This window comes from Benincasa hispida, chromosome 6, assembly GCF_027475165.1.
Source record: "Benincasa hispida cultivar pf3 chromosome 6, pf3_genome.v1.1, whole genome shotgun sequence".
Taxonomy (NCBI): domain Eukaryota; kingdom Viridiplantae; phylum Streptophyta; class Magnoliopsida; order Cucurbitales; family Cucurbitaceae; genus Benincasa; species Benincasa hispida.
This window is the reverse complement of record NC_143483.1, coordinates 41,202,976-41,345,576: the sequence shown is the minus strand read 5'-3', so window position 1 is coordinate 41,345,576 and position 142,601 is coordinate 41,202,976. Positions and strand designations below refer to the sequence as shown.

Sequence of the window (142,601 nt, the reverse complement as noted above, 5' to 3'; positions counted from 1 at the left end):
AAAAACACTAATTACTGGCATGCTTTAAAAGATAAAAACAAATGACCGAGAGAACGTACCAGTTGAAGAATTTTTTTACAAGAACTCGGTCCAACTGTGAACGAACTTCTCTCATTCTACTCGTCCAGCAAGCAATCTCCTAGCAGCACCACGGTCGTCTACACGAATAGCAGCACACGAACAACAAGGCAAGGGGGATGATACCACCTCTCGAAGCCCTTAGTATTCTCGGAGTGAGAATCCAAAGGGTGGACTTTGATGGAATTGGTAGAGGGGAGGAGGAAAAGCTATCATGTACTACGAACAAGAAAGTGGGAGAAAGGGGAGACTATCATATAGTCGGGTGCTTGATCGTTTAGGTCGGGGTACACGATCGTGTAGTAATTGCTAAGCGATCATCTATCAAAAGGTAAACGATCGTTTAGTTACGCTCGGCGAGCTAAATGATCGTCTAGTAAAGGTAAGGGATCATTTAAGAAATCACGGGCAATCGTTTAGAAATGCGGGTGTGCGATCGTTTAGTTAGGCGGACTCTATCGTATAGGCTCTCAACACTATGCGATACAATACTTTCACACCGTGAGCGAATTAGCATGTCTTTTGAAAAATTGAAAACAATTTTAATTTTATTCTTCAGTTACTAAAACTGAATTCAACTTCCCACTTTCGCACGAATTCGGAGAAAACTTTGATCAATTATCTCATAACCGCGCAATTATTAAAATAATGAATAGAATCATATTATATTATTAACCTATAGTTTGATATCATATATCAACTATAGTGATTTCTCCTATACTTGATATAAATCATATTTATATTCAATTTCCTCCAAAATAATGTATCTCATACATTTAGTCAATCATATCATATATAATTAACCAATTAAATTATATCATATATAATCGAACTCCCTCTTGTCAATTTGAACATTTCAAACTGACCCAAAAACTGATTCTCAACTTTTATCCAACCTACCAAGGGGATCTTATGGACCTACGACTCGAAGCTCCAATGGTACGTGAATAGCTGACTAAATTCTTTAGCCATGAGATGTACCATCTGTTAACTACCAGACATTCCACTAAAGACCGACAGCTGAACTCTTTTTACCACATATATATTTCTGTGCCCATCAGATATAACCAATTATGAGTACGATAAACCTTCACAGATGCTCGCAAGTACAACTGGGCCAATTTACCATTTTGCTCTTGTAGTTACATCTCACTCCTTAAGTACCACTAATTCCTCTAATGAACAATATAACATAGTCCAACTATGTGTGAACACCTCTCGGGCCATGATAAGGTGTGTGACGCCATATCGTTCAAGCCCTGAAATCAGTCTTTAAGAGAGCTATCTATCTATTTACCTTTGCTTCAGGGAAGGAGTGAATTCCATCTTGTGTAGCTGAGTTCCCAGCTCCCAAATCAGACAAATCCCCAAAGTGGTAGGTTTGAGTTGGCGACCTGGCCACTTGCACCCATGCAAATCAAAGGACCGCCCTCAATGGCAGGAGTTCCCAACTCACTCAGGATTTAGGTCATGTTACCTATGATCATCTTAGTGAAGTGAAGTCTCTGTCATGAACGATGTTATATAACGAGGCGTTAACACTTCATGGTCAGGTCTTATACAAACACTTTGTATAGGACACCCCTGCTCGCATCTTCCTCATAACTTGTAGAAATATAAGTTATTTATGCCACCTTATTTAGATATTGTGGCAAAAAATTAGTGAATATGCGCCGATTATATAAAAATTAGCTTAGAATTGCAATAATTATAAATGATTGCAATTACATCCACTAACGCCATAAGGATAGAAGACAAGCCGAGTTTTACTCTGTTTTGCAGGAAACTAAGTCACCGCTTACGCTCAAGGCTCACGAAAAGCTGATCAACGCATCTTTGTCACATTGCGCCTGTCAATCAACAATGAAGAGACGATTACCGTAATGACGGTGCAATGTGACAGTCGATCCAGAGCTAACCTTAAACCGCATGCGGTAATAAAAGCAACATCACATGCGAACTCACGATCGAAAGATGCAGCTAAGCAACACAAAAGCGGAGGATTGAGACACGTGTACAACTAACGGTTGTGCAGAATTGACAGACTGATTACATAACAGAAGGAATAATATCCCTCCATCTTTGGAATTACTGTAACAATGAGTGAGGACCACAAGGCCGAGTCAAAGACATGCACCTAGAAATACCCAATAGATTTCAGAGAAAACAGATGCTACTTGATACGAGGTTAATTGCTGCAAAAGTGTTGAGAGAAAAGGCTGAGCTGAAGGCTTAAGTGAAGAAATCCAGGAAGAAGACGAGACAAGACCGAGAGGTGAGTCTCAGATCTAATCTACCGAATACCCGATCCAAAGTTTTGTGTACAGAAACCGGCTATCGGTGGAGACAGCCTGAAAAGGAAGCTCTTCCTACCGTCAGATCCATCCTATCTGGCAAGCAGATCTCCATCGAATTGGTGCCAAGACATTGGCACTTGTTTGTATTTGTTCTGTCTGTTTCATCGTTGTATTTCACTTTCTCTTTATCTCTTCATTCACACACCATGTATCAAATGCTTAATAGACATATTAAATGTTTCGATAGTTTTCATATACCATTCTCTGCTATTTCCGTTCCTCCATTAATCACTTTCTCCATGATGTCTTTTTAATCCCCTGATAGTTAATATGAATCCAACAAGTACTTAATCTGTGTTAAAGGTATAAAATACGTTTAGCTAAGGCATGTTAGACGACATCTTCACCTGTGAAAGCAGAAGTGAAGATGCCATTCTGATCTATTGAGAGAGGGTTAGAAGAATGCGTTAACTAAAGCGAGTAGTACTTCCAGACATGGAAGCAACCTTGCGTTCATTACGTTATTCTCTGTTTCACCATAAATATGTGGGAGCGTGGCCGATCACTGAAGGGTGTACGCCAAGAGAAGAGTGGAACAATATTTCTAGCTTCTACGCAATTAAGAACTTGCGCTGTTGATATTATTTATCTTTCTCTTTCTATTCTGTTCATAAGACTTGCTGCCGCATTCCACGTTCTTTGTATAACCTTCACAGCTAGGCTTGACCCCATCATCTTATATCATAAGCCTGTATCTTGTATCATCTAGCTTAGGTTTATTGTATTTCATTTTACTATCGCATTTTTACTGCTTACTTTCTTTTACTTCAATTTATTTACTTGTACAAACCACACTTTTAAAGATTGAAAACCTGGTCGCATATATCACGAACATACCGCAATAACCTAAAACAGTCCTTGTGTTCGACCTCGGATCACATCGAGAAACTTGCGGTGGAATTACACTTGGTTCCATCGCAAGGAAACTTGTGACAACGCATGGCATACTATGTGAACATCCATAATTAACGCATATCTAGCAGTAGTATCGCATCATTTCGAGCATAGAACATCATCAATCATACACATTAGCATTTTCCCACAATAGCCCCCTACATGAATGATCAGGATCAGACCATCTATGACAAGTTACAACACTTGTAACTATTCCATAAAATGGGCCGCCTCCGTAGCGTTACTAGGATAAGGTTTCCCTCCTATATCCATATACTACAGACCATTTTGGTTATCACTTAAGACATGATCCACTTATATGTGACCACATACATGCTTAAGTTACATAAAGATAACTAGAGATTTTAGTTTATTGGTTTGTGGTAAAGCAAATAAAACATTTAGATGAGCAAAATCAAGAAGTGAAGTAAATATCATATATTATACATCACAAACGTTCGTACAAACTATTTACAAACTACAGGACACGAGACTTTAAGGAATCAACCTCAACAGTAACATCTACAAAGCGAGCCGCATTCGTAGTGTCATCAGGATAAGGTATCCCTCTTTTATCCATCTACTACAGACCATTTAGGTTATTACTAAAGGCATGATCCACTTGTATGTCTTCACACACATATTTAAGTTACATGAAATAACCAGGGATCTTAGTTTATTGGATTTGAGTAAATGCTTATAAAATAACATTTATTTTATTAATAACAATATGTTCACAGAGTGTTTACAAACTACGAGACTACCAAGAGAATTAGGACACTAATCCCAACACACTCCGTTAAAGATCCACAACTGAACTCTTCTCACTACAAATATATTTCTGTGTCCATGGATATAGAGCAATAACAACAAGTTAGTCCTTCACGAGTGTTCGTAACTCCAACTTGATGAAATTACCATTTTACCCTTGTATTACCTCTAACTTCTTAAGTATCAATGCTCTTCTAATGAACATCCTGTTTATGGACCAACCAATAAATTGAAACTCTCTCTCGGGCCAATGAGGGGGTAGGACCCTTTGTTAAAGTCCTGGAGACACCACTTAAGGGAACACTCATCTACTTACCTTTAAGACGAGAAAGAGTGAATTTTATCTTGTATTATTATGTTCCAGCTCCCCACTTGGTCTTGTCTTTAAAATGGTAGGCATATTGGGTCTGTGAACTGGCTACCCTCACCCGTACAAATCAAACGATAATCCTATAGGGGTGTATGCCCTAAAGCCTCGTGATTTTATGTTAGTTGAATCAATTGTTGATGTGCAATAATCAATTAACCTAAAATCTAAGCTTATCTGTTGTAACTTAAACATGTATGTGGAGACATACATGTGAATAGTGTTTATGATAACCTAAATGGTCTGTAGTATATGGATAAGGTTGGGTGCCTTATCCTTGTAACACTACTGATACGACCCGCTTTGTAATTGTTATAATTGTTGTAAAGTACTACAAATGATCTGATCTTGATCATTCTTGTGGAGACATATGAGTGGGGGTATCTTATACAAAAGATTTGATATAAAGACTAGACCACGAAATGTTAAGTCACTCTTTATAACGTCGTTGCTAGAAGAGACTTACATTTCACCAGGATGACCATAGATAACTTGACCTCAATATTAAGTGAGTTGTGAATTTCTGCCTATGAGGCCGATCCTTTGATTTGTATGAGTGAGAGTGGCCAGATTCGCCGACTCAATAAGCCTACCATTTTGGGGATTCGTCTGATTAAGGAGCTAGGAACACAGTTACACAAGAAGGAATTCACTTCTTCCTTATAGTGAGGGTAAGAAGATAAATTGCTCCCTTAAGGGCTGATTCTGGAGCTTGAAAAATGAGGCACCTCATCTTCTCCTGGTCCGAGAGGGGTTCTGTCATAGTTGGACCATGACTAATTGTTTATTAGAGGGATCAGTGGTACTTAAGGAGTTAAATGTGACTATAGGGGTAAAACAGTAATTTGACCCAGCTATACTTATGAGCAATTTGTGAAGGGTCAATGTACTGTTGATTGGTTACATCCAATGGACACAAAAATATATCTATAGTACGAAGTGTTCAACTGTCGGTCTTTAGTGGAATGACCGACAATTAATGAATATTGATTAATTTGATTAAAATAGTTTAAACAATTAATCTCGTATCATTGGAGCTTTAATCTATAAGTCCATAAGGTCCCTTTGTTAGCTCAATGGGGACTGATTAGAATCAAATTAATTTTGGTTTAATTTGAATTGTTCAAATTAATTAAAGGGAATTTATTATATAAGATACAATTAAATAATTTATATAAATACATTATATAATATAATGTACGTTGATACATTATATGATTTTATGAGAGAAATAAATATTTGAATATGATTCATATTAAATTTATATAGTTTTATGAGAGAAATAAATATTTGAATATGATTCAAATATTAATTATGTGAATATGATTCATATAGAAACTATATTTTAAAATTAATATGAATATGATTCATATTAAATTTATATAGTTTGATGAGAGGAGTTGTTATTTGAATGTGATTCAAATATTAAATTATATGAATGTGAAATCCCATGGTATGAATTTGTCGTAGCAGTCCAAGGGGTTTGTCTACTTTTGGGAACTTTAGCAATAATGGTATTGTTGACCTCCCTAAGCAATCCACTGATTACCCGGATACCCAAGTAGCATATCCCTTCGTAATATCTCTTATAGAGTCTCAATAAGTAGTAGTCAAGGTTCTCCCCATATGGAATGTATGTATCTATATGACCACCATAGTATGCACGCCTTATATAAAAACTATACGTTATATTATACGTAATATAATGTAAATTATAGGTTATATGTTATATGTGGTATAACATATAGTTTAATATTTATATATATTAAGTTAGTTAATATATTATTATTATTCGAAATTCAAATTATTTAAATTTGATTTTTGAAACTAAAGGGGAGGGAGTTATAACTCCCTCAACCCTTCAACCCTTCAACCCCTGATTGCTCTCCTTTTCTCACGTAACAAATGAGAATAGGAGAGAGAAAGGTCATGGTTTCTCTCTCTGATTCACCTTCTCTATGTTTTTGCAGAATGGTTCTCAGAAGTCTGGGTGAATCTTTTCCTTCTTTCATGCCAAAATTAAATGCAAGCCCATACCTCTGCATGGTTCTCTTCCTTGAGAATAACGGGGAAGACCCCGTGATGGTGTCCGGTTGTAATGTTCGTGAGATCGAGAGAAGATGTCGTGAATTGGAGAGTAATGCAAACATTTTGGTCTTCAAGATGACTAAAATCTCTAATCCATCTTCTTCATATTTTTATTGAAGCATGCTGTAGTTTCTTGTTTAGAATACATATTAAGTAACTATTTTTGAATTCTGCGTAAATTTAAAAATGGGAATCGATCTTGTTTCCATCAGTGGTTTTCACAAACCATCAAATACCTCGTTAACAAGAGTTCATAATATACTCAGGATTAAGACTATGTTGCCTAGGTCATCTTATTGAAATATGAACCTAACTAGTTAACGATGTTACATCTAGTTTACTATTTCCCGGTCTAGTGTTACGCAAAATCATTGCATAGGATACCTCGACTCGCATTTCAACTACACGAATGTGTTGGATCATTGAGTTTGTATCAAATACAAAGTGGGCCTTATCTACAGTATTATTGAGATAAGATACCTAACTTTATCCCTATACTATAGACCCTTCAAGCTGTATCTTGAACATTGATCCCTGTATGTCTCCACATATTTCAAGACTCATAAGGCAACCTTGGATGTTAGTTTATTGGATTTAGGGTTATTAAAACAAAAATAGACGAACAACACAAACAATAACATTTATTGAATTAACATCTATAATTCTTTATTGACGACAGTCAATTAACAATGTTTACTATCTACATGTTTTAGGGCATAAAAACAAACATCTACTATCCCTTCTCTTGGGGCAATTGCTCAATCAAGTATATCACAACCCTTAAGTCTCCCAAGTATAAATGACAATATACCACAGACACTTGATTCAGGGGCTATAGATCACTTAACTGAGTCATTTGATAACTTTCTATCGTTTCTTCTGTGTGCTGGTAATTAAAAGATCATATTTGCAGATGGGTCTTTTGCTCTTATTGCGGGTAAGGGTCATAATTCTCCATTCCATGGTTTAACTTTACAAGATGTTCTGCATGTACCTGAAATATCTTGCAATTTGTTATCTATTAGTAAGATAACTCGAGATCTAAATTGTCAAGTTGTCTTCTTACCAGATAATGTTTTCTTTTAGGACTTGTGCTTGAAGAAGACGATTGACTGTCTGACACAATAGGGGACTCTACTTCCTTGATGATGATGCTTCTTCTAGGAATAGTTATAGGACTGAAGGAATCGAATTCCCGCAGAAGCATGTGAACGCTTTTCATTTAGACATTCGTTTTTATGGAAACAAAAAAATAAAATAAAACATGCATTTGTAGAATAAACATTCAAACAAAACTATAAGCATGCTAGAAAAGATGAAGAAGAGAAGAAATCAAAACTCACATTTATTGATTCTTCTAGCTTTCCTCTTCCACTGTTATCAATGATCTCAAACTTTTCCAATGGAGAAGGACACCACCAACAAAATTTCTTTGCTATTCCCTAGGATTCCGAGAACTTGGAAGAGTGGTCTCCAAGAACTTTTGAGGAGGAAAAGGGTAGAGAATTTGTAGAGAGAAGGTGGGGGTTGGAGGCTAAGTTATCAAAAACCTTTTTTTTTTTTTGCTTTCTAAATGGCCTATAAAGATATATTTATATGGAGAATGGTTAGTGCCTTCTCCAATTATTTTCCTTTATACCCTTAGTGCTAATACTTAAATAACCCTTATTTAATTAATTGGCATATTAATTAAATTACCGTATATCAAATCCTATTTAATATACATTTAATTAATTATCATAAATATCACATATTTATACTAACCTCCAATCTCCATTATTTCTTAATCAATTAATTAACCATCAATTAATCAATTAAGTTATATTTAATATGGAGTTAATTACATCTCTTTATGGATCCAATTCATATAAATCTAATATTTGAATCTTATTCAAATATATCTCTCTTGCATAATTTGGATTATAGATCATATTTATAGTTAACTAACATATATTAATCTCATTAATATAAAATTCTCACATTTAATTTGAACAATTTAAATCATTCCTCGTTACTATCCTTTAGTAAGCTAACAAGGGGACCTTATGGACTTACAAGTTAGAAGCTCCAATGATATGATATTAATTGATTAAACTCCTTTAATCCAATTAATCAATATTCATTAACTATCAATCATTCCACTAAAGACCAACAGCTGCACTCTTCACACTGTAAATATATTTTTCTGTCTATGGATATAACCAATCAATAGAGCGATGATCCTCCACAGATGCTCATAACTACAGTGGGTCAAAATACCATTTTACCCCTACAATTACATCTAACTCCTTAAGTACCATCAATTCCTCTAATGAACAAACAGTTTATAGTCCAACTATTAACTAACACCTCTTTGGCCAGTGAGAGGTTGATGCCTTATTGTTCAAGACCCAGAACCAGCTATTAAGGGAGCAATTTATCTATTTTTCTAATGAATGGGAAGGAGTGAATTCCATCTTGTATAGTTGTGTTCTCAGCTCCCTGATCAGAAAAATCCTCGAAATGGTAGACTTATTGAGTCAGCTATCATGGCCACTCTTACTCATACAGATCAAAGGACTGCCGTCATAAACAGGAGTTCAATACTCACTCAGGATTAAGGTCAAGTCTCCTATGGTTATCCTAGTGAAATATTAATTTATTTAAGTAATGGTGTTATAAAGAGAAACTAATTATTTTGTGGTTCAGTCTTGTATAAACTCCTTTATACAGGATACCCCCACTCACATTTCTTTACATGAACGATATGGTTTATATTGTTTGTAACACTTACATCTCATGTAATAATTACAAGTGGGTCGTATCTGCAGTGTTACTAATAATTTATAGAATTATAAGTTATGTTACCTCTTTTATCTTAAACAATTAGGAAAAAGCTTTAAAAATGCTAGCTTTATGAGGAATTCAGGTAAATAATTATATCATGTGATCACACATGCACAAAGTCTCTCTGTCTACAAAAATAAAAATTTGTTCTTTTTTGGATGTAGAAAATCTTCTTATGCGATCGCAAGAAATTCTCAACGCCAATATAGAAGTCGCATAGTTGGTAGCCTCATGCGATGGGGAATGACATGACTCATGGGCGGTGGAAGTCAAATCAAAGACCAAATTGGTGGCTGACATGAAAACTCCACGGCAAGGCCAATGAACTTCTGACGTGGAGTAGGCAGCGCACCAGGGTATGATATTTAATGCACCTTATTAGCATAATCGTTAGTAAGATAAGAGAAGATGCCCCTTGACGCCTAAAATACCCTACAAGACTTCCATGCAAACAAGAACGAAGACATCAGGAAAACTTTGCCTAGATTCTCACTTCAAAAAATATTTACTCTTCAAGTCCTCGTGAACTTGATGCGTTAATTTTTTTAAATAAAAATATGGATGGTATGCGTTGATGGATTGCGTTGCACACTTAAATTTCCCCAGCGGAATTCAAGTGTAAATTCCTTTGAGTTTCTTGGTAAGTTCAAGGTCGAACAAAGGGATTTGTGAAAATAGTTACATTGGTGATTTTTATGAAGACTTGTGATAACCAGTTAAATAAATAAATCGTTGGGTTTGTTGTTTGCATTGATGAAAATAAATATAGAATGCCGAAGAGTTTGAAAAGAGTTGGTAAACGGGAAATATGATGAATATGCAGTGAACGAGTTGAGAAAAGTTTCGGCTAACACTCCCTAGAATTCATTCATGCTTTGCGATCATTCCTATTCCTATTCCTATTCCTAGGATGCATGCGATGCAAATTGACAAACAAAGCTTATCTCTGAGTCCCTATCTCTTCTTTATCCAAGCCTAATCTTGCTCTTTCGAGTTCAGATTCTAACTTAGCTCTCTCGAGACATTAGGTTCTTTCTTTAGATTCTTTCTCGAGTAACTCTAAAAGGTATTTTGCACAGCATAAAACAAGACAATCGCAAGCAATGAATTTCTTAGGTCATGTTAGCTTAGTTCTTCTCAAACCCATTCAACTAGTTTAGCTACTCATGCATATTAAGAGAGCGAGCAGATGTAGAAATAGAACTTTCATTGAATAGATATGAGATGAAGTACAAAATAACAATGCAAGTATAGTAAAGAACCTGTAGCAATTTCTTGCTGCCAGGCATTTACACTATTTCTACTCGTGCTCTAAAGATATTCTCACTCTCGCGAGAGTCGGCCCGCTCTCTGCTTTTACGCCCCAAGGTTCTCTCTTGAGCTACCCTGGGCGATCTCCGGTGCCACCACTCTTTTCTTGCTCCGCCGTAAAATGGAAAAGTAAACTATGAACAGAAACAACTAGTGAACTTTTTAACTGATCAATCCTTTTTCTGAAGAATGCACTTGGTATTTATAGGGCATCAGTGGTGAAAGGCGGATTCTCTCTCTTGGTTGTACAGATGGGACAACTTTAATTCTTGATTGACGTGCCAGATTATTGTTACAGATAAAGCTGAATGTACTTGGTGACTGTTATCGGCTGTCAACTTAATTTGGATCCAATTGTCATCAGCTTTCTGTCCCATCGCTCTTAATTATCCTTTCACCTGGATGTGCCCACCATGTTGTGTTGACCAAGTAGCAGTGATTCTTCTTAGGCGAATGTTTTTGAGCATGATCAACATAAAGTCTTGCGTTGAAGTTGCGCTCGACCAATGTATTTCTATGATCGCAATCTCTATATTGCGTTAATGTATATTCTGCACAAAAATGTAAAGTTCAACTGCTCTAATGCATTGGACGCATGCGACCGCAATATTATAGAATTTATGCTTAATGGACGCAATTTAACATATTTCATCAACGCAATCCAACATTGTTTAAGAACTTAGTAATATGATAACGTGTGTTTCTGCTTGTTATCACACCCCCCAAATTTAAACAATGCTTGTCTTTAAGCATAAGCTAAAAATTCCTTTAGCAAGTTAACCGCAAAGTTTTCTTTTCCTAGATTTCTCAAGGATACTTCGTTCAAATCCTATATGCCAAAATTTCCTTAAGTCTTATTCAAGTCTCTTCCTAAAACATTTTTAAGACTTAGCAATTGCAAGCTTAACATTCAAAAGGACTTTACTAAATTTCGGAATATCGCATGATTTATTTCAAAAAGAAAATTTTCCTCCGGAGTGTCAAATGATTTATCCTTGCACAAAAAATTTTCTTTCTTGCTATTTTCTTTGACCTTGTGCTGATCTGAGTGCCTTGCCTTCGTTTTGGTTTGCCCCCACGTGTGTCATACGGACATCCAACTACGAGCAATGCTCTTTCTCAGACTAAACTCATACCGATTTGGCAGTGGAGTTACGATCATTGGTTTATGCGTTGATCCTGGTGACTTACTTTCGTTTTGGCTTGCCCCCACGTGTGTCATGCGGACATCCAACTACGGATAAGTGCATTTCACAATTTAACTCTTATCAACATGGGTTTTTCATTGCGTTGAGAGTGGAGTCGTAATTCTCAATTTTTTTATAGCAAGGTCGAAAATAAATACCTCACCCTTAAATTTAAAATGCGGCAATGTCCTCATTGTTAAAAGAAATTAAAATAGGTCATGCGATGATCATAGAATGCATTGTAAAGAGAGTGTGAAAGAAAGCTAGCAAACCTTAACTTCTAGAAATATTTCATGAGGTGACTATCTTAAGATTAAGTTGACTCTGATATATACGAAAGATATCGAAGCATATTGTTCATCATTGAAATCAAACTTGGCAAAGAAACAACATGCGGTAACTCACTAAATTTATCTATGTCAAATGATTGCGGTGATTAAAGAGGATGCGGTGATAAAACTTTAAAGACTAAAATGCAATGTGATAGCGCAAAATTTGAAATAAAGATAAGAAAGAGTACACCCCCAAATTTTTGTGCTGTTGCCCGTATTGTATTGACGCATCCATCTTTGCGGCAATCACTCTTCGTTGGGTTGCGATGATGGACAATTGCTGCTTCGCGTAACATTTCCACAATCCAGCGCCTCGATCGTTGTAAGAAAAACAAAAAGAGGGTCAAATTATTTTAAACAAAATAAAAATCGTTATCGCAATTTTCTTTTTCAAATGATAGTGAAAATTGAAAAGATAGTAAAGTAAGGATAAATAAGAATTGAAAACATAGTGAAAATTCCGAGTAGTGGAGAAAAGAGTTGAATACTTGAGGTTTCCTAAAACTTGCGTCCCTAATAAGTTGCGATCATTTGATAACGCAGAGACCATCTACTTCCTTCTTTATTCAAAGTCTCTTAGTTCCACGGAGTCGACTTGACGATGCCAGTATTCTCCATGGTATGCCTTTACTCGCTACCCATTGACTTTGAATATGTTGGTTCCATCATCATTTGGTAATTCCACTATGCCATGTGGAAGTACTTATCTAATTATGAACGGTTCGGACCAACGTGACTTTAGCTTTCCCGGGAAGATTCGTAGACGTGAATTGAAAAGCAAGACTTTTTGCCCGACTTGGAGGTTCTTACCGTATATGCATTGATCATGCTAGCACCTGGTGTGGTCTTTATAAATCTTCGCATTTTCATATGCGTTGTTCCTCCATTCTTCTAGCTCGACCAGTTGCATTTTCCGCGCTTCCCCTGCCTTTTTCAAATCAAAATTCAGCTCTTTACCGCCCACAATGCCTTATATTCCAGCTCCAAAGGCAAATGACACGCCTTACCAAATACCAGCACATAGGGGGACATGCCTATGGGTGTTCTTAATGCGGTCCGGTATGTCCATAACGTATCGTCAAGCTTTGTTGCCCAGTCTTTTTATGATACTACCTTCTCAAGTATCAATTTAATTTCTCGATTGGACACTTCAACTTGACCATTCGTTTGTGAATGGTATGTGGTGGCCACTTTATGGAGAATATTGTACTTGCGCAACAACTCCTTAATATTTTTGATTGACAAAGTGTGATCCTTCATCATTTATGATGGCACGGGGAGTGTCAAAACGAGTGAAAATATTTTTCTTTAGGAACTGGGAGACTACCGTCGCATCACTTGCAGCGCATGCTATTGCCTCGACCCACTTGGAGACATAATCGACGACTAATAAAATATAGTGTTTACCATTCGAAGGGGGGAATGGTCCCATGAAATCAATTCCCCATGCGTCGAAAAATTTCAGTTCCAAGATAGTGTTCATTGGCATTGCGTTCTTCCATGAAATATTGCTTGTGCGTTGACACCGATCACATTTCATTGTGTAGTCACCCATATCCTTGAATAATGAAGGCTAAAAGAATCCATTTTGCAAAACTTTGGCTGTAGTGCGTTGTCCTTCGAAGGGCCCACCATATCGTGAGTCGTGGCATTGTGACAATATACGTTGTTGAGCAGCATCTGGTATGCATAATCGAATGATTTGGTCTGCACCTCTTTTATACAGATTTGACTCATCCCAATAATAGTGTCTGCATTCATTCTTCCGTTGATGTTAGGTGTAATCTTCAAGAAATTGTTCACAAACCAAATAATTAACGATGTCTGCATACCAGGACAATTCTTCTATGTGAAACAGCTGCTCATCCGGAAACACAACACTCACCTCAGATTCCTTGCGATCAACCTCGAGGTTTTCTAATCTGGACAAGTGATGCGTTATTTTATTGAATGGAAATATGGATGAAATACGTTGGTGGAATTACGTTGTGCACTCAAGTTTCCCCAGCGGAATTCAAATTAAATTCTTGATAAGTCCAGGGTCGATCATAAGGACTTGTGAAAATAGTTTGCATTGATAATTTTCTTATGAAAACTTTGCAGTAACCGGGTAAAGAAATGATGTGGTTGGTTTGTTTTTTTTTTTTTGATAAAAAAAATAAATAAATGCGGCAGATTTGAGAAACAAAGTTGCGTTGATAGAAGCAATGAGTATGCGATGAACGGGTTGAGAAGATCTTTAGCTAGCGTTACTTGGGAATGCGTCAGACTATGCGATCATGTTACTACCATGCACAACAAGTCATTTTCCAATGTAAATGCAATGCTCCTAAATCTAGGACGCAAGTGTTGGATGCAAAATATCCATAGAGCTTATTCCGAAGACTCTACTCTTGTCCTATGTGTTGATGCAAAATTGAAGAAAGCAAGGTGATCGCATACAATCATATCTTATTGCTAAGATGCATGTGATGCGTTGATAACAAATAGTTCTCATCCCTAAACGCCTATCTCCCGTTTATGTGTTCTAATCTGGTTCTTCTAAACCTAGATTTTGACCTGACCTTCCTAAGTCTAGGTCCTGTCCTTAGACTATTCTCTCGAGTATCTCTAATAGACGAATGAAGCATACATAAACAAGATAATCACACAGAATGAAGATTCTCTCGTTGTGCTAGCTAAACGCTTCTCAACCCATTCAACTAATTTAGCTACTCATGCGTGAATCACAGAGAGAAAGAAATTCCATTCTTATATATAAGTTAAGTAAATTCCATTCTTATATATAAGTTAAGTACAAAATGCTAATGGAAGTTAAGGTAGAGAGCTTGGTAGCAATTCCTTGCTGACCGAGGCTTTTTACACTAGAATCTCTATTCTGAACTAAAGATATTCCCGCTTCCACCGAAGTCGACCCTCTCTCCGTCTTAGTAGCTTATGGTACTCTCCCAAGCTTGCCAGAATGATCTACTGGCACAACTTCTTCCTTGCGTCTGCCTTAAAAAGGTGAAATAAAACTATGGATAGAGGCGTGAACTAAAAATGGTGAACTAATAAACTGCTTAACCCCTTCTCTGAATAATGCACTTGGTATTATAGGGCATCAAAAGGTGACAGGGGGCTTCTCTTTCTTGGTTGTTCAGATGGGACAACTTTAATTCCTGACTGATGTGCCGGATAATTGTCACCGATAAAGCTGAATGTACTTGGTGACCGTTATCGGCTGTCAACTTAATTTGGATCTGACTGCTGTTAGCTTTTTGTCCCATCGATCTTAATTGTCCTTTTGTCCAGATGCATCAACCATGTTGCGATGATTCTTCTTGGGTGAATATTAGCGAGCGCGATCAACGTAAAGTCTTGCGGTGAAGTTGCGCTCGACGATGAATTCCTATGATCACAATCTCTGCAATGCATTAACGCATATTCTGCAAAAAAATACAAAATCCAATAGTTCCAATGCGCTGACGCACGCGATCGCAATATTATAGATTTTATGCTTAATGAATGCAATTTATCATTTTTTCTCAACGCAATCCATCATTATTTAATAACTTAGCACTATGATAACGTTTATTTCTGCCCGTTATCAGCAAGTGGTCCACAACTTGATTCTCTGTCCCATTCCGATCAATTATCTCGATATCAAATTCTTGAAGGAGGAGAACCCATCTGATCAACCTCGGTTTTGCATCCTTCATTGTCATTAAATATCTGATTACTGAGTGATCAGTGTGAATGAGTACCTTGGTTCCCAATAGATATGCCCGGAATTTTTCCAATGCAAAAATCATTGTTAGGAGTTCTTTTTCAGTGGTGGTATAACTGATTTGAGCAGAGTTCAGAGTTTTACTCGCATATGCGATGGGGTGCAAAATGGTTTTCTTTTTTTGCACTAATGCGGCTCCCATCGCATACCCTCTTGCGTCGCACATGATTTCGAACGGCAGTGTACAATCCGGTGCAATTAAGACGGGCGCGGTAATCAGCGCATCTTTTAAAACTCGTAATGCGTTGAGGCAACTTTTGTCAAATTCAAACCTTCTTCCCACCTCTAACAACGCACTCAGTGGTCGTGCTATTTCAGAAAAGTCCTTGATGAATCGTCTGTAAAATCCAGCATGCCCCAAGAAGCTTCGCAGAGCCTTCACGCTGGTTGGAGGTGTGAGTTTTTCAATTGCTTAAATCTTTGCTTTGTCCACCTCCAACCCTTCTCGGGAGACTTTGTGTCCCAACACTATACCCTCTTTCACCATGAAGTGATATTTTTCCCAGTTGAGCACCAAGTTAGGCTCTTCACATCTTTTCAAAATTTTCTCCAAATTGGCTAGGCAAACTTCATAAGTGTTCCCATAAACGGAGAAGTCATCCATAAATATTTCCATTGAGTCTTTGAGAAAATCTGAAAAGATCGCTATCATGCACCTCTAGAACGTGCTCGATGCATTGCAGAGACCAAACGACATGCGGCGAAAAGCAAATGTCCCATATGGGTAGGTGAATGTGGTCTTGTCTTGGTCTTTAGGAGCTATCATGATTTGATTGTACTTGGCATATCCATCCAAAAAGCAGTAAAAATCATTCCCTGCTAGTCTGCCTAGCATTTTATCAATGAATGATAGAGGGAAGTGATCTTTCTTTATGGCCGCATTCAATTTGTGGTAGTCCATACATATGCATTACTCAGTGATGGTACTTTGCGGTATTAATTCATCGTTCTCATTGGGTACTACCGTTATTCTGCCATTCTTCGGCACACATTGCACGGGGCTGACCCAGTGCTATCTGCAATGGGATAGATAATGCCCGCATCCAGACATTTGATAATCTTCTTCTTGACGACCTCCTTCATTGCAGGGTTGAGTCTACGTTGATGTTCAATAGTTTCTTTATGGTCGTCCTCAAGATGAATATGGTGCATACTGTATACGGGGCTTATTCCTTTGATATTAGCGAGCGTCCAACCAATTGCTCGCACATGTTTCTTGAGAATGCTCATCAACGCATTCTCTTGATCTGCATTGAGCATAGAGAAAATTAGCACTAGTAGCTTCTCATTCTGCCCCAGAAATGCATACTTCAAATGTGTTGGTAGGGTCTTCAGTTCAAGTGTTGATGGTTCCAGGAGGGAAGGTTGCGTTATTTTTTTTTCTTCTTTTGGCTATTTTTCTTATGTTGCAATCATTTCTTCTTCTTTGTTTCTTTTTGCTATGATCGCATTGCAGGCAGCTACGGATACGTTGGCATCCTCTTCTTCACACTCTTCATCAAAATTTTCTTCTTCAATAAAATTCAGGTCATCGTAAGAATCTTGTAGGTCTTCCTTATCCGACAATTTTATGGCACGAATTATGTTAAATTTGAGCTTCTGACCATTTATGCTCAAAGTGATTTCTCCCTTGTGCACATCAATCTGAGCACGACCCGTTGATAAGAAAGGTCATACCAAAATGATGGGCATATCTTTGTCGACCTCATAGTCTAGAATGATAAAGTCAGCACATCCTTCACCTTACCTTCTAGATGAACTAGAGATCTGTCAGCCAATTAGAGAGTCATTGATGTGGGCACGAGTTTCCCCATATTTAATTGTTTAAAGATTGACAGTGGCATCAAATTTATGCTAGCCTCCAAGTCACACAGGGCTTGCCCAATATAGAGCCCTTCTATGGAGCAAGGAATAATGAAGCTCCCAGGATCGCTCATCTTCGGTGGAATAATAGATTTGGAACTTTGCGTTTATGCCATCGTAGCAAATTTTTCAGTGCCTCTTTTCTTAGTTATCATGTCTTTCAGAAACTTAGCATAGGTAGACATTTTCTCAATCGCTTCACTGAAAGAAATGTTAACATGTAATTGCTTTAACATAGATAAGAAGCGTTGACACTGTACCTCTTCGTTTTTCTTCTTCTTTAGCCTCTGAGGGAAGAGTGGTAACTAAACTTTCACAGTTCCCGTTTCATCTGATTTTGAGGTTGACGCAACCTTAGGTTCTACTACTTCATTTTCTCTTTCTTCTTCTTGCATTGCCGCATTCTCAGGCTCAGTTGCGATGGAAGTTGATTTGTTCTGCTCCCTTTTTTCTCCTTCCACACTCTTTCCACTGCCCAATGTCACAACCTGAAATTGCTCCTTTCCTGATCCCTCTGGGTTGCGTGGAAGCTCGGTTGAACTTTCCAACGCCCCTTGCGGTCTACTTTTGTGCTCATTCGCAATCTGGCCTATTTGCAGTTTGAGGTTGCGGATGGACGTAGCCTGAATTTGAAGCACTGTCTCATTTTTCTCTATATATTGCTTCAATAGGCTCTCTAGAGAAGAAGATTGCTTTGGTTGTTGTGAGCTACTTGCTTGGTTGCTCTACTGACCGTTGTTGTGTTGAAAGCATCCTAGTGGCCCTTCTTTTTGCACCACAGATTGAATTTTTTTTTGTTGATTCTTCCAAGCAAAATTGGGGTGGTTTCTCCACCCGGGTTGTAAGTGTTTGAAAAGGGATTATTCTTTACAAAATATACAGACTATAGATTTTGCGGCAATCTTCCATCGCATACCCATCACTATAAGTTGCACACTTTGTGGTGTTTTGACTTATTGCGTTAATTTGCCCACCCTACGGTGTTGGGCTACTGATCGCCATTCCTTGAATCACATTCATCATTGTGGTCATTTGGTTTTGTAATGAAATAATGGCACCATTATTTGCGTCGGAATCTTTGAGTCTCAATCTCTGGTCACTCTCCCTCCAGTCTTCATGGTTCTTGGAGATGCGGTTCAGAATATTCTTCACCTCCTCGTAAGTTTTGTCAAGAAAACCACCAGTGGCTACCGCATTGGCAGCAGTCTATGAAGCATGATTGAAACCGTGATAGAAAATTTCCATTTGAAGGTAGTCTTGTAGCCCATTATGCAGACAATCTCGGACCAACCTTTTAAGCCTCGCCCAAGCATCGCTGAATGATTCGTCCATATCTTGTTCAAAATTAGTAATAAGCTTTCTTCGTCTTAGTTCTCGGTAGGTGGAAAATACTTTTTCATGAATTTCTCCACTACCTGCTCCCAAGAAGTAATCTCTCCTGGTTCGAGTGAATAAGCCCATTTCCTAGCCTGATCACAGAGAGAAAATGGGAACAACTTTAGTCGAACTTCTTCAGCAGAGATGTTCGAAAACACAAAAGTATTGTAGATTTCAATTAAACTTCGGAGGTGGGCGTGTAGGTCCTTGCCACGCGTTCCTCCGAATTGACTTGCAGTCTGAATCATCTCCAGCATAACCGGTTTCATTTCGAATTTACTTCTGTTGAGGGCAGGCCTTATGATTACCGGAGAGAAATCATAGAGGTTTGGCGATGCATAGTCCCTAATGAGCCTATTGCGATTGTTTGCCAACGGAATCGGATTCGCCATGACATTATTATCATTTGGTGCTCCTCCTCCAGGCTGCTCCGTCGTCTCCTCTTTATCAGATTGTGGTTGCTATTGGAGGTCTTGTAGTCTCCTTCGAAATATTCTCTCAATCTCCGGGTCGTAGTTCGCCAGAGATTGAGAGTTCTGCAAAGAATCACAAAAATTACCAGTAACAACTATTTTGTCGAAGTCTTCGACAACGACGCTAAAAACTTGATGTGTTAATTTTGTTAAGTGGAAATATGGATGATATGCGTTGATGGATTGCGTTGTGCACTCAAGTTTCCCCAGCGAAATTCAAGTGTAAATTCCTCTGAGTTTCCTGATTAGTCCAGGGTCGAACACAGGGGCTTGTGAAAATAGTTGCGTTGGTGATTTTTATGAAGACTTGTGATAACCAGTTAAATAAATAAATCGTTGGGTATATTGTTTGTGTTGATGAAAATAATAACGAATGCGGCAGAATTTGAAAAGAGTTGGTAAATGGGAAATACGATGAATATGCGGTGAACGGGTTGAGAAACGTTTTGGCTAACACTCCCTAGAATGTATTTATGCTTTGCGATCATGCAACATGCATGCAATAGTCAACCACCTCTCAGCGTGAATACTATGGCTTCTAAGGCTAGAACACATGCGATAAATATGGGATAAGTCTACAGAGTTTATACATAAACCTCTATCTCTATTTATGTGATGACAGCATGACATTCACACAAATATGCGACCACATAATATCATTCTTATTCCTAGGATGCATGCGATGCAAGTTGACAAACAGAGCTTATCTCTGAATCCCTATCTCTTCTTTATGCAAGCCTAATCTTGCTCTTTCGAGTTCAGATTCTAATCTAGCTCTCTCGAGACAATAGGTTCTTTCTTTAGATTCTTTCTCGAGTAACTCTAAAGGGTATTTTGCACAGCATAAAACAAGACAATCGCAAGCAATGAACTTCCTAGGTCATGTTAGCTTAGTTCTTCTCAACCCATTCAACTAGTAAGAGAGTCAACAGATGTAGAAATAGAACTTCCATTGAATAGATATGAGATGAAATACAAAATAACAATGCAAGTATAGTAAAGAGCCTGGAGCAATTTCTTACTGCCAGGCGTTTACACTGTTTCTACTCGTGCTCTAAAGATATTCTCACTCTCGCGAGAGTCGACCCGCTCTTTGCCTTTACGCCCCAAGGTTCTCTCTCGAGCTGGGTGATCTCTGGCACCACCACTCTTCTCTGGCTCTGCCGTAAAATGGAAAAGAAAACTATGAACAGAAGCAACTGGTGAACTTCTTAACTGATCAACCCTTTTTCTGAAGAATGCACTTGGTATTTATAGGGCATCAATGCTGAAAGGCGGCTTCTCTCTCTCGATTGTATAGATCGGACAACTTTAATTCCTAATTGACGTGGTAGATGATTGTTTCCGATAAAGCTGAATGTACTTGGTGACCGTTATCGGCTGTCAACTTAATTTGGATCCGACAGTCATCAACTTTCTGTCCCATCGCTCTTAATTATCCTTTCACCCAGATGCGCTCACCATGTTGTGCTGACTAAGTAGCGGTGATTCTTCTTGGGCGAATGTTTGCGAGCACGATCAATGCAAAGTCTTGCGGTGAAGTTGCATTCGACCAATGTATTCCTATGATCGCAATCTCTGCATTGCGTTAATGCATATTCTGCACAAAAATGTAAAGATCAAATGCTCTAATGCATTGGACGCATGCGACCGCAATATTATAGAATTTATGCTTAATGGACGCAATTTAACATATTTCATCAACGTAATCCAACATTGTTTAAGAACTTAGTACTATGATAACGTACATTTCTGCCCGTTATCAAAATCTTAAGTGAAAACTTAGGATTTCTCTCTGGAAGTAGAAAGGCCATTTCACCTCAAACACTATTTTGACGCAATCATCTATAGAGCCAGAGGGAGCAAGGAATTGCATACCACGACTTGATTCTTTTTCTTTATCTCTTTTCTTCCGTAGTTGCATCTATATTGTGTAAACATTAAAAGACTTATTTTTCTCAATATGAATGCATCTTCAGTCTATCTTTTATCCATCTTCTCAATTTTTATTATGAGTGGTGGAATTTAGAAACATACAGTGGAAGAAAACAGAATCTTTAAGCATTCAAATTCCTTAATTTTGACATCAAAATAGGCATGTTCGTAGGATAATAAGATGGTTTCAAGAAACATATACCTTTGAAGAATTCCTCTCTGATCCAAGTTGCTCCTCACGAATTCTCAGCTCCAAATCTTCAGTGATCCAGCAAGAAATCTTATCTACTATTGTCAACCTTGAATTTGAGTGGTAGAACTATAAAATAGAGTGGAGGGAATGCAGAGGGTTTAATGGTGAGGATGAAGAACTCAACAGTAACAAATTTTCCAACAACTCATCAGCCTTCAATTCTGCAAAATTGGACAGTTTTATGTTTTAACTACATGCAGACATGATTGAATTCAGTCAAAGACACCTCCAATTTGAAGATTGATTGGGATAGATGTATGAATTGTAGAGTTTCACCTACTAGTTGGTGAAACATTGGATTTTTCCACTAAGTGGAAAATTCTAATTTTCAAATACAATTTGAAAATTAATTTCATTTAATTCAAAATTAATTTAAATTAAAATTTTAGAATTCAATTTCTCAAATTGAATTAAATAATAATTTAATATCAAATATTAAATTAATCAAACACCTAATTTTAAACATGAATCATATTCATGTAATTAATATTTAAATATTATAAATTCTCCAATTTTGTTTAATTTCGATAAATTAAATATTAATTAATTATATCAAATATAATTATACAAACCCTAATTTGAATTTGAACTATTTAAATTTAAACCCTAAATTCAATTTGAATATTTAAAATTGAAAATCAATTTGAACAGTTCAAATTGATATCGTTCCAAATTTACTCAATTTAATAATTCAAGGTGTTCATATTTTACGAGCTAGTAGAGGGACCTTATGAACCTACAGATCATAAGCTCCAACGATTGAGATTAATTGGCTAGAACTCTTTAGACCGAATTAATCAATATTCGTTAACTATCGAGTCACACCACTATAGCTCAATAGTTGTACTCTTCTCACTGTAGATATATTTGTATCCACTTGATTTAGCCACAATTAGTAAGTTGACCATTCATAGGTTGTTCGTAATAACGGCGGGGTCAAATGTTATTTTACCCCCGAAATTACATCTTGCTCCTTAAGTTCCATCGAACCTTTAATGAATAATTGGTTTGTGATCCAATCACTAAATCGGATCCCTTTCGGGGAAATGAGAGGGTAGGGCCTCTTGTTCAAGATCCGAATTTAACACTTAAGGGAACAACCTTTCTTCTATCTCTCAATTGGTAGGTGTGAATTTCGTCTTCCACCCTATGTCCCCAGCTATTTACCTGGTCTTATCCCTAAAATGGTCGGCTTAGTGAGCCGACACTATTGAATCAACCCACACCTATGCACTGTTGATCAACCGACACCTATGCAATCCTGAGTGTTTTGGGAACTCCTTCCTTTGAGGGCAGTCCTTTGATTAATATGGGTGAAAGTGGCCAGATTGCCAACTCAACATGCCTACCTTTTGGGGACTTGTCTGATCTGGGAGCTGGAAACTCAATCCACAATAAGGAATTCACTCCTTTCCTTAAGTAGGGATAAGTAGAGTGATTGCTCTCTTAAGGGCTGATTCTGGGACTTGAACATAGTGGTCACAACTTCTTTTTGGAAGAAAAAACTCAGTCATAGTAGGACTATGACTTATGTTCATTAGAGGGATCAATGGTACTTAAGGAGACATGTGTAACTATAGGGGCATAACGGTTATTGGCCCAGCTGTACTTACGAGCGATTTGTGAAGGGTTGTCGTAATGCTGATTGGTTAAGATGGACACGTAATATATCTGTGTTAAGAAGAGTTCAGTTGTCGATCTTTAGTAGAGTGTCTGACAGTTAATGAATGGTAGATCCTGTGACTAAATAGTTTAGTCAGTTATTCACGTACCGTTGGAGCTTCGTGCTACAAGTCCATGAGGTCCCCTTGGTAGCTCAATAGATTCATTGAAGATCAATTGTTGGTGTTGATTTTAATGTTCATATTGACAAGAGGTATTTTGATTATATATGATATAATCGATATGATGTATAAGATACATCTAGTGGAGGATTGATGTAAATGAGATTTACATTAAGTACTATGGAATAGAAAAAGAACTATGATTTATATGTTTCATGAGATTAAATATTAAAACTATAAGTTATAAATATAGTATGATAAGTTGGTTATCATTTATATTTATAATAATATTAATTATTGGATGGTTATTGGATTCATGGTAACCGTGAGTTTAAAAGGAAAACGGTTTTTTTATTTTGAAAGATGATGATTTACAAACTGGTGAACAGTTTTTCATAAAAAGTTTCGAGTTTTCTCTCTCGCGCAAAAGAAACTCACGGAGTTGTTAAGTAAATATGGATTTACTAAACGACGGCTGGCGAGCTAAACAATCATGTAGTGTAGTGTCAGTAAGCGACAGACCGAGCTAAACGATGAGCTAAATGATCGTAGCTTTATCTAAACAATTAGGCATCGACCTATACGATAGGTCTCTATTTTCTCCCACTTGCCCAGTCGTGTACACGACCAGTGTTTTCTTATTCATCTGCCTCATACCAAATTCGAACAGAGCCCACCCTCTGGATTCTCACACTAAGAATACCAAGGTAGCCTTGTTGGTGGTGTCATACTCAACTCGACATTGTCGAGGTTCTGTGGAGGTTGTTCGTTGTGCTGTGGAGACCGTTCATGTTGTGGAGGCGTTCGTGACCAAGGCGATCGTTGAGGACGAGCGCGAAGTGTTCGTGCTGTGTTCATTGCTGTGTTGCGGTTGTGTAGTTTGAGCGTTTGAGGTTGTTGTTGTTCGAGCGGTCGTGCACAAAGGACCGTGGAGACACATCTTCAAATGTGCATAGAGTTTTTCTCTTTGTGCATTTGTAATTGTTCATGCTCTAATTTCTATACAAATCGTATAACCGTTTGTTTGAAGTCGAATGTAAATGTATTGTTCATTCACGATTGTGATTTGGAATAATCTTGTTTCTGTTGCTCATGGAAATCTCGAATTGGATTTCCTTCACATAGTTAGCTCAAGATTAAGATTGAGTTACCTAGGTCATCTAAGCAAAATAGTCAGTCTTAAACAGTAAACAACGTTAATTTCTTGGTACGATCTTATGCAAACTTATTGCGCAGGATGCCTTCGCTCCTCATGTCAATACATGAACGAATCAGAATCACTTCGTTTGTAGCACCTTACAACAAATTGTAACAACTACAAAGTAGGCCACATCCGATAGTGTTATCAGAATAAGGCACCCAACCTTATTCATATACTATAGATCATTTAGACTATTTAATCGAACTTGATCCACTCTTATGTCTCCACATAAAGTTCAAGTACTCATGAAATAGTCATGGATCTTTTAGTTTATTGGATTTACTTCTAAAATGAAATAAGCAATTCCTATATTCAATACAACTTTATTGAATCAAACTTCAATAACAACTTTATTGATTTACAGAATGAGCTTATTATTTACAAACCACGAGTTTTAGGACATAAATTCCAACAATGAGCAACTAATTTCTTTATGGGTTGAGATGAAGGAACTCTTATCAAAGAGAACCCTTGAGCGGAAGCATGATCGATCCAAATTTATTGTGACAGAATTACAAGCATTCATGAACATACTGTAAGAGTGTATCATCATACAGCGACAACAACAAGGATTAAGAAGCATTTAAATTCACTTATTTTAGCGGAAACTAAAGCATGCTCATTTACTAAAAGAGGGATTGTAGTCATAGCAGTATGGTGCAGTGAGCTTCTCCTTGTTTATTCTTCTTGATCTCGATCAACAGTAGTTATCTTCTTCAAAACGCACCGTGAACCACCTAAAGATCTTTTCCACTATTCTCATGGAGCTTTAGAACGAGTTGTGGGACTCAAGAATAGCTTGAAGAAATGAATAAACAAGGAGAAGCTCACTGCACCATACTACTTGAAGAATTCTTCTTCAACCCAAAATTTTCTCTAAAATTTCTTTATAATGCATGCCTCAAATTCACTTCAATCTTCTTTATTTATTGGAGGTAAACATGTAAAGAAGTTCACTGCATGATTTACAGCTCATGCTTGGAGTAAATGAAGAGAAAGGAAATGACGTTTGTGTGAGCAAGTAAAAGATGGTAATGGAAAAACTATTTTTTTCCATTTGTGTTATTTTCAATTTTCTATTATCAAAACTGATTTCAAAATCAATTTTTATTTTTAAAAACTGAAAAATTTTATTAATTTTATAAAATTAGTTTCATATATTAATTTTTAAATAATTCTAATTAATTTAATATCTAATATTAAATTAATTTTTACACTTATCCATCTTCATATATTTAAATCATGGTTAAATATAAATTCTCCTATTCCATTTAATTCTGTTTGAACGTTTCAAATTAAACTATTAAGCTACTCTAAAGCATATCCATTTACGAGTTAGTAGGAGGACCTCGCAGACCTACAGATAAGGACTCCAACGATCAAAGATTAATTGAATAAACTCATTATTCCAAATTAATCCCCATTCGTTAACTAATGGGTCACTCCACTATAGCCCATAGTTGAACTCCTCCCACTATAGATATATTATGTGCACTTTATATAACCATAATCGGTAAGTCGATCATTCACAGGTTGTTCATAATTACAACTGGGTCAAAATAACCGTTTTACCCCTGTGAATACATCTTGTTCCTCAAGTTCCCACTGACTCTCTAATGAACAATTTTGATTCATAATCCCTATGAATCAAATCCTTTCTCTATCATGAGAAGGTGGGGCTCCGATTGTTCAAGACTTGGAATCAGTACTTAAGAGAACAACCTATCTGCTAATGCTAAATCGGGTAGGAGTGAATTTCATCTTGCAGGGCTATGTCCCTAGTTATTCATCCGGTCTTATCCCCAAAATGGGAGGCTTATTGAGCAGTATTGTTAAACTACTTTTACCGTTTGCAGATCAAAGGATAATCCCGAATAAACAGGAGTTCATAGCTACCTCAGGATTAAGATTGAGTTAACCTAATTTATGTAATAAATAAAATGGTCAGTTTTAACAGTAAACGGTCGTTATAAGGAAAAGTGACTATTTTCTGGTCTAGCTTATATGCAAACTCATTCGATTTTCATAATAGAATTCAAATGTTTCAACATGAACGATCTGTGGATTACATGGTTTGTAGCACTTTACAACTTCTTGTAACAACTACAAAGTGAGTCGCATCCAATAGTGTTACTAGGATGAGATACCCAATTTCATCCATATACTTATTAGACCAATTAGGATATATACTGTTAACTTGATCCTGTTTATATCACGACATAAAGTTACAGTATTCAGACTATAGCCATATATATGTTTATTGGATTTTCATAATAGAATTCAAAATCAACAATTTATTATTATTGATAAATAGAATGTTTAACACGAATTGCGAGTTCTAGGACATTCCCTACAATCTCCCACTTGGACTAAAACTCCAGTGAGAACAAATATATGCAATATAATGTTGAGAAACATAAAGGAAAAATACAATAAACTAGGGCATCTCTAATATTATAGATATTCTCCCACTTGCCCTAGATTACATTACTCGGAGTCCTACTCTAACTAGGTGGCCCTCAAACACTTTAACTGAGAGGGTCTTTGTAAATGGATCAGCAAAGTTGTTCTCAGAGGCAATCTTTGTGCGATCACATCTCCTCTGTGCACTATGAGATGGTACTTTCTTTCAATGTGTTTTCCACGTTTGTGATTCCATAGTTCTTTTGAGTTAGCAACAACACCATTATTGTCACAATACAGTGTGATAGGCAGGTGCATATCTGGAACTACTTCCAAATCAGCCAAGAATTTGCGTAGCCATACTGCTTCTTTAGCAGGTTCACAGAAAGCCACATATTCGCTTCCATTGTGGAATCAACGGTACAACTTTATTTAATGCTTCTCCAAACTATAGCTCCTCCATTGAGAGTGAAAACTGATCCTGAAGTAGATTTCCTAGAATTTACATCAATCTGAAAATTAGAATCAATGTATCATGTAAGGATCAAATCCTTAGGTCCATACACAAGCATATAGTCCTTCGTTCTCCTTAGATACTTGAGGATGTTTTTACGATAGTCCAATGACTGTGTCTTGGATTGGATTGGAAACTGCTGACGATTCCAACTGCAAAGCATATGTCAGGGCGTGTACACAACATGGCGTACATCAAATTCCCAACTGCAGATGCGTATGGAACTCGATTAATCTCCTCAAACTTTTGAGGTGTCTTAGGGCATTGTTCCTTCGAAAAATGAATTCCAAGTCTAAAAGGTAACATACCTTTCTTAGAATTTTGCATATTATATCTTGAGAACATCTTGTCAATATAAGATACCTGAGATAGTGCTAATGTTCTATTCTTTCGGTTCCAAAAAATCTATATTCCTAGAACATACTGAGCATCACCCAAATCTTTCATTTGGAACTGTGTTGCTAACCATCTCTTTACGTCAGCAAGGAAACTTGTCTCATACCCAATGAGCAAGATATCATCCACATAAAGAACTAAGATATCTTCTTGTACACACAAGATTCGTCAACATTCTATTCAAAGCCATAAGATTTGATCGCAGTGTCAAACCTTATATTCTAGGATCTGGAAGCGTGTTTCAATCCATAAATGGATCGTTAAGCTTACAGACTTTCTGTTCCTGTCCTTTTTCGATGAACCCTCCACATACATGTTTAAGTTATAACGACAACCAGGGATCTTAGTTTATTAGTTTGTGATATATGCAACTAAAATATCTCATATTTCATAGACAACAACGAAGAAAATATCTCATATTATTACATCACAAGCATTTGTTCATACAAGTGTTTACAAACTATAGGACTCTACGAGAGCTTAGGGCCCCAACCCCAACATGAGAAACATTATAGCTAACATGAACTAAGTAAAGCTTAATTATGAGTTCAACTTGTTTTATGCATGCTTTGTAAACCACTTGAATAAGTCGAGAGATCGATTTAAGTAGATTGAAATCTAGGTTTTAAAAAGCCAAATATTTAGACCTCATAAAACAAGAATAGAGCATTTTTAGAAATAAAGAAGTATCTTGTGTATCAAATACTCATTGCATACATCCTAGAGATAGGATATCGTGACTAAATACACTGAGAAGTGTAGGTTATAATTTGAGTAAGTTGTTTGAACGCATGATTTATGTATTTACTTAGAAATATTAGTGAATATTTTTCTCAACCCTACTTTTATTCATTCGAATTTCACCTTTCCCTCTCAACCTTACAAACCTTATCAGTCCTTTACTCTTATTCGTAATGATGTTTTGGGTCCCTCTAGTGTTACCACCTCTTCAGGAAAAGGTTGGTTTGTGACATTTATCGACGATCATACTCGTCTTACGTGGGTCTTTCTTCTCACTGACAAATCAGAGGTTCAATCAATATTTCAACAATTTTTCACCACTGTTGAGACTCAGTTTAATACTAAAATTGTTATTCTTCGAAATGGCAATGATCATGAATTTCTCAATAATACTCTTCATGAATTTCTACCTTTCAAAGGCATTGTTCACCAAAGTTCGTGTGCCTATACCCCTCAATAGAATGGAGTGGCTAAAAGGAAAAATCGTCACCTTCTGAGGTTTCTCGATTTCTCATGCTATCTACCTCTCTTCCATCTTATTTATGAGGAGATGCAGTTCTTACTGTAGCTCATCTTATTAACCGAATTCCTTCTCATGTTTTCCAAGTCCAAACCCCTCTTGAATGCCTCAAAGAGTCGTACTCGACCACATGACTCATTCCTGATGTTCCTTTCCGGGTTTTTTGGGTGTTTTGTCTTTGTCCATACTCATGGCCCTAACCAAACTAAGCTTACCCCTCATGCTCAGAAATATATCTTCCTTGGATATCCTTTTAACCAACGCGGTAATAAATGAAGGAATAGTGAGGTCCACTACGGAAGCGGGATCGTCCCAATTTCCTTTTCACGGGGATTAAAATTATAAAGAACATAAGATTCTGCATAAGATTAAAATTATAAGAAGGAAGGGTTAAAATTTGCTTACCCTTGAAGAAAAACTTGTTCGTGTAAATTCTTCTAGAAGGTCATGAGCACTTCGAACCACCGGTCTTCAAAAAAATTACAACAAACCAAAGGGACGCCACGAAGAGGTAATCCTCTGTATCTCTGTAAGAGATGAGAATCATAGGAGGTGTGGGCTCTGTGTTCTTTTGGGAAGAGGGAGAGAGATTTGAGAAAGGAAAAATCTTGCAAGGAGAGTGCTTCTAGGAATGATCTCTCTGACACTTAAGAGATCTCTATTATTCTTCTGTGAAGAAGATGAAGCCATCGTGAAAAACAAAACCACCCACACACGATTGATGAGAGAAAATTAAGGGGAGGGAGTTGTAACTCCCCCCTTTAATTTTGAAATTAAATTCAAATTAAAATAAATTTAATTTAATTAGTGATTATATAAATATATATATATATATAATGAAGGGAACCGATGAAGGTCCCTGTGCAGAAACGTGGGGATCGGTCCCAATTTTTTATTTTAACAGAATTTCAAATTACAGAATAAAAAGATAAAATTATGAATTAAGAAAATAAAATTACAACATGATTTTGGGGAATAGAAAAAAGGGAAGAAGTTCCACTTACCCTTAAAGAACAACTTCTTCTTTAATTTCCTCGATCCACGAACACAAATACTGTTGAGATTGATGCCCTAAATCTCGTAGGGTCATATAGTTTTTAAATGTATTGTACAAACTCGTTGTTTATTTAATAAAATATAGGATATTTTATTCTGAATTTTTTTGTATTAATTACAAACCAATAAACTAAGTTCCAAGGTTATCTCGTAGCTTAAGCATGTATGTAGAGGCATACATATAGATCATGTTTTAAATGATAACCTAAATGGTCTGTAGTAGATGGATAAGGCTGGATACTTTATCCCGGTGACACTAGGAGTATGATCTGCTTTGTAGATGTTACAATTGTTGTAAAGTGCTAGAAATGATCTGATTCTAATCATTCATGTGAAGACATGTGAATGGGGATATTCTATACAAAATATTTTGTATAAGACCGGACCACGAAAGTTTTAGTCTCATTATATAACGTCGTTCATAATAGAGACTTACATTTCATCAGGATGACCATAGGTAATATGACCTGAATCCTGAGTGAGTTGTGAACTCCTGCCTATTAGAGCGGTCCTTTGATTTGCATGGGTGAGAGTGGCCAGATCGCCGACTCAATAAGCCTACCATTTTGGAGTTCGTCTGATTGAGGAGATGGGAACACAGCTATAGAAGAAGGAATTCACTCATTCCCCAAGGTCGGGGCAAGTGGATAAATTGCTCCTTAAAGGCTGATTCCAGGGCTTAAACAATATGGTACCACACCCTCTCCTGGCTTGATAGGGGTTTAGTCATTGTTGGACTATGATTTATTGTTCATTAAAGGGATCAGTGGTACTTAAAAAGTTGATGTAACTACAGGGACAAAACGGTAATTTTGGCACAACTGTACTTACAAGCAATTTGTGAAGGGTCATTGTACTGTTGATTGGTTATATCCATGGACATAGAAATATATCTATAGTACAAAGAGTGCAGCTGTTGGTCTTTAGTGTAATGCCTGACAGTTAATGAATGGTGAATAATTTAATTAAAGAGTTTAATTAATTATTCACGCATCGTTGGAGCTTCAATCTATAGGTCCATGAGGTTCCCCTTGGTAGCTTTTGTATTAATTTGAATTATTCAAATTAATTGAGGGAATTAATTGTATATGATATAATTATGTTTATTTTATTTAATTATATATGATATAATTGCTATAATATATTTGGTACATTATAAAGTATGTTTGAGAGGAATTAAATATTTGAATTTGATTCAATTATTAATTATGTGAATTAAATTCATATAATCGAAACTCAATGTAAACATGATTTATATTAAATGTCATAAGTGAGAGAAAAGAAACTATAAGTTATATTGTATATGATACAATATTAAAACTATAGTTTATATACTATATTTAATATAACATAGAGTTTAATATATATTATATGATAAAGTAGTTATGATATAAATATATATTAAATAAATAAATAAATTAGTATATAAACTATGGGGATAGAGTTCCTTTTTTCTCTCCACCACTTATATGAGAAAGGGAGGTGGTATTCCATTAGGAATCTTCTTTTTCCTTCTCCTTGCAAGACAGAGAGTGTGAGTGTTTTTACCGAACAATGTTCTTTGTAATTCTTCATTCTCTTTATTCCCTCAATCCAAAATAGTCAGAGCCCACCACTCATAGATCTATCATCCTCGAGAATACCAAGGACGCGTTTGTGGCTGTGTCAATTGAAGATCGAAGGATTCACTTTTGAAGACGCTCTTCAAAGGTTTTTTTTTTTAAAACCCTTTTTTTTATTGTATGTTAGATAAAAGCGTGTTGTATATTTTATTTTCAAATGTATGATCTCGTTCTTATTTTTCTATAAAATCTTTTTTCTAACCAAATGAGATTTGGGACAATCCCGCTTCTGCAAGGTTCCCCTCACTAGGGTTCCAACAAACACTTCGATCTTCGAAAAAGAAAAACCCAAATGAACACCACCACTTAAGAACCTTCTGTATTCTCTTGGGAATGAGAATTCAAGCAAAAGTTGTCGGCTTTGCTTGAATTAAAAAGAGGGAGAAGAGGATGAGAGGAGGAATAAGAACTTTTCTTATGTGAGATTGGGAGAAAGCTGGAGGGAAAGAGTGATGGAATGTACAATCACACAATAAAAACAATCAGAATCAATAGGCATTCTAATTACATTGAATTTTAGTTCTAAAAGCATGCAAAACGTATTTTCACAGAAAAGGGTTTCAATAAATCATACTTTTGAAAAATCCTCCAAATCCAAGTTGCTCTTAACAAAATCCCAGTTTCAAATCTTCAGTGAACTACCAAGAGATCTTCTCTACTATTCTCAGCCTTGAATTTGGGTGGTGGTACTCAAGATTGAAGAAAATTTGTGAAAGGAATGGTGTGAGTTTGAGATGAAGAACAATTTTCAACATAAACTAATTTATAGCCTCTGTTCAGTCCTCCCTCAATAAAGAAAATTGGAGTTTTTATTATCCTTATCCATGAAGACACTTCAAAGATTCAGCTGAAGCCACCTCCAGTTCAAGTCACAAATGGGCTGGTGTGTGAATTGAGAGGATGACACCACCTTTTCCAAAAGAATTTATGAAAAACTCCATTAAATCAAATTATTTTCGAATTTTCCATTTTATTTAATTCAAAATTAAATAAAATCAAATATTCAATTTCTAAAAATTGAATTTGAATTTTGAAAAATAATTTAATTTTAATTAATTAAATAATAAATTGGGCCCCACCCTCATTGGCCTGAGAGGATCCGGTTTAGTGATTGGATCACAAACCAATCATTCATGAGAAGATCAGTGGAACTTAAGGAGCAAGACGTAATTTCAGGTGTAAGACAACATTTGACCCAACCGTTATTACGAACAACCTGTGAAAGGTCGACTTGTTGATTATGGTTAAATCAAGTGGACACAAATATATCTATAGTGCAAGAATCAAGCTATAGTGGTGTGACTCGATTGTTAATGAATATTGATTAATTCGGTCTAAAGAGTTTTAGTTAATTAATCTCAAATTGTTGGAGCTCATGATCTGTAGGTCCATAAGATCCCTTTACTAGCTTGTAAAATATGAATACCTTGGATTAATAAATTGAGTGAATTTGAAATTATTTCAATTTGAAATGTTCAAATTGAATTTAGGGTTTTCAATTTGAAGTGTTCAACTTACAACTGAGTCGGCGCTGTTGGACCAACCCTCACCTATGTAAATCTAAGGATAATCTCGAATAAATAGGAATTCATGGTTAGCTCAGGATTAAGATCGAGTTACCTAGGTCATTTAAGTGAAATAGTCAGTTTATTTCTTGGTCTGATCCTACGTAAACTCATTAAAAGAAATCGGACATGAGGATTTCCATAAGCAATGGAATGATCGTTCCAAATTCCATTCTTATTTGAACAACAACAATTACAGTACATAAACGGAATCTAATTGGTCATACAACATACGAAATTACAGCATGCTTTACAGAAGATCAAAGGAAGAATTCAGATACCTTTGAAGGCTCATCTTCAAAGACCCCCGATCACAAATGCTCGAACAATCAGCAAGACTGCAAACCCGAATGCTCAAACACTACGACTGCAACGTAGCACGATCACAACAATCACGAACACAACGAACTCCAAGATCACGAACACAGAAAACGACCTCCAAAAACATCGAACAATGTCGAGTTGATTATGACACCACCACAATGGCTACCTTGGTATTCTCGGTGTGAGAATCCAGACGTGTGAGCTCTGTGGACTTGGTTAGAGGACGAAACTGGAGGAAGAACAATCATGTAAACGATTGAGCAAGTGGGAGTTGACAAGTCTATCGTATAGACGATGTCCAATCGTTTAGAAGAAGCTTTGTGATCGTTGAGCAAAAGCTCCGTGATCGTAGCTATCGGCCAACTGACTAAATTAGGTGAACTACTATATGGCCCTATAGCTCGAAGCTCCAACGGTATGTGAATAACCGACTAAACTCTTTAACTGCTAGGCGCTTCACTAAAGACCGACAATTCAACTCTTCTTACCATAGACATATTATGTGTTCATATCAACCAATCAACAGTGCGATAACCCTTCATAGATCGCTTGTAAGTACAGTTACGCTAATAATCGTTATGCCCTTGTAGTTACATTTGGCCCCTTAAGTACCCATGATCCCTCTAATAAACATAAGTCATAGTTCTACTATGATTGAGTCCTCTCTTCCAAAGAGAAGCTGTGGGCACTATGTTCAAGTCCCAAAATCAGTTCTTAAAGGAGCAATCTATCTACTTACTCCTGCTTTGAAAAAGAAGTAAATTCCATCTTGTGTAACTGAGTTCCCAACTCCCAAATCAGACAAGTCCCCAAAAAGGTAGGCATATTGAGTTGGCAATTTGGCCACTCTCACCCATACTAATCAAAGGACCGCCCTCAAAGACAGGAATTCCCAAAATACTAAAGATTGAGGTCATGTCACCTATGGTCATTTAGGTGAGATGTAAGTGTTCAATATCAACAGCGTTATATACAGAGACGAATCATCTCGTGGTCCGGTCTTATACAAATGCTTTGTATATGACACTCGTGCTCGCATGTCTCCATATAAATGGTTAGGATCTACCATCTGTAGTAGTTCACAACACTTGCAAACCTCAACAAATCGGGTCGTATCCATAGTGTCACCAGGATCAAGTATCCCGAATTAATCCTTATACTAAAGACCTATTTAGGTTATCACTTAAGGCATGATCCACTTGTATATCTCATATACATGCTTAAGTTTACATACAATAACCATGGAGCTTTGTTTATTGGATATGAGTTAATGCCAGATAAAATAACTCCTATTTTATTCATAACAATGTGTATAAATTACAAACTGCGAGACTTTGGGAGATTTAAGACACCAATCCCAACAATCTCCCACTTGTCCTAATGCCTCAGGAGACTAATGTATAATACAAGATAAATACATGTACAATATACAATAAACTAGGGCATACCCCAATATCATCTCCCACCTGCCCTAGACAAGATGTCGCATGTCTCGCAGATCTAGACTCTCTTGTTGACCTTTGAACACTTTAGTCGTGAGAGTCTTTATAAAAGGATCAGCAAGATTGTGCTCCGATGCGATCTTCGTGACTATCACATCACCGCGATGCACAATCTTCTTGATCAAATCTACTCTATATGCTTGCCTCAGCGATGACTCTGAGGCTTCTTCGAATTTGCCACAGCCCCGTTGTTATCACAATAAAAAGTGATTGGCAAATCCATATTTAGAACAACTTACAAATCTGTAAGGAATTTTCTAAGCCAAACAGTCTCCTTAGCAGCTTTACAATCGGCTACGTATTCAGCTTCCATAGTGGAGTCTGTAATGCATCCTTGCATGATGCTTCGCCACACTACAACCCCTTCATTCACAGTGAACACTGACCTTAATGTCGATTTACGATAATCTTTATCGGTCTGAAAGTCAAAATCTGTGTATCTTGTAAGAATTAGATCCTTATCTCCATACACGAGCATGTAGTGCCTCATTCTCCGAAGATACTTGAGGATCGTCTTGACCGCCATCTAGTGACCAAATCTATGATTGGACTGATAACGACTGACAACCCCTACTGCATAGCAAATGTTTTGTCTGGTACACAACATTGCATGCATTAAGCTTCCAACATCTGAAGCATAGGGAATTCGTCTCATCTCCTCATCTTCTTGAGGTGTCTTAGGATATTGATCCTTAGACAAAACGATTCCATGCCTGAAGGGTAATAAACCCCTCTTGAAATCCTGCATCCTGTAACTGATCAATATTTCATCGATGTATGATGCCTGAGACAAAGCTAACCTCTTGCTCTTACGATCCTGAATAATCTGGATCTTTAGAATATACTGTGCCTCACCCAAATCTTTCATTTGGAACTGGGCAGCTAGCCACGATTTAATGTCAGTAAAAAACCCCCAACTCATTCACAATGAGTAGGATATCATCTACATATAGTACCAGGAAAGCTACTGAGTTGTTGATGATCTTCTTGTAAACACAAGGCTCATACACGTTCTAATTAAAGCCAAACGACTTGACTGCACAATCAAATCTAATGTTCCATGATCAAGACGCTTATTTCAGCCCATAAATGGACCTATTAAGCTTGCAAAAATTTTGCCCTTGAACTGGAACTACAAACTACTCTGGTTGAGTCATATAGATGGCCTCTTCAAGATTACACTAAGAAAGGCAGTCTTGACGTCCATTTGCCATATCTTATAATCATAAAATGTGGCTATTGACTGGAGTATCCTGATAGAATTGAGCATGAAAACAGATGAGAAAGTATCCTCATAGTCCAATCGCTCGACCTGGGTATAATCCTTTGCCACAAGACTAGCCTTAAAGGTTTGCACCTTTCCATCTACACCTTTCTTTCACTTATAGATCCACTTACACCCTATAGGTCTGACCCCATCAGGCGGATCCACAAGCTCCCAAACATTATTGAAGTACATAGATTCCATCTCCTGGTTCATGGCGTTAATCCATTCATCCTTGTCAACATCCTCTATTGCTTTCTTAAAAGACAATGGATCCTCGACCCCATCATTAGAAATGACATTCTGGGCTTCAGTAAAACTCATGTAGTGATCTAGTGGGTTCAAAACCCTCCCACTACGTCGAGGCAGTCTCAACTCTTGAGCTGGTTGACTAGATGAACCGACCTTAACAACTCTTGTTGAACCCTCAGTAGCCTCAACCTCACAAGAAATCTCACGCAAAACAAGCTTACTTCGTGGTTTATGAGCCCAGATGTGGTTTTCTTCCAAAAAAAATAGCATTTGTAGAAATAAAACACTTTGTTATCACTCGGATCATAGAAGTATCCACCCCTCGTTTCCCTCGGGTAGCCTACAAAGAGGCAAACTTTCGAATGCAGTTCCAACTTCTTCGAGTTAGTTACTAGCACGTGTGCCGGACACCTCCAAATCTTTAAGTGGCGTAAAATACCTTTACGACCTCTCCACAACTCAAAAAGTGTTTCATAAACACTTTTTTAGGGAATGTTGTTCAAAATTTAGCATGCAATTTCTACTGCAAAACCCCAAAACGAGTCTAGAAGATGAGAATAACTCATCATAGACCGTACCATGTCCAACGAGGTTCTATTTCTCCTTTCTGATATACCATTTTGCTAATGTGTACCTGTGGCCGAGAGTTGGGACGCAATCCCATGATCTATCATATAGTTTTGGAATTGGAGGTCCATATACTCTCCACCACGATCATATTGTAGTATTTTTATCTTCTTAACTAACAAGTTTTCAACTTCAGCTTTATACTCCTTAAACTTATAAAAGGCTTCAAACTTTCGTTACATTAGGTAGAGCCCTGTACCTTGAATAATCATCTATGAAAGAGATGAAATATTCATACCCACCTAGAGCCCTAACACTCATCGGACCACAGAGGTCAGAAAGTACAAGCTTCAAGGCTTCTTTGGCTCTGTAACCTTTTCCAGTAAAAGGTCCTGTGGTCATCTTGCCTTCGAGGCATGATTCACACACCGACAATGAGTTTTCTTCTAAACTCTTTAGAAGTCTATTTTTCACCAACTGCCCAATCTTATTGAGATTGATGTGACTAGGGGTGTTCATGGGTTGGGTTGGGTTGGGTTGAAAGATTTTTTATACCCAACCCAATTGTTTGGGTTGTAATTTCTTCAACCCAAATAACCTTTATTAAAAAATGAACCCATCCCAACCCAACCCAACCATGAAATATTTGGATTAGGTTGGTTTAGGTTAATCAGGTCATTTTTTAAAAAAATTTGTTCTAAAATGAAGCACAACATAAATATATAAAAATCTTATATGGATTAAAATTAACAACTCAATTTCGATTTATATAGTGAAAATTTTCTTTCTAAAGTACAAAGAAACTACTTTTAAGAGTTGTTGAAGAATAAATTATTAAAAAAATATTGGAATTAAATAAAATTGAAATCAATATATGTATAAATAATTGTGTTATATGTAATAAAAAAATATATTTTAAATTTAATAATAATTTCGGGTTGGTACGGGTTATATTAGATGAACCCATAAATCAATCCAACCCATAAAAATTTCATTTTTTTGAACCCAACCCAACCCAAACCGCACGGGTTGGGTTGGGTTGATCGATTTTTTCAAGTCATCGGGTTTTTTGAACACCTCTAGATGTGACCTAACCTTAGATTCCAAAGATGGGCGTTTTTCTTAGGAGAAATCTTTGGTCTTATAGCTGTTGTCGCTGTACTGAACATTTCAGTATTTAACAAGGCTTTTATGACTAACGGCCTTACTACATACAAGTTATTTTCCATTGAACCAAAACCAATCTCCATTCCATTCTTGAAAATAAACACTTTATTCTCATAAAAGATACTGTATAACCTTGTTCAATTAGACAAGAAACCAAGATTAAGTTCCTCTCAGCAAGAAACTACGAAAACATTATCCTGTAACAGATAATGTTTCTTGTCCAAAAAATAACTTCAACCAACCTACAACAACAACTGAAATAACCTCACCAGTACCAACTCGAAGAGTCATCTCTCCCTGTGGCAACGTTTGCCAGGAACGAAATCCTTGGTAAGAGAAACTGACGTGATTAGTAGCATCCGAATCAAGGATCCAGACAGAATCATCGATCTCTACCAAACATGTCTCTAAGACCAATAAATCAGTTTTACTGCCTTTAGACATCCTCCTCTTTTGGAGAGTAGTGGGATCAGTATCTGAACCTGAATAAGCTCCAAGTTCCATGTCTGAAAACATTTCTCTTCTGTGAACTTTAATAGAGTTAGCAACATGTGCTTTCTCTACCAGGTGTTTAACTTGGGAACTGACACTACTGGTTTTTTCATCCACCCCTCTGTGCTTGAAAAGTAAGAACTTACGTTCAACAAAACTTGCAACGAGTCCATGATCTCGCGTGCAATGACCATGTTCTCAACCCTTTTGACCAAAACATTAGGTATGCTAGCCAACATGTGAATCCGGGCCAATGAATTAGCCTTCATCCACACCTCATATGCATTACGAACACTTCGTGGTGCATCAAGGGTCAGGATTTGAGAACATTCCTCAACCATGACAAATTCAAGGTCGTTTACCACGAAATACGTTTTACAAGACTCTTTCCATTGTATGTAACCGGTCAAATTAGAGGCACTAAACAAAAATACTAACACGTTGCTGAAAATAAAAATACATTGACCTACGTTAGGTTTTAAGCAAATACCCGTTGAAAAAACATACAACATTCAATACGGTTTAGCAAAACTAACATGAACCCTGTGTGACATATAGTTTCGTAATGATGCTTAAAAGGTTTAGGAAAAAAGCCGTCGAAGAGAGGTCAATTATCCCTCCTCTGAATTGAGAAATTCTCAACCAGTCATTAATCCCAGAACAACTTTTGCTCCTATAACGACTAGCCATCATTGATTTGGTCAAGAAATCATTAACTTACTTAACAATTTCGCGTAAGTGTGACCTGCCATTTTAGGCCCTAGAGTTCTGCCCCAAGCAGCCAATCCGAAGGGAAAAAAATCCAATTGGGACAAAAACTAAAGCGACCCTATCTATTTCTGGAGTTCACCTTGATCTTGACCAACTACATAAAACCCATCCGAAGGGAGTACAAAATGATCTCACGGTACGAACCAATGACAGAGACTATAGGACGTGTTGACACACACCCTTCACCCTACTTACTATAAACATTCTCTCCGACCACCTTGATATTGACTTATGCAAACACCATTCGAAGGGGGATGCTCCTAGAGCACCACGAGGCCAAGCATGAATCTCACGGTGTGAACATTCAGGGAGAAACGTCAGTGAAATCATTGACGTATTAGATACATCTCTTCCTCCTTCTGAGTATTTTATAACCCAGGGTTTAGTGTACTTAGAAAAAACACGGCTAAGAATTTTAACTAAGTGACTTTTTAGGTTTGCCTAAGAGTAACTTTTACCTTGGATAGTTTAACAACTTTTGGTCATCATCCATTAAACTCTTTGACGGAGATTTTTGACCAACTATCACGTGCTTGTAGAAAATCTATCTAATTCACCTTTCTAGGTAGGTTCCCAGGTAGGGGTGTTCCGTTGTCGTCAGCTTAAGTACCCCAGCCTAGACAGAACCTGCCTTAGACAAAAGGTCCCTTATAGATAGATTTAATACAATTTTAATCTTTTATGGCAATCAATTTAATCCTATTTAAGCAATTAAAAATATTAAACTAGGTCACTAATCCCATTAGAACCTTTGAACTTAGGTGTATCTCAATCCAATTTTAAAAACCTTTTTAAAACATTTCACCCTAAGTCTACATGCAATTTTTTCTTATCGATTTTAGTTCTAATTTCCTTTATAAGATGTATAATCAGAAACAACCAAAACCAAACACAACGCAAAGCTAACACATACAAGGTATTCATAACGCTTATAAACAACCTAAGTGCCATGCTCCATGCATTATTCATTCATTGTTACCTTTTATATAACACTTATACGAACAAGCAACAAACCAAGCAAAACATGCTTCCATTTATTGGGAATGTCCTAGAACTTACAGTTCGTGTTAAACATTCTATTTATCAATAAAATATTATTGAGTAATTTATTCTAAAGCTCTAAGAGAATAGTGGGGATGATCTTGAGGTGGTTCACAGCAAGTTCCGAAGAAGATTACAACTGAGAATCAAGATTTCAAGGAGTTCTACAAAGGTACGGTTTCAAACCCTCTTGTGATTGATGAGCATGCTTTAGTTACTGTCAAAATTAATGAATTAGAGTGCTTATTGATCCTTGTTGCTTCCACTGCATGCTGATATACTCTAACACCATTCACCCTTATACTATAATGCTTATGATATAAAGATGATGCAGGAATATGCTCACTGCATGCACAAATACAACTCTGATATTTTCATGATGCATGTGCATGCTCTTTTGTAATTTCTTCATGCCATATGATAGTACTTATAATACATGATGTATAAATAAGTACACAACCTAAGGTGGATTTCAAATCTATATGCCAACACTTTGCCATATAAACCACATACATCTCATGTACATCAAACAAATGTTGATGAATCGAGAAAATTGCCTTAAATCCTAAAAAAACTCAAGCTAACTATTACAAGTGCAAAGTGTCTTCGGTTCAAACAGGCAAACTGAGTCTTGAATCGTCCGATCGAAGTCTGGATCTCCACTAATTGTGCACCAAAACATCCTCGCAAACGTTTTACTCAATCGTTTACCTATGCTACTAGAGCTAAACGATTGTGTACCTTTTACTATGCGATGAATCATGAGGTACGCGATCATGCAGTGCGCTTCGTATAACGCAAACTCTATATAATCGTCTAAACGACAATGATGTAGTGAAGCACTATCGTTTAAACGATCACTGATCGGGCGCCTTTGTATCATATACCGTGTGATTGTGTAGTCAGTAACTATGCGATGAGCATGCTAACTACACGATCGTTTAGCACGTGCCTTTTACTAAACAATAAGCATCATATGCTCCACTCGATCGTCTATTTCCAACATCTACGCGATCAGGTAACCAACACTATGCGATAAAGTAAATGATTTACCCCATCGTTTAGTAAATGTTACACAATCATATAGAAAAATCTACACGATCGTTTAGCCAAATCCCAACGATCGTTTTCTTGAGGCTACACGACACGACAACTCTTGGTCTTCTTCTTTGCTGAGAACTGCATCTTCATGCTTCAAAACTTCATCACGAATGACTCGACAAAACTCAAACATTTTCAATTACAGACTCGATTGGATGTTAATTATGCCCAAAAACACAGTGGCCCTTACAAATTAACACTTTGTCAATTAAATAAAGCTTTAAATAGAGGCAATTAAACCCGTAAATATTCATAAATGCCATCCACAAACACATTTAACACTTAAACGCAAATGCAGTAAACCCACCAGGACAATAAAAGAAGTTCAAAACATAAGTGAAATTTGGAATATCAGAACAACCTGACTCTGATACCAATTGAAGAAAATCGAACATGAGGATTTCCTTGAGCAACGAAATGATTGTTCTAAATTCCATTCGTATTTGAACATCAATAATTATAGTACATAAACGAAAACTAACTGATCATGTAACATACGAAATTACAGTATGCTTTACAGAAGATCGAGGGAAGAATTCCCATACCTTTGAAGACTCATCTTCAAACACCCTCGATCACGAGCACTCGAATAATAAGAAAGCAATTCCAAACGCTCGAACACTACGACCGCAACACAACACGATCACAGCAATCATGAACACAACGAACTTCAAGATTTCGAACACAGCGAATGGCCTCCAAAAACCTTAAACAATGTTTAGTTGAGTAGGACACCACCACAATGGCTACCATGGTATTCTTGGTATGAGAATCCAGAAGTGTGGGCTCAGTGTGGACTTGGTTAAAGGATGAAAGCGGAGGAAGAACAATCGTGTTAACGATTGAGCAGGTGGGAGATGACAAGTCTATTGTATAGACGATGCCCAATCGTTTAAAAGAAGCTTCGCGGTTGTTTAGCTATCGGCCAGCTGACTAAACTGAGTGAACTATCATATGAACCTGTAGCTCGAAGCTCCAATGGTAAGTGAATAACTGACTAAACTCTTTAACTACCAGACACTCCCCTAAAAATTGACAGCTGAACTTTCTTTATCATAGATATATTATGTGTCCATATCAACCAATCAACAGTGCGATAACGTTTCATAGATTGCTCATAGATACAGCTGGGCCAATAACCATTATGCCCCTGTAGTTACATCTGACTCCTTAAGTACCCATGATCCCTCTAATGAACATAAGTCATAGTTCTAACTGAGTTTCCAGCTCCCAAATCAGACAAGTCACCAAAAAGGTAGGCATGTTGAGTGGGCAATCTGGCCACTCTCACCCATACTAATCAAAGGACCGCCCTCAAAGGCAGGAGTTCCCAAAATACTTAGGATTGAGGTCATGTTATCTATGGTCATTTAGGTGAGATGTAAGTCTCCACTATGTTCAAGCCCCGAAATCATCCCTTAAGGTATTAACTCTTATTTTATTCATAACAATGTGTAAAAATTATAAACTACGAGACTCCGGGAGAATTAGGATACCAATCCCAACACCCATTATATAGGATGCCTCTACTTCTCATGTCATTACATGAACAAATCAGGATCACTTCGTTTGTGGCACCTTACAACAAATTGTAACAACTACAAAGTGGGCGACATCCAATTGTGTTACTAGAATAAGACACCCAACCTTGTTCGTATATTTTAGACCGTTTTGGCTATTTACTTGAAGTTGATCCATCTTTATGTCTCCACATAAAGTTCAAATATTCATATAATAGTCATGAATTTTTAGTTTACTGGATTTAGTCTTTATATATGCAATTTACAACTTCAATAACAACTTTATTGAATAAATGTTGAATAACATATGATCAAAATTCGACAGTGATGAGGCTACAACAAAAGAGAGTGAAATTCTACCTCATCCTGAAACGTATGTTCAAAATCCTACTACATGTGGGAAAGAAGATGAGAAGTCAGACAAACCTAGGGATCTTGACATGTTAATTGCCTTGAGAAAGAGCACCAGGTCTTGCACTAAGTATCCTATGTATGGCTTTCTACCTTACAGTAATATGCTTCTAAGTTCTGGGCTTTCACTGCCAGTCTTGACATAATAGCAATACCAAAAAACATACATGTGGCTATGGAGATTCTATAGTGGAAGACTATCGTTATGGAAGAAATGAGTGCTCTTGAAAAGAATAATACGTGGGACCTTGTTACTCTCCCAAAAGGACATAAAATAATTGGGTGCAAGTGGTTGTTCACTCTGAAGTATAAATTTGATGGTATTTTAGACAGATACAAGACTTGACTTGTAATGAAAGGGTTTACTCAGACTTATGGGGTAGACTATTCTGAAACTTTCGCTCATGTAGCAAAGTTAAACACAATTAGGGTTCTTCTGTCTGTTGTAGTAAATAAAGATTGGCCTCTTCACCAACTTGATGTGAAAAATGCTTTTTTAAATGGTGGTTTAGAAGTAGAGGTGTATATGAGCCCTCCTTTCAGGTTTGAAGCTCAATTTGATCATCAAGTGTGTAAACTCAAGAAGTCCTTGTACGGTCAGAGTGTCCCTGAATGAACCCTTGGGACTTAACAAAGGTAGTAAATATTTCACATCAAGACTTTAACCATACATTATTCACAAAAAGGTCAGTGTCTAGAAATTGTTGTCCTAATCGTGTATGTGGATGATATGTCTTGTCAGGAGATGATATTGATGAGATCACCAAACTGAAAAAGAAGATGGAAGACAAGTTTGAAATCAAAGACCTCGGGAATCTAACGTATTTCCTTGTAATGGAAGTGACCAGATCAAAGGAAGGAATTTTTATCTCACAACTGAAGTACACTCTTGACTTGTTAAAGGAAATTGGTATGATTGGATATAGATCTACTGACACTTCTATAGAATTCAATGTTAAATTGGGAGATTCTATTAACAGAGTTCTAGTTGATAAAGAAAGGTATCAACGTCTAATGGGAAAGTTAATTTACACATCACATACTAGACCAGACATTTCCTATGCTATCAGTGTTGTTAATCAGTTTATGCAGACACCTTATGAAGAACATATGTTAAAAAAATTGGTAAAAGTCTAATGTTAAAAGCATTGGTAAAAGTCTAATGTTAAAAAAATTTTGAGATATTTGAAAAGCATTGGTAAAAGTCTAATGTTAAAAAAATTGATAGAAAATGCATTGAGGCATGTACCGGCTCGACTAGGCAGGATCGATGATTGACAGAAAATCTATCTCAGGGTACTGTACTTTTGTGTGGGTAACCTGGTTACTTGGAAATGTAAGAAGCAAAATGTAGTTGCTATAAGTAGTGTAGGGGCTGAATACAAAGCTATGAGTTGGGAATTTATGAAGAAATTTGGTTGAAGAAAGTACTGTCTGATCTTCATCAAGATGGTGTCTTATCTATGAAACTCTATCGTGATAATAAAGCTGCTATAAACATCGCCAATAATCTAGGATAACATGATCGAATGAAACATGTTGGTGATTGACAGACATTTTATAAAAGAGAAACAGGACAATGAAGTATCTGTATTCCGTATGTTCCATCAAATCAACAAGCTGCAGATGTTCTCACTAAAAGGTTACTTCGGCAAATTTTTTACTCTTGCGTTAGCAAGTTGTGTCCGATTGATATCTATTAGGGGTGGTCAAACCGCAAAAATCAAACCGTTTCTAAAAATTGAAATGTACCGAACCGTGAAACTGAAAAATTCAATTCGTTTCGGTTTCACTTTCGAAAACCGAATTTGAAACCGAACTAAACCGTTTTTAACTAATATATATATATATATATATATTAAAAAATAGTAAAACCGAACTGCTTTTAATTTAAAGAACAACATCGAATTTAAAACCAAACCGAACCGTTTTTAATTAAAAAAAATATATAATATGGATTTTTCAAAATGTCAAAATCCAATTTGAAACCGAACCGAACTGCATATATGCGGTTCGATTTCGGTTCGGTTTGAACCAATAAATCAGTTCGGTTCAGTTTGATCACCAAACCGAACCGTTTCGTTTCCACCTCTAATATCTATGCCCCAATGAGGGGAAATGTTGGGAATAAGGGACTTAATTGATTGTTTGTAGTACCAAGGGTATTATAGTTATTTACTTTACCATATCTTTCTTTCTTTTTTTGTATTTAGGCTTGTTAGAGCCTATAAATAACAATCCTCTTGTATCTCTCACACAATGAAAAATTAATAAAACGGAAATTCTCTATCGTGGTTTTTTCTCTTGTTCTTTAGTTTTCCACGTAAACCTTGTGTCTCCTCTTTCTCTTTTTCTCTCTTTTAACATTAACTTATGGTTATAGGATTGGTATGGAAACCTTAGAGGGGGGTGAATAGGATTTATTCAAACTAATTAAAACTTTTTACTAATGTGGGCCCAATTAAACAAATTAATAAACTTTTTGCTAATAAGCAATTTAAACAATAAATTTATACAAATAATTTCATTTTGAATTAAACAAGAAATTAACCATCACACTTTAAAGCATAATTTTTAAATCTAATAAAACGATTGGTAAAGGATATATAAATTTAAGAACTACCAATCAAAATAAACATATATGAGCAATTAAATTTAAGAAGAAAAATTGCAAATAATTTCCAACAATAAAATTTAAGAACAAATTAATTGCAAAATTAAATGGGTGAAGGATAGAGAAATTGACACTGATAATTTTATAATGGTTCGGCACAACCGACCTACATCTACTTTCTAAGCTCCTCTTGGATAATGTCACTACGAACTTGATTCTTTCCATGACTTAGAGTCGAACTGCTACAATGTTTTTTTTTCTGGAACAAGAACGAACCTGGTCCTTTCCAAGATTGAGGATCAAACCGTTATAACCACTATTTTTTAGGAATCAAGAGCAACCCTTACAACGAATTTGGAAATGAAGAAAAATGTGAGAAAAACTCTCTTAAAGAGTAGATTTACAAATTTAGCACTCAATGAATCAATCTTCACAAAATAAAATATCTCTCTCAAGAAGAAGATAAAAAAAGGAAAATTGAAACTTAGAGAGAGAGCAACAATGCTAGCTTAATGAGTTGTGGAGGATTGAAAATAATAAAAATTCTTGTTATTATTTGGTGGAGAAGATGAGTTTAAATCGAGAGGAAAAATGGTTGAAAACCACATTTAATTTAGATTATTAGATCTTGGAAAAGAAAAATCAATGATGGAGATTTTAAACTAAACTAGCCGTTAGACACCAACATAATTAGACAAAAACTTTACAAGAAACAAGCTATGATTGGTAAAGAATTTACAAGGGAACAAATTCTAAACAAGAAATAAGACAATGTTCTAAACAATAAACGAATTGGCGAGAGAATTGGAGAGCTATAAGAGATTACGACATGGATGACTTTGATACCAAATGGCCAGAGATGACACGATTGGAGTGGATAGGAACAAAAGTTTGGGGCGACGAAGACAAAAGAAATGAGAGAGCGACGGAATAGAACGGGGACCACAAAAAGGCAACGACGGTGACAAATTTGCAAAATGAGTTTTGGGGGGAAAAAAGAACCCTGGATCGGATTGAAGAAAATGGAGGTTATCTCCCAATGGGTGCACTAACCCGTCAGGAGTTAACACTAACTCCCGGCGAATAAAATAAATCATCGGGAGAAAATAGCCTCAGATGCACATTTCAAAACAACTCTCGACTGTACCTACACAGCATCGGGAGTTAAACATAACTCCCGACGCCTATTTTACATCGTCGGGAGGGACCTTCTTTGTCGACCCTCTCTCTTTCGAGGCCTGCTTTTTGCGTTGGGAGATTTTCTTTTCTTTTCTTTTTTATAGCGAGTCGTTATTTATAGTAAATTGACACGAATAAAAAAAATATTGTTAGTATATGACAAACCAAACAAACTTATATATAAAAATACTTCTGAGAAATAGTTGTCAAACATACATGTTTTCATTCAAATAATTTTTAATAAAGAAGTGTTTACATGAAAATGACGTTTTGAAAAAAATATTTTCCCCCAGGTTAATAAAATACAAGCCCTTTTTCTACACTTTCAAATATCCAATTTTGATTTATGTATTTTTAGTAAATTTTAAAATTAAGAAATACATTACATTGTTCTTTTATTGTATCAAAATCATTATCTAACCAATTTCGACATAAATTAATTTCAAATTAACAATAATGAATAATTTTAAGATGATTAAAAAACACTTTTGGTATCTGAATTTTCATATAAGTTACAATATAGTTTCTAACTTTAGTTCGTAATGATTTAGTCCTCATACTTTTAAATTTGTAACAAATTATTTCATAAGATTTAATATGTAATAATGTAATCTTCATACTTTCAAATTTGGAACAATTTTTGGTCTCCACCATGGTAAATCATATTAACAATATTTATTACATTATGACCTAATTTTCATAATTTATAAATAAATTTGATTGATAATCAATTTATCAATCTATATGTGAAAGAAATTCCGTTAACTCTTATTAATTTTTTTGATGACAGAGAATAAGTGGTTATTTATCAAACTTTAGAGACTATATTGTTACAAACTTGAAATTACCAATACTAAATCATTACAAATTAAAGTTTAGAATTAAGAAATTTAAGATTTATCCAAAATAAATGAACTAAAAATCTGTTTGGATTGACTAGAGTTTTTTTTTTTTTTTTTTTTTTTTTAAATGTCATTTTTATTTAAACTCTCTTGATAAAAAAAAAAGATTTTAAATACGTTTTAAAAGTGTTTAAAAAATTATTCTGAGTTATTGTCAAACATTTTATTTGATTTTTTATTTTAAAATGACTTATTTTTAAAATTGAACACTTTAAAATTTAAACCAAAACCCACCCTAAATTTAGACATTTGAAAATTCATGAATTAAAATAGAATGATAGAATGATGCTTATACTAAGATTGAATTTCAAATTGATATTTTACCTTTTTAATATTTAGCATGATAAAAGACAAAAGTAAAATAAGAAATTATTAGTAAATACATAAAACTTTCAAAAACAAAAATCATCATCAGATTGAATTTTAAGATAAAGATGATGTGTAACATAGAACATTTATAATACCTTTTTTTTTTTCTTTATTCAGATTAAGAATATTAATAATATTATATAATGAATAAATTTACTCTTAAATGTAGCTAAAGATAGAGTCAAGTGGTAGCCATTCTAGAAAGTGGCAATATTCAATAATAAATTATTATTATCATTATTATTATTATTATTATTTTAGTGGTGTGTGTGGTTGACTTCAATGGAGTATACACAAGAATTTGAATATTATTAGTGGGTCATTCTAGAAAGTTGGCAATATTTAATTTCTCAATTTAAGTAATTAAGTCTAAACAAGAATTTCATTTACTAAAAAAGTTGCAATTTGCATTTAACCTTTTAATTACAACCAAATATATTCAAGAGCTCATAAAGTCCAACTCCATGTGATTTGAGGTTGAAATTAGATTATCTTGTGAGGACTGGTTTGCAAATAGAAAACCAATAAAAAAATCTTCCATATTTTTCTTAGTACAATGTTCATATTTTCAAAAATGACCATTCAACATTAACTCGTTTGAATCTTCAATTATTTAGAGTTTATTTTCATGAATGGGAAATTAGTTTTTTTTTTTATTTATTATAACAATTTAATGTTATATATGTTGTTGTTATTATAATATAAATATTATATTAAATTTCAAAATTTATTGTTCTGGTCAAGATAATAAATATGTTTAAATTGAATATTTAAATTTAAATTATACATGAATAACTTGACTGATAATTATTTTTTTTACTATATAATTAAAGTAATTTCTCTTTAAATTCAAATTGTCCACATGAAACTAATCATATAAAAAATTTAGTAAGAAATTTAAGTATTTAATTAAAATTTTTCCATAGTAGTGATTTAAGAATTCCTAGCAAATTCTTCGTGGAGAATCCTAACACCGGTCTCCTGAGAAATTTCGTAGGGATGAGAAATGATATGGAAAACAAGGATAGGGAGTGGAGAAGCCATCTCGATCCCAACCTGTTGACATCTCTAATTAGTTTTGCACAAACCTACTTAAATCTGGATGGAAGGTAAAACTTTCTCCCCACTTTGATTTAATTTGGAGGGTGTGATTAGGTTTTGATGCAATAAAATCTTAATAATTCTTTAGTCTTTAGATGAATGTGAGTTTTATGCTTCTTGATCCATACCACCAAATTTCAACATTAATATAATCCTTTAGTCTAATTTTGCCTTCTAGTGGAGGATTTGCAACCACATGTTAACCAAAAGCAAAAGTTATTCCTCAACTACAAACCAAAGATTTAGAATAAGTGAGCTTCATTATAAAAACAATTTGATAGAACACAATGAAGTCTAGATAGACTATGTGAAACCTACCATTTTTGTTCTATATTCGAATTCATGGATTGGATAAACATTTACTTGATAGACCAATCTAATAGAGTTGAATTGAATAAGACAACTCATATTTTGGCACGTCGAATTTTTTGTAAAATTTCGTTGGTTTAATTCTCTCATTTTTTAAATTGATTGTTATCTTGTTGTAGAACAAATTGTCATAAATCAGTAGTCGATTTGGTTTTGTTTGCTAGTTCTTTGTTTTCCAAGAAAAAAATACACTTTTCTACCTTAGGATTTTGGAGGAAAGAAAATAAACTTTTAAAATAAAATTTATAGAAAGTAGCAAGTTAAATTATAAACTTAGTTTCTATAGTTTTTAAGAGTATCGACTTGGTCTTTATAATTTAAATTTAATTTAATCTGATTATTATGGTGTTGAAAGCTTTACTTCATTTAGTTTAGTTAACACATTCACAGATTATTAAACGTGGACTTAAATTTTAATATAGTTAAATAACAAAGTTAACCAATTAGATTATATTAATTAATTTCAAATAGTCCTTATACCTTTAATTTTGTAACAATTTAGGCCCCGTTTGGTAATCTTTTGATTTTTTGTTTTTGTTTTTTAAAATTAAGTCTATTTCATTCACATTTATTTTAATGATTTACATATTTATTAAGTACAATGGTTTAATTCTTAGCCAAATTTTAAAAACAAAAACAACTTTTAGAAAGCTACTTTATTTAGTTCTCAAAATTTGGCTTAATTTTTTAAACTATTGGTGAAAAGTAGATAACAAAGGAATAAACTTAGAGGTGTATGTAGTGTCCATAAGCTTAATTTTCAAAAACAAAAATAAAAATAAGATGATTACCAAACGGGATCTTAGTCTCTATCATGAAAAACTTAATTGTCAATTTTGGTTATATAATAAATTAGTCTTTAAAATTTATAAACAAACTTGACCCTTAATAGTGTTTAAATCTACATGTGTAAGGAACATAAAAAAATTTCAATGGCATTTTTCATGATAGAGACTAAATTGTTACAGATTATAAAATACAAAAACTAAATTCAACTTATTAAAGTTCAAGGGGCTAAATTGTTATTCCCATAAAAGTCGGGACCAAAGTATGTATTAGGACGAGATTTTTAGAAAAAATTATTCGATGAAATGAACTTTGGTTTGTATTAATTTCAATATAATGATTCCAATCTCTAATATATGATCATTTGATATTTTCTCTTGAACGTTGAAAAAAGTTTAAATCTTCTAAGTCTTCTTAGAGAACTTGATAACTCAAAAGAAATCTTTATCTTTTGTGTTGTCAATCTTCAAGTTTAAAAGAAAGTTACACTCTGTAAAATTTCAGAGTTTTAGTCTTTTGATTTAAAAAACTTCATGAGAGTTATATCCTTCGAATTTTCAGAGTGTCAATCTTCAATCTTCAAAGTTTCAATCTTCAATCTTCAGAGTTTCGTTCTTCCCTTTTTCCAAACCTCCTCACCAAAATGAAGGATAAGGACTTTATTTATAGAGTTATTCAAGACTTTGGTGAGCTTGAGCCTAATTGCCTTTTTGGGCCCAAAAGTTGGATTTGAGTTGGGCTAAAGTTTATTATGGGTCTAACATTTTCTTTTGCCGATTTTCTACTATAGGCTTGAATTGGATTGTACATCGGACTCGAGCAACTTAATTTGCTCAATCCAATTCCATTTATAATTTTAGGCTCAATTGGACTCTAGCCAAAATATCGAATATGGTTCATGTTTAATCATCGTTGAATTTGATCAAATCTATTGTTGTGATCATATAGTAAAAAAGAAAACACGTAATTGTTTCCAAAATTCAACTTAGGGCACACATTAATTCTTAATCAATGTTAAATTTAATAAAATAACCAACATCTACAAGAATTAGTTTTAGACAGTTTCTTTGTGAAAATGTATGTAAAGCCAAAGAAATACTACACCTAAATTTGAGTCAAATTCGAATTGTCAAAATGGATGTGGTAGAAATAATAAAAACACTAAAACCTTGTTTGTCCACATCTGGAGCATTTACTAATATTCTAAGTTGGCCCTTGCCAAAGGAGAGAATTGACATTTACATATGAAAAAGTCGTGATAACATGACAACATACACGTCTTACATTCAAATTTCTTTATTTTATTTGATCTATGTATAAAAAAAATTACAAATAGGAAAAAAATAGAAATTGGTAAATATTTACAACCAAATTTACTTAAAGAATGAATTCATATAAAATCTCTTAAAAAAAAAAAATAGAATTCAAACAAAATCAAATTGATGGAAAAAGGAAAACCCTAACTTTGTAATTGGGAGGGAAAGAAAAAAGGGGGAAAAAAAAAAAGAAAAGAAAAGAAAAGGGAAGTGGCTTTCTGTCTCAATTCTGTATTCTTTCAATGGTAGAGTTCATCTACAAATCCGTTTAACCTGAAGCGACATCTTCCCAATCTCTTCTGCTCTGCTTCTTCCCGGCGGCTATTAGCTTTCTGCCGGCGGTGACTCTTCATCGTCTCAATTTGCAATATCAGGACAAGAAAAACCAACTGGTTCGTCTCAATTTTGTTTTTCTCCTTCTTTTGAATTTACTTTTTGCGTATTTGGTCATCCATGGTTCTTAATTTGCCAATGTAAACTACCTTGTTTTTGGGTTTGTAGTTTTATGATATGGGGCTCTTTATTCTCGCATCCCATGTTTTTGGTATCGCTTTTACAGCTTATGGAAACTAGCAAGTTTGCTTAAAACCTGAAATTTCTGGGTTTCTCCTGTCAGTTGTTTTGAGATTTTTTAATTTCTTTGTATGGTATAGGGAATTTTTTGTTCATGTCATTGCGGTTTTGATCTTGAATATTAGTTTACATTATGGTAATTCGACCGAGTAAGCTTACTTTCGTTCTCTTTCTGTATTTAGTCACAAGAGAAATCAATGGTAGTGAATCGATTTTTTCGTTTTTGGTAAAAAAAAAACATTTCATTGATAAATAAAAATAGGGGAGAATCCCCAAAGACCTAAAGGTGATTACAGAAGAGTGCCAATTATTGACTAAAAAAAGATAAACTATAATGATTAAAAGGTTAATTGTGTTGATCTTCAATCTGTAATCTGTTTTCGGAAAAGGTTCGTAAGTGTACACTTATCCAATTCATGTTCGGTGAGGTTCCTCTATATTTTTTGTTCATCTTTAGAGCTTGAGTGATTTTCTGTGATCGGAATTGGGGGAAGATAGGGATTCTCTCGTCTTATTTTGTTAAGTGGGAGTTGGTCTTTAAAATTCGAGAACTTTGCTTCTTAAAACTTGGATCTCCAAACCAAATGGTTGAGATATTTTCCATTAGACCATGATACTCTGGCATACTATTACAACAAAAACTAATAAATATAGGCGCCAATCCGAAGGAGAAGACTCTAACTTGGTGGGTAATGTCGCTTTTAAGAGCTCAAAGAAAGCTTTTTCAGAATGTTTTGTCTCACATTATTTATCGTTTTAAACTGTTGAGTGGAAGTCGGTATTTGATATGTTTTTAGAGGGATCGATGGATTGATGGTAGTTCTTTTTAGCCGTTTTACCCAATACCCTCACCTTTACTCTCTCGCTATTGGAAAAAATGCTTTTATCTCACACTATCTTTACTCTACATTTCACCCAGTAGTCTGTCTTTTACTTCCAGTCCAGATGAGCTCCTGGCTGAAAGGTAGTTAGATGAGTTGACCTACTTATTGTATGAGAAGCACATATATGGATACGACACGAATCAGACACGGCGACACATCATTTTTTAAAATCTAGGACATGACACGACACGACACGATAAGGACACATTTATTAAAATATACATTTTAAAAAGTATATGTCATTTTTATACAAAAAGAAATTCAAAAGTAAATGGGTTGATGCCTTTATATGTTTAAAAAACTTAGTTTTATGTATTTTACAGTCAAAATTTATTATTATTGTTATCTAGGAGTCTTTTTAGCCTACTCAACAAGTGTTCTATACATGTCTAACACATTTGTTGTACTAACAAGTGTCCAACACATATCGGACATGGACACGCTAGCCAAACTAAAGTGTCCGTGCTTCTTAGCTTACTGTCGCTTCCCCATGGTTTTGTGTTGCTTCATGGCCCATGGATTGCAGGGCTTGGTCTCTTGAACTTTGGAAGGTGAAAGCCTAGAAGTCAACATTTTCTCCTGGTTGGTTGTGTTAAGGGAGAATTTACTCCTTTCCTGCTGTCCAGAAATTTTCCTGCTTGTTTTGGCCTTTCGGCCCCATTGGAGTGCATTCTCTATGAATAGGCTTTCGATTATATTTTTTTGGAGGTTTGTTGGAGCTATTTCCTGTTTGCTTCGGACTTGAGTAATTTGGAGCTATTTCCTGAAGAAGAACACAAGTGTTATTGAAGATCCTCCCATTCCTTGCCGAACACCTCGAGATGGATAATTTTTCCACTTGGCGATCCATTATATTAGAATAACTAGCATTAGGAATACAACCAATAATCAAATTTTGCCAAAGAGGGCCAAAAGCTTTAACTTGAAGGATCACCTCAAGAAACCCTAATCCATCTTATCAAAGGCCTTCTTTCTCTAAATCAAGTTTAAGGATCAAACCCTTTTCTTTTAAGCACTTCAATCATCAATAATTTCATTTGTAATAAGAGAAGCATCCATGATTCGTCTGCCTACTACAAATGCCATAGTGTTGAATACATCAACGTAGAGTTGCTCGTCTTTCAACTGGTCTGGCTGGAAAAGACTCTTTAAGAAATAAGTTTCTTCTCTTAAAAGTATCAAGTGCTCGCTTGATTTAGTTATGAAATAATGTCCATAATTGTGTATTCTGTTTTATGTATGTTTTTTTAGTTCAAGCATCTAGCTGTGCATTAAAGTGTGCATATCCTTTAAAATTTGTGCAGTGAACCAGTCTTCAGATAAATCATAAATGTCCACGAGGGAAACTCTTCAACCACTATACAATGGACGTCCTGTTAAGGCTCCAGGGTTGATGCGCCATGGTCCTTTTCCTGGATCAGATTCTGCTGTCAGCCACAAATCTCTTGAATTATTAGAGGATAAATTAGCTGTACAGACATCTGACATAGAAAAACTTGCAAGGGAAAATCATAAGTTGGCAACTGCTCATGTCACTTTGAGGCAAGAGCTCGTGGCCGCCGAGAATGAAATACAAACTGTGCGGGCACATATTCGAAGCATTCAGACAGAAAGTGATATTCAGACGAGAGTATTGCTAGATAAGATTGCAAAAATGGAAGCAAGTATTGAAGCTGGAGAGGGGCTGAAGAAGGACTTGCAGCAGGCCCACATGGAGGCTCAGAGCTTGGTCAAGGACAAACAAGAATTAACCTTCCAAATTCAACAAGCAACCCAGGAATTGAATAAAGCAGAGTCTGATATTAAGAATCTACCTAATTTACATGCTGAGCTCGAGGATTTGAGGAAAGAACACCAAAGGTTAAGGTGAGATGTGTTTCGACATTTTCTGCTTTTCTTTTACAATGTTTCTGAATTTTAGCATTTATTACATTACAACTATTTAGCTGAAACTTAATGCAATAATTATTTGGCCATGAACTTACTTTAGACTGAAATCAAAATACTAAATTCTTTATTATTACTTCTTTTTTCCTTTTATAGTGAGAACCCAAATTTTCCCACAACAAAGCCGACCAAAACCAGAGAACCTGACTACAAATACAAGAATAATTTAAAAGAACAACCCCCCCCCCCCCCCCCCCCCACTTTTGATAATAAAAATAAAAGATAATTACTAACAGTTTAGAATTTTAAGATTAAAAATAGATAGATGCGTTAAAATACATCCATTTTGATACTTTTTCTTTGACCTAACTATTCTTGCAAATTTTCTCAAATTTCTTTCTAGCTTCATGAACCACAAAAGGATTACAAATCCACCTTGCCGAACTATGCACCTTCTCCCTGAAAGGAGGATTCAAACTTACGTCCCATATAATCTTTATTCAGTAGTTTGGAATGATGTTTATCCAAAGAAGATTAAAATCTTCCTTTCAAAGCTTAGTTTTGGAGCTATTAATAAGGCAGATCGGCTTCAAAAGAGGCTCCCTTACTTTCACCTTTCTCCATCATGGTGTGTAATGTGTTCTTTTGATTTGAAGCATCCTGAACATCTTTTTGCACATTGCTCTGTTGCATCTAAGAGACATTGGGTAACGGCCGGGATGCTTTGTGTTGGTCCTTGACTTCGCCTAATAACATCTTCGATATTCTTGCACCCATTTTCGTTGGCCATCCATTCCATGCTGTGGAGAAGACTTTGTGACTTGCTCTCAAGAGAGTCTTCCTCTTGTTTCTTTGGGACAAATGGAATGAAAAGGTTTTTGAGGAATCTTTTTGAACCTTTGATTTTTATGGATGTATTGCTTTTTCATGCCATTATTGGTGTAATGTAAACACCATTTTTTCTTATTATATTATTTGTTCATCAATTTCTAACTAAAAAGCTCTCTTCTAATCACACTCATATAGGTGTCTTGTGTCTGGGTGCATCTACTCCTTTATTTCATTTATCAATGAAATCTGTCTCTCCTTACAAAAATAGAAATCCTGAATCATCCCTCACATGTTTAACCTTCGAAGAGATACCAAGACAGGTACCAAGACTTTGCAGACGAGACCATACACCTTGGCAGCCAAGCGTAAACATAAAAAGATGGTTCAAACCCTCAATGCTATGCCTACACGAGACTATAGTTTGGTCCAAAAGCAAGAGTGGGACTGGTGGTTCTCTATGAATTGTCGTGGGCTAGACTTCTCCTAGTATATGCTATGGTTTGGGGACAATCTTAATAGATATTAGTGAGCACATTATGCCCAAGTGAAGAGACATTGGAATGAATTGACATTGCATTAACATGAGAGTGGTTTTGAGATTGAGAAAAAATGAGACAGTATAGAATAGGAAAGTTGAAAAGAAGTAATAGATACTAGCTTTACTTTTCCAAAAGAAGTAATTGACATTGCATTAACCATTTGTTATGGCAATCGGTGTTTGTTGCTATGTGAACTGTGGCAACATTACTTCTGTTTCTATATGGATGAAATGCATCATTGATATTTGAGTTTCGATTGGAATTTTCAACTTAATGTGTTAATTCTTTTTTACATATATTGACTTGGTATGCAGAGGAACATTTGAGCATGAAAAAGGTAGGAACATAGAACAAGTAGAGCAAATGAAAGCAACAGAAATGAATCTGATTTCCCTTGCAAGAGAAGTAGAGAGGTTGCGAGCCGAGGTTTTGAACGTGGAAAAAAGGGCATATGGTACATTTCTTTTCTCACTTTTCAGTTAGTGACGATCTTACTTGAACATGGTCTTGTTCTATAGGTTGTATAGTGATCTTGAATTCTAAAGTTAATTATCTTTGGATGTCTATTGACACTTGCAATGAAACTATCTGCTTCTGTAGCACCAAATGCATATGGCGGCACGTACGTGAATTTGGATCCTTCATACCCACCTCACATGCCCGGAGCCAATGACTATGTTGACATGTATGGAAGGTCGCAAGTTGCAGTGCCTTCTGTGGCGCCAGGAGACAGTCAAATTCCACATTCCATTGATCATGCCCTGGCCAGCACTGGAACGATTGCGGGTGTGGCTGCCCCCATTGGTAGCAGTGCTGCCTGGGAAGCGACATTTGATCCTTCCATTCCTCGAAGGTGAGTGTGTGAAGCCATGATCACTGCTTCTTTGTTCAGATTAGCTGCCTCAATTTGTTAGTAAAAAAGTACACACACACTCTTTAGTTGAAATTTTCTCCCTGTAACACTTCCAAGTATTATGCAAACACATACAGAATACCATCATGTTAACAATGACATTCATGTTAACAAGTTCAGTTATGGTGTATTTGTAGTGATCAACTTCAGTTGATTGACTGGAATGAAATTAGTGAAGTTGGGAGTAAGATTATGATACTATTTGGATTCATTAAGTGCTTAAAAACATTTCTTTTTTGCACTTGAAACAATTTTTTAAGCACTTAGAATTTCTATCCAAATAGGCCCGTGCCTTCTCACATAGAGAACTTTAAAATACATATTGTATGCAATGTGGTTATACAAAATTGAATTGTTTGTCACCTATTTTTACTTGCAGAGATCTCACACTACTATGCAATAAATATTATAATGGGATCATCTAACACTAGAGTATCTGTTCTCTTTTTAAATACGAAACTGAAATCGAGTCCTTTAAGAAAGGTAGGGGTGGTATAGCAAGATTCACGCATCTAATTCGGTAGAGAAAGAAGGGTATCTATCCATTCATAGTTTTCTCTTGTTTATAAGAATATCTTCTAATTTATACGAAAGAGAGTATCTTAAAAGTCTATTCAAAACATGGATTTCTAGGCGTTAATCAACAATTTTGGCTCTGCAGGATAGCGGTTTAGTTTTTGGAAATTAAGTTTATCAACACGATTTCTACTTATTGATTTTTTGTTTTGGTATTTACATTTTAGGTGTCTTAAAAAACCAAAACAAGTTTTGAAACCTGTGAAAAGTAGTTTTTAAAAATCTAAAAACCAAATGGTAATCAAATGGGGTTTCTGTTTTGTTTTGATTAAATGATATTTTTGGTTTCTAAGCTTTCTCGAAAGTAACTGTTTAGTACTTATGTAGTAGGTAACAATTTAGTTCCTATACTTTGAAATTTGTAATAATTTAGTCCCTATCATGAAAAATCTTTTCAAAATTAAGAGTTAATCTTTATTGTGAAATAACTTAGTTTTTAAAAAGTGATTTCCAATCAATTTATTGTGCAAGAAATTCTATCAAATCTTGATGCTATATTTCACAACAAAGACTAAATCGTTAAAATTTGTAACGTATATAGATTAAATTATTTCTTACTAAAGTTAAAAAAACAAGACTCTATTTGGTAACCATTTTGTTTTTGAAAATGAAGTCTATGAACACTATTTCCACTTCAAAATTTCCTCCCTTTGTTATTTACTTTTCACCAATGGTTTAAAAAACCAAGTTAAATTTTGAGAACTAAAAAAATAGTTTTCAAAAACAAAAATAAAATACCGAATGATTACCAAATTGGACCCAACTTATTAAAAATTTAAAATACATGGACTAAATCGTAATCTGTAGAGTTCAAGGACTGAATTGCTAATTTTATAAAAGTTCAAGGACCAACGAAATATATTTTTAAAGTTTTTCTATTTTAAATTATTCAATAATTGTAAATTAACGGGCTGTCTTGATGGGCCAACGGAGGCCCATATAGAATTGGCCCTTTTATGAGTCTTTTATATGATTTCTCTGAGACAAAGATTGAACATTTTCTCGTTCAACTTAAACTGCGCCTTCCTCTACGTTACAATTACAGAGTCTTTCGTTTGATCTCCTCAATTTCTTGGAGCTTCAATACGTTCAGTCATGGCCGAGGTAAGCTTTGTTTTGCTCTCTTTCTGTGTTCAGTTGCAAGAAAAATCAATGGTAGTGGTTCGATTTTCCTTTCTTTTTTTTTTTTTTTTTTTTCCTTTTGATGTTATGTATTTTTCATTTGCCTTTTCCAATCATTAACGGTTCCGATTTGGATGCAATATTCGTTCTGTATGAAATATGATTGCGTAATGCTTGTTTTGTTTGGATTATATGTAAAATCTGAATTATAATTTATGGAGGAATGGTGTTTTTGCTTTTTCGTCGATGCTCCTGCAAATCAGCTTCATTGGTCAAAGTTTCCGACGTAATCGTAGGATTGAGATTTCGTTAGAGTTTTGAAGATGGATTATGCCCTAAATTGGATTATGTTCTGCGTGTGACGAGCCATGAAATTCTTTGGACGCTTGGTGGATTTATTGCTCGGAGTCGTCAAACTTTTATTTGTTACCCTTTGTTTCAATTTGGACGCAATAAGACACTGGAAGCTGCAAAACTGTTAGGGGAAAAATTACTGCTTTCATTTAAACGGGAGGTAGTGGTTATGAACTAAGTAAAACAGCCGGAAAATGTAGAAGAAGAATGCCTTTTCTGATGATGTGGTTAATTGAAGTTTGGGAAGGAAGGAATTCTTGCTTATAATTGAAAAACCTACGAGTCCCCTTTTTAAATTGTCCCGTCATTATCAAAATTAAGACTCATATCATGAATACTGCTGCTCTAGAGAGCAGAGAATGAACACGCTAAATCTCACACTAGGGGAGAATGAATTGGTAAGGCAACAAGGATTCTGATTGAAAGATAACTGATATATTTGTAGAAAATGAATTTAGAAAGAGGAGATGCAACGCCATTGCCAGTTCAGCATATTCTTACCCATGAAATAAATGTTCATGAGTATCTATTTTTCATGTATATTTTATGTCTATCCATGCTTCATCCATGACATTGTCTACATGTTGTAGATAATGTTTCTTGCTGTTGTTAATAACTGAAGATTGTAACCTAGAGAAGTCAGTTTGCATCCTGTTGTTTGCCATGAGTTGAGGTATAGAAGGCACAAGATACTTTGTTAAATGTTGTAATGTGTGGGTCTCTCATATTAGAAGAATGTTATTGGGAAAACGATTAATAACTACCCATCCCATCTGACTGAATGAAAATTTAATGATGTGTATTAAGTGAGTATTTATAAGAAGGGTGGTAATCGTTCATCAATATGATCCTCTTCACTGTCCTTTTTTAGATTTCTTTTTTATTTGTTCTATTTCTTCTTGTATGTCTCCTCAGATTGAGCTGAAAACAGCACCTGCTGACTTCCGATTCCCTACTACAAACCAAACCAGGCACTGTTTCACTCGTTACATTGAGTTCCACAGGTGTATTTTTCTTACAACTTGGAATGAAAGTTAAAATGGAAAAATGAAAAAGGTCTACAGTCTTCTCTGCTTCCATAGTTTGTTCTCCCCTTAAATATGCGAAACTTGCCACAGGTGCCTGACAGCAAAGGGTGAGGAGTCTGGTGAATGTGAGAGATTTGCAAAGTACTATCGTGCTCTTTGCCCTGGTGAATGGGTGAGTTTTTTGTTGCATTTGGTTTGTTAAAAGTGATAAAAGTATATAAAATTTTTCTTATCCTAATTTTCCTGCTCATATTGATGCAGCTCTGCTAACATTTAGGTGCATGGCCTTTTTGCCTTTTTTTCAATATTAGCATTGCTTGAGTTTTTTATGCATATGCTCTAGATTGGATGCTAAGTTCCAATCATGAAATATTCTCTATGAACCCAGGAAAGATCTTCTTTTGATATCTTTGTGTCATGTGCCATTAGATCACATGTTTGTAACATTGTTAACTACTGAAGCTATTTTTGCCTTGAAATTCATGTATAAATTCATGTATGCAAGTATATGATTTCATTCGAATGTTCATGTATGATTTATCGTGAGCTCCAGATCTCTTGTATGCTTTTGATAAAGTGATTTAGCCAATTACAGACGTAGGATTGATATACTTCCTCACATATTAGGCATAATCTTTATTCCGGTTAATGAGTCTTGAGGTATCAACTATTAGTCTGAAACTCGAGAAAATTAAATGCAGGGATTAAATAGAATGACCTCATAATCTAATATTGTCTCAGAATTAAGAAATTCATTGTATTTATTGTGCACTAATAAGACTTGTGAAACTTTTAGCTGATAGTCTTGTTTGCACTACATTGTATAGAAAAGCCAAATGAACAGAACAACTAACAGAATATTATTTAAACCTTTATAGACTCTGCACTCCTAAGAAGCTCCCTAGGAAAAGAAAAGGGAATGGAGCTCTCTAGGTGACATTTCCTCTTCAGACACTCACATGTAGTTGTGGGTAATCAATACAGGAAAGTTTTTACATAACCTTTTCAAATCTAAGGTAAGAAATTCAGTTTATCTAAGGTAAGAAATTCAGTTTGGATTTCGAGTTGGAGTTTAAAGGAAGTTATGTCTAGGGGAAGTAGGAAGTCATAAAGTTGATATTTGCTGGGCGAGTTGAAGATCTTGGAATGTTTGGAAGACTACATCATACCGTTGAGGGTCTGATGAACCATAAAGTGTATGTAGAAATTAAGAAATTGATAAATACCCAAGAAAATATATTGAATTGTTATGGTTGGCAAAAAGTGGAAAAAGTTTGTGATTGTTGTTCTGGCAAATGAATGAGCATTTGGGCAGCAATCAACTTGGATGACTCTAATTTCTTGGAAAGAGTGTGACAGTGAAATGGAAATCAGTGGATGATAGAAATGTTGGTAGGGTAGAAGTTAGAAATATTTTAGGGAATAAAGGGTATATTTATCGTCAGCCACAGAGTGAGAGGGGATGGAGATAAATAATAGTTTAGTTGGTATAGGCTTGAATGAGGTGAGCTCAAAGATGGGATGGTTTAGATACCTTCAGTTATTTGGGAGTAAATTGTAGTTATTTTATTCCTGTCTTTCAATGTCATTTCAGTCCTTAGGTTTCTATCAGGTTGGGCACTAATATGTGAATTTTTGTTGATGTTGGAAGATTACAATCAAAATCGTACAAGTCTAGGACCACAATTTAAAAAATGGGTAGATTAGAGGCCTATTTGAATTGACTTTCTAGGCATTTAAAAACACTTTTTCTTTGACACTTAATTAAAAACACTTTTTTAAGTACTTAGAAAGTCAATCCAAACAGATGCTAGATATTTAGGAACCAAAACTGCATCTGAACTTACGAGTTTTGTAAATAATTCATAGAGGATCCTGTCACTAAAAATAGATATCATGTATTGTGTGCTGATGCGTTAGGACCATCCAATTTTCTTGGATAGTGTTATACTTTTTGTTAAAGGTGCCACACGAATGTCTGCACTGTAGTTCTATAGGTTGGTTGAGTCTATCAGCCATGATTACACGACAAGAAATGGGAATATCGTATCTGTAATTCTTTTTTATCATACAAATACTGATTTTTCTCCATGAATCCTTCTTCCAGCGTTTTTTTTACCTTCTATTCTAATATTATACCTTCAATCCAGAAAAGTGCAAGATCTGCTTTGAACCTCTGCTTGTTGATATGCCTAATCTTATTCAATAATCCTCCTCGAAACAGGATGAAGCCTATTAAACAAGCCTCTTCGATATGATACATGCATGTTATTAACCGCATCTTTTCTGCAGGTCGATAAATGGAATGAGCAGAGGGAGAACGGCACTTTCCCCGGCCCTCTTTGAACGAATGTTGATTGGCCAGAAAGCACAGATTGTGAATTTATGCTTGTTCTCAAGTTCTATCAAAAAACTGTTTGGGAGTTCCATTGTTTTTCATTGCATCTGAGAGAATAATAAAGGATAGTCATTTTGTTTCATGTCTTTCTTGGGTAGTTATGGCTCAATTGTTGATTGTGGACAGGCTGAATTGATCCCAATGCCCCTTGCCATTTCTCGATCCTTTCTCGTCCATTCGACTTCTGTTCAGATCGTTTTCAATCTTCTGTGTAATTAGATCTTTATACCAACTTAATCTGCATTATTTTATTGTTGGTTTCTGAAGAAGGTTTCTTTTAATTTTAGTTTAGAACAGATGAAAGCAACGATGGATGAGCTCCAAACTGGACGGATGAGGTTGACAAATGAAGGCCTCAGAAACGTATGAAGCCGAAAAATTATGGATCGTAAGTTCATAATAATTTTAGTTGAATTAGAAAATGAAAAAATAGGTCAATTACCATTTAAGAAAATTGCAAAAATCACTCTAATGTATTGTGGTAGTTGCAATTACATCATCAAATTTTCGATCGTAGAAATTAGACACTCAAACTAATACAAATAATGTAGAGATTGGACCTCAAATGACAATGATCGACTTGCCAAATTTATACGATTATTACAATTTCTATAGTTATGTAAGTTTGGGGGTCCAACAAATAATGGTAGAAATTGGACTTTAAATGATAAAAATTGAATCCTCAAACTTATACGATTATTACAATTTCTGTAATTATGTAAGTTTGAGTGTCCAATTTTATTATTTGTATAAGTTTGAGGGTATAATTACAATTACAATTATCTCATACTAGGTCTTAAATATCTGCAATGTGAGACCGAAACTTTATATTCCTGCCATGAAATTAAAGGTTGCCATAAGAATTTATGTTGGTTGGGATTTGGATTTGAGTGAAATTTTCCAATTTGATACTAGAAGGATACAAGTTAGGTAGGTATAAGGATTAAAATATTAGTGTGGATATCATCATGGAGATTCAATTTTATGGATATATCAGTAAAATATTGATATTAGGGCATTCTAAACAAAGAAATATATAAGAATGAACAAGGTCATATTTGGTATCCATTTAGTTTTTTAAGTTAATAAGCTTTACATCTATTTATAAGTTTCCTAGTTTTATTATCTACTTTCTATCCATGATTCAAAAATCAAGTCAAATTAGTTTTTAAAAACATGTTCTTTATTTTAGAATTTAACTAAGGATTCAAGTGTTTTCTTCGAGAAACGTAAGATACTATAAAAATGAAATTAAAGAGACAGTAAGTATAAATTAAAAAAACAAAAATTAAAAACTAATTTGTTCACAAAAATCCTTAGCAAATGAAGCATTCAAGCCCTCATCCCTCAATCAATAGTTGGGAATATCTTTGGGCTAACAATCGATCTTGAGGCAAGGAAAGCGAACTTAGCAATCTTTAGACAAGCGAGCTCTAATACTTAATATCCCTCAACCACCCAGAGCCTTAATAATTGAATTCTATTTACTTTCAAACTAAGTAATAGATCATATTATCAATATTCATAATCATATTAAAATTAATAAATGATTATTTGTTATGTTTGAAGTGTGTATTTACAAAAGATAATTGAAAATATTGATTATTTTTCAATGCGGACGTTGAATCCTCCTATTTATGAATATATCATTGGTTCAAAAGGTTATGTTTGTAAAAATGGGTCCATGGTTTGAAAATAAGATTTTATTATTGTTATTATTATTATTATTTTGTTTCCTTTCTTCCTGTGAGAATAAAATACAAATTTGTAAGTTGACATTTATTCTTTAAAATTGAGCCGTGTGTAAAAAAATATTATACATATCAAAACACTTTATATGAATCTCTTCAAAATTATGTCAAAACATTATGATAAAGTTTAGAGTCAGCTGATAACGTTCAAAAAAACATTCGAATGTGTCAAAGACTTATTAGATACAAAATTAAAAGTTGAGATATCTTTTAGATACAAAGCTAATAGTTTATAGAACTAACCGACATAAAATTATAGCTTTCTCAACCATTTTTGTTTTTAAAGAACGAACAACCTTCCCTACCTTCCCTATTTATTATTGTTTTAGTAAAAGAAATCTTTATTAAAATTTATTGATATCAAACAAACTAAGCTATTATTAAATAAAATAATATAAAGTTTTTGTTGTATTTTTTCTGAGTATACACAAATGGGATGAGAGTAAAGGGTAGAACTTCCAACCTTTGAGCTATGTTTATTTTAATAATTTTTTATTTTATTTTAGAATTTTGGTAAAATAATTTAAAAATAATCATAATTACTTCATTTATATTACAGATTAAAGTTAACAACATTCCCGAATTCCTGATTTCAATTTTAGACAACTCTTAATAAACATCATGAAAAAGAAATATATATTCACAGATCGATTTTCATTAAAAACTCCAACCTATTCAAAGTTTGTAATAGGTAAAAGAGAGTAAAAATAAAGATTTAAATCCTATTTTGATCTAAACTTTGAATATTATTCTATTTTGGTACGTAAATTTTAAACAACGTTCATTTTAGTCTTTGAGCTTTTAAAAAAAATATTTATTTTGGTCACTACTATTAAGATTTTGTTAACTTTTAAACATTATGTGTGATGTCTTAGATGACTAAGCTGCTAAATAAGTTAGTTATGCTAAAAAAAAATATAGAGTTTCAATTTTGAATTATGTAGTAAAGCGATTTTGTATAGAAGATCTCAAATCATTTTCTGTCCAAGATTTTGATGGTTCATTGTTTTGGTACGTTGGTTGTCGATATTTTATTTCCATCTTGCTTAACTCATGTTAGATATAATTTCATTCTTAAACAGAGTTTATCTTTAAATAATTAACATTATTTTAATGATAAAGACCAAAATATTCGATTTTTAAAAATTTTAAAACTAAAACAAACATTTTATTTTAATTTTAGAGACCAAAATAGAATAAAATCGAACTTAAACCAAAAATAAAATAAGTTAAATCGAAACTAAATGTCTACAATTTCGAGGAAGTGGAAGCATTGTGTTTGATGTGGTCAAAAGATTTGAGAGAGAAAGGGGGAAAATTACAATTTCCCATGCCTATCCATCAATTTCTTTTTTTTTATTATTATTATTTTTTATTTTTAAATTTGTTATTATTTTATTTACAAATCCTTCAATATTGTTTTGGGGCTTTGTGAATTAATTATAAGGAAACCCATTAGCTGATTTTTGTTTCTTTCCAATTTTTTAAAACCGCCATTGGTGAGTTGAGTTGAAGACCAGGAATCGCATGAAAAGAAGAGCTTTCTCAAGTCAATGAACCTTCTTTCATTGGCTGCCTTTCAAATTCAAAACTTTGGAGTAAACAACAAAATAGTGTTTAAACTTTAAACATTAGGCCCGAATACGTCCACTAGAACGTAATAAATCAATGATAATCGATCTCAAAAAGTAATTTGAAATGGTGTTTTATTTTGATTACGTTTAGAATTATTTACTTGTGTATTCACATCAGGAGCTCAAAAAGCACAATCTGATTACTGTTACAGTTGTTGTTATTGTTGCAACATGAGAACGGTAAAATTTGTCACAAGTATTATTATCGTTACCGATAGCGTTTGACTCTAAATGGTAACAATAACAGTCATATTAAATGTAATAGATTCATAATTTTCAGTAAACATGATAAAAAAAAATTCAAACATGTTTGTGATTCGATTGATCTATCAATAGAATATCGTTATGATTATAACAATTTGCATTGCGGATTGGTAAACGTGTCCTAAGATATATATTATGTTTGCTTTGAAAGGAAGGTTAAAAGTTTGATAAGTTGCCTTAAAAACAATTAAGATTTCCTTACATATATGCTACACTACCTACTTTGGTAGGAAATCCAATTTTTTTTTAAGTATACAATTTTTATTTAGTCTCTAATGTTACATTTTTACTCTTATTTCCAGTTTCAACTTTTATTTAGTCTTTATTTTCAAATTGTGCACTTTTATTTTACTATTTAGTTTTGAGTTTAGTTTCCGTTTGGTCCATAATTTATAGGATTTTGCACTTTCACTCATGAGTTTAGAAGGTCATCGATATTAATTTTAGTTAATTAATTTATGATAAATTTGAGGTTTAAGTTTTAAAATTGATTTTAATTGAAATGAAAAATTAGTGAAAATTAATTGATAGAACACGGGATAATAAGTGAGCATTTATGAAAACACATCGGTAAAAATATAACATTTTGAAACTCAAAACTAAAAAGTAAAAAGTAAAATAATAGAACTTTAAAATATAGAGATCAAAGGAACACTAAACTCAAAATTACTCAAAGATAAAAGCTTAATCATTTAAAATTTAGAAACTTAATGAAAATTATATCCGTATTCGAACTATATTATTCTCTTTGTTTAATAACTTTACTTTTATTGATAATTGATCAATAGAGGCAACATAAACTCAATTCAACATTAAGAGGGTGTTTGAGACAAAGAGTTGATAATTATAGTACTCGGTTATTATAGTTGAGTTATAATAGTTTGTGGTTGGGGTGTAGATTATTTTAGTTTGGGTTATAATAGTATGTGTTTGAGGTGAAAACTATTTTAGTTTGAGATGGAAATAGTAAACACTATAGCAATGAATAAAAAAAAATGATGAATATAAAATAATAAAAATTGTAGTAAATAAGAAATACTGTAGCATATAAATGTTTTGAAATAGTGTTGATCGTAGTTAATTACAGACTACAAAATAGTATTTACTAATTTTGATAGTTCTTATTCTAAACCTACCCTAAGAGACTGGAACTTAACCTTTCTCAGGGTTTAAATTTGTATAACTATTATAAAGGCAATTGATTTCCTTACTTTGAAGTTTAGTTTATTTTGTTTTTTAGTGGAGTAGAAGAGATGTTCCATTTTTCCCCCGTCAATTTTTTATCCCTTAAGAATCATCAACTTAGTATTAGTATGAAATTGCATAAAGAAGATCATCAAATAAGTAGTTGAGATTTGCATTTTTTAAGTAGAAATACCTCTCGAATGTATATAGATTTGAACCTTCAAGCTCAAGAGAATAAATACATGCCAATTACTATGTACTATGTTCGTTTTAGCTATTGAGTTTTACATTCAATTTTTTATTCTCGAAAGTACAATTACATTTTTGAACCTTAGGTTTTGGATCTAGTTTCCATTTGCTCTTTAAGTTTCAAAATGTTACACGTATGATCCTTAAGTTTTGAGTTTGATTTCAATTTAGCTTTAGGTTTCAAAATGTTACAATTAAAAGTGTAAATCTCGAAATCTAGGAACAAAATTGAAGTAAAACTCAAATCTTTAGTGTAAAATTGGAACATTTTGAAACCTAAGACTAAACTAAAACCAAACTAAGACTAAAAGTGTATTTTAGGTATATATATATGACTAAGAATTTAGCTATAAAGAGATGACCCAATAGATCGTTCAAGGAGAAGGACTTTATTTGGCTAAGTATAGTGGCCGATCTACAGGCTCGATCATAGAGTTTGAGAATGTCGACCAAGTATATTTTTTTCATACGCTTGGGTTTTTACATCTCTCTCCTCAATCTCTCACTCCCATCATGTCTCTTTTTAGTATGACCAATAATGTAATAGAAATCTAATTTATTTTAAAGATTTTTTTTTGTTCAAAATGTTGATGTTTTTATGTAGTTAATTTTTAATTTATACCTGGATAACTTAAAAAAAAAAAAGTGTAAAGGCAATAATATCATAAGATAAATAAATTTCATGGCATTTATGAGATTAAAATATCTCACGCTCAACTTCATGGCAATCTCCATCTTCCATCTCCTTGATTTGCTTATAAATCCAACCATTCATGATGATTAGTAATGGCTTTAATAACTCCAAAAATTAATTAGCAATTGAACATTACAAAACCTACTTCCTTTATAACGAAAAAGACCGGTAACATTTGAGGTATACATTAAACTCTTTACTCTCTAATTCTCTAAATCATTACTGGCTTGATGGTCAGAGTGTCGATGACCAAGTACCACACCCGTGCGAGTTTTTTTATCTATTGTGCAGGACCATCGTTCAATTCATCTTAAAAATTACAAATTTACTGTTGGTACCAAATTTGGTATCAACAAGTGTAATATTTTAAAAAATTTGAAGACTAAGTAAAAACTATGCCCAAAATGGAGAGACCAAAAATAGAGTGTATCTTCCCCTTAATACTCTCTTTCCTTTTTTTTTTTCCCTTAAACTTTAGGCATCTAATATAGGAGAAAAAAAAATATTAGGATTAAGTTGACTTTTAATCTTGGACCACGCTTGGATCTTCTGGGATGACTTCGTTTTTAATAGTTAATAGATATTTTTTTTTCAATGATTAAAACTCGAAGTACATTAATTTATTGTGTCTACCAAACCTATGCCATTTGACGAGAGAAAAAAATTATTATTTAAAGAAGACTTTTGAGTTTATCCACTTGAACAAAAATGCAGGTAAAAAAACTGTCAAATTATTTATAAAAATAACAAAAAAAAAAAATCCGATAGATATTGATAAACTTCTATTAACGTCAATCGATGATAGACTTGTATAAGTTTCTATCACTATAGTATCAATGATAGATTTTTATAAATTGATAGACACTATTAAACTTCTATCGGTTTCTATCAATGATAGACTTTTATCAACATCTATCACTGACAGACACTGGTAGACTTTTATCAGCTTCTATCAGCTAGTGTCTATCAGTCTATATCAAAGAAGATTACATTTTTCTATTTTGTGTAAATAGTTTCCATTATTTTTCTATTTTTGAAAATACCCAAAAATAATGTGATATAGCAGATAAAACATTTTTTTAGACTATCAAATTAGAAAATATTATTGAGCGTGAACTAGAAAAAAATTGAAATGCAACTTATAATGTTTTTAACAACATTCTAGTTCATAGAGTGTGACCATAGTTTCTCAATGTATCCTAATTTTCCCGAAGTCTCGTTGTTTTGTAAATATACACATTGTTTATTGAATAAAATAAATGTTATTTAATTATGACATTTACTCATATCCAATAAACAAAGCTCCTTGGTTATCTTATGTGAACTTAAGCATGTATATGTGATATACAAGTGAATCATGCCTTAAGTGATAACCTAAATAGGTTTATAGTATAAGGATTAAGGTGGGATACCTGATCCTAGTGACACTACGGATACGACCTGCTTTGTAGAGGTTTGCAAGTGTTGTAAACTACTACAGATGGTAGATCCTAACCATTCATGTGGAGACGTGCAAGCGGGGTGTCCTATACAAAGAGTTTGTATAAGACCTGGACCACGAGATGATTAGACTCTGTATATAACGCTGTTGATACTAGAGACTTCCATCTCACCTAAACGACCATAGGTGACACGATCTCAATCCTGCATGTTTTGAGAACTCTTGCTTTTGAGGACGGTCCTTTGATTAGTATGGATGAAAATGACCAAATTGTCAACTCAATATGCCTACCTTTTTGGGGACTTATCTAATCTGGGAGCTGGGAACTCAATCCATAATATGGAATTCATTCATTTCTCGAAGTAGAGATAAATAGAGAGATTGCTCCCTTAAGGGCTGATTCCGGGCTTAAACATAGTGGCCACAACTTCTCTTTGGAAGAGAAGACTCAGTCATAGTAGGACTATGACTTATGTTCATTAGAGAGATCAGTGGTACTTAAGAAGGCAGATGTAACTACAAGGGCATAACGGTTATTGGCCCAATTGTACTTACGAGCGATTTGTGAAGGGTTGTCACACTACTGATTGGTTAAGATGGACACATAATATATATGTGGCAAGGAGAGTTCAGCTATCGGTCTTTAATGGAGTGCTTGACAGTTAATGGATGATGGATCCTGTGACTAAAGAGTTTAGTCAGTATTCACGTACCGTTGGAGCTTTGAGCTACAGGTCCATGAGGTCTCCTTGATAGCTCAATGGATTCAGTTGAGGATCAGTTCTTGGTGTTGATTTAAAATGTCCAAATTGACAAGAGGTATTTTGATTATATATGATATAATAAGTATGATGTATGAGATACATCTAGTGGAGGATTGATGTAAATGAGATTTACATTAAGTACCATGGAATAGAAAAAGAACTATGGTTTATATGTTTCATGAGATGAAATATTAAAACTATAGGTTATAAATATAGTATAAGTTGGTTATCAATTATATTTATAATAATATTAATTATTGGATAATTAATTCTTTTTCTTTAATAACCAAGTGAGTGAGTGGTTATTGGGTTCATGGTAACCGTGAGTTTAAAAGAAAAATGGTTTTCCTATTTTGAAAAGAAGTTTTACAGAACGATTGAAAAAGTTTTTGAGTTTTTTCTCTCGGCGCAAAGAAACTCACGTAGTCATCAAGTAAATATGGATTTACTAAACGACGGCTGGGTGAGCTAAACGTTCGTGCAATATTTACTAAACAATCACATAGTTTTACTAGACGATCGCTTGCCTGAAGTAAACGATCGTGTAGAGTCTGTAGGCGACAGACCGAGCTAAAGGATGAGTTAAACGATCACATAGCTTTATCTAAATGATTGGACATCGACCTATACGATAGGACTCTGCCATCTCCCACTTGCCCAGTCATGTACGCGATCGGTGTTTCCTCCTTCGTCTGCCTCATACCAAGTCCGAACAGAGCCCACCCTCTGGATTCTCATACCGAGAATACCAAGGTAGCTTGTTGGTGTCAGACTTGTCTCGACACCGTCGAGGTTTTCTGGAGGCTGTTCGTAGTGCTGTGGAGGCTGTTCGTGTTGCTGAGGAGTTCGTGACCGAGGCGATCATTGAGGACGAGCGTGAAGTGTTCGTGCTATGTTCGTTGCTGTGTTGCGGTCATGTAGATCAAGCGTTCAAAGTTGCTGTTGTTCGAACGTTCGTGCGCAATGGAGCGTGGAGACGCTTCTGCATTTGTTCGTATGGTTTTTCCTTTTGTGCATTTGTAACTTTCATGCTGTAATTTTTGTATGAATTGTATAACCGCTTGTTTGGAAGTCGACTGTAAAAGTAATGTTCATTCATGACTGTGATTTGGAATTATCTTTCTTCCGCTGCTCATGGAAATCTCAAGTCCGATTTCCTTCACTTTTAGCACTTAGGGGTGTTTGACTCGCCAACATGAGTTGAGTTAAGTTGGTATAATATACCAACTCATTGTTTGACCCACCAACTTTAAATGTTGGTGGAATTGAGTTGTATATTTTACCAACTCACCCCAACTCTCCCTTCTTCCCATGTTTTTAGTGACTCTACCCATCGGCCACTGTCACACTCCAAGAACTAACTCCAGGCTCTGACAACCACCTCCCATGAAAATTTCAGTGACGAAATCTGGACTCCGATAACCACCTCCAATGACATCTCCTGCGTCCAACTCCAAGCTCCGACAACCTTCACGCGACCAACTCTGACAACTAATTCTGGCCTCCGGCAACCACCTCTGGTGATCCAACTTCGACGATCACTTTCGCGCTACCAACTCCGACGACCAATTGGCTCCAACAACAAACTCTGATGACCAACTCCGATAACCACCCACGACTACAAATTCCTATGAAAATCACCCTTGATGATCACCTTTGAGTGAGCAACTCTGACGACCAACTCGGGGCTTTGACAACCACCTTCGACAAAAAACTCTGACAACTAACTCTAATACCACTTTCATGTGACTAACTTCGGGCTCCGACAGTCACCTTCGACTACAATCTCCAGCGAAAATCATTTTCGACGATCAACTTCGATGACCACTTTCGCCCGACCAACTCCGTGATTCGAAAACCACCTTTGATGAAAAACTTCAACAACCAACTCCAATTTGCCTTCATGCAACCAACTTCAGGCTCTGACAATCACCTTCGATTACAAACTCCAGAAAAATCATCTTCAATAATCAACTTTGACAACCATTTCCGACTACTATAAGACTAATGACTGTTAAAGTATGTTGTAAGGTTGTTTATTATATAAAAAATATTATTGTGTCTATATTAAGTGCAATATTTATATGTAAAAAATTGTAAAAAAATATTTTTATTTAATTGAATTCACATATCAAATGAGTGTTAAGAATATTTAGATGAAAAGTATGTAACATATGACAAAAAAAAAATCATGAAACATTTTTCAGCAAAAAATAGTGAAAAATAGAGATTTGTTATCTAATGATCCTCGAATTTAGAGGAAATGAAAGTGAAATCGTTGAAGAAATGTAGTGACATTCTATTGGTTGTTATGATGATGGGGGAGATTTAATTAAAAAAATCTATTACATAGTAAAAATATAAAACAACAATAGGAAGAAGAAGAAAGAAGAAGATGATAATGAAATTCATGGAGAAAAATTAGCTAGAATCAAAAGTTTTGATTTCACTTTGGTTTCTCATTTATTTAAACATATTTAATTTGAAACAAAGATGGGTAGAATTATTGAATAAAAAAGTTTCAAACCAAAAATAGTAATCATAAAAGCATATTATTGAATAAAAAAGTTTTAAAAAATTGTATTAGATACCCAATATATGAACTCTGTACCCCAAACACAATGAACTCAGATCAAATAATTCTGCACCCCAAACACAGACATATGAACTCTACAAACATATGAACTCCAGACATCCTATTTCAACTTTGCGCCCTAAACAGCTCCTTAAGTTTTTAAATTTGATTTCAATCTAGTCCCTAAATTTCAAAATATTACAATTTCATCCTTGAGATTTGATTTAGTTTCATTATTTTTCATCACTATTAATACTAATTTTTAAATGTCACTTCATAATTATTTTAAATTAATTAATAGACATTAATACCAAAGATTGAAAGTCAGTATTTGATAAAAAATCAAAATTAAAAGTGTAAATCCAACTTAAGGATCCAATGAAAGTAACACTCAAATTTCAAGGATAAAATTGTAAGATTTTAAAACATAGGGATTGTCTAAAAGTATAATATTTGAAACCAAAGGACTAAATAGAAACTATATTCAAAACTTAGGAACACAATATATATGAGATTTTCAAAACTAGAAAAATAAGAAAAACTATATACATAAAATAACAAAATTTCAATTTTCTTTGATAGAGGCTGATAAAAATTTATCAGTGTCTAGCCGTGATAGAAACTGATAGAAGTTTATCACTTATAGTGCTGATAGAAATCTATCAATGTTTATTATTATTTTTTCATTATTTCTGTAAATAATTTGATATTTGTTCTATCCGTGAAAGTTTTTTTTTTTTTTTTTTTTTTTTTTATATATATACTATGTTGATATATATATTTTAATATTGATTCTATTGGAAAAAAAGATTGACAATATAATTTGATATTTCTCAATTTCGAAAAAATTAAATGAAAAAGATTTTTTTAAGAAAAAAATCTCAATCACACAACATCTTTGTGTTTTAGTATTCCATTTTGATCATTAAAAAATAAATATTAAATGATATACTGTATACAATGAATCAAAAGCAATTGGGATATTGCTTAATTTCCACTTGCTAATTTTTTTTTTACAAAAAGGGAAAGAAAAATCCCACTTGTTGAATATATAAAATTAATTGGAAAAAAAAAATACATATTTACTAAAAAGAAAAGTGGAGAAATTGACTTCTCTAAATTACTTAAATATCTCATCATGCTTAACCAATGAGATAACATTTGGTGAGAAAAGGCACATTGCCCTTAGAATAAGTAATATAATAATTAAAAACATAAAATGTAAAAAAAGAAAAAAAAAAAAGGGTAAATTCCCTCCTCCCTTCCTTTTTTTTTAGCAAGAGGGTAAAATATTGGGGGGAAAAGTGGGTAAAAAATTCAAACCAACCATCTAAATAATCAATCTAAAAAGTAAAATATTTTGGTGAGGATATTTCCTAAATAATAATCAATGCAAATTTATTACTATTGTTTCTTTCATGGAATTATTATTATTGTTGAATTACACATTTAATTTCAACTTTCAGTTGTCTGTTTATTTGCTTTATAACATTTGAAGGATTTCAGTTTTAATTAAAAAAAAAAATCAGTTATATTTTCAGTATTATGCATATATTTAATTTAAATCTTATCATCACTGTAAAATGACATATGCATTGAATAAATTTTATTTAATATTTGGGCATTACAATGCATTAGAGAATCGGTCAAAAGAATCAGAAGTATGAATTTCAACATGAACATATTTCAACGATCATAAAATACATATTCTCAATCAAAGGTCAAAAGAAATATGAATTTTAATGTGAACATATTTCAACTGTTATAAAATATATATTCTCAATCAAAAGGTCAAAAATTCAGTCCCTTGCAAAAATAACAATAGTTCCTTAAAAATTTAGTTTTATATTTTCAAACTTGTAACAATTCAGTCCATACATTTTATAATATGACTATTTAATTAGTCTTTGTACTTTAAATTTGTAATACATACAATAAAAAAATTTTGTTCCAATTTTTTTTTTTGTCACATAATGAATTACTCTTCAATAATTCTTTAAGTATTTGATCTCTATTAAGTTTATCAATTTACTAGGTAAACAATCTAGTTAAATATTAAAACTAATTTCTACTATAGGAATTAAATTCTTATAGGTTTAAGATATATAGACTAAATTGTTACGTATAAAATTTAGAGACTAATCTATTATATATATATTTATTTATTTATTTATTTTTTTTATGGACTGAACTATTAGAAGCAAAATCTTATACAACAAACCGTTACAAACTAAAGTACAATATTCCATTAAAAAAAATCTAAAAAAATGTAATGTTATTTTAGATGCATTTTGTTCTATTTTGATTGCTGTATTGTTAAATTTTCAATTTTAATGAATGTAATTTCAATAAAGAGAAATTATTTCAAATGGTAAGACTGTTGAAAATATTTACAAGATATAGCAAAATTTTAGAAATAATAGACGTTGATAGACACTGATAGACTTCTATCAATGTCACTTAGTATCTATCAGCATCTATCATCTAAAATTTTGCTATATCTTGTAAATATTTTGATTAATTTTTCTATATTTAAAAACAATCATTCAATAAATCTAAAATTAATCCTAATTAGTTTGTGATTTTTTAAAAAATATTTAATCTCTATTAACATTCCCTTTTTATAAATTATGAAAATATATTCACATAGTCTATTTTCATACACAAATATTGTTACTATTATATAACCGATTTCGATAAAACATAACAACGTTAAAAGACTAAATTTAAGATTTATTAAATCGAACATAGCTAAACTGCATTCAAGTGTGTTAGAAACCACGAGATCTGTAGTTGAAATCCTCCTACCCCAATTGTAATATAATAAAAAGATTAATTAAAAATAAAAAGACTAAATTTAAATTTTATTCAAAGTAAAAACGAAAAATTAAACCATCAAAAGTACCTCAATTAACATAAAAGAAAACCCAAAATACAGTAGGGAAAAAGATAATTTAAATGGGGACGGGACGGGGAATACATTCCCCGTTCCCGTCCCGCCCTGCCCCATTTCTTGTTCCCGCTCCGATTAGCTTCTACATATTTATTTAGTATGGTTATCTAATGTTATGTTGTTATTATTATTATATAAATATTAAAATTAAATTTCAAATTTGATTATTTATTAGGAAAAATAATGAATATGTTTAAATTGAATATTTAAATTTAGATTATATTGGTGAATAATTTGATTTATATTTATTTCTTTCTACTAAAAAATTAATTAGTTTTTTTAGGCTAAAATTTGAGTAATTTATCTTTAAATTCAAATTATTATGTAAAACTAACCATAATAAACAATTTACTGATAATATTAATTATTTAATTAAAATTTGCTTAGTGATTTAAATTAATTGATTTTTTACATCCGGGAAACTCAATCTCCGTGGAGAATCCCCGCCCCGATCCCCGTGGAGAATTTCACACGGAGATGGGGAATAACATCTACGATTCCGTCCCATCACATCTCTAGTATGTATGTATAATTATTTTTTAAAAAAATATATTATGTAAGCATAAAATTCAATTTAATATTTTTTAAATTTCAAGGTTAAGTAAGAGAGAAAAGATCTGACCCGACTCACCAAACAAAGAGCTCCCCAAATTCAAACCTCCCTGAAAAGCAAAGGGACAAAAGAAAAGAAAAAAAAAAAAAAAGCCACGTGGCCTACATTCATAGCGAGTTTCCAAAACCAATATTATTCTATATTCGCTGTAATTTACTCCGTCTTCTTCTTCTTCTTCTTCAAACACTGAAAATTTCTCTCCTCTTTTCTGCTTTCACTCCGATTCTTCAATCTTCACAATGCCTCGAATCAGCAACAACCTCGTCGGAATCCTCAACTTCATCACCTTCTTACTCTCGATCCCAATTCTCTGGGCCGGCGTTTGGCTCAGCAAACAAGGAAGCACCGAATGTGAGAAGTATTTAGACAAACCCATTATCATAATCGGCGTTTTTCTCTTGTTGATTTCTCTCGCTGGTCTTCTCGGTGCTTGCTGTAGAATCTCATGGCTTCTTTGGGTTTATCTTCTTGTAATGTTTGTTCTTATTGTTGTTCTCTTTGCTTTCACCATTTTCGCTTTTGTCGTCACTAACAAAGGCGCCGGCGAAGTCTTGTCCAATCGGGGTTATAAGGAGTATAGGCTTGGGGATTACTCTGATTGGCTGCAGAAGAGGGTCAATAATGCTAAAAATTGGAACAAAATCAAGAGCTGCTTGATTGATGGGAAGATCTGTTCCACTTTTGCTGATAAGTATATTAAGGATACTGTTGAACAGTTCTATCAGGAGAATTTGTCTGCTCTTCAGGTATGATTTATGGGAATAAATATGGGAAGTGGTTTGATGCTTTGAAGTAGAACCCAGTTTTTAAAATTTCGTTTCTGTTTCAGCTTGAATCTAGATTTTGGGTGATTATCGTTTAGTTCTGGTTTTGAATTGCATCTTCTAGATAGAGATCTGTTCTGTTGATCTCTAAGGCATTGATCTCTGTTGTTTTGAATTTTTTCTTTGTTTTTTTTTTTTCCGGTTATAAATTCAAATTTTGATTTGAACTTTAAAGGGAATCCACAAGCTTGTTGTGCTAAGTTTATTCCTGGTTGTTTTTCTTTTCACTTTCTCAAAAAGTTAATTATCTTTAATTTAGGGGCATCCTTTAAACCAAAAAGGTTATTGGGATATATATATTCTTTGTCACCAATCATTTCTGTCATACTCATATCACCTTTATGCTTTGTTGACCTTTTTGTTTGTTGATTTTCTACTTTTTACTAACTTTCTGGGTATAGATCTAAATCTATCATCTGGGCGCCTACCTTTAATCAATATTAGTTTGAGAAAATTGTGTTTGCATTTTTCCAACTGGACATGGAACTGTGCTTTTGGGCGTGCTGTTACTTTGCAAGAAATTTATGGGTGTGCGTATGTGAGTGTAGCTTCTTTGTTGAATACCAAACTGTTTGTATGTAAACATGATTGGGGGCTTATGATATTTGGACATGCATGTGGTATCCATAGTTCTAATAATGTCCACGTATATCATGGCTTAGTTTGCTTGTGAATTTTTTTTTGGAAATTGGCTGTTAAGTATTGATAAGTAACTCTCGAGAATTAGATCTAACCACCTTGTTGAGAAACAAAACCTTTAGATCTAGTGCTCAAAACCCCAAAACCAACTTATAAGTTAGATTATAGATTACTTAGAAGATCAAACAAACTAGGGATCGGACAAAGCTTGTAGCTCCCATCAACCTTATGAAGTTTGGGTTGCATGTTTAGAATCATTCAAGCTTGACTTGATCTATCTTGTTAAGTATTTATAAGTAACTCTTGAGAATTGGATCTAGCCACCTTGTTGAAGAACAAAACCTTTAGATCTAATGCTGAAAAACCCCAAAACCAATTTGACCTTAATTCCTAAGATAAGTTAGATTATAGATTACTTAGAAGATCAAACAATCCAGGGATCGGACAAAGCTTGTAGCTCCCATCAACCCTTGATCTTCGAATCACTCCACAAGTAAGATTGATCGAGTCAAGCTTGAATGATTCTAAACATGCAACCTAAACTTCATAGAATTGCAGAGAAACTTAGCTCTAGGTCAAAAGAAAGCTCAAAATCTCTTTTACTACGTATTTCCAAGTCTGCATATTGTCCTCACTTTTCTCTAGGGAGTTTTTCATGATCCCATTCTGTACACATACTTCAAATATCTCCTCATTCACCTCAACAACCTCATCATTGGAATCTTCCTTTTAGTGAGGCACCATTTTAAGGTCTTAAAATTTGAATTCTGTAGGAAGACAATGACTTTTGCGATATTGTCAATGATCATTCCTTTTTGTTTTCAGCTTTGATGTGAGTGACATACCTCTGATAGAAATTTCTATGATTGGATTCGTAACTTGAAGGAAAATGTACAGTGTACTCAACTGCTTCAAAATCATTCCTTCTGTTCATTAATATTCTTGTATTTGGGATTGACTGGGATTCCACCAATTCTAGACTTGAACTTTTGATTCGTGGATTCTGGCAGATGCTTAATACGTTAATAATGTGGATTAGCATATTCTTGTTTGATTTGTTGTTGAATATCAAGCTCCATGAATACCAAGTCTTTCTTATTTTTACCATATTCCCTCCATGTAGTTACCAAATTTGACATCTCATTTTTGTTTAAGTTTGATTTTTCATAGCTCATGGTTCGTGTTCTTCATATGTTGAATGTATCAACTTCTAATTTTCGTTCTAACGTGCAGTCTGGTTGCTGTAAACCTTCAAATGACTGCAATTTCAACTATGTGAGCCCAATTATCTGGAACAGGACTGCTACAACCTCACCCAACCCCGACTGTAATTTGTGGGAAAATGATCCCAATGTTCTGTGCTTCAATTGTCAGGCCTGCAAGGCTGGCTTGCTGGATAATATTAAGAGCAACTGGAAGAAGGTTGCTGTTGTGAACATTGTATTCCTTGTCTTTCTCATTATCGTCTACTCGGTTGGCTGCTGTGCTTTTCGGAACAACAGAGAGGACCATGCCTATCAACGGCAATGGAAGTGATCTCAAGCTGAACTGATAGTTCTGTAAGCACATTCTCGTTGTTTAGTTTGCTCTTTTTCTTGAATTCCCCTCTATGTATATTGTTTTCCCCCGCACCTTTCGGGAGGTTGTGATTTTTTTTAGTTTGACTATGATCTGCTGGTTTTTTTGGAGATATGATGATTTGTAGTGCTGACATTGATTGTCTCTCTCTGTTCTTCCATTTTGTGGATGTTGCTTAGATTCTTGTTAGTGTAACATGAAATTTTGGCATGAACGTTTGCTGTTATTTCATCTCTTTTTAGCTCTCTGTAATGTCTTGGAGATACGCAATCAACAGAGAATTTCATGCCTGGAATCCAAATAGAAACCTTTCATCCAAAGGTGGTGTTATTATGTATATATGTATTTCAAAAGAAGAAGCCCTGAGCCTTTTCTTTTTTCTTTCTTCCTTTTCAGGAAGAAGAATTTAACGAATTTCATTGACCGAATGAAATGAACAAAACAAAAACGAAATAAAACACTAGGTTCGTTCTAGGTCGATTCTAGTAAATACTAGTAAATACTAAATGTCTAGGTCAATTCTAGTTCGATTCTAGTAAATACTAAACGTCTTAAACACCTCCCTCTAGGATTTTCAAGCCCTCTAGAGATTCTTCTTTTCCTCTGATAAAATGTTCTATAAAATAACAAAAGATGCTACATTGATAGAATAACATATCTGTATCATTCACTACCTCTCTCTTTCAATGGTTTATGAATTTTTTTATCCTTACAAATCCTAAGTTGTGTTCAATATTATAATCTTAAACTTTCTTCATTTTCTTATTTGATATTTCCCATGAAGAATCTCTATCTAGATGAGATCCACATTGAAACAACATTAAAAATATTAAGAAAATTCCAAAAAGCACCATTGAATCAATCAGCTTGTTCATCGGACTTTCGATTTGACCACTCAACTCTCTAAACTTCTATAGACCCAAGTTCAAGTTTGTAAATTTTGCAAATCACTTTAGAATGATGAGCGTTGTTTCAATCAAATCACTATAGAATGATAGATGTTGTTTCAATCAAGTTTGGAGATATAAAATTATTACAACCAAACCCAAATTCACATTATTTTTTTGTAATCTTAAACTAATGGTTACTGGTTAATGTTATAGTTTTCAAATTTTATAGAGCTAAAAATTGAAAAAAATTGTAAACATTTTGTATTTTAAGGGTTTGAGTGTAACGATGATTATAGTTCAGCGGTAGTTTGTGTATTTTACAATACTTAAAAAGGCTACTTGCAAAAATTTTGTAAGATCATGGAATGATTGATCAACGAGATTGCAATTGTAACAACCATAGTTCAAAAGTAGTTTTTGCAAATTTTCCTTTAATATTGTGTTATACTAGATTGTTACGTCTTGTGATTGGATTCCATCTTTGCATCATTAGAGAAAGCTTAAGATCAAGGTTTAAAAATGTTCATATCGATGAAAATGTTGATGTCTTAATTTAACGAAAATGTCTATAGAAATATCAATAAAATGTCAATGTCGATGGATACTTCTAGAAAAGTTATAAAAACATTTTTTTTTTAAAAAAAATTTATATTAGTAAGTAAATATTTTTTATGATTTTTAAACAAGTTATCATGTATATTAATTATATTATATTTATATCAATGACATTTTGTTGTCTTTTTCATATTTCTTAGATTTTTCTACAATATAATGGAAATATTGATTATTCCTCGTGTTGATGTCGAATCCATGGAAATATGGAAGTATTGATATAAATATCGACATGTTGAAGGAAATTAATATTATGATTAAGACACAACTATAGTTGTGTCAAAATAAACTTAAAACAACGGTAATTGACATGGACTTTCTCTCTTAAAAGTTGAAGGTTTGAACCTCCATCCCCGTAAACGTTAAAAAAGAAAAACAAAAAATGGTAGTTTTGTGCTTGTGATTGCCACAAGCCTACAAGGTTCTTTCTTCACTTGTTTGGTTCAAATTAGAATATGCAAAGTAGAAGCTCCATTTCAAGTGAGGTCAACCTCATTGTCATCACTGCCAATGATTCATTGGGCCGCTCAAGAAAGGCCCAAAATTTTGCTCAATGGGCCAAGATACTGTTGGAATTTGGGTTGAGTTGGTCCAAACCTTCAACAACCTACGTTTATGATCTATCCTAATGGAAAGTTCTCATTGTACTTTGTAAAAGGGAAAGTTTTCATAAATACCCTATTTCAATTTGTTTTTTAAAAAATAAAATTGATTTTTCTATATGTATATTTTTTAAAAAATCAACAAGTTAAAGTGTGTTTAACATAGCTTATTGAATGATTTTAGATGATTAACTGTGGTTTTTTTAATAAGTAGTTCAAAAAATTGGATTAATTTGGAAACCTATTTTTTAAGAAACACTTGAGAAACGAATATAAAAAATGACTAAAAAGTGTTGTTATGGATGGATTCTAGAATCAAGGAAAAAAAAAGTCAAAAGAGAGCAAGAGAAGATTGAAGGGTTAGGCCCAAGGACAGATTGGGCCTAGTCGGCCTCGGTTGAGTCTCTTATGTTAGCCCAATGGCCAAAGACCCAGCATAGCTAGGCCTTAAGGGATAAAACCCTAGTGTGCCTAGCCAGGATGTTGGGCTGGTCGACTTGCCTGGACTTGGGCCAAGAATAAAGCTAAGGTTGAGGCTCAGAGTTTGAGGAACAGGGCATGCTAAATGCACACCCTAGCCCATTTGGCTTTAGAGATAGCTGAGCTCATCTAGGATTAGGAAACTCATACCCTAATCCTAGTTAGACTAAGATATACCTTGGACCAAGTCCCCTATAAATATATCATTATAACTCTATATGAGGTAACTAAAACTTCTGAATTCTTCTCCATTCTATAATTCTCTGACTAGCTTAAGCATCAAAGTCCTTTTTCTTTGTTTTACCTGTCATCTCTTTTGAAAAAAACATTACAAATTCACCGTTGATGTCACGTAGAGGTCAGGTGCGTTCTCCCTTGGCCAAAATTTGACATAAAAGTAGGCACCATCTGTGGTGAAGAAAGTGCTATTCCAATACAAGATTGAGAATCTTTGCAAAATTAAGGAAATAAAGGCTTTGATGGCTTAGTTACCACAATCATGTTAAAGAAGAATTTTCGAAAGTGGAAGCCATGAGTAAATTAGATCCCCATGACCAAAATCAAAGTAAGCCAACGTGTCGAAGAGTCGAAGTCGAGTTCAAAACTCTTAGGCTAAGGCTACCAATACAGTGGCTGAGGCCGTGGCTGGGACTACCCATGCTAAGGGTTAGGCTACCAATATCGAGGTTGAGGAGATCAAGTTGAAATGAAGAGCCAAAGCTGAGGCTGAGGTTGAGGCAGAGACTACAATATCGAAGCAGAGGATATCAAATTGAGGTTGAGGAGACCAAGTTGAAATGAATAGCTAAGGTTGAGCCAACCAATGTCGAGGCCGAGGAGACCAAGTTGAGGCAAAGAGTCAAGTCTGAGAATGAGGCTTAAAATTATTAATGGAGCATGAAAATTATGATAAAAAATTCATAGGAGGTTGACCGAGGCCGACACTAAGCGCATCAAGGTACAATATTTTCACTATTCAAACATGCCCAAACACACCATATGCACTATGGAAGCTGGCCAAGATCGAGGCCAAGGCCGACCTTAAGCACATAAGGGCTAGAGATCCCAACCTCATCCTAGCTTTTAAGAGTTTGTGTGAACTATAAGTGTCCAAGGTTGATGTTAAGGTCGAGGTCAAGGCTGACCTACTGTGGTCGAGGTCGAGCCGATCGACGGGATCACGAAGCAGTACAAGCCAGAAGAAATACACCTAAGTCGGGCCTAGAATGTTTCACTTATAACTACAAAATAGCCAAACTTGAAACCCACAAAGTGGGGGCCAGTGTTATGGTTATTTTAGACCGAAGGATTTAATTGAAATCTAGCACAAATAGGAACGACAAAGTCAAGAAAAAGCATGACACGGGCTGAAAATGACAACTAAGGACAAAAGTAAGCCTAGAAAAAGGGGGCCAACTTAGGCATGGCCTAAGCCAGCATGCTTGGCCTTCGGTAACCTTTGCTAAATGCCTAACGGGGCATGCTTTACGTATGCCCCAATCCAAGAGATCATCTTAGGCTCGAAATATAGCAAAAATAAGACGTTGGCTGAGGCCAACCCTTGCTGAATGTGTAACAGGACAAGTTTTACGCATACCCCGACCCAAGAGAACATTTTAGGCTCGAAATATAGCAAAAGAAAGATGCTCGACTTTGGCCAAGGTCGAGGTTGACCTCTACCAAATGCTAAACAAGGCATGATTTATGTAGGTCCCAACTCAAGGGATCATTTTAGACTTAGAATATTGCCAAAATAAGATGATCGACCTTAGCTAAGGCCAAGATTAACCTTTGCTGAAAGTGAAATCAGGCACTCCCCTTGACATATTGGAGCTATAACAAGTAAGACACAAGATTTAGGCACGAGAAAGGGTAATAATTCATTGAGAATTTAAGATCACAACCAGTCCGAATGATGATCATTGAAGCAGATCTCAAAGCCTCAACTCCAAACACCTCTACAAAATTACAAAATACAAGGTAAGTTTTACTCTGAAGTTACATCATTAACCAATTTGCTTCAATCTCTTGTCATTAATTAATAATCAAAATGATGCATCTCGAAATTATTTAGTTCATAACATGCCACATTTTTAAGTTTCTTAAATATGTCGACAACATGATATATCCATACACGTGCTTCTATTCTTTTAGTCATTTAAAATCGGTAAAAGGATAAACTTAAAAATCATGAATAACTAGAGTGTAGTAAAATATTTTTATTGGATAAGTATGTTGTTACTTATATAGAAGATTATTTGGGTGCAGATGAATATAGGAAATTAAAGCAAAAAAGATATTCTTTGATAAGGAAAGAGAATCGAGTCATTAGAAGGAATGGATCTATTTAAGTACCACTCATGAAGAAACTGCATTGCAGGTGATCAAATTATAGGACTATTGAAGATAAGCGAAAACGACGACCCATATGAGGAAATGATGGGTGAAGTAACCATAACTCCGTCATGAAAGATATCAAGAAGCTGATTGAGCTATAATAGGCTTGGTCAGATAATATCCCAAGTTCACTCATGACCTGGGGCTCACCTTGAGTTAGGAGAGCAATGACTTGTTATCAGGCCTATCCTTGGGGTAGGTATGTCACAATTTGGTGCATAACTTTGTCATGAGATGGAGAAGTGTATTAGAAAATCAGTTGGACCTCGAAAGGATTTGGCTCGATAAGCCCAATAACCCCTTGTAAGTTCGGATTAAGTTTTGCGATGTGGTAGCGCGGTGATTAAAGGGGGGATTTTACTCCTAAGATAGGTTCTTAGAATTAAAACCCGTAATAAATGACTTGGAAAAACACAAACCCTAATTTGGTAGTGAGGGATAATGTTATGGGTAAATTCTTGAATTAAGGGTAAAATGGTCAATGGAAAGTAAGAGAAGTCTGAAGGGTTAGATCAAAGGATAAACTGGGCTTGGTTGGCGTCAACCTCAACTGAGGCCGAGCCTCTTATGTTAGCTCTGTTGGGTTTTATGCTCTAAAACTCGTAGATAGTAAATGTTATTAATTAACCGTCATCAATAAAGAGTTATAAATGTTATTGTTTGTATTGTTGTCTATTTTGTCTTAATAACTCTAAATCCAATAAACTAACATCCAAAGCCATCTTATGAGTCTTGAACTGTATGTGGAGACATACAGGGATCAATGTTCAAGATACAGTTTAAAGAGTTTATAGTATAGGGATAAGGCTGGGTACTTTATCCTAGTAACATTATGGATACGATCTACTTTATATTTGATATAAATGTAATGATCCAACGAGTTCGTATATGTGACACGCGAGTGAGGGTATTTTATACAATGATTTTGCATAAGATTGGATCACAAAATAGTAACCACTAGATGTTACACCGTCGACTAGTTAGGTTCCTATTTCATTAGGATGACCTAGACGACTTAGTCTTAATCCTGAGTATATTATGAACTCCTCATATTCACTAGGGATTGTCCTTTGATTTGTATGGGTAAAGGTAGCCAGATTGTCAATCCAATATGTCTACCATTTTGAGGACAAGACCGAGTGGGGAGCTGGGAACATAATAATACAAGATGAAATTTACTCATTCCTGTCTTAAGGGTAAGTAGATGGGTGTTCCCTTAAGTGGTGTCTCTCGGACTTAAACAAAGGGTCTTACCTTCTCGTTGGCTTGAGAAGAGTTTCTGTTTATTGCTTGAACCATAAATAAGTTGTTCATTAGAAGAGCACTGATATTTAAGGAGTCAGAGGTAATCCATAGGTAAAATGGTAATTTGACCTAATTGGAGTTACAAACACTCGTGAAGGACTAACTTGCTGGTATTGGTCTATATTCATGGACACAGAAATATATTTGTAGTGAGAAGAGTGTAGCTGTGTTCTTTAGTGAAGTGTACCCATAGTTAACGAATATTGATTAATTTGATTAATGAGTTTAACCAATTAATCTCATATTGTTGTAGCTTCTGATGTATAGATCCACCAGGTCCCCTCGTTAGCTCACTAGAGGATACTTCAGAGGGATAATTTGAATCGTTCAAATTAATTGAGGAAACTGTATATTAATGTGATTAATATATAATTAATTATGGATGTGATCTATAATTAAATTGGAAAGTAATATTTGAATAAGATTCAAATTAATTAATAGAGAGGTTTTGCATATATACATGGGATGTATATGATAATTAAACATATACATTAAATTGGGTTTAATGTATAAATAGTTAGTTAATTATTGTGCAAATTAAATTATATAAGTTCTATTTAATTGTACAAATCAAATAAATATTATTTAATTAGGCTAATTGATTAAATAAGTGTTATTTAATTTAATGGGCTAATTAATTAGAAAATGTTATTTAATTAATTATAGAAAAGGAAAATATATTAGGAAAGAGACTTGACTCTTCTCTATATAGAGACCAACCTTTGGTCCTTTGCAAACACACATTCTCATATAGTTTCATTGTAGAGAAACTTTGACAATACACAACACCCTAGTGTTATTGTGCAGAATTTTCTCTGAGCCTCTCTACTCTCCAAGACCCTATTCTCCTCCCCCTCTCCTAATAATTGAATACCACCTATCCTCTATTAGAATCCTAAGAGAATAATAAGATTACTCTTGTGGTAGTGTTCAAGATTGCTCAAGAAGTTTTTTGTGATCAAGATCGTTTGGAGATACGTTCGTTGGAACCTTGGAGATGATTGTTTGTGGCACTTGGGAATCTACAAAGGTAAGAATCGTTCTAATCCTTTCCTTAAAAGCATGCTAATTTTCATGTTTATATTCTATTTTAATTCAATGGTTATGTTTATGTAAAAATCAAATTGTGGGATGCAAAGGATTTTAACAAAACGCTTCCGCCGCGGGATCCGGTCCCCCCTTCAAGCCCAATGGCCAAAGACCTAGCACAGCTAGGCCTTAAGGGATAAAACCCTAACGTGCCTTGCTAGGATGTTGGACTAGTTGGCCTGGGCCAAAAATGAGGCTAAGGTTGAGGCTCGGAGTTTGATGAACATGACATGCTAAATGCATGCCCTGGCCCATTTGGCTTGAGAGATAGCCTAGCTCATATAAGATTAGGAAACTCATACTCTAATCTTAGTCGAACTAAGATAAACCTGTTGGGATGAAATCCCAAGTGTAGTGGAAAACAAATCCAGACCATTTTTCAGATTTTAATAACAAATTAACAGAGAAAATAAAATTTAGAATCCCTTACTTTCGTTGACGACTCTAGAGTGATTTACCAATTTTTGGATCTATGATCTTGACTCTTTTGCTATAAATCAAGTGAACACCACCAAAATGGTTTCATCAATATTCTCTTTGAGTTAGTGAGGTAGAAGGAGGTAAGATCCTTGGAGGGAATTTTCTATAGAGAAAAAAATCCCAGAAAGCCAGAAGCCCAGAGAGAAAATTCTGCGTATCACTTTTACAACAAATTGATTTAAATTTTATTCAACCAATAAATAAAATAAAATAAAATATATTTAATTAAATAACAATAAATTCATTTAGTTTAAAAATTAAATTTAATTTATTAAAATAAATCAAATAATTAATAATAATTAAATATATCATATTTATTAAATATGCATTAGAATCATATTCTAATACATCCACCTCTCATAACCTATAGTTTTAATTCAACTAATTTAATTAAAAAAATTTAATAAAATTTAATAAAATTAGATAATTAATTAATTCTCTAATTAATTAATCATTAAATTAAATATCATATATACCTTATAATTAAATCATATGCAATTATGTTTTCTCTCATACTACCTATAGTTTTAATGTGCATCTAATGCGCATTAATATTAACCAATAGTTTTAATATGATTCTATTACTATTGTTGGGAATGGTCTAAACTCGCAGTTCATGAATCTTGTTAACATATTCTATTTTCAATAAAAAAAATTGTTGAGTTTTCATTCCATAAATCACTATTGATATTGTATCCTTCTATGAAAATCCAATAAACGAATCCATGGCTATAACATGAGTACTTTAACTTTATGTGGTGATATAAAAATGAATCAAGTTTTAGTATGTAACCTAAATGGTCTATAAGTATACGGATGAGATTGGGTACCTTACCTCGTCTTGGTGATACTATTGGATGCAACTCATTTTAAATATTGATACAAATGATATGATCCAAAACTTATTCATGTAGAGACATGTAGGTGGGGGCATCCTATGCAATGAGTTTACATAAGACCGGACCTCGAAATAATCACTTTTCTTTATAACAACCGTTTACTGTTAAAACTGACTATCTCAAACTGAATGACCAAGGGTAACTTGATCTTAATCCTGAGCTAACTATGAACTTCTGTTTATTTGGGATTATCCTTTGATCTGCATAGGTAAGAGTAGTCCAACAACACTGCCTAATAAGCCTCCTATTTTGGGGATAAGACCGGATAGATAGCTAGGGACATAACCTTGCAATATGGAATTGACTCCTACTCGATTTAGAGCTAGCAGATGGGTTATTCTCTTAAGCGCTGATGCCTTGTCTTGAACAACAGGGCCCCATCTTCTCTTGGAAGAGAGGGTTTTGATTTATAAGTTGGACTATAATCGTTGTCTTATCGGAAGGCAATGAAGGATGTTGACTGGGATGAATGGGTCAATGTCATGGATCTCGAGATGGAGTCGATGTACTTCAACTCAATATGAGATCTTGTAGATCAACCTGATGGGGTTCGACCTATAGATTGTAAATGGATCTACAAGCATAAATGAGATGCTAATGGGAAGGTAGAGACCTTCAAGGCTCGACTTGTGGCAAAGGGTTATATCCAGGTATAGAGAGTCGACTACGAGGAGAATTTCTCGCCTGTTGCCATGTTAAAGTCGATCCGCATCCTCCTGTCCATTGCAGCTTATTATAATTATGAGATCTGGCAAATAGACGTCAAGACATCCTTTCTGAATAACAATCTTGAGGAGACCATTTACGTGGTGCAACCCGAGGGATTCATAGCCCAAGGTTAAGAGAAAAAGGTTTGCAAACTGAATTGGTCCATTTATGGACTGAAATAGGCATCTCGATCTTGGAACATACGGTTTGGTACTATGATCAAGTTGTATGGCTTTGACCAAAATGTTGATGAACCTTGTGTATACAAGAAAATCATCAACGCTTCAGTAGTCTTCTTAGTGTTGTAAGTAGACGATATCCTACTCATTGAGAATGATGTAGGTCTACTGACTGCAGTTAAGAACTGGCTAGCGACCCAATTCCAAATGAAGATTTGGGAGAGGCTCAGTTTGTTCTAGGTATACAGATCTTTCGGGATCATAAGAATAAAGTGTTAACACTGTCTCAAGCATCGTATATTGACAAGATATTGCTCAAGTACTTAATGCAGGACTCCTAGAGGGGCCTACTACCGTTCAGGTATGAAGTCACTTTGTCTAAGGACATGTGTCCTAAGACGCCTCAAGAGGTTGAGGAGATGAGACAGGTTCTATATGCGTCTGCCGTTGGTAGTTTGATGAATGCGATGCTCTGTACTCATCCAGACATCTGCTATGCTATGGGCATAGTCAGTAGGTATCAGTCTAACCCAGGGCAGGGTCACTGGACCGTAGTGAAGAACATCCTCAAGTATCTTCGGAGAACAAGGGATTACATACTCGTGTATGGTTTTAGGGATTTGATCCTTACCGGATACACAGATTCCGACTTTCAGATTGATAAGGACTCTCGCAAGTCCATATCAGGGTCAGTCTTTACTCTTAACGGAAAAGTTTTAGTGTGGCAAAGCATTAAGCAGAGGTGTGATAACTAGTAGAAATATAAGTTATTAAAGCTCAAATTATTAAAACAAAAGGAGAAAGCGATGGTAAAATAGGCAATATTATGATTGAATGCGCCAAACTAAAAGAAATTGTGATCGTTAACGCTGATAGCATAAAATCAGTTAAACTGCGTTATTTTGTGCAGGTACAATGCGATGGTGCGTCTAAAATAGCGATCCAAGAATACAATGCGATGGCACATTTGAGTTTTCGATCGCAAGAAGTACCTCATAAACGACCACATAAAGACCTTACATAAATGCGACAACATAATAAAATATGATGGGATATAAAGCTGATAACGGTCAATTCCAAAATATAGTTGACGGCCATTAGAGACCATACCGTTGCAAATACATTGAACTTTTGGTGATTTTCGGACAACGAAATAGAGTATGAAAATTAATGCTACCCATCCATGCAATCATTAGTGAGAAGAACTACTTCACCTTGAAATATATAAAGACCCAATGTTACCAAACTAGAAGGAGAGTGCGAGGAGACGAGGCAAAGCTGAGGAAAGGGAATTCTTGAAAAGAAATTAATTTTCGGAGAGGTCAAGAGACTGCCGAAAAATAGCCCGAAGAAGAGACATCCAACTCTTGAGAGAGCAAGATTCTACAAATCGGAAAAGAGTTGAAGTGATAAGAGCAGTGTAAAAAAGCCATGGGAAGCAAGACATTGCTTACCTGGCTTGATATTTCTCACTCAATTTATTGTTTTGTACTCAACACTTTATTTGCAAAAATGGAAACTTCATTTAAATTCATGTTAAGTCTCTCCACACCATGCATGAGTAACTAAAATTGTGAATGGGTTGAGAAGTACTAGCTAGCATGACTTAAGCTATGCATTTCATGCGATCATCTTGTCTTATGTATACGTCATTCATCATTTGGAGTGCTTGAATGAGTAGTCTAAAGACAGAATCTAGGCTTGAGAGTCAGAATAGATTGCATAAGCATGAGTAGAGACTTAGAAATAAGTTCTATCTGCTACATTCCATACACATCGCATGCATCATAGAAATAGGAAATGTGGCATTATGCATTGAGAAATGTAGTGCTTAATATTTGTGTACAACATGATCGCAGGACTTGTACAAAATCTTAAGAAATGTTAGCTAAATCTTTTCTCAACCCCTTCATCGCATACTTGTTACAACACCACCCTTTCATCACTCCACGTTTAATTCCATCGCATTAGAAAATCTAAATTAAATCACCATCTACTTCTTTATCACCACCGCAATAGAATTAGAGAGTCCGTCACATATTTATTTAGTAATCCCTGTGTTCGACCTTGGACTTACCAGGACCCTAAGAAGGCTTATACTTGGGCTTTGTTAGGAAAACTTGTATGATCATCATAGCCACACATCATTCCATGATAAACTAATACATCAAGATTTTGGCGCCATTGTCGAGGATTATGGTATAGATTATGCTAACATCAAACCTCTTTGATCTTTACAGCTTTCGACCTTTATTGAATTGCCATTCCATCTGTGAAGGAAGAAACAAGCGTTGCATGAGGGAAGGACATACTCCTGAGCTCAAATACGACCCAGAGATCGGAAGAACTTTTCGCAAAAGATAGAGAAACAAACATAAACGACAAGGAAGAGTTCACAGAATGGCTGAACAATGTGAAGAACGAGTAGCAAATGAAAACAACATGATGGAAAATCCTATCCTACTGGAAAATGATCGCAATAGACCTATCCGAGACTATGCGTCACCAAACTTGTCTGATTTCTCCCTAGGAATCATGAGACCAGCATTGGTTCGAGATAAAGCCAGTAATGTTACAAATGATATAAACAGCAGGACAGTTTGGAGGATGGCGTGGTGAAGATCCGCACGCTCATTTACGAAGCTTCATTGAAATCTGCAACACTTTTGTGTTCCTTAATATTTCCCCATAAGAGGTTCGACTCACGTTATTTCCATTTTCACTATGCAATAAAGCAAGAAAATGGGCTTACTCTCTCCAACTAGGAAAGATAACTTCATAGGAGCAAGTTGTGGAGAAGTTTATGAAGAAGTATTTCCCTCCTACAGAGAAGGCCAGAAGGAGGAAATTGATCACCAATTTTGAACAAGAAGAAGATGAATCGCTTAGTGACGCATGGGCGAGATTCAAGAGACTAGTACGCGACTGCCCACACATTGGATTGCTGGATTGCCTCCAAATGGAGATTTTCTATCATGGACTTTATTCTTCATCGCAGACAGCTGCTAATGCAATAGCAGCAGGAGGTCTGCTGTACAAAACATATGATGAAGCAAAGAACATTCTTGATCGCATCTTGAAAAACTACGAAGATTGGCAAGAAAGCGATTAAAGAACAAAGCCTAGAGAAGGTAATGCAAGTAATGGTGCCGTCGCATCATTACAGAATCAGATGAATGCGATGATAAATTTGTTGCAAGGCATCGCAATAAACAATCCAGGAACTCGAAATGGGCAAGTCAATGCGATAGAGCAAACAAGCACCAGCTGTGTTGTATGTGAAGAATCATATTCTTTTGAGGAATGTCCACGTAATCCTCAATCAGTTACTTTGTCAAAAACATTTCGTTTTCAAACACTTATAACCCAGGTGGCGAAATCACCCTAATTTTTTTTGGAAGAACAACCAACAACAAGGCAGTTAGCCTATGGCTCAGAAAGAGGGACCACCAGGGTTTTTCCATAGAACTAATGGACAACAGCAACGACAAGCTAGCAGCTCTCAAACACCATCCTCATCATCCCTGGAAAACTTGTTGAAGCAATACATCGAAAAGAATGAAATAGTCCTTCAAAACCAAGCTACATCCATTCGCAATTTGGAAATTTAAATAAGACACATTGCAGGAGAGCTAAAGAACAGACCTCAAGGGACATTGCCTAGCTCAACTGAGTTTCCCTGCCAAGCAGTCACCCTAAGAAGTGGAAAGGCGACGATAGAAGTCAGGAAAGAGCCTAGTAAGACCGAGTCAAAGGAGCAACCTACGATTGAATCAAAGAAACATCTATCGTAAACTGAGTCAAAGGAGTCCAAGATTATGGAACCAGAGATGTGATCACCTCTAAGCCTCCAGACCATGAAACATTGAAAGTACATCTACCTCAATTTCCTCAAAGATTGAAAAAGAAACAAAACGATGAAGGTCAATATCATTGCTTCCTGGAAATATTGAAACAATTGCACATCAATATTCCATTCATAGAAGCGATAGAGGAGATGCCGGTGTATGCCAAATTTTTGAAGGACATTGTCTCGAAGAAGAGAGGCACGGAAGATTCACAACGGTGGCATTGACACAAGAATCCAATACTATAATCCCACCAAATATGCATAACCCCGACAATTTCACAATACCTTGCTCAATAGGAGGGATCTACATTGCTAAAGCATTATTTGATCTTCGGAAAAGCATAAACTTAATGCCCCTTTCAATCTTCATTGGTAACTCCCACAACGGTGACTCTCCAACTCATAGATAGGCCCTTGGTGCACCCTGAAGGGAAATTAAAGGATGTCTTGGTAACAATAGACAGATTCATTCTACCTGCAGACTTCATTATCCTAGATTATGAGGTAGATAAAGATGTTCCAATGATATTGGGACGACCATTCTTGTCTACTGGTCGTGCTCAAATAGATGTGCACAAGGGAGAAATCACAATGAGCATCAACGGAAAGAAACTCAGGTTCAATATTATCAAGGCAATGAAGTTCCTAGATGAGGAAGGCTCATCAGACTCTGATGATGAACACACTTGCGTTGAAGATTGGGATTTCGAGGAAGAAAATGAAGAAAGAGAGGATGCGGCAGCATCCATAGAGTTGCCATGTGATAACAGAGATATTGAAGAATGAAGAAATGCTGAATTTGGAAGAAGAAAGAAAAGCACAGAAGCCCTCTTTAGAGCAGCCACCTACACTGGAACTAAAAACTCTACCAATCCACTTGAAGTACGTATTTCTCAGCCAAAATGAAACCTTACCAGTCATCGTATCCTCTGCATTACCTGAAGAAAAAGAAACTGCGCTGCTTAGTGTTCTAAAGAGATATATTAGAGCAATCGGATGGACGCTCGCAGACATCAGAGGTATTAGCTCGACGTATTGCATGCGTTGAATTAGGCTTGAAGAAAACTAGAAAGGCTCGATAAAACCTCAACACAGACTGAACCTTGTGATGAAAGAGGTTGTTAAAAGAAATCATCAAGCACGTGGGACAGCCCCGTGCAGTGTGTTCCCAAAAAGGGTGGGATGACAGTAGTTCCTAATGCAAACAACGAGTTGATCCCATGAGGACCGTCACGGGTTGGCGGATTTGTATAGACTATAGGAAACTCAACGCAGCGACAAAGAAAGATCATTTCCCTTTACCTTTCATTGATTAAATTCTCGACTGGTTAGCAGGGAATGACTATTTCTGCTTCCCTGATGGGTATGCAGGCTATAACCACATTATGATCACACCAGAGGATCAAGAAAAGACCATATTCACATGTCCATATGGAACGTTCGCCTTTCTCGCATGCCTTTTGGACTATACAATGTGCCCAGTACGTTTCAAAGGTGTATGATGGCAATCTTCTTCGAGTACCTTGAAGACTCAGTTGAAATCTTTATGGATGATTTCTCAGTCTATGGGCAAACATATGAAATCTGTCTGCAAAACTTGGAGAGAATACTGAAAAAATATGAAGAAACTAATCTGGTGCTTAATTGGGAAAAGTGCCATTTTATGGTCAAAGAAAGAATTGCGCTCAGGCAAAAGGTTTCAAAGAATGGGCTAGAGGTGGATAAAACAAAAATTGAAGCCATAGAAAAACTTCCACCTCCAGCAAATGTGAAAGCTTTGAGGAGTTTCTTAGGATACGGGGGGTGTTACAGAAGGTTTGTGAAGGACTTCTCCAAAATCGCTCGACCGCTGAATGTGTTGTTAGAAGCTGATAGACCGTTTTATTTTGATCCACACTATCTCACTGCATTCAAAACACTAAAGGACGCTTTGAATACAGTGCCAATTCTAATCACACACAATTGGGCAAAGCCATTGAGCTGATGTGCGATACTAGTGGATATGTGATGAGGGCAATCTTGGCACAAAAAGTAAAGATAATGTTACACCCCGTTGCATATGCTAGCAGAACATTAAACTCCACGTAGGCGAATTACACCACCCATTAAGAACGAACTTTTAGCAGTAATTTTTGCGATTGAAAAATTCAGACCTTACTTATTGGGATCAAAAGTTATAGTCCACACAGACCACTCGGCAATAAGATATTTGATGACCAAAAAAGATGCGAAGCCTAGACTAATCCGATGGGTTCTCTTACTCCAAGAATTTAATATGAAAATAATCGACCGAAAGGGAACAGAGAACCAGGCCGCTGACCATTTATCGTGGTTAGAGAATCCTGAAGTGGATCGCATCCAGTCGGAGGTGAACGCCTCATTTCCTTATGAGCAGTTGCTTAAGATTGAAGAACTACCCTGGTATGCAGATATTGTCAACTTCTTGGTCTGCAAACAATTCCTTAAAAACTACACATCCCATCAAAAGAAGCAACTCATTTATGAATGCAAATTTTACTACTGGGACGATCCAAATCTCTACAAAAGGGGACCTTAAACAAGTATTGAGACTGTGTTCCAGAGACTGCTTTCCATTGCATACTGTTTCAATGTCATGAATCACCCTATGGAGGGCATTTTGGTGGATAGCGCACAATAGCAAAAGTTTTGCAATGTGGGTATTACTGGCCCACTCTGTTTAAGGAACCACGAGAATACTTCATGAAATGCGATAAGTGCCAACGCACTGGAAGCATGTTAGAAAAAAATGCAATGCCAATGAACATCATATTGGAGGTGGAGCTATTCGACGTCTGAGGTATAGATTTCATGGGACCATTTCCATCATCAAATGGTCATAAATACATTCTATTAGCTGTCGACTATGTTTCTAAATGGATTGAAGCTATTTCATGCATTGCAAACGATACGGCAATAGTCTCTAAGTTCTTGGAGAGAAACATCTTCACTCGTTTTGGCACCCCACGTGGCTTAATAAGTGACGAAGGGGCCCACTTAATGAATCACATTGTTAGCAAACTGTTGATCAAATATAATATCCATCATAAGATCGCCACCGCATATCACCCCCAAACAAACAGACAAGTAGAGGTCTCTAACAGAGAAATCAAGTAAATTTTAGAGAAGATGGTGAATCCATCGCGGAAGGATTGGGCCATTAAACTAGATGATGCTTTGTGGGCATATCAGACTACTTATAAGATACCCATAGGCATGTCACCATATGCAATGGTATTTGGAAAGGCTTGCCATCTACCGTTGGAACTGGAATATAAGACGATGTGGGCAATTAAGAAACTTAACTTTGATCTTAAGGCAGCAGAAGAAGAGAGAAAACATCAACTACTAGAGTTGGACAAGTGGAGATTACAGGCGTATGAGAATTCTAAAATTTACAAAGAATGCACCAAGCGATGGCATGATAAACGTCTTTATGAGAAAAACCTCAAGGCAGGTCAAAGGGTATTATTGTTCAACTCTAGGCCGCGTCTCTTTCCCGAAAAATTGAAGTCACGTTGGTCCGGACCTTTCATAATTAAAGAAGTATTCCCACATGGAACGGTGGAATTGACCAACGAAGATGGGACCAACACGTTTAAAGTAAATGGGCAAAGATTAAAGATGTATCATGGAGGAGATTTCCAATGCGAGAAAACCTCCCTTGACTTGGGTAAGTCAAAATAAAGAAGAAACACTTAGTCTCTATGATGATAAGCGACATACATTCATTAGGGACGAAGTTATCCTTTTTTAATATCCTTTTTGTTTTTCTTTCAAGAATCTATTTTACTCTTTGCATATTACTACTTTTTATGATTGTCAACTCTTTCTTTCGTAATCTTAATTTTTTTTATTTCATCATTCTGATCGCAATAAACAATTGCGATGGAGTAATGCAATGGGTTTAAAACACATGATCGATTCAATCAGTCCATCGCAATTACAAAATCAGCCCATCACAGGAAAGGATGCGATCAAAATGATGCGGGCAAAAAATTAAATTTGGGGGTTGTGTCCCTCCTTGCCTCATCTTATTTCAATTTTTGTACTTCTCACTTTCAATTTAATATTGCTAAATTCTATTATCGCATTCTCTCTCGTTTGACTCAATCTTGAAGTTTTGATTGCTTTATTTGGTCGCCGCATTCACCCCTTGCCCATTATGACTTCAATGATGAAATTTATGCTTCTTTCATTACTGCATGAACTAGCATCAGATTAATTTCAGGACAATCAATTCACAAAACATTTTTAAAATTTAGTGGTCTACCAGCTTTACTTCAAAACTATTTTTACAAAATTTTCTGAGTCCTTCGCATGAATTATTTTGTCTTTTAGCAATGAGGACATAGCTGCGTGTTAAATTTTGGGGTAATGTTATTTTCAGCCTTGTTATTTTCAGAATTTCGAAGAATTCGTTTTTGATTAAAAAAAATTATTTTTATTACGTTGAGATCGGATCCTACTCGTAGTTGGATATTTGCATGACATCTGTGGGGAAAAGTCAAAATGAAGGTGGGAATTGTGATCAACGCAGAAGACAAGTGATCGCAACTCTGCTGCCAAATAAAGAGATGGACAAGTGATCGCAACTCCATTTATTGTTTTGTACTCAACACCTTATTTGCAAAAATGGAAACTTCATTTCAATTGATGTTCAGTCTCTCCACACCATGCATGAGTAACTAAAATTGTGAATGGGTTGAGAAGTACTAGCTAGCATGACTTAAGCTATACACTTCATGCGATCATCTTGTCTTATATATTCGTCATTCATCATTTGGAATGCTTGAGAGAGTAGTCTAAAGATAGAATCTAGGCTTGAGAGAGTCGGATTAGATCACATAAGCAAGAGTAGAGACTTATAAATAAGTTCTATCTGCTACATTCCATACACATCACATGCATCCTAGAAATAGGAAATGTGGCATTATGCATTGAGAAATGTAGTACTTAATATTTGTGTACAACATGATCGCATGACTTGTACAAAATCTTAAGAAATGTTAGCTAAATCTCTTCTCAACCCCTTCATCGGATACTTGTTACAACATCACCATTTCATCGCTCCGTGTTTAATTCCATCGCATTAGAAAATCTAAATTAAATCACCATATACTTCTTTATCACCACCACAATAGAATCAGAGAGTCCGTCGCATATCTATTTAGTAATCTCTGTGTTCGATCTTGGACTTACCAGGACCCTAAGAAGGCTTATACTTGGGCTTTGTTAGGAAAACTTGTATGATCATCGCATCCACACATCATCACATGATAAACCAATGCATCAGGGTGCATCGCTGACTCCACTATAAAGGCGGAGTACGTAGCAGCTTGCGAAGCTGCTAAAAAGGCCGTCTGACTCAGGAAGTTCTTGACAGAAACTAAAGTTGTTCTAGATATGTCTAGGCCTATTACTCTCTATTGTGATAATAGTGGGGCAGTGGCGAACTCCAAGGAGCTGAGGAGTCACAGGCGCGACAAACACATAGAGCGGAAGTATCATTTGATTCGTGAGATAGTGCATCGAGAGGATGTGATCATCACAAAGATCGCTTCGTAGCACAATATTGGTGATGAAGGATCTCAAAAGAGGAGTTCCATGAGTGGCTTAGATCGCTCCGATTTCACAGTGACCGGAATATCAACGATATACATTCTATACTAATAGTTATGCATATTAAATTCAACAACAACATGCTCAGAATGCGATAAAACATAGAGAAAGGGGTTCATACCAGAGGAAAACGATCTTCTTTTGTGTGAACCCACAGCAGCGAAAAACTCCACTGATCTACTAGCACCCGACGAGTTTCTCAACTATTACTGCAAGATCGAACGTACACGAACAAGGATTCGGGGACAACACCACCACCAGAGAAACCCAGGTATCCTCGGTGTCAAAAACCCAAAGTGTGGGCTCTAGTGAGTTTGGTAGAGGACGGAGGAAAAGGGTATCGTGTAGACGACAAGCGCGTACGAGAAGAACTCTGCTATCGTATAGTGGGGACGCTTATCGTAAAGTAGATCTACACGATCGTTTAGGAAAAGCTAGACGATCGTTTAGGAAAGTTGTATATGATCATTTAGGAAACGTGTGATCTAGATGATTGTTTAAACGAATGAGAATCTATCGTATAGGCTCTCGGCGATCGCTCTTTCACGGTTTCTTTTGGGGCGCGGGATTTCAAATGTATGAATGAATTCTTTTCAAATATGAAAATGATTTCCAAATTTCAACCCACGGTTACCTTAACCTTCGCGGCCCACGTTCCCATGTTTATACTTGAAAAATTTGTTAATTATTAAATAATTAATCAATTCATTTATTTAATAAATATAATCATATTATATTTATATCCTATAGTTTGATATCATATATCTATTATAGTATTTTCCCTTTACTTGATATAAATCATCTAATTTCTTCCAAAATAATGTATCTCATACATTTAGCCAATTATATCATATATAATTAACCATTCCAATTATATCATATATAATTGTACTTTCTCTTGTCAATTTGAACATTTTAAATTAACCCAAACACTGGTTCTCGACTTTATCCAAGCTACCCAGATGACCTAATGGACCTGTATCTCGAAGCTCCAACGGTATGTGAATAGCTGAATAAACTCTTTAGCCACGAGATTTACCATCCAACTGTCAGTGATTCCACTAAAGACCAACAGCTGAACTCTTCTCATCACAGATATATTTCTGTGTCCATTGGATGTAACCAATCATGAGTACGATGACCCTTCACAGATGCTCGTAAGTATAGCTGGGCCAATTTACTGTTTTGCCCCTGTAGTTACATCTCACTCCTTAAGTAACACTGATTCCTCTAATGAACAATACAACATAGTCCAACTATGTGTGAACATCTCTCAGGCCAAGAGAAGGTGTGTGGCGACACATTGTTCAAACCCTAGAATCAGCCTTTAAGGGAGCCATCTATCTACTTACCCCTGTCTTGTGGAAGGAGTGAATTTCATCTTGTGTAGTTGAGTTCCTAGCTCCCAAATCTGACGTATCCCCAAAATGATAGGTTTGAATCGGCGACTTGGCCATTCGCACCCATACAAATCAAAGGACCGCCCTCAATGGCAGGAGTTCCCAACTCACTTAGGATTGAGGTCATGTTACCCATGGTCATCCTAGTGAAGTGAAGTCTCTGTCATGACGGTGTTATATAACGAGACATTAGCACTTCGTAGTTAGGTCTTATACAAACTCTTTGTATAGGACGCCCCCGTTCGCATGTCCCCAACACGAATAGGATCAGATCTTCTTTGACAATTCACAACACTTGTGACCATTCCACAAAGCGGGCCGCGTCCGTAGCATTACCAGGATAAGGTTTCCCTCTTATATCCATATACTACAGACTATTTTGGTTATCACTCAAAACATGATCCACTTATATGTTACCACATACATGCTTGAGTCACATACAGATAAACAGAGATTTTATGTTTATTGGTTTGTGGTAAAGCAAATAAAACACATAAATGAGCAAAACAACAAGATGAGAAGTAAATATCATATATTAACAATCACAGGTGTTCATATAAACTGTTTACAAACTACAGGACACGAGACTTTAGGGCATTAACCCCAACAATCTCCCACTTGTCCTAAAGCGAAGTGGGGCGTACAAAAGCCTTAGTACAAAACAATAAACTAGGTCCTTCTAATTCTCCCTTGTAGGAACTTAACTACACAAGATGGAATTCACTCCTTCCCTGAAGCAGGGGTAAGTAGATAGATGGCTCCCTTAAGGGCTGATTCCGGAGCTTGAACAATGTGGCACCACACACCTTCTCTTGGCCCGAGAGGTGTTCACACATAGTTGGACTATGTTGTATTATTCATTAGAGGAATTAGTGGTACTTAAGGAGTGAGATGTAACTACAGGGGCAAGACAGTAATTCTGCCCAACTGTTCTTACGAGCATCTGTGAAGGGTCATCATACTCATGATTGGTTATATCCGATGGACACAAAAATATATATGTGGTGAGAAGAGTTCAGCTGTTGGTCTTTAGTGGAATGCCTGACAGTTAACGGATGGTGGATCTCGTGGCTAAAAAGTTTAGTTAGCTATTCATGGACCGTTGGAGCTTCAAGCCACAGGTCCATTAGGTCCCCTGGGTAGCTTGGATAAAGTCGAGAATCAGTGTTTGGGTTTATTTGGAATGTTCAAATTGACAAGAGGAAGTTCGATTATATATGATATAATTGGACTGGTTAATTATATATGATATAATTGGCTAAATATATGAGATACATTTTTTTTGGAGGAAATTAAGATATAAATATGATTTATATCAAGTAAAGGAGAAATTAATATAGTAGATATGTGATATCAAACTATAGGGTAAAAATATAATATGATTATATTTATTAATAATTTAATTGGTTAATTATATGATAATTAACCCAAAATCTCGCTCGAACGTGCGTTAGTGGGAACAGCATCGGTTATTGTAACCGATGAATAAAATGAAATCTGTTTCATTTTTTAATCATTAGTAAGCCCGAAAAAAAATCGAAGGAGCACGTTGGTGTGAAAACGTAATCGATCGCTTAAAATCGAGAGCCTATACGATAGTCTCTCAGCGCCTAAATGATCGCATACCTTACGCCTAAACGATCATCTACCTATCGCCTAAACAATTGCACACTAAGTTCTAAATGATCGGTTAGCTTTCCTAAATGATCGTATAGTGTGTCGTGTTTGCTAAACGATCACCTACTATTTTTTTAAACGATCGTTCAGTAAAATCTACATGATCGTGTAGTTTCTTCTAAGCGATAAGCATTTTGCTATGGATAGCTTCATATTCTCTCCCACTTGCTTATCGCCTACACGATCAGTTTTTCCTTCTACCTCTACCAAACTCACCAAAGATCACGCTTTGGGTTCTCATTCCGAGAATACCTGGGGCTCTTTTCTAGTGGTGTCATCCTCGCTGCATTCGTGTTTTTGCGGTTGTTCATGCTGCTGTAGTCGACGCATCTGTTGGGCGTTGGTTGATCGAGCAGAGGCCATCCGCTGCATTGAGTTCTAAAGTTTGAAGACTGTCTTCAACTGATTGTGAACTCTCTCCCTTGTTATTTTTTGTTCAAAGCATGCCGTTAATTGACTGTTTGTTTGTATAACTGTGCGTTTGAATGTATCTGTTGTATTTCGGTCACTGTGAAATTGGAGCGATTCGAACGCACTCGTGGAACTCTTCGTTACGATATCCTTCACATATTTGCTCTACTAGACTTGAAAACAACTTATATGTGTTAAAACCAGATGAAACAAAAGCCATTTTAAATATAGAGATGTTTAAAACGGCTGAAACTAAAAACAAAAAACAAAGATTTCTCCTAATGCCTATCTTTGACATCTCAGAATTGGTCACATAAATCTCAATATGATTGAGAGATTGGTTAAAAACGGTCATCTAAATCAGTTAGAAAAAAGTTCTTTACCTCCTTGTGAGTCATGTCTTGAGGGAAAAATGACTAAAAGATCTTTTACTTGAAAAGGTCTTCGTGCCAAAGAACCCCTTGAACTTATACATTCAAACCTTTGTAGTCCAATGAATGTAAGAGCACAAGATGGATATGAATATTTTGTCAGTTTTAGTGATGACTATTCTAGATATGGCTATATTTACTTAATAAGTCACAGGTCTGAAAATCTTGAAAAGTTCAAGGAGTTCAAGACGGAAACAAAAAAATTATTAGGTAAAGAATTAAAACACTTCGATCAGATCGATGTGGTGAGTATATGGTTTTACAATTCCAGAACTATTTGGTAGATCATGGAATTCAATCCCAACTCATATCACCTGGAACACCACAATAGAACGGTGTTGCAGAAAGGAGAAACCGAACCTTGTTAGACATGGTTCGATCTATGATGAGTTTTGCTTAGTTACCTCAATCCTTTTGGGGGTATACAGTACAGACTGCGGTATATATTCTAAACATGGTTCGCTTAAAAAGTGTTTCTGAAATACCGTATGAGTTATGGAAAGGACATAAAGGTAGTTTACGTGACTTTTGAATTTGGGGATGTCCAACACATGTGTTGGTATAAAACCCTAAGAAATTAGAACGATGTACGAAGTTATGCCTTTATGTTGGATACCTAAAAGAAATAAAAGGAGGATTTTTTTATGATCCCCAAGAAGATAAAGTATTTTTTTCGATAAATGCTACATTCTTGGAAGAGTATCATATTAGAAGTCTTCAACTGTGTAGTAAACTAATATTGAAAGAAATAACCAAAAATACTACAGATAAGTCAACAAAAGTTGTTGATGAAGCTGGTCCATCAACAACGGTTGTTGCTCCACATTCTTCTCAAGAGTTGAGAATGCCTCGACATAGTGGGAGGATTGTTCATCAACCTGAATGCTACATGGGTTTAACAAAAACCAAGACATCATACTTGATAATGGTCTAGAGGATCCATTGACATTTAAACAGGTAACGAAAAATGTTGATAAGGAACAATGGATAAAAGCCATGGATAGAGAAATTGAGTCTATGTACTTCAATTCTGTCTAGGATCTTGTAGATCAACAATATGAGGTTAAACCTATAGGTTGTAAATGGATCTACAAGAGGAAAAGAGACCAAACTGGCAAGGTGAAAATCTATAAAGATAGACTCGTGGCAGAAGGTTTTATCCAAAGAAAGAGGATTGACTATGAAGAAACCTTCTCTCCCGTTGCCATGATAAAATAAAAAAGAATACTCTTACCCATTGCCGCATATTATGACTATGAGATATGGTAAATGGATGTCAAGACAATTTTTTTGAATGGCCATCTTGATGAAAGTAATTTTATGTCTCAACCATAAGGGTTCATTAAACAGGGTCAAGAACAAAAGGTTTGTAAGCTTAAGAGATCCATTTATGGGTTGAAACAAGCTTCTAGATCCTGGAATATAAAATTTGACACTGCAATCAAATCTTATAAACAGAACATTGATGAACCTTGTGTATACAAGAAGATAGTCAACAAAACTGTAGCATTCTTAGTTCTTTATGTTGATGATATCTTGCTCATTGGGAATGAGACAAATTACCTTGCTGACGTAAAGAGATGGTTAGCATCACAATTCCAAATGAAAGATTTGGGAGATGCTCAATATGTTTTTGGGATTCAGATTTTTTGAAATCGAAAGAACAGAACCTTAATATTATCTCGAGATCTGATATTGATAAAATATTGTTGAGACATAATATGCAAAATTCCAAAAAGGGTATGTTACCTTTTAGACATGGAATTCATCTGTCAAAGGAATAGTCTCCTAAGACACCTCAAGAAGTTGAGGAAATGAAAAGAATTCCATTTGCATCAGCAGTTGGGAGCCTGATATACGCTATGTTGTGTACTCGTTCGGACATATGCTTTGTAGTTGGAATTGTCAGCAGGTTCCAATTTAACCTGGGCCACAATCATTGGATGGCTGTTAAAAACATCCTCAAGTATCTCAGGAGAATGAAGAACTATACGCTTGTATATAGACCTAAGGATTTGATCCTTATAGGATACACTGATTCTGATTTTCAGAGTGACGTAGATTCTAGAAAATCTACCTTAGGATCAGTTTTAACTCTTAACGGAGGAGCTATAGTGTGGAGAAGCATTAAACAAAGTTGTATAGCTGACTCCACGATGGAAGCGGAATATGTAGCTGCATGAGAAGCAACTAAAGAAGCAGTGTGGCTCTGCAAGTTCCTGACAGATTTAGAAGTCGTTCCAAATATTCATCTGCCCATTACTCTGTATTGTGCTAATAATGGTACAGTTTCTAGTTCCAAGGAACCCAGAAGTCATAAATGTGGAAAACATATCAAAAGAAAGTACCATCTTATCAGAGAAATTGTACACCGAGGAGACGTGATAGTCACGCAGATAGCCACAAAAGATAACCTTGTTGATCCATTTACAAAGGCCCTCTCGGCTAAAGTGTTCGAGGGCCACCTGGTTGGACTAGAACTATGAGCATAACCTAGGGCAAGTAGGAGAATATCAAAGGGTATTTTGGATGCCCTAGTTTTTTGTATTTTTCTCTCTTTATTTCTCAACATTGTAAACATTATATTTTTATATGTTTATCTCATCGGAGTGTTAGTCCAAGTGGAAGATTACTGGGAATGACCTAAACTCACAGTTTGTGAATCTTGTTAACATATTCTATTTTTCAATAAAAAAGTTGTTGAGCTTTTATTCAATAAATTACTATTAATATTGCATCCTTCTATGAAAATCCAATACACGAATCCATGACTATCATATGAATACTTTAACTTTATGTGTTGACATAAAAATGGATCAAGTTTTAGTATGTAGCCTAAATGGTCTATAAGTATACGGGTGAGATTGGGTACCTCGTCCTGGTGACACTATTGGATGCGGCCCATTTTGTATATTGATACAAATGATGTGATCCAAACTCATTCATGTAGAGACATGTGAGTGGGGGCATCCTATGCAATGAGTTTGCATAAGACCGGACCTTGAAATAGTCACTCCGAGGGCCGTTTGGGGCACCAAATGAGCTCCATTTTCAAAACTATCTAGCACACGGCTTTTTTTCATAGTTCTTAACCCCTGGGTCTGTTTTCGCGCTTTTGCCAGCCGAAAGGTTCGCGCACAAAACTTGGACCCTGTTGAGATGTCGCAGGGCTACCACGGGGCCCAAGTTTTGTGTCCGAAACTTCCAGCGGGCAAAAATGAAAAAACAGATCTAGGGGTTAAGAACTATGAAAAAAAGTCGTGTGCTAGATAGTTTTGAAAACGGAGCTCGTTTGGTGCACCGAAGGCCCCTGGGGCACCGTTTACTGTTAAAACTGACTATCTCAAACTGAATGACCTAGGGTAACTCGATCTTAATCCTGAGTTAACTATGAACTCCTGTTTATTCGGGATTATCCTTTGATCTGCATAGGTGAGAGTAGTCCAACAACACTACTCAATAAACATCCCATTTTAGGGATAAGATCGCATAGATAGCTGGGGACATAGCCTTGCAATATGGAATTCACTCCTACCCGATTTAGGGTTAGGAAATGGATTGTTCTCTTAAGCACTGATGCTTTGTCTTGAACAGTGGGGCCTCGCCCTCTCTTGGAAGAGAGAGTTATGATTTATAAGTTGGACTATAAATCAATTATTCAATGAAGGATCAGTGAGAGCTTAAGGGGCAAGATGTATTTACAGGGATAAAACGGTAATCTTTGACTAGCTGTAAATACGAACGACTTGGAAAGGATTGACTTACCAATTATGGTTAAAATAGACAAAAATATATCTACAGTGAGAATAGTGCAACTCTCGAGCTATAGTGGAATGTCTTGGTAGTTAACGAATAGTAATTAATTTGGTTTAAAGAGTTTAAACCAATTAATTACAAAGTCATTGAAGCTCATGATCTGTAAATTCATAAGGTCCCTCTACTACCTCGTAATTTGGATTAGTAAATTGAGTAATCTTGTTTGAAATTAGGGTTTAGAATTTGAAATGTTCAAATAATTAAGATTTCTATTTATTGTATTCGATACAATTAAAAGTTTAATTTTATTGAAATTAAACGAATTTGGAGAAATGATTAATGTTTAAATATGATTTAAATATTAATTATATTAAATTAATTTCATTTTGATGGAATTAGTTTTTTTTTTATTAATTTAAATTAGATATTAAATTAATTTTAATTAAAAGGTTTAATTATTTAGTTTTTATTTAAAAATTAATTAATTGAATTAATTTTATCAAACTAATAAATAAAATTAAATAAGTTTAATTACAAAATTTGTTTTGAAATTTTTTTTTAGCAAAATCATTTTGAAAATGGTTTTTAAAGTGGAGATTTCCAAAATGTTGGAAATCTCCACTATGTAATGAACTTCCTTACTCACTTCTCCATTTTCTCCATCAAGTAGAAGCTACCCTTCATGCAAACTATGGATGAAAACTCTATAAATTGAAGTGCTGAAATGAATTATGATTCATGCTTACTAAGAACTTCAATAGAAACTCTGTAGAAATTATCAAACCCTATTCATATCTTATATACTTCTAGCTAAATTTAGTGTTTCCACCACACAATCCTTGCAAGAGAATAGTAGAGAAGATCTTGGTGGTTATCTACTTGAAGTTTGAAACTCTTTCATGTGGATCTCAGCTGGATTTGAAGAGGATACTTCAAAGGTATTGCATTCAACAAATCCTTTTCTGTAAATGTTATTTTGAAGCATGTTTAAACTCAAATTAAGTATGATTAGAGTGCTTATTGATTTTGTTTTTCCTCCGCTGCACGTTAATATACTCTAACAACTATTAAATTTAATATTTGAACTCCTTCAAATATTTAATTCTCCCATAAACTAATTTTTGAATCAAATTCAAAATAAATTTATATTATAAAGTTTAATTAAAATTTAAAATTTATATTATAATGTATCACCATACATTACATTCTTTCCCATAGTAAATTTGAATATTTCAAATTACTTTCATTACCTCAATACCCTTTATGAGCTACCAGTGGGACCTAATGGATCTACAGATCAGAAACTCTAACGATATGAGATTAATTGGCTAAACTCATTAACCAAGTTAATCAATATTCATTAACTGTGGATATACTCCACTATAGACCCACAGTTGCACTCTTCTCACCGCAGATATATTTTTGTGTCCATGGATATTGACCAATGACAGCAAGCTAGTCCTTTACGAATATTCGTAACACCAATTGGGTAAAATTACCATTTTACCTCTGGATTAGCTCTGTATCCTCAAGTACCAGTGCTCCTCCAATGGACAATCTGTTTATGGTCCAACCATTAAACAAAAATCTCTCTTAGGCCAGTGAAAGGGCAGGGCCCTTTGTTTAAGTATCAAAGATATCACTTAAGGGAACACTCATCTACTTACCCTAAAGTTGGAAAGGAGTGAATTTCATCTTGTGAAATTATGTTCCTAGCTCCCTACTCGATCTTGTCCCCAAAATGGTAGGTTGATTGAGTTGGAAAACTGGTCATTCTCATATATACAAATCAAAGGACAATCCCTCGTGAACAGGAGTCCATAATCCACTCAGGATTAAGACTAAGTTGCCTAGGTCATCCTAGTGAAATAGAAACCTAACTAGTCAACAGAGTTACATTTAGAGGTTACTATTTTATGATCCGTCTTATGCAAACTCTTTACATAGGATACCTCCACTCGCATTTTTCCTACACAAACACGTTGGATTATTGCATTTATATCAAATATAAAGTGGGTCGTATACCATAGTATCACCAGGATAAGGTATCCAATCTTATCCAAATACTATAGACCCTTTAGGTTGTATCTTGAACACTGATCCCCGTATGTCTCCACATACAGTTCAAGACTCATACAACAGTCTAGGATGTTAGTTTATTGGATTAGAGTTATTTTGGCAAGATAAATACAGGATAGGTAATAACTATTTATTGTAATAAACATCAATAATACTTTATTAATGATCGATCAAATGTTACATTTACTATCTACGAGTTTTAGGGCATAAAACCCAATAAAATCTTGGACCCAATCCCCTATAAATACATCATTATAAATCCATGAGCTTAATAAAACTTCTGACTTCTTCACCATTCTATAATTCTCTTACTGACTTAGGCATCAGAGTCATTTTTCTTTGTTTTGTAAGTTCTCTCTTCTAAAAAATTACATATTTACCGTTAATGTCACATGGAGGTTAGGTGCATTCTCCCTTGGCTAAAATTTGGCATCAACAAGTGTTAATAAAATATTTAAAAAAATGTGGAAATAAAAATTTATATATAGTTGTTAGAATCACTTAATAAATTTGGTCATATAAAATACTTTTGAAAAAATAATGATCCACATTGTATCTTTTTTTTTCTTTAAATAATTTTGAAAAAAATGCAAGATATAATAACATTTACATTGAATTATTTTTCCCAAAAGTGTTTGAACTAGAAGGGCGAACTTATAAACCCTAGTTTATCATCTTATTTCTTCAAAATTTACGACTATTTCACAAAATAGACTTTTGATAGGTATAAGATGTAAATATAGTGATAAAATAGACTTTTGACCTAGGATATTTGCAATAGATAGTGGAATAAGAAAAAAAAAATCTAAAAATATATTACATCTTTAAAATATTTGCAAATATGGATGAGTTGACTAGTCAATCTTTGATTTTTTTTTTAATTTCTAATTTCATCCTCCCTTGTCTTATCTTGTTGCACACATTCTTTTTTCTAGACTTTTTATTTTCTTTCTTTTCTTCGATTTTTGCTTCTTCCCTCTTTTTTTTTTCATTTTCTTTTCTTTCTCTAGTTTTTGCTTTTTCTTTTTTTTTAAAAAAATTTTATTATTTCTTTTATCTAGTTTTTGCTTCTTTCCTTTATTTTTTATTTTCTTTCATTTCCTTCCTTTTTCCTTTTTTTTTCCCTTTTTTCTTTTCTTTCTTCGATTTTTGCTTATTACTTATTTTTATTTTTATTTTCTTTCCTTTCTCCGATTTTTCGCTTCTTTTATTTTCTTTTTTTAATGTTTCCTTCATTTCTCCAATTTTTGCTTCCTTTTTTCTATTTAATTTTATTTCCTTTCTTCAGTTTTTGCTTATTCTCTTTTTCTTATTTTTAAAATTTTTCTTCCCTTTATTTGAATTTTTTCTTCTTCCCCTTTTTTTTCACAAGAATTATGAGGTTGAGTTTCGTACCTAAGACTTGAAAGTACTCAATTCATAAGTGACATAACACCAACAAGCCAATCATCAAGTTTGATTATTATAACAGATAATAAATATAAATAGCAAATAAAAGTCTATCAGTGATAACCACAAATATTTTCCATTATTGATAGCTTAATCTTTGATTATATTTTCATAGTTAATAACCACTTTTAGAAATCTATCATTGATAGCCAACTTAGTGAATTTAATTAATAAGTTGAATCTCGAACTAAAATATAAGTGGAATGCCTAGAAGTTATCAGTAATAGCATGTTTATCAATGATAGAAGCTATCATCGAAAAGAAAAGAAACTTATAAATGTTTGGAAAGGACAAGAAAGGGGCAAAAAGGTGTTCAGTGGCTATGATTGATAGAAGCTACTAATGATAGCATGTTACCAGTGATAGAAGCTAAGACTAATAGCATGTTATCGATGATAAAAGCTACTCGATAGCACGTTATCGATGATAGAAGCTACCACTGATAGCCCGTTATCGGTGATAGAGAACTATCACCGATAGCATAAGATCAGTGAGATCATTGATAACATTTTATCAATGATGTTATCAATCAAAGAAGCTATCACTGATAACCATAATATGAGTGATGTTAGTGATATCGGTGATAGAACTTAGATGATATCTATATATCGAGTTTATTTCAAAGATGATAATCAGTTATAGAAGTTTATCATTGATAGCCTTAAGTGTTGATATTTCAAGGTTGATTCTAATTGATGAAAGTCTATCGATGATAGCGACTGATAGTTACTATCAGTGATAGCCATGATAAAAGATTATTAGTGACAGCTACTGTGGTAATCAAAATTGTTAGTCTTCTTTCAAAGTTGATCATTATTTATAAATATATCATTGATATCCATTCATAGCCTTAAGTATTGATATTTCAAGGTGTTGGGATTGGTGTCCTAATTCTCCTGGAGTCTCGTTATTTTGTAAAGATACACATTGTTCAATGAATAAAATAAATGTTATTTAATTCTTGCATTTACTCATATCCAATAAACAAAGCTCCTTGGTTATCTTATGTGAACTTAAGCATGTATATGTGATATACAAGTGGATCATGCCTTAAGTGATAACCTAAATTGGTTTGTAGTATAAGGATTAAGGTGGGATACCTGATCCTGGTGACACTACGGATACGATTCACTTTGTAGAGGTTTGCAAGTATTGTAAACTACTATAGATGGTAGATCCTGACCATTCATGTGGAGACGTGGAGCAGGAGTGTCCTATACAAAGAGTTTGTATAATATTTGGACCACAAGATGACTAAACTCTATATATAACGCCGTTGATACTAGAGACTTGCATCTCACCTAAACGACCATAGGTGACACAACCTCAATCCTGAGTGTTTTGTGAACTCCTGCCTTTGAGGGCAGTCCTTTGATTAGTATGGGTGAGAGTGGCCAGATTGCCAACTCAACATGCCTACCTTTTTGGGGACTTGTCTAATCTGGGAGCTGGGAACTCAATTCACAATATGGAATTCACTCCTTTCCTGAAGCAGGGATAAGTAGAGAGATTGCTCCCTTAAGGGCTGATTCAGGGGCTTGAACATAGTGGCCACAACTTCTCTTTGGAAGAAAAGACTCAGTCATAGTAGGACTATGACTTATGTTCATTAGAGGGATCAGTGGTACTTAAGGAGACATATGTAACTACAGGGCATAACGGTTGTCGCGCTGCTGATTGGTTAAGATGGACACATAATATATCTGTAGTGAGGAGAGTTCAGCTGTCGATCTTTAGTGGAGTGTCTAGCAGTTAAAAGATGGTGGATCCTGTGACTAAAGAGTTTAGTCAGTTATTCACGTACCGTTGGAGCTTCGGATCTATGGGTCCATGAGGTCCCCTTGGTAGCTTGGATTTTGTTGAGGATCAGTTCTTGGTGTTGATTTGAAATGTTCAAATTGACAAGAGGTATTTTGATTATATATGATATAATCGGTATGATGTATGAGATACATCTAGTGGAGGATTGATGTAAATGAGATTTACATTAAGTACCATGGAATAGAAAAAGAACTATGGTTTATATGTTCCATGAGATGAAATATTAAAACTATAGGTTATAAATATAGTATGATAAGTTGGTTATCATTTATATTTATAATAATATTAATTAGTAGATAATTAATTCTTTTTCTTTCAAAATAACCAAAGTAGTAGGTGGTTATTGGATCATGGTAACCGTGAGTTTAAAAGGAAAATGGTTTCCTATTTTGAAAAGAAGTTTTTTTACAACATTTGAAAAGGTTTTGAGTTTTCTCTTGGCGAAAAAAAAACTTACGAAGTCGTCAAGTAAATACAAATTTACTAAACGACGGCTGGATGAGCTAAACGATCGTGCAGGTACGAGCTAAACGATCGTATAGTGTTTACTAAATGATCGCATAGCTTTGCTAGACGATCGCTGGCCCAAGGTAAACGATCGTGTAGAGTCTGTACGTGACAGACCGAGATAAACGATAGAGCTAAACGATCGCATAGCTTTATCTAAACGATTGGGCATTGACCTATACGATAGGTCTTAACCATCTTCCACTTGCCTAGTTTTGTACGCGATCGTTGTTTCCTTCCTTCGTCTGCCCCATACCAAGTCCGAACAGAGCCCACCCTCTAGATTCTCACACTGAGAATACCAAGGTCACCTTGTTGGTGGTGTCAGACTCAACTCGACACCGTCGAGGTTTTCTGGAGGCTGTTCGTGGTGCTGTGGAGGCCATTCGCTATTGTAGAGGAGTTTGTGTTGCAGAGGAGATTGTGACCGAGGAGATCATTGAGGACGAGCGTGAAGTGTTCGTGCTGTGTTGCTGCGGTGTTGTGGTCGTGTAGATCGAGCACTTGTGGTTACTGTTGTTCGATCAGATCATCTGAGCATGGAGACGCTTCTGCCTATATATGTAGAGTTTTACTCTCTATTCCTTTGTATTTTATATGTTGTAATTTCTGTATGAATTGCATAACTGTTTGTTTGAAGTCGACTGTAAATGATTTGTTGATTCATGATTGTAATTTGGAATAGTCTTGTTCTGTTGCTCATGGAAATCTCGTTTCTGATTTCCTTCACAAGGTTGATTCCAATTGATGAAAGTGAAGCGATGATAGCTACTGTTAATTGATAGAAAATTAAAAGCTAATATTTCAAAATTATATTAATTTTTCTCAAATTGAAAGCTCTCATTGATAACAACTATCATCGATAGCAATTGATAGAAGCTATCAGCGATAGCAGCTGATAGCAACTATTAGTGGCTATTGCTGATAGCTGCTATCAGTGATAGCTTTTAATTTGAGAAAACTGGGAAGAAGCGAGCAAAATGGTGGCTAGGCATGGACTGTTTAATCTCTTACTATTTTTTTTTTATCTATATATGCAATTATTTTATCCTTGTACTACATATTCTATTATTTTGGGCTTGAATTCTATTTATACAACTAGCCCTTTGACCTAATTGTAATTACGAACAACTTGTGAATAATTTATTTACATGTAGTGATTATATTCATGAATACAACTTGTTCTACAATGCAATTCAAGTCCTATAGTAGAGTGATATGACCTATAAGTTAACGAATGAAATTAATGGATTAATGGATTAATGGAGTGACCTTGAAGTTAATGAATAAAAATTAATGATTAATGGAATGACTTTGAATAAAATTAATGATTAATCGAGTGACCTTGAAGTTAATGGATAAAAGTTAAATAATTAATAGAGTAACTTTGAAGTTAATGAATAAAAGTTAAATGATTAGTGAAGTGACATAGAAGATAATAAATGAAAAATAGAGTTATATATAATATATATAGCTAGATAACTCAAAATTTTAATATATAATGAAAGTCAATTTATATATGTGTAAAATGTCACCGGTTGAGAGGGACATGTGACCCCTTCATAAATCCGCCTCTGAGTAGCTATCTATTTGTCAGAAGAATTACAAATAAGAGAGGATATTAGAGAAAAGAGACAAATATCTTAGATCCAGCTTTGTAACCATTTGAGTTTTAGTTTTTAGTTTTTGAAAATTAAGCCTACAAATGCTCATCTTACCTCTATTTTTTTTTTTTGCTTTTTTTTTTATATATTTTTTACCTATGTTTTAAAAAATCAAGCCAAAAATTGAATGAGTTTGCGTAAAACCAGGACCAAGAAATAAGTCCCTCTTACTTTATAATACTGTTCACGGTTTAAGACTGACTATTTCAAATCAATGACCTAGGTATCTCAACCTTAATCCTGAGCTAACTATGAACTCCTATTTATTCGGGATTATCCTTAAATTTGCATAGGTGAGGGTTGGCTCAATAGCGCCGGCTCAATAAGCCTCCCATTTTAGGGGTAAGATCGGGTAGATAGCTGGGGACATAGGGTGCAAGATGGAATTCACTCCTACCCATTTTTTAGGGTTAATAGAGAGGTTGTTATCTTAAATACTAATTCCAAGTCTTGAACAAGGGGCCCCACCTAATTATTCATTAAAGGATCGGTGGAACATAAGGAGCAAGATGTAATGTTGGGGATAAAACAACATTTGACCCAATTGTTATTACGAACAACTTATAAAGGATTGACTTCTTGTTTACGATTAAATCAAGCGGACAGAAATATATCTACAGTGAGAGGAGTACAATTATTGGGCTTTAGTGACGTGGCCCGATAGTTAATGAATGTTGGTTAATTAGGTTAAGAGTTTAACTGATTAATCTCGGATCATTGGAGTCTACGATTTGTAGCTTCATTAGGTCCCCCTACTAGCTCGCAAACGGATTAAACCCTACAATAGAGTGATGAGTTAATTTAAAACGTTCAAATTTGAATTAAGGGAATTAGTAATTATATGTGATATAATTACACGTTTAATTATCAAATTAAATGAAATTGGAGAGTTGGATAATATTCAAATATGTTTTAAATATTAATTATATGAATAAGAATTCATGATTGTGGAATTGGTGTTTAATTAATTTAATATTTGATATTAAATTAATTAAAATTATTTAATTAATTTGTAAGAATTAATTCAAAGATTAATTATAGAATTATTCAAAAGTAATGTATTTTATTTAATGTTAATTATTGAATTCATATCTTTTTCATTATAAAATTGAAATTTTATTTCTATTAAGAAATTGATTTTGTTTAAAAATCAATTTAAATGAAAATAAAAAATAAAAAAAATCCCAAAGTAGGTTTATCCCACATTTGACTTGAAAATACCTAAAATTTTCACTTAATCCTTGAAGTAGGAGGAGTCTTCTTCATGTTAATTTGAATTGCATGTTGAATAGAATAAATCTCAGTCATTTTTGCCGAGTTTAATGGCCATGCAATATTGAAACTTTCTGATTTTGATGAAGAAAAAGTTCTTCATAAATTTAGAGAAGAACCAGAAAGTTGATTCTCCATATTTCTCCCTGAATTCAAGCTCATTTTGGATCCCACAATCCAATCTAAGATCCAAGAGAATAGTAGGAAAGATTAAGTGATGGTGTACTTTGAATGCCTGAAGAGAATAAAGCTGAAAGTTGAAGTCTTCAAAGGTAATTTATGAAACCCTCTTTTTATTCAATAAAGCATGCTGTCTTAATTGCTAAAATTGATGAATTAAAGTACTTATTGATCCTGATTTTTTCCGCTAATTGCATGCTAACTCCATCATCATGGTCAGCCTTAAGGGAAATTTAAATCCCAATTCACTTTTTGCTCGATTCTTTGAAGCTTCGTCGGACCTTAGGCAAGGTTCTTTCATCCTCACCGTGTCTCTCTTCATCATCTTGGTTCCCAACAACACGTCCCAATACTCTTACATCACTTTAAAACTTCACCAGGATAAGTTTGGACCCTTCGTTTTGCCAAAATAGGCTTATAACACTTTACCGGGGCTTATCGAGTGATTCATACACTTATCGAGACTTTCTAGGACATAACAATGCTTACCGGGCTCTACTGGCCTACTTCGGTGCCTACTGGGCTTCTACTAGCCTAATGGTCGCCTACCGAGCTTTATCGAGCCATTACAATGCTTAACGGGACAACTCGAGCAAGTATTGGGCCAATCGGGAACTATCAAGTCCCACTGATATTGGATCGACACCATCACGCAGCGAAAGAGTTCAAGATCCATAAACACTTTAATTCATTAATTTTGGTTGAAAAGGAATATGCTAAAACAAAGTATAATGGGTTTCAAGAACATACCTTGACCGAACCATGGAAATCTCCATTTTCAACTGCAAAATCCTCCAAATCCTTGTGTAGACCACCACAAGATCTTTCCTACTATCCTTTTAGTGCTCTAGATTGAGTTGTGAGACTCAAAATAAGCTGGAATCATAAGAAATATGGAGAAAGCTCACAGAACCAATCCATTGAAGAACACTTTCTTCATCCAATTTTTTCAGCAAAAATTCAATCGGTTCATCACCCAATTCTTCACTCCAATCTCTTCAAGATATTGTAGATTATCATGCAAAGAGATGTGCTACATGGGATGTAGCTCATGTTTGGAGTAAATTTTAAGTTTGTATAATTTTTCAATTTTCAAAAATTCAAAATTGATTTTAAAATCATATTTTATTTCTAAAATCAAAATTTAATTTTACAAATTAATTTCATAAATTAATTTTCTAATAAAATTAATAAATAATTATTTAAACAATTCTAATTAATTTAATATCCAATATTAAATTAATTTTTACACAAATTCATCTTCATATATTTAAATCATATTTAAATATATTTTCTTCAATTCTGTTTGATTCTAATTTGAACGTTTCAAATTAACTTATCACGCTACTCTAGAGCTAATCCATTTCCGAGCTAGTAGGGAGACCTCATGGACCTACAGATCATGGGCTCCAATGATCTGAGATTAATCGGCTAAACTCATTAGACCGATCTAACCCCTATTCGTTAACTAATGGCTCACTTCACTAAAGCCACTAGTTGAACTCCCCTCACTGTAGATATATTATGTCCACCCGATATAACCATGTTTAGTAAGTTAACACTTCATAGGTTGTTTGCAATAACGGTTGGGTTAAATCTCTGTTTTACCCCTAAAATTACCTCTTGTTCCTTAAGTCCCCACTGATCCCCTAATGAACAATTTTTTTGTGATCTAATCACAAAATCGAGTCTCTCTCATACCAAATGAGAGGGTAGGATTTCTTATTCAAGCCCCAGAATCAGCACTTAAGGGAACAACCTCTCTACCATCCCTAAACCGGGTAGGAGTGAATTCCCTCTTGTACCCTATGTCCCCAGCTATCTATCCAGTCTTACTCCTGAAATGGTAGTCTTATTAAGCCGGCGTTGTTGAGCCAACCCTCACCTATGCAAATCTAAGGGCAATCCTGAATAAATAGGAGTTCATAGATAGCTCAGGATTAAGGTCAAATTACCCAGGTCATTATTTTGAAATAGTCAGTCTTAAACAGTAAACAACATTATAAAGTAAGAGTGACTCATTTCGTGGTCTGATCTTGTATAAACTCTTTTGCACAAGGACGCCCCCACTCCTCATGTCTAACATGAACGAATTAGGATCACTTCGTTTGTAGCACTTTACAACTCCTTGTAACAACTACAGAGCAAGCCGTACCCAATAGTGTTACCAAAATAAGGTACCCAACCTTATCCATATACTATAGATCATTTTGACTATTTATTGGAACCTCATTCACCTTTATGTCTCTATATAAAGTTCAAGTACTCATCCAATAGTCAAGGGACTTTTAGGTTTATTGGATTTCTATTCAAGCAATAGATCTATTCAATAACACATTTATTGAATTTTCAGAATAAGTTCCATTATTTACATACCACAAGCTTTAGGACATAAAACCCAACAACTGATGCTTCAGAATGCCATCCCGAGTGTCGGGATGTCATTAGCTTTCTCTTTCCTACTCGTGTATGCTTATTAAGAACCATTGTCAACCAACCCATGGGTAACTTTCCAACTTGGGACTTCCCAGACATTCATCCATTTGAACATATCGAGACTTAGACCCTTCCGAGTCCTTGTCGAATCAAAACGACATACTGGGTGCTACATTGAACCTCTAGCCCATGAGAAAAGGGTGTAATGTCGACACACTCGTACCGTCTGACATTGTCCATGAGATCCCATTCTCGATGAAAGACGCCCAAAACACTTGTCTTGTAACGTTCGCCCACGCCATGACACACGCATATACCATGGGGTAGCTCACTTAGGCCACAGAGCCTAGGGGTGGTGGAGAGCTGACACCATGCCTCCCCCTGCTCATGAATTTCTCCATGAATCACTTTCTCATATGCAACTTCCTTATGAATTTCTTCATTAGATGAAGACTCATCAAGATCATCATCATCGACATGATATAGTACCTTACCATCAGGTTATATGTCACCAGTATCATCATGTACATCATCAATATATTCATTTGTCGGCTGAACAACAGAAGGAGTAGAAGTAGAATCATTAGTAGTATCAAAACACAACTTTGAAGTAGAAGTGTACCTTGTACTAAGAAGATCTGGACCTTTCTCGTATTCAAAGAATACTACATCTCTACTTCTCAATACCTTTTTCTTTTCTGGATCGTAGAGCCTATAACCATTCTCTTCATCCCCTTACCTAACAAAAATACATGGATTGGTTTTCGAATAAAGTTTTGATTTCTATTCATAATTCACATGCATGTATGCCTTGCTGCCAAAGACTTTGAGATGCAAATAAGTGGAATCATGTCCTTCCATACTCTTCATCCCCGTTTTCCCTCTTCACACTACCAAAATCACAAAAATGATAGTTTATGAAATACTCTCTTTTGGGAAAACAATAGTTGGAAGCACCTGAATCTACCACCCACTATGTGTTTGAACTCTCTACATGATGACACTCATTGGTTGCACAAATCAAGGTGACAACATTATCAATCCGAGAAATAATTACTGTATTATTTTTATCTTCTTCCTTTTTTTGTGAGTCTTGCTTCTTACTTTGTTCTTTCTTCCAACGATAGAAAAACCTTTTTATATGGCCAGGCTTGTCAAGTAATGACATGTCCTAGTCTCTTTGTCTCTAGACTTGGACCTTCCTTTTGAGTTACCACGGTCTTTAGGTCCTTTATTCTTGTTTCTTCCATGATTCTCAGCAACAAAAGCATGTAAATTATCAACTCCCATCTCCTTTCTTCTTATCTCTTCATTGAACATGCTTTGTTTGATAACATCCAAAGACAAAAAACCTTTTGGAGCTGAATTACTAATAGTCACAACCAAGGTTTTCCAATTGTCCAGAAAAGAACTCAACAAAAACAAAGCCTGCAATTCATCATCAAGATCAATCTTCATAGTAGTCAACTTATTAATAATATCCTAAAACTCACTCAAATGTTTAGAAACAGACTTCTCGCCCTTCAATTTCAAATTAACAAGTTGCTTGATTAAAGAAGTTTTGTTATATGTGGTCTTTCTTTCATCAATACCTTCTAATTTCTTCTACAACTCATATGGGTCAAAGTCCTTAGACACATGGTTCAAAATGCTAATATCAAGCCACTGTCTAATAGTCGCCAAAGTTTTTCTCTTTAACTTTCTCCAGTCTTTTTCTTCAATTTTCTCTGGTTTTGCAAGTTTTGAAATTGTGCCATCTGCTTTTGTGATTATTTCAATTGGATCAAACAAATCTTTGCAATATAACAAATCCTCCATCATCGATCTCTAGATGGAATAATTGGTTGATATCAATTTTATCATTGAACTACCTCCACCATTACTAGTAGACTCCATAACAAGGATCCAAACAATATAACAACAACTCACTAGGATCTCCTCCAAAACAATCAACCAAATAATTGTTCTCTAAAACACGACAAATAAATCACCAAATAATCACCAAGTAATTAACCAACAATGGATAGCAATAAACCATAAAATTCTGGAAGGCTAAAACAAAGAGCATACACGAATTATATGTAGAAAACCCTTTCGATATGAAAAGTAAAAACCATGGGACTTGTGAGGAGTCCATCTTTGTCAATTTCTTTTATTATGATAAAATTGAGGGAAAAAGAACCCAAATAAGTCATACAAAGATTCACTATCTACCAATACTATCATATATAAAAAATTAACACTTGAGAGATAAAAAAAAAAAAAAAAGAATTTGGCAGTGATTACGGACAAATCAGAACTCCAAATAACGATCCAACCGTTCAAAACGAGGCTCTATGTATCCCGAACAGGCTAACCAAACTACAACATGATTCAACAGTTCAAACTCCGGCAATCAATAACTTTGTGGAAATTGTTTCTGAAAAATTGAACTACTCTCTTTCTTCCGATTTTCTGCTTCGTTTTTTCACTCTTTTTTCTCTTAGGTCATCTTCATATCACATAAAAGAAAACCTAGGCTTATAAGATGGGTCAATCTAAAAAGTAATCCCAATTGGACTCACAAAACACAACTTTAAAATAATGTTTTGTTTGCACAACAAGTGGGTTGGATACCCACACCAAGGAGATCGTGTAGATTTGATTGTTGAAATACAAGAAATCTTAAAAGTGGTCTACCTATTTTTGTTAAGTATATGGGTTACCTTTAATGTATGGTTTAATTCTCAATAAAACCAAACTTCATCCCAACTAAGATTTTCTAAATTGTTAGAAACTTTAAACTTTCACTAGATAGTGAATAGTTCATTTGTAATATTAAAAAAAACTGAGTACTTTATTTATTTTATTTTTTAAAGAACAAGCTAATGCCCTGTGGCATATCAACATTGTGAATAGATACAATGTGTACCTTTTTTGAGTACTGGTGGTTGAGTTTGTGGGTCAAGTGCCCCTCACAATGGGGTAGCACCATGTTATATATAGTCATAATAGAAGTGATATTAACATACCATACGCATATAGGCCCCAATTCTAGTCATTTGCTTCCATATAATTCAACTTGGTTCCAATCAATTTGGAATAGAAATAATTGAAATACCATTAATTCTCTTTTAACATTTGAAACTAATATAATAATTGGCAAAGTAGTGGACAAATAATCTAAGACTTCAATTTTATATATATCTAAATTTCAAGGTCAAACTTTTATTAGCATTATAATACTTTTATCAATTAATCGAGGCTTCAAGTTATATTCAAGTTGTCAAGACTCTTTTCTCTTGGAATTTCTAAAAGAGTCACCAAATCTTACTTTAAAAGTTGGGAAATCAATGTGAGACTTCTAAAATAATACTGTTTGTGGAGAACTTTTGATTAATCACAAGTTGCTTTGTCGTTAAAGTGAACATCCATTTTATTGATATTGAGATCTATTAAGAATTGTTGTCCATGAATTAAAATTTGGAGACAAATAAATGACAAACTAGAAAATACCACATGTCTCATTCTTGACCATTTGATCACAACAATAGACTTATCAAATTCAACTATGATTAATCCTGGGTAATGATCGGTTAGTCTGATTGGTATCTCGGTGGAGCCTGGAATTATAGATTGGGATCAGACCAAGAAATTAAAGTTGCATGGGTCTAAAGTCTAACACAATTCATGGAAGGCTCATGGAAACTCTATAAATAGAGGTTTTATCCTTTTATTTTGGAAGGGTTAGAAGAACTGAAACAGAAACTCTAAAGCTCTCAAGTTTGAGGCTTATAGCTCTCAAGCTCACAAGCTTTGAAGACTGAAAGCTTGGAATCTTCAAGTTCTGAAGATCCAAAAGTTAAAGCAAATCTGAAGAACATAGCTCTCTAGAAGCTTTGAAGATCAAAAGTTTGAATCTTTGAAACTCTGAAGCTCTGAGGAAGAGTATAATTCTCAAAAGATTCTATAAGATAAAAAGACTCAAAAGATTAATGCTAAAAAATTTCAGAAGATTAGAATACTCTTTGAAACTCCTTAAGTCAGAAACTTCATAGACGATCTAGAGCAGAAATCAGAGACTCTAAAGGAAATTTTAAAGAGAATTCAAAAAACGGAACACTCTACAAACTCTTGAGAACAAGTGTAAAGTTCTCAAGATAAGTTTACTTTTCTAGAGAAAACATGAAAAAATCAAATACTAGAGATTATACCTATTCATATTATAAATTAATACAAATACGAAGTTCATTTTTAACGAATAAATTTTTTACAAAAATCTCGTCAAACGAATACATTTAAAAAAAAAAAGAACTAATATCAATGTCTTAATTAATTTTATGGTAATGTATAATTACTAATATGTCAAGAAATTTTTTTTTTATAAAAAAAATTAAATTAATAAATAAACGCTTTACAATTCTAACTAAAATTAAAATACTTATTATTAGTATTATGATTACATTTGGTTCATTTTATTGCTATTTTTTTAATATTTTATTGATTTAACCCCCTAAGAAGTAATAACAACAAAAAGGACAAGATAAAAGAACGATTCCCATTAATAATGTTTCAACGTTATTACTAATGGGGGCCACTACCATTGCATTATTTCACTTGAGAATAAAGGAAATTGATGAACAACATGCATGTGGCTTTGGTTGAGGTTTGTTTTCATGACTTTTTGGACTGTTTAGTTTAATTTTTTTCTTTCTTTTTTTTTTTAGGTGAAAGGGATTTGAATTTCAAACCCTTTATTAGGTATTTTAATCAGTTGTGAGCTGTAATGAGATTCATATGATTTTTAATATGTCCACACATTTATAACATCATTTAATCAAGTAGATTTGTTTTTGTATCATCGTCTTGATTTATCATTAAAATTCTGTTTGACAACTATTTCATTTTTTGTTTTTAATTCTCGAAAAATAAGTCTATTTTTTCATTTTGTTTTTACAATTATTTACATCTTTCTTAAGTACAATGGTTGAATTTTTAATCAAATTTCAAAAACAAAAACTAGTTTTTAAAAACTATTTTTTTAGTTTTCAAAATTTGACTTGGTTTTTTAAACTATTGATAAAAAAAGAAAATAACAAAGAAAAAAATTTGGAGGTAGAAGTAGTATCTACCGACTTAATTTTTAAAAACAAAAAACTAAAAGCCAAATGATTACCAAACGGATCCTAAAACTTACTTTTTCAATAGATATATAGACATTCAACATTGCATAATATTTGCAAAAGTTATATGTTTTAGCCTCTTGTGCAAATAACTAATGCATTTTACTAAATTTATTATTTGTAGATTTCAGCACTTTTAGTGAAAGAAGTGACTAACATTATTGTTAAATATAAATCAGTATGTAAATCATCAATAGATCTAAATTTTAAGCAAATAGTTTAATATATCATTTAATTAGCATCTCCCCCTTGAATTCTAGCTTAATTTTACTTAAACAGTTTAATATGAATTTCATGCCCTAGACCACACAGCAGGCAGCAAATAGTTTAATATGTTTACTTAAACAGTCTTATTTGAATTTCATGCCCTAGACCAATTTCACTATGCGACTACATTGTGCCCTAGACTAATTCAAACGTGAATTTCGTGAGTAAAAATCGAATGAGATTTTTATGGTAACTTTCTCCTAGTTTAAAGTTATTTTAGCGTTTAGAATACATTTTCAAATGTTTAATTTGAAAAATAAGTCATTTTAGAAAAAAATTGGAGTGTTTGACTTTGAAGTATATTTTAAATAGTTTTGATTAAAAGTGTTTAAATAAAAGTGATTTTTTTAAAAATCATTTTTTTCTTAAATCAATCTAAACGACCCTTAATAAAGTCACAATTTGTCGATTCAGGGCATTATTCTCTCAGTAAGGAAAAGATTGATCAAGAAAGAAAGTTCCTCTTTGAAGTTGGATCATTATTCAAGTGTTCTTCCCTAGTGTGAGTTGAATAATTGAGCTAGAGAAAGACCATCGAATGTGGTAGTTTCTCAAGGAGATTATAGATCTTCACATTGATTTAATTATTTTACTTTTCTCTTTATATTTTTATATTCTAGATCATCTTATACTTGTGGTTCTATTTTAATTTTGTAAAGGAGCATTCTTTTTATTTTATTCATAATGAGTTAAATTACCTAATGTAGATGCTCTAATTAAGAATGAGTTAACTAAAGGAGTTTGTATCAAACGAAGTAAACTAATCACTTTAAATTAACATACAAGTTGAGCCTTAATACTGAAAAGGTTATGATAAATATCATAGATTTCGTACGAGAGGAAGTATCAAGATAAAAAAGTAGTGTTGTGTTAAATGTTGATAAAGAATAATGTGCTATATTTCTTACAAGTTTTTCTAAATTAAGCCCAAGTATAAATTTAATAAAGGTGTCTTAGTGAGAACTAAGGTCGAACACATGGAATTATAACTAAAAGTAGATGTTGAACTTTATGGATGAAATGAAAGCAAGCGTAGGTTAATCAAATGAATGATGTGTGTTTTATACGAGAAAGAAAAAAGAAAAGCAATATTGGTGATGCATTGACAATAAAAGTGAGTTGTCATGCGGCGAAATTGTGAATGGTATGTGTTAATAGATGATATGCAGCATAATGAAACAACTTGCGTGGAGTGATGAAAAATCATTTTATAAAGCAGGGTTGAGAAGGTCCACTAACATTTGTCTAAGTAATGCACAGGTATCCGTCCATGTCTTCAACATATTAAAATTCAATATTCACCTGTCGGTGTTTTAGCCACATAATCTTATCTCTAAGATGCACACATGCTTAAGTTAAGAATGGACAAAAAGGTTAACTTTATCTGTAAAGTTACTTCTTTCCTTGTTTAATGAATTCTGCAACACATACTCTCTCAAGCAGTTAACCATTTCTATTTAAATTGATTGATCAGATGGATTCAAGCAATAGATTAAGCACACATTAAACAAGATGAACTTCAACATACACAATTTATGAGAACGTTAGTTTATTCTTCCCAACCCATTAAGAATTTAGCAAGTCATGGTGTAAGAAGTGAATATATGGATGGATAAGAAATGATAGAATTCATGGTCTATGTTTAAAATAAAGAGTTTCTCAATCTCAATATCTCAATACAAACTCAAATTAACAACAAAATAAATGTTTAGAGATAGAAATGTCAAGCTGCTGGTCACAATCTCTTGCTCCCTTTAGCTTTGATGGTTGGCTGCTTCAATGGTGCTGGTAATGAAGGTTGATGGAACTCTTCCTCTAATCAGAAAAGAGAACTGAGTTCTCACTTCGAATTTCTCAAAGATAAGATTGAGAGGTCAGAGATGACGGAGAAGGAAATTGGATAGAGCTTCGGCCAATCTCTTGGTTGAGAGTATATTTTCTTTGCATTTAATTCCATGCCTGCTGTGTAGACTTCATTGCATCATAGATTAATTGGTTTTTTCGCATTTGTCTCAAATCAACTCACAACTTGCACATTGATTTGACAGGCGCCCATCCGTTGCGTTTGTTGTTTCTCCTTTCTACATGATTCCTTTCAACTAGAGATGTCCATTTAACTCGTGGAGCCTTACCCCAAATGGATGGGGAATTCCCGATTAGACGGGGAATGGGGAAGGGAGCAAGGAGAAAATCTTCCCCATTGGCTAAATAGGGATTATATTCCCTGCCTTTGTCCCAGTCCCCGACCCTAGCCCACCTTGATTATATATATCTAATTTATATATATATTTTTATATAAGGTATATATATATATAAGTCATGGTTCACAAAGTTTTATAAATATAAAAGAGTTATATATATATAAAAACTGTTTTTATAATATATGTGTAATTATATATAAAGTTAATTAATTACCTATATTTCTTATTAAGTAAAGATTAAGATATATTGTTGTAATACTTAAATTTTAATTTTTAGATATTATGAAAGTTAAACGTTTTAATCATACATTTGTCACATATGAGTGAGATATTTAACTATTTAATAAAAAATTTTGATATTGTAATTTAAGTTAATTATTATTGTTATTTTTTTTTGTAAAAAAGTCCAAAAGGGAAAAAAATTTCCGCTACTCTGATCTCCATAGAGATTTTCATGGGGATGAGGAATGAAATGGGTAGTGAGGATGGGGGATGGGGAAGCTGTCCCCGATCCCGTCCCGCCCTGTGGACATCTCTACTTTAAACACATGGTTCTTCTTTGCAAGCAAGATTCAGTTGATCTGGTCCTTTTGTGCGTCCAATGGCCGCAGTGTTAGTTTCCTTTAATATTTCTGCTTCTTTTGTATTAAAATCCTGTGTTCAAAGATGTTAAACTTATAATATTTCAGGATCAATAAGTTTTGCTAGTACTAAACGCAAGTTTGGCCTTTTTACATGTTTTCTTTCTTTAGTTAATGCATTTTCTCTTGAATTTCCTTGATTATTCTAAATAAGAAACCACAATAACTTTCAAGTTATCAGATCTCCAAATTTAGAATAATGTTCTTCTTCAATCTTTACTTAAAGTTATCAACACGAAACTCAACTTCCTTAATGCATTAACACAACCTCTCATCATGCTTTCAAGTTCAATACTCATAGGCTAGTAGCTAGTTTCAAAGTTTTATTCACTCTCTTAAGAAATATTTTCTAAATTTAAATATGGCAAACTTATTTTCAAAACACCTTTACTCATTTCTAGATATTTTTGTTTCCCATTTCAGCAATGTGCTTATGGCTCATAGACAAAAAATAAAATAAAATAAAATAAATAATAAAAATAAATAAATCTTTACTCACTTTTATTTATAATCATTTACTATATAATAGTTGTGCATTGATTCGGGTTATCCTACTTTCTTTTTTGGATATTAATTTAAATCCTGAAGTTTCGTAAGTGTATCAATTTAAATTACAATCATGTTTTATTTGGATATATTTATATTTAAGGTTTAAATTGATATACTCATGAAAGTTTAAGATTTAAAATGATATACTTGTAAAAATTCAAGGTTTTAATTGATACAATTATTAGTTTGGGGTTGAAATTGATACAACCACCAAATTTAAAGGTATTAATTAATATTTGTCCTTTTTTTTTTCATCTTCTATGGTTTTTAGAGTTTCATTTTTATTTAAATTAAAAATGAAAATTTAAAAATCACCAGTTTTATGGGAATAACATAGATGTTTAGAATTATAGGCTTTTTGATGATGAATTGATTTTTTATTTTTAGTCTTTAAAAATTAGATGTATGAATATGATTTTTTTCCTTTAAAAATAAACTAAGATTCGAAAACTAAAAAGAAAAATGAAAAACAACGTTGTTTTTAGAATTTGATTAAGAATTTAAATCTTCATTTAAAAGAAGTAAAAATAGTGGAAAAAACATAAAGATATGCACAATTTTTTAAAACAAAAAACAGACATATTTTTAGCTTTTTTTAATATAACAGTGAGGATGAAGGATGAAACCTTTGATCCTATGGAAAAATGTCATATCGATTACTATTGAACTAAAACTAATGATATTTTAGCCTTAATTCAAATTTCAATTAATTATTTTTCAAATTTTAAAAAAACTATATGGTAATCTTTAGTTTGAATATATTGGTATTTTTTAGAAAAAGCGTGAATATATTGTTTTAGTCTCTAAATTATTATAAATATTTACAATTATTTTCGAATAAACTTTTATATTATTAGATTTAATAAAAATCTTAGATCATATCCACATAAATATATTGAATGGTAAGCTCATGTAGTTTTATTGTGTCGGCAAGATGCCCCTACAAATATTTTGCAAATATGGTCAATAATTAAAATTTTAGAAGTACAAACAAAGACATTTTATTTACTTACTTAATTTCCATTCTAAACTACATATTGCACTTTTGGTCTTAAAAGTTGGTGAGGAATCTGGGAGCGGACCCCAAAATTCATCCCAATATATATATATATATATATAAATTATATCTTTAAAAAGGTTAAGATATAAAATTTAGAATTCTCACTTAAAATGATTTCTATTAGAATTAAATTCTTTAACCACATTTCAAAAACTAAAACAAATTTTTGGAAACATTTTTTTAAGTTTTCGAAATTGAGTTTATTTTGAAAAACGTTATACAGTAAAAAGTAAATAATAAATTAAGAAACATAGAAGTAAAAAACAACCAAATGGTTATCAAATGATACCCAAATTTTCTGCTTTTTAATAAGTTATACTTCCTCACTTTTTTCTTTCTTTCTTTCTTCTTTTTTATTTCCAAATTCTTTTCTTCCTTTATTGATGAAATCATCTAAAGATGTCCAAACGACAACGTGGGATGACTCTTCATCCCTGTCTCCATTCCCATTTTATTTCTCATTTAATTTTGTAAAATTTTAGGGTGAAAAGTCCTCACGAAAAATTTTATGGATCAGGTTTCTCAAGAATTTTTTTCCATTTTGTTTTTTAAAACAACTTAATTAACTTTGAATAACTACTATTTATAATAAATTATTAAATTTCTCAATAATTTATATATATAATTAATTCCACACTGGGTAGAAATGGGGTGGCGATAGGGACAGAGACGGAAAGTGCATTCCCCATCCTCATTTAGCTTATATGGATTTTTTCCTCACTCTCTCCCTATTCCCTAAAAAAAAAAAAATGGACATCTCTTATGCATTCGGTTTTTTCTTCTTTTTTAATTTATAGAGATAGGAAAACTCTAAAATAATGACTAAATTTGATGTTATCGGGAGTGTTAGAATTTGATTGTACTAGGTTAAGTAAATTAATCGAATAGTCTTGATCCTACTAAAAGTGAAGGATCAATTATATTATAAATAATACAAGTAAAAATACTCCTAGTCATAATGATAATTACAATTCTAGTTAATGGTTGATAATTTAATCAACATTTTTAATTTTGTATTGAATGATACTCTGTTTTAGTTAGGAATACTAATCAATAGCATAGTTATTCCATCTATTCGGATATTAAAAATCAAAATATTGATGTTGATAATAATCCTTCTTTAATATGCGAACAAAAAAATTATTTTTATAGTTTTCAGGACAATCTACTTATCAAAATAATGTATGATTTTCACTAGAGTCGTAATTGAATTTTGTTTATAATTACTCGATAATAGATTTCAAACAAAAAAAAATTGTAACTTTTTTTTGTTACAAAAAGTAATCTACCATTTTTATTTGCACACTAATTTTAGAAAATGATATACCTAGAATATTTCTTTGTACTATAAATTTAACATCGGTAAAAGTATTTTTGTACTTTCATACCTAACATTTTGTACCTAAAGTTTTTGTTAAAATATTGTTTACAAATTTTGGTTTAAAAAAATTTACAAGAATTGTTAACTGAGTTTTTATTTATTTATAATAACACTCAAAATAAAAATTATTGATTAGTTTTTATTTGAAAACAAAATTTTCTCGATGAGAGACAACGAAGAGAGTGGAAGAAGAGGAGAGAGAATAAGAAAGATAGGGAGAAAGAAAGGAAAAGATAAAAAAAAAAAATTTCGATCCAACATCAGCATCTATAAAAAAAGTTTTTATATTAAATTTAAAAGTTTTCTCTAAAGAGAAACCTTTTAAACCTATTTTTAAAAAATAGAGATTAAAATAGTCAAATTTAAAATATTATAACTAAATGAATGTATTCTACAAAACTCATGAACTAAAATAGTTCACTGTTTTTTTTTTCCAAACATGCCTCTCCTCACTCTTAAATTTATTTTCTCATTATCTTCTTTTTTTCCCCTTAGGAATTGATATAATTTGATAAGTTTTTCTAATAATAAATATTTTCTTAGTCTTTTATCATATAATTTAGGAAAATAAAGTATAATTTGTTTAAATAATTCATAATTTTAAATAACAATCATACAAAATGCAATTAATATCATTAGAACAAAATATATAATTAAAATATAATGGCTATTTTTATCATTCTGTAATTTTTTTTTATTTGAAACTTTTTTTTTTAAAAAAAAAATTAATTTTCTTTGTACTACAGCTTATATATTAAAACCTGAAATGATAACAATTATTTTAGTAGCCATTTCAATCACAGAGTCAAATAAGGCTAGAATAATCAAGCCCATCTAAAAAAAACCTTTTTTTAGAGAGGGTAGAACAAAAGTTGGATGCATGAAAAAGTTAAAAAATGAAAATTGTATTACAAACCTTTATATTTTTCCTATTACTAAAAATAAATAAAAATAAATCTTCATCGAACAATTTATAAATTACAACTACAGGTCAATAAATAACATGATGTATTACTATTATTAGAGATGTCCAATTTCCCCGTGGACTCCGTCCCGACCCCGACTAGGCAAGGAATGGGGGAGAGAGTGGGGAAAAAATTCACTGATTCTCCGTTCCCGACCCCGTTTCCCATCTCCGTCTCGATTAGCTTCTATATATTTATTTAGTATAGTTAACTAATGTTATGTTATTATTATTATTATATAAATGTTACATTTAAATTTCAAATTTGATTATTTATTGGGAAAGATAATGAATATGTTTAAATTGAGATTATATATGTGAATAATTTGATTTATATTTATTTCTTTTTACTAAAAAAAAATTAATTAGTAATTTATATTTAAATTCAAATTGTCATATAAAATTAACCATAATAAACAATTTAGTGATAAAGTTAATTATTTAATTAAAATTTGCTCAAGACTTTTTACAAAAAAAAAAAGTAACGATGAAAAATTCCCTGCAGAAAACCCGATCCCCATGAATTCCTCGTAGGGAATCCCCACCCCGATCCCCATGAAAAATTTCACGGGATGTGGAATGAAATGGGGAGTGGAGACGGGATGGGGAATGACATCCTGACCCCGTCCCGCCCCCGTGGACATCTCTAACTATTATAGAGAGGTTGATTTCAATATCCGGTCTCCTATCATATCGAAGTGAAAAAGAAAATGGAAAAAAAAGGACGATCACATGCACACCAAGAAATTGCATCATGCAGGTCTATTCACAATTTAAGTATTGAAGTGTCGTGGGTTTATAATTATTATTATTATTGTTTGTTTCTTTTGAATTCTTTCTTTTGTGTATTATCGATCTCAATTAATATATGAAAACAAAAGTGAATTAAAAGAGAAAAAGAAAAAGAAAACATGTAACGTAGATGAACAATTGAGTTTTTGTGGGGTCGTTTGCTCGTTTTCAATTAGAAGATAATAAAAGCATAAATTTCAAAACTAAAAACGAAATCGGCATAAAAAAGGACCTAAATTTTGTCGAGTCGTGTTGAATTATTAAACATATGGAAAATAAGAGTGTCAAAAAGTGAGTTTTACAAGGATGGCCATTAGCATCTATGGACGTTGAAGATTGTACCAAGTGTCGAAGGAAAAATTATTCAATGAATTGGGTACCATGTTACCTCTTAAATAAATAAAATCGTTTTCGAGATCTCTATGATTTGCTCTTAATAATTGTTTTAGGTGAGGGTTCAACCATTTTTAAGGCTTTCATTTGATATTTATTTTGATATTATAAATATTATGATAATAGATGTTTATGTTTAGTATTCATTAACCATGTGTCATACCTTTATTTTCTAAAGTATTCTTCATGTGTCTTAATATTACACATTATTAGTATCTATGTAATCCATCTTTTACTAGCCAAATTGCCTATAAATAGTGATACTTGATAGGTTTTGAAAGATACATATATTGGGCAAAATCCATAAAAATTGGAGAAAGTTGAGATTTTAGAGAAATTTCTTATTTTATTTTATTTTATTTATTTATATGTTATGTTTAATTTATTTTAATATTATATTTTATTGGTATCCGTGTTTTTGTTGTGCTTCTCAAGTTCACAATACGTTATCAGCACGATCTCCTATCGTTTTCTATGCTAAAGGAAGGCCATAAAGGTATGTCATTTTTTTATTGGTATCCGTGTTTCTGTTGTGCTTCTCAAGTTCACAATACGTTATCAGCACGACCTCCTATCGTTTTCTATGCTAAAGGAAGGCCATAAAGGTATGTCATTTTTTTTTATTGGTATCCGTGTTCCTGTTGTGCTTCTCAAGTTTACAATACGTTATTAGCACGAGCTCCTATCATTTTTCCTGCTAAAGGTAGATCATAAAGGTATGTCGACTTTTTTTTTTCTCTTCGTTATAATTAATAAATTTAATGTTATTTTGCATATTAATATCTATTAAATTTCTAATATATATACAATATTTTATGATAGTGTTGCCATGACAAATCTCACAAAATTAGAATTTTTCGCTCTTGATATTAATGACAATAATTATTTGTCATGGGTGCTTGATGCCGAAATCCACATGGATGCTATGAATCTTAAAGATTATTAAAGAAAAAAATACGACATTCAATCAGGAATTGAAAATGGAGTATCTTACAATAAAAGATTCCCGTATCTTGTGAAAAAATTTGAAAGAGAGGTATGATCATAAGAAAACAGTTATTCTTCCTAAAGCTCATATGAGTGGATGCATTTGAGGCTACAAGATTTCAAACCAATAAGTGATTGCAACTCTGAATTATTTAAAATCAGTTCGAAGTTGTTGTTATGCGGAGAAAAAATTACTGATGCTGATAAGGTAGAGAAGACATTTTCTACATTTCATGTCTTGAATATGCTCCCGCAACAACAATATCGAGAGAAAAACTTTAAACAATATTCCGAACTAATTTCATGTCTTCTCATGGCTGAACAAAATAACGAGTTATTAATGAAAAATCATGAATCTCGACCAACCGGAACGACACCATTCCGTGAAGTGAATGCTGTGAATTTTAATAATAATCGTAGTCGAGATCATGACCGTGACAAGGGAAGAAATTATTATTATTTTCGTGGTGGTCTTTCTAATAATTCAAATTTCAAAAGAACCACACAAAATGATGATCACAAGCGAAAAGCTCCACAAGATAAGAGTTAAAAAAGTGTTGAAAATAAATGCTTCCGATGCGGAATGAATAGACATTGGCCACGTACTTGTTGTACATCAAAACATTTAGTCGATCTCTATCAAGCCTCCTTAAAGGAAAAAAAGAAAAATGTGAAAGTAAATTTTGCATACCAAGATAATGACATATTTGACCTATGCCATATGACAAATTTGGATGTGGCGGATTTCTTTGAATCTCCTGAAGAGAAGATCGGAACAATTGATGGAATACCAAATGTTTCTTTTGACTTTGAAAATATCTAGACGTAATGTTTTTTTTTTTTTTTATCCATCTTTATGTTTTTTTTTTCTTTTAGCAAATGTTAACTTTTGTATATTCCAAATGTTGTTTTTCTTATTTTAATTATTTTCTTTTTCATGAAGAAACATGGATCATTTTCATATATTGGTTAATTAGAAAATGAGCAAATAAGATATATGTCTGGCAGACAATACAACTACACATACAATACTTACAAATAGAAAATATTTTTCCAAATTGACAATGCTGGAAGCAAAAGTCAATACAATATCAGGTTTTGCAAGCCTAATTGAGGGGTTTGGAAAAGCAAATATCATTTTTTCTAGAGGAACAAAATTTACAATAGACAGTGCGTTGTTCTCTAGTCAATCGAAGAGAAATCTACTTAGTTTTAAAGATATATGTTTCAATGGTTATCATATTGAGATCGATAGAAAGAATAATATGGAGTATCTTTATATCATATGAAAAACATATATTGGAAGAGTTGACTACTTTATCTTTTGAATTATATTATACTCATATACGAGTAATTGGAACAAATGCAACAATGAACCTAAAGTTCATGAATCCATACATATTTACAATTTGGTATGATAGATTCGGTCATCCAGAGTCTATAATGATGAATTCAAATGGACACCCATTGAAGAGCCAAAAGATTCTTCAATCTAATCAATTATCATATGATGCTTGTGATGACAAAAATTAGTAAACGCAATATGCGATGCATGTCTTAAGCTATGCGTTAATTCTCATGCGTCGGTGGTCATGCGTTGGATTGAAACTCTGCGTTTACGAATGTATGCGATGACCTTGCGTTCCTATCACAAGTTTTCTTGCGCTCATGCCAAGTATAACGTGAACACAAGTTTCTCGGGTGATTCGAGGTCGAACTCAGGGACTTATAACTAAATGCTATGCGATGATGTGTTTGCGGCAGATGAATAAAAGAATGATGGAGGGTATAAGCTAATAACTACTCCTACTCCTAACTAATAGACAAAGCATTAGAAGTATGAATGAGAGGTAGAGACACGACAACTGTTGACGCGTGGTAAATGCATGAAAAAAATGGATAAAATGTGAGGATGTCTTCATCGCAACCCTAAGCTTGACCGCAAGGGCAACCTCAGCCAACGCAAGCTATGCGATCATGATACACACACTTGAGCCTAACTCTAGGAAGCATGCGATGTATATGCAAAGTGTCGAGAGGCCTTATTCCTAAGTCTCTATTCCTGCTCATGTGCTCTCACACATAAACAAGATGACCACATACCACTGTATCCTACCTCTTGGACGCATGCAATATCCTCTTTGTAGGGTGCATACACTGTGTAATAGAAAACAAAGCTTATTCCTAAGTTCCCCATTCTTTCTTATACATTCCAATCCGCTCTCTCGAGTCTTAGATTTGGTTTTTAGACTACTCTCTCAAGTATGCCTAAATGATGAATGGTGCGCTCATAAGACAAGGTAACTGCATAAACTTGGTTGACGTAAGATTATTCCTATCTCTAGTGAATACTTGCTTACATTGCTTAATGCGACCAGCCACTTACCCTCTCGGGCAGTTAGTTGTTGCTGACTGTACTCATAGACAAGCGTTGCATCCACCTATAGATAGGCGTTGCTACAGCTTCACACTAAGCAAATAAGGTTTTCTCACAACACTCATGCAACGCACACCTCCCGTTGGTTTGCTACATGCTTCATATTCCTATGCCGCATGATTAAATATGTGATACTCTAGCAATCTCACTAAGTGATGCAATGAATGTTAACGATGCTAAGTAAAGGAAGATGGAGATGGAATCGAAGGAAACATAGAAATGCATTGATCACAAAATATATTAATTTCTTAAATCAAAATGTAATACAATACAATATAAGAAAAGAAGTGAAAACGAAAGGACCAGTTGGAAGCAATGTCTTGCTTCCAGCGGATGTGTGTCAAGGCTACTGGTGGTGCCATGGAAGGGCGGTGGAGTTGACTCTCTCGAGATCTAACTCCGACGAAGGCTCCAGTCGTCACTCGAAATGGATGAAGGAGATGAAGAACTCTCAAGCTTTCTTCTAACGCTTTGGTTTGGATCACAAGGATCCACCTAAAGGTAGAAACTTGGATAAAATGAAATTCTGCTCATCGACTTCTACTTATAGAGCTTGATCGCCAACAACATTAATGGACCTGCTCTGATTGACATTCGCGGCGCGTTGGTCCTTTTCTGAATCCCTGCTGCTAATGGCGTGGTAGGTGAAATGTCAACACCATCTTTTGGTTTTCTCGAGATATGCATTAATGTTTCCATTCCACCAACCTTGCGTCATCTCACTATTATGGTTATCATCGTATAGCCGCAATCTTGCAATGACTGCATTTGCTTGATTACCGCAATTTCTACACGATGACCGCAATCGCTTGACGATCGCAACTCCTATGTGATGGACGTATGCGGTTGATTATCGCAACACCCATACGTTGAACGTATGCATTCACATTTACGATGGAGAATTTCTCTGCTTGCAGTCGTCTATGCGATAGCCCCGCTTCTGCTTCTGCGTCCACTTTTTGCGTTAACTACAAAGATAGATAATTTAATGTATAATAACACATAATAGTGGGTTAGCCGAGATTCTTAATGCTGAACGACACAAACTCATTTTCTCATAAATTCCTAACATAATTGCCGCATATTCTGCTTAACAACCCTCATAATTCTAAATAAAAGGCCTAAGATGACGTACATTTCTGCATGTCATCAGCTTGCTCCCAAGAAAAATTGATTAGACCATCACTGGCTAAAGTAAGGATTAAATCACCTGCATTTTTAGAACAAATTCATGGTGATATATGAGAACTTATTAACCCACCAAGTGGACCATTTAGATATTTTATGGTATTAATAGACGCATCCAGCACATTAAATCAAAATCTTGCATTTGCAAGATTACTTGCTCAAATAATTAAGTTAAGAGCACAATTTGCTAATTACTACAATTAAGACCATTCGTCTTGATAGTGCTGGTGAATTTACATCCCAAGCTTTTGATAATTATTGTATGTCAATTGGGATAAGTGTTGAACATCCTGTAGCTCATGTTCATACAAAAAATGGTTTAGCAGAATTATTCATAAAACGTTTGCAGTTAATTGTTAGACCATTACTTATGAGAGCTAAGCTTCCTACATCTGTATGGAGACATGCTATTTTTGCATGCAACATCACTTGTATGTATTAAGCCAGTAACTTATCATAAGTACTCATCATTACAGTTAGCTTATGGCCATGAGCTAAATATTTCCCATTTGAGAATTTTTGGATGTGCAATATATGTTCCAATTGGTTCATCACAATGTACTAAGGTGGGTCCTCAAAGTGGTTAAGAATTTATATTGAATATGATTCCCCATCAATTATCAAATATCTTGAACCCTTGACGGGTGATATATTTACTACACGATTTGCTGATTGTCATTTTAATGAGACAATTTTTTCAACATTAAGGGGAGGAATTAAAAAGTTGGAAAGAAATTATATGGAATGTATCGTTATTGTCTCATTAAGATCCTCGTATATATCAATGTGAACTTGAAGTTCAGAAGATAATTCATTTGCAAAATATAACAAATCAGTTATCATTTATAGATGCAAATAAGTAACTGAGTCAGATATACCAGTTGCAAATGTTCCATTGAAAATTGATATCCCAACATAGTAAACTGTCACTAATGAGCCTAGAACATGTCAGAAGCATCGTAGACCAGTGAGTTCAAAAGATAAAAATTCTCAAAAAAGAAAAAAATAAATAGTTAAGAAGAACTGGTTAGGATATAAATACCCATGGAGAAATCCTTGACATGACTAGTGAGGAAGCTGAAACACCTAAAGATAATAATGAGATTTCAATAAACTATGTCATGATAGGAAAAAGATGGAACCGAACTGATGTAGTTATTGACAACATTTTTGCATATAATGTTGCTCTTGATATTATATCTGAAAGTAAGGATCCTGAACCAAAATTTGTTGAAGAATGTCAACATAGAAAAGATTGACTTCAATGGAAAAAAACAATCGAGGTAGAATTAAACTCACTTTCAAAGCGTCAGGTCTTTGGACCAGTAGTCCGAACTACTAGAAGGTGTCAAATCTGTAGGATACAAATGAATATTTGTGAGGAAAAGAAATGAAAATAATATGGTTAAAAGATATAAAACAAGACTACTTGCACAAGGTTTTTCACAAAGACCTAGTATTAATTATGAGGAGACGTATTCTCTGGTGGTGAATGCAATTATATTAACATATTTAAATGGTCTGATTGTATATGAAATCTGGACATGCATCTTACGGATGTAGTCACAACATATTTATATAGATCTCTTGATAATGATATTTATATGATAATCCTAGAAGGATTTAATGTACCTGAAACATATCAATCAAATTCTCGGGAAATGTATTCAATAAAGTTACAAAGATCGCTATATGGATTGAAACAATCAGGATGAATGTGGTACAACTGTCTGAGTGGATATTTGTTGAAAGAAGGATATTAAAATAATCCAATATGTCCATATGTTTTTATAAAGATACCATAGTCAGGATTTGCTATTATAACTATATATGTTGATGATTTAAATATAATTGGAACTCCTGAAGAGCTTTCAAAGATAATATAATATCTTAAAAAAGAATTTGAGATGAAAGATCTCGGAAGAACAAAATTTTGCCTTGCTTTGCAAATTGAGCATTTAGTAGATGAGATATTTGTTCATCAGTCAACTTATACAGGAAAAGTTTTGCAAAAGTTCTATATGGACAAAGCACATCCATTGAACATTCCAATGTCAAGAAGGATATATTTCGACCTCGAGATAATAATGAAGAACTTCTTGATCTTGAAGTATCATATCTGAGTGCAATTGGTGTACTTATGTATCTTGCTAATAATAGAAGACTAAATATTGCATCTTCAGCAAATTTATTAACAAGATATAGTTCTTCTCCAACAAAAAGACATTGAAACGAAATTAAGCATATACTTCTTATCTCCGAGGAATGACTGATATAGGTTCTTTTTATTCAAATAAATCGAATTTTGGTCTAATTGGTTATGCAGATTCTGGATATTTATCTGACCTACACAAAGGTAGATCTCAAACAGGTTATCTATTCACATATGGAGGTGTAGGGATTGAGATCGAATCCCATTGCAACAAAAGCATTCTTGTTGGAATGCCATGCATCCCACAAATCAGTTTTTACATTAAACAAAATCGTTATACTAGACGAAATAGATAAACATGTAAACTAGCATGCTATTAGGGAAATGGTTAGAACGATTCTTACCTTTTTAGATTCTCAAGTGCCACGAACAATCCTCTCCAAGGTTCCAATGAATGGATCTCCAAACGGTCTTGATCCCGAACAAGTCCTTGAGCAATCTTAAACACTAAGACGAGAGTTACCTCGTTATTCTCTAGGATTCCAATAGAGGGATAGGTGGTATCCAATTATTGGGAGAGGGAGAGGAGAGGAAAATAAGGTTTTGGAGAGTAGAGAAGATTTATGACTTAGAGAAAATTTTGCACAATAACACTAAAGAGTTGTGTATTGTCAAAGTTTCTCTACAATGAGAATTTTGTATTCAGTGTATCCCCAAAGGGTCATGGGGAGGTCTTTATATAGAGAAGGGCCAAGCCCTTTCCCAATATATTTTCTTTTTCTATAATTAATTAAATCACATTTATTTAATTAATTAACCCATTTAATTAAATAAATTTTTTTAATTAAATAATACCTATTTAATTTTAATTTGCACAATAATTAAATAACATTAAATTCAATTTAATGTATATATTTAATTATCATATGCATCTCATGTATATGTGCAAAAAAATATCTATTAGTTAATTCTTTGTGAATCTAATTCACTTGAATTAATTTGAATCTTATTCAAATATTACTCTCCAATTTAATTATAGATCATATTCATAATTAATTATATATTAATCACATTAATATATAGTTTCCTCAAATTAATTTGAACAATTCAAATTATCCCATTTAAGTATCCTTTAGTGATCTACGAGGGGACCTGGTGGACTTGTAAATCAAAAGCTCCAACGATGTGTGATTAATTGGTTAAACCCATTAACTAAGTTAATTAATATTCGTTAACTGCGAGTACACTCCATTAAAGACCCACAGTTGCACTATTCTCACTACAGATATATTTTTGTGTCCACAGATATAGACCAATACCAGAAAATTAGTCCTTCACCAGTGTTCATAACTTCAACTGGGTTTAATTGTACCCTTGGGTTACCTCTGGCTCCTTAAGTATTAGTGCTCCTCTAATGAACAACTTGTTTATGGTCCAACCAATAAATAGAAACTCATCTCGAGCTAATGAGACAATAGGGCATTTTGTTCAAGTCTCGGAGACACCACTTAAGGGAACACTCATCTACTTACCCTTAGACGAGAAGGAGTGAATTCCATCTTATATTATCATGTTTTCAGCTCCCCACCCGGTCTCTTCCCCAAAATGTTAGAAATATTAGGTCAGCGATCTGGCCACCCTCATCCATGCAAATCAAAGGACAATTTATCGTGAATAGAAGTTTATAATATACTCAAGATTAAGACTAAGTCACCTAGGTCATCTTATTGAAATAGAAACCTAACTAGTCAATGGTGTTACATCTAGTGGTTACTATTTCGCGGTCCAGTCTTATGCAAACTCATTGTATAGGATACCCTACTCGCGTGTCACCTACACGAACACGTTGAATCATTACATTTGTATCAAATACAAAGTGGGTCATATCTATAATGTTACTAGGATAATACCCAGTCTTATCTCTATACTATAGACCCTTTAGGATGTATCTTGAACATTGATCCCTGTATGTCTCCACATACAGTTCAAGACTCAAAAGACAACCTTGGATGTTAGTTTATTGGATTAAGACAAAATAGACAACAATAAAAATAACAAGATCTATTGATTTAGCATCCATAACTCTTTATTGATGACAATCAATTAATAAAATTTACTATCTACGAGTTTTAGGGCATAAAAGCCAACAAACTCCCACTTGAACTAAAACTCTAGTCAGTGGGTTGTTCACAATCCAAAAGGTAGGATAATGCTAAATACAATAAACAGGGTACCCATATACCCATTACACGTCTCCCACTTGCCCTAGATTATGTTAGGGTTGATGCCCTAAATCTCATAGGGTCCTGTAGTTTGTAATTATATTGTACAAAAATTTTATTTATTTGATAAAATGTGAGATGTTTTATTTGACATTTAGTGGCATTAAACCCATAAACCAATAAACTAACATCTAATGTTGTCATCTGTAGTTTAAACATGTATATAGAGACATACAGGTGGATCATATTTAAGTGACAATCTAAATGGTCTGTAGTAGATGGATAAAGTTGGATACTTTATCCTGGTGACACTACGAATACGACCCGCTTTGTAGATGTTACAATTGTTGTAAAGTGCTACAAATCATCTGATCCTGATCATTCATGTGGATGTTGGGGTTGATGCCCTAAAGTCTCATGTCCTATAGTTTGTAAACAATTTGTACGAACGCTTGTGTTATATAATATATGATATTTACTTCACATCTTGTATTTTGCTCAGTTGCTTGTTTTATTTGCTTTACCACAAACCAATAAACATAAATCCCTGGTTATCCGTATGTGACTCAAACGTGTATGTAGTGACATACAAATGGATTATGTCTTGAGTGATAACCAAAATGGTCTATAGTATATGGATATATGAGGGAAACCTTACCCTGGTAATACTACGGGCTGGTCACAAGTGTTGTGACTTGTCATAGATGGTCTGATTCTGATCATTCGTGTTGGGGACATGCGAGCGGGGGCGTCCTATTCAAAGAGTTTGTATAAGACTTGACCACGAAGTGTTAATGTCTCGTTATATAACACCGTTAATGACAGAGACCTCATTTCACTAAGATGACCATAGGTAACATGACCTCAATCCTGAGTGAGTTGGGAGCTCCTGCCATTAAGGGCAGTCCTTTGATTTGTATGGGTGAGAGTGGCCAGGTCGCCGATTCAAACCTATCATTTTGGGGATGGGAGCTGGGAACTCAGCTATACA

The 142,601-nt window shown here is 34.2% G+C and overlaps 4 protein-coding genes across 5 annotated transcripts; all 4 read left to right on the top strand.

Moving 5' to 3' along the window:
• The first annotated feature begins 52,643 nt into the window (after positions 1 to 52,643).
• Positions 52,644 to 58,569, top strand: LOC120079313 (protein FLX-like 4). Its single transcript, XM_039033465.2, has 4 exons — positions 52,644 to 53,123; positions 55,493 to 56,054; positions 57,760 to 57,899; positions 58,046 to 58,569. Exons 2-4 carry the CDS (start codon positions 55,519 to 55,521, stop codon positions 58,300 to 58,302), a joined length of 933 nt encoding a protein of 310 aa, XP_038889393.1. The 5' UTR covers positions 52,644 to 53,123; positions 55,493 to 55,518; the 3' UTR covers positions 58,303 to 58,569.
• A 1,345-nt stretch (positions 58,570 to 59,914) lies between these two features.
• LOC120079056 (cytochrome c oxidase subunit 6b-2) lies at positions 59,915 to 64,102 on the top strand. Of its 2 annotated transcripts, XM_039033247.2 has the most exons (4): positions 59,915 to 60,038; positions 61,326 to 61,414; positions 61,529 to 61,610; positions 63,731 to 64,102. In XM_039033247.2, exons 1-4 carry the CDS (start codon positions 60,030 to 60,032, stop codon positions 63,782 to 63,784), a joined length of 234 nt encoding a protein of 77 aa, XP_038889175.1. In that variant the 5' UTR covers positions 59,915 to 60,029; the 3' UTR covers positions 63,785 to 64,102. The 2 variants fall into 2 exon arrangements, with proteins under 2 accessions (XP_038889175.1, XP_038889174.1); XM_039033246.2 differs by lacking the exon at positions 59,915 to 60,038 and having other exon boundaries at positions 61,314 to 61,414.
• Positions 64,103 to 77,948: 13,846 nt separating this feature from the next.
• On the top strand, positions 77,949 to 81,144 carry TET9 (tetraspanin9). Its single transcript, XM_039033506.2, has 2 exons — positions 77,949 to 78,705; positions 80,656 to 81,144. The coding sequence occupies exons 1-2, from the start codon at positions 78,199 to 78,201 to the stop codon at positions 80,956 to 80,958; spliced, it is 810 nt and encodes a 269-aa protein (XP_038889434.1). The 5' UTR covers positions 77,949 to 78,198; the 3' UTR covers positions 80,959 to 81,144.
• A 16,494-nt stretch (positions 81,145 to 97,638) lies between these two features.
• On the top strand, positions 97,639 to 98,196 carry LOC150035662 (uncharacterized). The gene has a single exon (XM_090314389.1). It carries the CDS (start codon positions 97,639 to 97,641, stop codon positions 98,194 to 98,196), a length of 558 nt encoding a protein of 185 aa, XP_090170515.1.
• The last annotated feature ends 44,405 nt before the right edge of the window (positions 98,197 to 142,601 follow it).

Bases quoted from the DNA above. Each gene is read 5' to 3' on its own strand.
- LOC150035662 (XM_090314389.1), top strand. From the start codon at position 97,639: ATGGTGAATCCATCGCGGAAGGATTGGGCCATTAAACTAGATGATGCT.
- LOC120079313 (XM_039033465.2), top strand. From the start codon at position 55,519: ATGTCCACGAGGGAAACTCTTCAACCACTATACAATGGACGTCCTGTT. The intron at 56,055-57,759 runs GTGAGATGTGTT...CTTGGTATGCAG, and splicing joins AAAGAACACCAAAGGTTAAG to AGGAACATTTGAGCATGAAA. The intron at 57,900-58,045 runs GTACATTTCTTT...CTGCTTCTGTAG, and splicing joins CGTGGAAAAAAGGGCATATG to CACCAAATGCATATGGCGGC.
- TET9 (XM_039033506.2), top strand. From the start codon at position 78,199: ATGCCTCGAATCAGCAACAACCTCGTCGGAATCCTCAACTTCATCACC. The intron at 78,706-80,655 runs GTATGATTTATG...TCTAACGTGCAG, and splicing joins AGAATTTGTCTGCTCTTCAG to TCTGGTTGCTGTAAACCTTC.
- LOC120079056 (XM_039033246.2), top strand. From the start codon at position 61,314: ATGTCTCCTCAGATTGAGCTGAAAACAGCACCTGCTGACTTCCGATTC. The intron at 61,415-61,528 runs GTGTATTTTTCT...AACTTGCCACAG, and splicing joins CGTTACATTGAGTTCCACAG to GTGCCTGACAGCAAAGGGTG. The intron at 61,611-63,730 runs GTGAGTTTTTTG...TCTTTTCTGCAG, and splicing joins CTCTTTGCCCTGGTGAATGG to GTCGATAAATGGAATGAGCA.